Raw genomic sequence first — 144,179 nt, 5'->3', positions numbered from 1 at the left:
GGTAGTTTGGGCCTCCTGAGTGTCGCAGAGGTCTAAGACACTGCAGTGTTTGAGGTGTCACTACAGATCCGGGTTTGATCCCGGGCTGTGTCACAGCCGGCTGCGACTGGGAGACTCATGAGGCGACGCACAATTGGCCCAGCGTCGTCCGGGTTAGGGGAGGGTTTGGCCGGCCAAGATGTCCTTATCCCATCGTGCTCTAGCGACTCCTGTGGCGGGCCGGGTGCATGCACGCTGACATGGTCGCCAGTTGTACAGTGTTTCCTCCGACACATGGCTTCCTGGTGTGTGTCAAGAAGCAGTGCGGCTTGGCAGGATCTTGTTTCGGAGGACGCATGGCTCTCGACCTTCGCCTCTCCTGAGTCCGTACGGGAGTTGCAGCGATGGGACAAGACTATAACTACCAATTGGATATCATGAAATTGTGGAGAGAAAATAAATATGACCGGTAGTTAATGACAGGGGGTGCCTTGTTACAATTGTTGTTACCAGGTCCTAGCCTATTTAACAACCCTGGTGTTACATGTGGATTTGATGGTAGATGCACCTTGTACTTTACATGCAACAAGGTCAGATTTTGGTTTGAGTTCTTAACATGGTAATTCACAGGTGACTTTCAAACGTGTAATTACAAAACATTAGATACATAGTGGAACAAGAAAGTGTAATAACATAGTAATTACGCGTAGAATAACCTTCATCAAGTGGATGTCTAATTACACATTCCTTGTTCTAATTGTGTAATATCTTATAGTGCTGCAAATGTATTACTAAGTAGTTACATAATAACTACTATGTTGTTACTACAGTTATTACTTTATAGTTAAATAGTAATAGGGGGAACTTAATGTAAAGTGTTACCCTTTGAGGGATTTGGCATTATGACCATAAAGGGTAGTATATCTCAACATACACCAGGAGGGTTTTAATGTTCAAAATCTGAAAACAAACCTGGATCATGAGTATGAAGCATGTTTTCAATTCCTGCTCTTCATATAGAAAATGGGATGTCTGTAATTGGGACCAGATTGCACCCATCTGTTGTGTGTGGGTGTGTGGGTGCGTACATGCATACAAGCTTGTACATGTGTGAATTTATCAAAACACATTGTGATCCCCTTTGCTGGGATGATTAAGCGGTGTAACTTTCAACAAAAAACACATGATGATGCTTCAGGTTCATATGGCCACTAGTGACGTAACAGTAACACTGTTTGAGTTGGCTCTCGGCAACTAAGTGTCACGACTTCCGCCAAAGTCGGTCCCTCTCCTTGTTCGGGCGGTGTTCGGCGGTCAACGTCACCGATCTTCTAGCCATCACTGATCCATTTTTCATTGGTTTTGTCTTGTCTTCCTTCACACCTGGTTCCAATCCCATCAATTACATGTTGTGTATTTACCCTCTGTTTCCCATCATGTCCTTGTCGGAGATTGTTTGTATGTTTGTGTATTATGTATTGGTGCGCGGCGGGTTCTTGTACCCACTTTATTTATGTTGTATTTTGGTTTTGGAGTTTTGTTAAGTTTATTAAACGACTCCATTTATACCAAGTTGGATTCTCCTGCGCCTGACTTCCCTGCCACCTACACACACGTTGTTACACTAAGACTAAAGAGAGGGTTTATTTTAGAAAAAGGCCTTTGATGTAAGGTGAGGGCTGGATCTGGATTATTTTGTCTGCCACTATTGATCCCGACTTGTACTGTTTAACCATCACAACAAAACTGAAAGGTCCATTTTGAACGGATGCCAACTGCCGGCTGGATACAAGGCATCACTATGAACATCTATTATCAGTGGACCATTAGATACAGACCAGGGGTGAAAGTAAAGCAATAGTGGGGTTACGCCGGTAAAACATGAACCTATCACAACAATCGAAACAAACTGTAGGCTATTACATTATTATTTAGCATTACCGAATGTCAGAGGAACATTGAGCGAATGGACTTGAAAATGGGTGGTATAGCCTACGCTCCAAAATACGCTGTGGTTCGACGAGAACACTGACATTTTGCCAAGGAAGAGATGAGTGGCCGACACCAAGACCCGCTTGGGCAATAGTGAACACATACATTCTGGCCCATTAACAACCGCCCAATGTTATTACGCGTACCGGGAAGGAATTAAATCTACTTTCACCCCTAATACAGAATGTAACCTAGCAGTTGGTGGAAGATATTCTTTGGACTTCTGTAGCTAAATTGCTCATGCAAACACTTGAAATATACAGCAAAACACTTGAAACAATACAGGTGGTACTGACAGTCGTCCAGAACCAAGAATTAGTGACATTAGTAGGGAAAAAGATTGAGCCACAGTGACACAGTGAAATACAGTACATTCCCGTTGAGATCAACAGGTTTCACTCTTCTTTCTATTAACCCCCATAAAATGGTGATTTTCACTTGGTACTCCAGTATTGGAGAGTGTCCTGGATTCAGTTAAATAAACAGCTACAGATGTGTTTATTTATTTATTAGGATCTCTGTTGTTGTCATCTATGCATAGTCACTTCAATAACTCTACCTACATGTACATACTACCTCAACTAACCGGTGCCCCCGCACATTGGGTACCGGTACCCTCCTGTATATAGTCTGTTGTGGAAAATTGCAAGATTATGTTATAATGCTTGTAAGATTATATTATAATGCTTGTATTGCATTACAATTACAATTACAATGATTTGACAGAATAGAGTATGAGTGTGTTCCACTGAGGATGGGCCTCTATAAGATAGCACTGACAGAGGAGATTTACGATGTCTTTGGGTGATAAAGCCTAAAGAGCATTCCAGATAACATGAGCTAATGGTTCTGTTCTATGCCGTACCAGGGAGAGATGGTTCCCTTTTGGAGTAAGGGGGCCAGACACTGGTCTTTACAATGAAATCTGGTGACACAGCAGTAACTGTCTGCTATGTTTTATAGATATCTTTCATACAAATCTTAACCTTTGAACTGTTCCTAAGATTTGTGATTCGTCAGTGTAAGTTGAGAGGGGTGTATCGTGGCTATAAAAGATCTTTGTACATTTCTGTTGGTACTTTTCAATGGTTCATTAGAGATAGCGCATCATTGAAAGTCAAAAAGGCTATTGCAAAGCTTATTATTATTAAATATGTAGTTTAAGTATGTGGCGAAGTCCTGCACGGAGCCTTCACCGTGCGCTGCCACTTTAAGAGCGCATCAGCAGTAAGGAAGGAGGAATTTTATTTTAAGAATGTGAAATGTCAGAATAGTAGTAGAGAGAATGATTTATTTCAGCTTTTATTTCTTTCATCACATTCCCAGTGGGTCAGAAGTTTACATACACTCAATTAGTATTTGGTATCATTGCCTTGAACATGTTTAACTTGGGTCAAACGTTTCGGGTAGCCTTCCACAAGCTTCTACAATAAGTTGGGTGAATTTTGGCCCATTCCTCCTGACAGAACTGGTGTAACTGAGTCACGTTTGTAGGCCTCCTTGCTCGCACACACATTTTCAGTTCTGCCCACAAATTTTGTATAGGATTGAGGTCAGGGCTTTGTGATGGCCAATCAATACCTTGACATTGTTGTCCTTAAGCCATTTTGCCACAACTTTGGAAGTATGCTTGGGGTCATTGTCCATTTGGAAGACCCATTTGTGACCAAGCTTTAACTTCCTGATTGATGTCTTGAGATGTTGCTTCAATGTATCCACATACTTTTCCTACCTCATGATGCCATCTATTTTGTGAAGTGGACCAGTCCTTCCTGCAGCAAAGCACCCCCACAACATGATGCTGCCACCCCGTGCTTCACGGTTGGGATGGTGTTCTTCAGCAAGCGTCACCCTTTTTCCTCCAAACATATCAATGATCATTATGGCCAAACAGTTCTATTTTTGTTTCATCAGACCAGAGGACATTTCTCTAAAAGGTACGATATTTGTCCCCATGTGCAGTTGCAAACCGTAGACTGGCTTTTTTAATGGCGGTTTTGGAGCAGTTGCTTCTTCCTTCCTGAGCGGCCTTTCAGGTTATGTCGATATAGGACTCGTTTTACTGTGGATATTGATACTTTTGTACCTGTTTCCTCCAGGATCTTCACAGGGTCCTTTGCTGTTGTTCTGGGACTGATTTGCACTTTTCGCACCAAAGTACGTTCATCTCTAGGAGACAGAATGCGTCTCCTTCCTGAGCGGTATGACGGCTGTGTAGTCCCATGGTGTTAATACCTGCATACTAATGTTTGTATAGATGAACGTGGTACCTTCAGGCCTTTGGAAATTGCTCCCAAGGATGAACCAGATTTGTGGAGGTCCACCATTTTTTCGGAGGTCTTGGCTGATTTCTTTTGATTTTCCCATGATGTCAAGCAGAGGCACTGAGTTTGAAGGTAGGCCTTGAAATACATCCACTGGTACACCTCTAAATGACTCAAATGATGTCAATTAACCTATCAGAAGCTTATAAAGCCATGACATAATTTTCTGGAATTTTCCAAGCTGTTTAAAGGCACAGTCAACTTAGTGTATGTTAACTTCTGACCCATTGGAATTGTGATACAATTAATTAAGTTAAATAATCTGTCTGTAAACAATTGTTGGAAAAATGACTTGTGTCATGCACAAAGTAGATGTCCTAACCGACTTGCCAAAACTATAGTTTGTTAACAAGAAATTCGTGGTGTGGTTGAAAAACGAGTATTAATGACTCCAACCTAAGTGTATGTAAACTTCCGACTTGTTCAACAGCCACACCATTCATTACCAGATTCAGCTGAGATCTAGAATTTAGGGAATAATTTTTTCCAAATACAATGCTCTTAGTTTTAGAGATGTTCAGGACCAGTTTATTACTAGCCACCCATTCCAAAACAGACTGCAACTCTTTGTTAAGGGTTTCAGTGACTTCAATAGCTGTGGTCAGATGATGCATATATGGGTGAATCATCAGCATACATACTTTGTTTAATGACAGTGGCAGGTCAATTTCATAAAATTGTCCCCCAAAAATGTTTGTTTGTCATTACAGGGTATTGTGTGTAGATTGATGAGGAATTAAAACATTTAATCCATTTTAAGGCTCTAATGTAACAACATTTGGAAAAAGGGAAGGCATCAGGTGTCACGACTTCCACCGAAGGTGGTTCCTCTCCCTGTTCGGGCGCCGCTCGGCGGTCGTCGTCGCCGGTCTACTAGCTGCCACCGATCCCTTTTCTTTTTCGTTTGGTTTTGTCTGTCTTGTTGTTCACCTGGTTCTAGTTTAGGTTAATTAGGTGGTTATTTATCTCGCCCTACCCTCTAGGTTTTGTGCGGGATTGTTTGTGTAGCTGTCATGTTTGGGTTGGGTTGCGTTTGGTTTGTTGAACAGGTGTTTTTTCTGGACTGCGTTCCTGTTGTTTAGTGGCTGCTGTTGTGGTCTGTGCATGTTCTTGATGGACTAGTAAATAAACGCCCTTCTTGCAATTCACTCTCTCCTGCGCCTGACTCCACACCCACCTCTCCTAGGGAGAATTTGACATCAGGATACTTTCAATGCACTGTATGGTTGAACAATCAGTATACATGGACAAACATGTTTTGTTAAAAGCCAGTGGCAAGTCATTGGTAATTTTTTTTAAGAAGTCCTAGAAAGCTGCCCTGCAGAATACCACACGATTGACATTAGAGAAGCTTCCATTTAATAAAACCCTCAGTTCTATTAGATATATAGCTCTGAATCCACAATATGACAGGATAAAAAGCCAGAACACATATGTTCTCAACAACAGGTTATGGTCAATAATATCAAAGGCTGCACTGAAATCTAACAGTACAGCTCCCACAATCGTCTTATTAATTTAGGCCTTTTTAGGCCTCATCAATAATGAATTTCATATTGCTTATTGACAATGTTTGGCTTGTCCATGCTCAGCTATAATGCAATTTACAGTAGGTCTAGCCTCTATATCAGTGTGAATGCTATTTTGTTTCTGTAAGCCATTTACCAAACTATAACGGACTAACATTGGAATTGGAGCAATGCATATAAAAAGTAAATGACCAACTTGAAGCAACCACATAGTTCGCCATGGAACACATTCTGATTGGCCAGTGAGGGGCCAAGCCTCGACACACCCACAACTTGTTTATCCATCAAAACCCAGCCCTTTCTTGCCAACGCCAGCAAGTGCGCCTATAACTGAAATAGTGAAAATAGCTAAAATATTTCAGACACACCCCTGAACCTATAACGCTGCCTCCTGAACTTAGATTTACTGTTGCTTTAGGTTTATTCAAAATAGAGCCCATAGTGTAATTAGAAGTTGCCCTCATAACGCATGGCATTTACCATAAGTGCTCTTGTGTTGGGTCTGGGTGTGAGGTCCATTGGCCACGTCACTCGTCTGGCCAATGACACGGATCATCTGGAGGGCCTGGCGTCTTTCCAGAATGTCAATATTTAATCCATTTAAGAATGAGGGGAATCAAAGGAAATGGGTTCACTAAGAGATGGATTGCAGCTGTGCCTGTGCTCACCATGTGCACAGCACATTTCAAGCTTATTCGTTCTCTTGGGCCCGAGCAGCATTTCTTCCCAGCCTTCTATTTTTTTCACTTGGACGGCTGTCGGGGATGTCTGCTTCCCATTTAACCATTGTCTTTTAACACATTCCTTTATTTTTTGGAGGACCATAGATGAGAGGATGCCATCAAAAAGAGCAAACCAGTCAGTTTCACCTACACTAAGCTCTGTAGCATTTACTCCCCCAATCTAATAGACATTGGAGATTAAGAGCCGTTACTGACATCATTTATATTTGCTTAGAGACGTCTCACGCATATGATGGACTAGCTTTGTTTTTTTCTTCTGTCAAATTTACAACGTTGGATATCTGAAGGGCTTTGAACTAAATATAGTCAGTTAATCATTAACAGTACTGGATAATGGTACATTTAAATGTCTTGTTTGTTCCTTAACCCATCTTTCATTTTAGGGGGTTCAAGGGCAATCTGAATACATGAAAGCCCCACGTCTTACTCATTATGGCTGACTTTCTTAATTCACAAACAAAAAATATTTTGAAGAGGACAAAATAGATAGATTAAACTCTGGAACTGTTTTGAAGTCACCAACTGAGTTAGTTAGGACACCTGTAAATTTGTACTGACTGGGTGTATTGATACACCATCCAACGTTTAATTACCTCACAATGCCAAAAGGGATATTCAATGTCTGCTTTTTTCACCCATCTATCAATAAGTGCCCTTCTTTGCGAGGCATTGGAAAACCTCCCTGCTCTTTGTGATTGAAACTGTGTTAAATTCACTGCTCGACTGAGGGATCTTACAGATAATTGTATGTGTGGGGTACATCGATGAGGTAGTCTTTCAAAAATCATGTTAAATACTATTATTACACAGAGAGTGAGTCAATGCAACTTATTATGTGTTAAGCACATTTTTACTCCTGAACTTATTTAGGGTTATTATAAAAAGGGGTTGAATACTTATTGACTCTAGAGTTCAGTTTTTTAGTTTTCATTAATTTGTAAAAACAATTCAAACATAATTCCACTTTGATATTATGGGGTACGCCAGTGACAAACAAATCTACATTTAATCAATTTTAAATTCAGACTGTAACACAACAAAAGGCAGGAAAGGTCAAGGGGTGTGAATACTTTCTTATTTCCCAACTAGGACTAAATTAAGCTTTTTTTAATTATTTTTTATTTAATAAACACGTTTTTAAAATTGTATTTAAAAAAATATATATACAGTGGGGCAAAAAAAGTATTTAGTCAGCCACCAATTGTGCAAGTTCTCCCACTTAAAAAGATGAGAGAGGCCTGTAATTTTCATCATAGGTACACTTCAACTATGACAGACAAAATAATGAGGGAAAAAAATACAGAAAATCACATTGTAGGATTTTTAATGAATTTATTTGCAAATTATGGTGGAAAATAAGTATTTGGTCAATAACAAAAGTTTATCTCAATACTTTGTTATATACCCTTTGTTGGCAATGACAGAGTTCAAACGTTTTCTGTAAGTCTTCACAAGGTTTTCACACACTGTTGCTGGTATTTTGGCCCATTCCTCCATGCAGATCTCCTCTAGAGCAGTGATGTTTTGGGGCTGTTGCTGGGCAACACGGACTTTCAACTCCCTCCAAAGATTTTCTATGGGGTTGAGATCTGGAGACTGGCTAGGCCACTCCAGGACCTTGAATGCTTCTTACGAAGCCACTCCTTCGTTGCCCGGGCGGTGTGTTTGGGATCATTGTCATACTGAAAGACCCAGCCACGTTTCATCTTCAATGCCCTTGCTGATGGAAGGAGGTTTTCACTCAAAATCTCACGATACATGGCCCCATTCATTCTGTCCTTTACACAGATCAGTCGTCCTGGTCCCTTTGCAGAAAAACAGCCCCAAAGCATGATGTTTCCACCCCCATGCTTCACAGTAGGTATGGTGTTCTTTGGATGCAACTCAGCATTCTTTGTCCTACAAACACGACGAGTTGAGTTTTTACCAAAAAGTTCTATTTTGGTTTCATCTGACCATATGACATTCTCCCAATCTTCTTCTGGATCATCCAAATGCTCTCTAGCAAACTTCAGACGGGCCTGGACATGTACTGGCTTAAGCAGGGGGACACGTCTGGCACTGCAGGATTTGAGTCCCTGGCGGCGTAGTGTGTTACTGATGGTAGGCTTTGTTACTTTGGTCCCAGCTCTCTGCAGGTCATTCACTAGGTCCCCCATGTGTGGTTCTGGGATTTTTGCTCACCATTCTTGTGATCATTTTGACCCCACGGGGTGAGATCTTGCGTGGAGCCCCAGATCGAGGGAGTTTATCAGTGGTCTTGTATGTCTTCCATTTCCTAATAATTGCTCCCACAGTTGATTTCTTCAAACCAAGCTGCTTACCTATTGCAGATTCAGTCTTCCCAGCCTGGTGCAGGTCTACAATTTTGTTTCTGGTGTCCTTTGACAGCTCTTTGGTCTTGGCCATAGTGGAGTTTGGAGTGTGACTGTTTGAGGTTGTGGACAGGTGTCTTTTATACTGATAACACGTTCAAACAGGTGCCATTAATACAGGTAACGAGTGGAGGACAGAGGAGCCTCTTAAAGAAGATGTTTACAAAATGACTAAAGTAACAATAATGAGGCTATATACAGGGGGTACCCGTACTGAGTCAATGTGCGGTGGTACAGGTTAGTTGAAGTAATTTGAACATGTAGGTAGGGGTAAAGTGACTACGCATAGTTCATTCGTATTCCTACAACCTAAGATATAAACTACTGCAATATAAGATAATTCATTGGACATTCCTGCCATGTAATGCACCCAGAAATGTCACAACCTTGTGGGAGATGCAACAAGCAGAAAGGAAGCCTTTAATATATCCTGTGGTTCTGTGATGAACTGAAATGATTTTAGGATAATGTGCAGTATTGTTATGCTCGTCGAAATGATCGGACCAAGGTGCAGCGTGGCAGGCGCACATTTTATCTTTATTAAAAATGAACACCCAAAAAACAACAAAAGGAAAACGAACGTAACGTTCGGTAGGATACACAGAGCTGTACAAAAACAACATCCCACAAACTAAGGTGGCAAAACAGGCTACCTAAGTATGATTCCCAATCAGACAACGATAGACAGCTGCCTCTGATTGGGAACCACACTCAATGTGCCAAAAACAAAGAAATATAGAACATAGAATGCCCACCCAAATCACACCCTGACCTAACCAAATAGAGACATAAAAAGGCTCTCTAAAGGTCAGGGCGTGACAAGTATGTGCTATCATGTCATTGTGTCTAGGAATTTATGGTCATCCATCTCCACGATGATGTTTGTTAGGAAATTGAAAAATTGGTAATCAATATCAAAGAAAGTTTTGTAATCTAGGTGTAATTGCTGCTGCAAAAAAAGTATAGCCATCAAATGGAAAGCCTCATATTCACCCTTGATAACAAACTGGAGGACTGAACTAGAGTGCACACACCAATTTTTCAATTTTACGTATTCGGGCCCCTTGACTTTTTCCACATTGACACATTACAGCCTTATTCTAAAATGGATAAAATAAAATGTCCTTATCAATCTACACACAATACCCCATAATGACAAAACGAAAACAGGTTTTTAGTAATTTTTGCACATTTATTAAAAATAAAAACATTTATATCGTATTTACATAATTCTTCAGACCCTTTAAATGAGACTCAAAATGGAGCTCAAGTGCATCCTCTTTCCATTTATTATCCTTGAGATGTTTCTATAACTTGACTGGAGTCCACCGGTGGTAAATTCAATAGATTGTACATGATTTCGAAAGGCACACACCTGTCTAACCAAGCCCTGAGGTTGAAGGAATTGTCCGGAGACAGGATCTGGGGAAAGGTACCAAAACATTTCTGCAGCATTCAAGGTCCCCAAGAACAATGTGGCCCCTATCATTCTTAAAAGGAAAAAGTTTGGAACCACCAAGACTCTTCCTAGAGCTGGCCGCCTGGCCAAACTTTACAATCGGAGGAGAAGGGTTTTGGTCAGGGTGGTGACCAAGAACCCAATGGTCACTCTGACAGAGATACAGAGTTCCTCTGTGGAGATTGGAGAACTTTCCAGAAGGACAACCATCTCTGCAGAACTCCACCAATCAGGTCTTTATGGTAGAGTGGCCAGACGGAAACCACTCTTCAGAAAAAGGCACATGACAGCCCGCTTGGAGTTGCCAAAAGGCACCTAAAGGACTCTCAGACAATGAGAAACAAGATTCTTTGGCCTGAATGCCAAGTGTCACGTCTGGAGGAAACCTGCCACCATCCCTTCGCTGAAGCATGGTGGTGGCAGCATCATGCTGTGGGGATGTTTTTCAGCGGCAGGGATGGGAGTCTAGTCAGGATCGAGGGAAAGATAAACGGAGCAAAGTACATAGAGATCCTTGATGAGAAACTGCTCCAGCGGGCTTAGGACCTCAGACTGGGGTGAAGGTTCACCTTCCAACAGGACAACGACCCTAAGCACACAGCCAAGACAACGCATGAGTGGCTTTGGGATAAGTCTCTGAATGTCCTTAAGCGGTCCCAACCAGAGTCCGAACTTGAACCTGATCGAACATCTCTGCCGAGTTAAATAAAAAATAAAAATCTGGAGAGACCTGAAAATAGCTGGGCATCGATACTCCCCATCCAACCTGAAAGAGCTTGAGGATCTTCCGAGAAGAATGGGAGAAACTCCCCAAATAGAGGTGTGCCAAGCTTGTGGCGTAATACCAAAGAAGACTCGAGGCTGTAATCGCTGCCAAAGGTGCTTCAACAAAGTATTGTGTTGTTGTGTTGTTTGTGTGGTGCTGTGGAACAACAATAAAAAATAAAAAAAACATTGTCAAAAACGAAAGAAATCCTAATGTGACATGGATTTAAAGGATAAGACCCTAGACGAATGCTAGAAATATGGTGGAAGGAAACTCTTGCTCATATTTTACGCCAATTCAATAAAAAATAAAAACTTTAGTAGTGGATATAAGAAGAACCAAGTACCTTTACCTTTCTCTGACAGGAAGATAGTGGAAAAAAACAACACATTAAGTCATGGTCCATTTGACATCTTATGTTTATGTAATATTTGTCACGCCCTGGCCTTAGTATTCTTTGTTTTCTTTATTATTTTAGTTAGGTCAGGGTGTGACATGGGAAGTTTGTGTGTTTTGTCTAGTTTAGGGTGTGTGTATTGTTTAGGGGGTGTTGTATAGTGTATGGGGTTGTGTTCAGGAGAGAGTTCTAGGAAAGTCTATGGTTGCCTGGTTTGGTTCTCAATCAGAGACAGATGTCATTAATTGTCTCTGATTGGGAGCCATATTTAAGGCAGCCATAGGCTTTAGGTGATTGTGGGAGATTGTCTATGTTGAACGTAAGTAGCTTGTGTGTGTGCACTTTCGTTTGTAGCGTCACGGTTGTTTGTTGTTTTGTATAGTTTGTATAAGTGTTTCGTTTCGTGTTCATCTTCGTCGTAAAATAAAAGAAGATGTATTCATACCACGCTGCACCTTGGTCCATTCATTAACCTCAAGACGACCGTGACAGAATCTCCCACCACACATGGATCAAGCAGCGTGAGCGGAACCAACAACAGCGGCAAAGTAACCAGGACTCGTGGACATGGGAGGATGTATTGGACGGCAAGGGTTGCTACACATGGGAGGAGATCCGAGCTGGAAGAGATCGCCTTCCATGGGAACAGCTGGAGGCGATTAGGAGAGCAGAGGCAACCGGAGAGAGGAACCGAAGTTATGAGGGTACGCGACTAGCAAGGAAGCCTGTGAGTAAACCCCAAAAATTTCTTGGGGGGGGGCTTAGAGGTAGTGGGCCGAGGGCAGGTAGGAGACCTGCGCCCACTTCCCAGGCTAACCGTGGAGAGCGGGAGTACGGGCAGACACCGTGTTACGCAGTAGAGCGCACGGTGTCTCCTGTACGTGTGCATAGCCCGGTGCGGGTTATTCCACCTCCCCGCACTGGCAGGGCTAGATTGAGTATTGAGCCGGATGTCATGAAGCCGGCCCTACATATCTGGCCACCAGTGCGTCTCCTCGGGGCGGTTTACATGGCACCAGCCTTACGCATGGTGTCCCCGGTTCGCCTACATAGCCCGGTGCGGGTTATTCCACCTCCCCGCACTGGTCGGGCGACGGGGAGCATTCAACCAGGTAAGGTTGTGCAGGCTCAATGCTCAAGGGAGCCAGTACGCCTGCACGGTCCGGTATTTCCGGCGCCACCTCCCCGCTCCAGGCCAGTACCACCAGTGCCTACACCACGCACCAGGCTTCCAGTGCGTCTCCAGAGCCCTGTTCCTCCTCCACGCACTCTCCCTATGGTGCGTGTCTCCAGTCCAGTACCACCAGTTCCGGCACCACGCACTAAGCCTCCTGTGCGTCTCCAGAGCCCTGTACGCACTGTTCCTTCTCCCCGTACTCGCCCTGATGTGCGTGCCCTCAGCCCGGTACCACCAGTGCCGGTACCACGCACCAGGCCTATAGTACGCTTTGAGAGTCCAGTGTGTCCTGTTGTTGTTCCCCGCACTAGCCTGAAGGTGCATGTCCTTAGCCCGGTACCTCCAGTTCCGGCACCACGCACCAGGCCTACAGTGCGTCTCAGCCGGCCTGAACTGCCCGTCTGCCCTACGCCGTCTGAACTGTCCGTCTGCCAAGTGCCGCATGAGCTGCCCGTCTGTATTGAGCCTTCAAAGCCGCCCGTCTGCCATGAGCCTGCAAAGCCGCCCGTCTGCCATGAGCCTACAGAGCCGTCCGCCAGACAGGAGCCGCTAGAGCCGTCCGCCAGACAGGAGCTGCTAGAGCCTTCCGCCAGACAGGATCAGCCAGAGCATTCTGCCAGACAGGATCAGCCAGAGCCTTCCGCCAGACCGGATCAGCCAGAGCCTTCCGCCAGACCGGATCAGCCAGAGCCTTCCGCCAGACCGGATCAGCCAGAGCCTTCCGCCAGACCGGATCAGCCAGAGCCTTCCGCCAGACCGGATCAGCCAGAGCCGTCAGCGAGCCATGACCAGCCAGAGCCGTCAGCGAGCCATGACCAGCCAGAGCCGTCAGCGAGCCATGACCAGCCAGAGCCGTCATCCAGCCATGACCAGCCAGAGCCGTCAGCGAGCCATGACCAGCCAGAGCCGTCAGCGAGCCATGACCAGCCAGAGCCGTCAGCGAGCCATGACCAGCCAGAGCCGTCAGCGAGCCATGACCAGCCAGAGCCGTCAGCGAGCCATGACCAGCCAGAGCCGTCATCCAGCCAGGATCCGCCAGAGCCGTCATCCAGCCAGGATCCGCCAGAGCCAGCCAGCCAGGATCCGCCAGCCAGGATCCGCCAGAGCCAGCCAGCCAGGATCCGCCAGAGCCAGCCAGCCAGGATCCGCCAGAGCCAGCCAGCCAGGATCCGCCAGAGCCAGCCAGCCAGGATCCGCCAGAGCCAGCCAGCCAGGATCCGCCAGCCAGCCAGGGTCAGCCAGCCAGTCCGGTGTTGTCCCTCAGTCCGGAGCTGCCGTCCCTCAGTCCGGAGCTGCCCCTTATCCTGGTGCTGCCCCTTATCCTGGTGCTGCCCCTTATCCTGGTGCTGCCCCTTATCCTGGTGCTGCCCCTTATCCCGGTGCTGCCCCTTAGTCCGGTGCTGCCCCTTAGTCCGGTGCTGCCCCTTAATCCAGTGGGGTTAATTTGGAGGGTGGCCATTTGGAGGAGGATACGAAAGCGGGTAGTGACTATGGTGGGGTGGGGACCACGACCAGCGCCAGAGCCGCCACCGTGGACAGACGCCCACCCAGACCCTCCCCTAGACTTTATGCTGGTGCGTCCGGAGTTCGCACCTTGAGGGGGGGGTTATGTCACGCCCTGGCCTTAGTATTCTTTGTTTTCTTTATTATTTTAGTTAGGTCAGGGTGTGACATGGGAAGTTTGTGTGTTTTGTCTAGTTTAGGGTGTGTGTATTGTTTAGGGGGTGTTGTATAGTGTATGGGGTTGTGTTCAGGAGAGAGTTCTAGGAAAGTCTATGGTTGCCTGGTTTGGTTCTCAATCAGAGACAGATGTCATTAATTGTCTCTGATTGGGAGCCATATTTAAGGCAGCCATAGGCTTTAGGTGATTGTGGGAGATTGTCTATGTTGAACGTAAGTAGCTTGTGTGTGTGCACTTTCGTTTGTAGCGTCACGGTTGTTTGTTGTTTTGTATAGTTTGTATAAGTGTTTCGTTTCGTGTTCATCTTCGTCGTAAAATAAAAGAAGATGTATTCATACCACGCTGCACCTTGGTCCATTCATTCACCTCAAGACGACCGTGACAATATTAAACATTTATGACTAACCCCTTCAAATAAATACAGCTGCAACAACAGCCAAAACATAAGCAATACAACACTTCTTCACAAATCTATCGGTTCACAGCCAGCCAGCCAGCTTGTGTGTTTATTGCTATGTGTGTGTTTCTGTTCAACCAAACAAGATTTTTGGGTTCATCTTCAAAAAGACTCTGCGTTCCAGAGAGGTGGTCTTTCGGTTTCTCAAGCCTGATGACAGTTATCCACAGACAGAGAATATTCTCTCCGTGAACGCTTGGGATGCAGGTATGCAGCTATATTTCTGAACCACTGTGGTCCAAATCTTGCCGGATACATTGTGCTGGCATCTTCCTGGGGTCCTACTGCTCCATGGCTATACTCTCTGATTTGCTGAAGTACAAAAGACTCTGCTTCCCTCATCAGTGGCCCCATCTCTGCTGAGCGAAGTGCTAGAGGCACACTTCGGTCCATCAGGCCAGCTGCTGCAGGGGTTGGATCAAAGTTGGCTGCCAGAGGATTCAATATGCATGTGAAGCATGTATTTTTATTTCATTTGAATAAATTGTTTTTTAAATTGTATTTTTGTTTCAGTTTTTGTTTACTGTAATAACCTTGTTCCCAGGAAAAAGTTCCCCATAGTGAGGGAGGTGATTCTTGTGTGTTTCTAGCCGAGACCTTTTGGGCAGAGATATATGATGTAGTGTGCCCTCCGCATGTTGAGGATGAAGTTGATTCAGGTGTCAATTTAGGGGAGACATTCTTTGTTGGGTAAAGTGACATCTGTGTTAAAACGGCGCACAGTAAGTGTATCTTCTGTATTTGTCCATTTTATTTTGGGGAGATATACAAGTTTCTGAGGTTTCCAAAACTGTATTGCACGCAATGATTATTAACGGTTGGACAAAGTGTCGGGACCGTTGCACACATTGACCGCGCTGTGGTCAATGGTTCGAATGAGAACCCAATGGCTGAATAGCCCCTTCGATTCTCTAGAACAATTCCCATCCCAGCTCACACCACCCTCATCCAGCCATCAATATGAGAAGTGAGCTTCTTAAGCACTTTTTGGCACACTCCAATTCCCAATAAATGAAACTCCTAATCTACTGGTTTATAGAGGCAAAGGTACAAATGGAACTGAATCCTACCGCAGTGAACAATATTCATGCTGAAGCGCAGCTGTCGGGATATCACAAGCCTGTCCAGATGCATTTTCGCCATTTGGTTATGAGATTTGGTGGACGTCAGGAAATGAACAGTAGCAAGGGAGGGTTTGTGATATTCCCAGCTGGGCTTCAAAATAGTGTCCAAAGAATTGGGTGACATTACGTGCTGCCCCTCCTTATGTTACACATTAGAGCTGTCTATCATGTTATACTCTTTTATATGATGCAAACATATTAGTGGGATTTTCCAGCTCAATGCCGTCTTCGGTCAGTTGACTAGTGGGTTTTATGTGGACTAATATGTTTGTCTTTGGCTATACAATTACAGTATACATATTGGAGTGGCATATTTTCCAGGCTGTATCACAACGTACTCCTATTGGGAGTCCCATAGGGCGGCGCACAATTGGCCCAGCGTCATCCGGGTTTGGCCAGGGTACCCCGTAATTGTAAATATGAATTTGTTCTTAACTGACTTGCCTAGTTTATAATTTTAAATAATAAATTTTATTAAACTTGGGTTGGTCCCCCCAAGGCTTCTCTGACTCATGGGCATTTCATCTGGAAACGACGAGACATGTCTTTCTAAAGTATAGAAACCGACATGGAACAAACCACAATCCACAGAAATGAATTGATGATCATTTTACTGCTGTGCATGGGAGCGATTCACATTCACATTGGTGGTCTCTCCACAGCAAGGAAAACTGTGCTAATTAACCCATTTGAGTTTTACCACCATAAACAACTCATCATATGACCGGAGCTAGTCTATCACTTTATCTTACAAAATGCTCTCTCTCTATTTGTTTCTCTCACAATCCATGTCTCTGCATTTCTCTCTATCTCACTCCATGAATCCAAAACAAAATGTCTTTCTGCGTATCTTTCTTTCTCCTGAGAGCTTATCCTTCTCTCCTCAGAACTGCTCCGGAGAGGTTGAGGGAGGCAGATATCAAATTATTTCATCTGTTTTTGTTTTTAAGAGGGAGATGAGGGAAGCCAGGTTTTCAGAATGTGGCATTGAACTTGGTTTTTGAGCAGAGTGTTGAGAGCTGGTTATGTATCCCGGGAGAATCCATCCATCCATACAGAGCCTCGTTACTCTGCTCCAGTTGGGGCCTCAAGGCTCAGAAGAGCCCTAAAGGCAGGATGTGAATTATGGAGGAGCCAAGGGGCTCAGCTCCCCTCAATGAGACATTAGCTCGCCTACATGCAACAAAAGTCCAACTTTGGGTGGGTCTCTAAATAATACTAATTTAACCAATCTCCTATTTGTTTAAAATGCAGTGGTAAATGGTTTACAGGGGTAAATATGAAAATAAAAGCTTCCAAATGAAACAAACACCCTCACCTCTGTCATTGTTTAAACCATTTATTTCTATGTGGCTGCACAAACTGTCTCCCTGTTCACTCAGTAGTGCTTAATTTTGGCCTCAGCTGAGCTCCTTTTAAATGCATAGATTTTCCTTTATACTTCCATTTTTCTTTTTGCCATGAATTCTTGATAAAAATAGCCTTTATTCCAATGCATTATAGATTTATCATTTTTTGGTTTTGTCAGTCAGCTGTTTAGAGCGCTCATTGTTTTGTTTTTCAGGTGCGTGCGGGTCTTGGTGTTCTCCGTGCCGTCCGTGGCCAGAAGAAGTGGACCATTATTGACCATGTGTGTTAGGGTGACCATCCCATTTTTCCAGGAACATGTTCAGCCCCATTTCAGGTGTCTTGACTTTTCAGGCTACAAAAAAATGTTTGTCAGCAAGGCGCATTGATTAATGCAGGCCTAATCAATGGCAATCGCAAAATGTCATAAAGTACAGTTTTTGGTGTTTTGTAAACAGAACAGTCTATTTTCATTCATCAAATGGTCCGAGTGTATATGTACATCCAAGTATTTGGGAGTGGACGAACATACACAGGTAGCCTATTTTTTGAAGTGATTTGTTTGACAAATGTGTTCATGCCACATTAAAATGTTGTAAAGGGTCTATGTCTTTGAACCACAGCGCAGGCTAAAATGTAATGTGACATCTGACCTTCTCTACCTGTATTTATATGTCCCTGCTGGAGTTGGCCTATAGAGATGGCCCCTACTTTAATTAAAGCACACTGACTTTTGTCCTCGGCGGCTTGATGAAATGGCCACCGGTGAGGCCAAAGCTACAGAAGACCATGGAAAGGTCGTACATGTGTCCTAAGAAGAGGTCAGATTAGTTCAAACTAATTAAGGGTCAATTTTGTTGATTCGTGAGACGCTCAACAGCGAGATACAGTACTTGCAGAATGGGCCCTTTAACACATGCTGACTTAGCCCTAGACAGCACAAACACAAGGTCTCAGGTAAGGCCAAACTTGAGGAAGATCATGGGACAGTTGTACATTTCCCCCTGAGATCCACAGCAGAGTTAAAAAACAGTCTAAGCTATTTAAGGGTCATTTTTGTTGATTCACGAGAGGCTGCAGCTTGGCTCAGCAGACTGTGAAAAAACAGCAATGTCTCAATTCGACACAGCATGAAGGCAAAAAGTCAACACACATCAATCAATTAAAAGGCCATAATTACCCTTAATGTTGACATTGCATACATTGTTTTGATGTGGTGCCAGAACGACCCATAATGTACTAGCCCAGTCATATTTTGAAGGCCTTTTCTGAGTATGGCAATGTTGCTTGTTGTGGAGGAACTGTGGTTTTAGAGGGACCACAATGCGAGAGGATGCATGTTTATTAACTAGAACTATTAAATCTGAAGTGAAAAGCTTGCACAACTAATGAGTGAAAACGTAGTTAGCCTACAGCTGTTTGAAATGTAGGGCCACTGTATCTACACAGATCAAAAACATATACCCAACATGTAAAGTGTTTGTCCCATGTTTCATGAGCTGTATACACGGACACAGTGACTGAGTTCATCAGGAAGTGTATAGGGATGTTGTTCCCACTATTAAAACCTACGCAAACCAGAAACCGTGGATAGATGGCAGCATTTGCGCTAAACTGAAAGCGCGAACCACCGCATTTAACCCATGGTCTGAACCCCGCCCTGTGCAACTGGGTCCTGGACTTCCTGAAGGGCCGCCCCCAGGTGGTGAAGGTAGGAAACAACACCTCCACTTCACTGATCCTCAACACAGGGGCCCCACAAGGGTGCGTGCTCAGTCCCCTCCTGTACTCCATGTTCACCCATGACTGCGTGGCCACACATGCCAACTCAATCATCAAGTTTGCAGACGACACAACCATAGTAGGCCTGATAACCAATAATGACGAGACAGCCTACAGTGAGGAGGAAAGGACCTGGCAGAGTGGTGCCAGGAAAATAAACTCTCCCACAATGTCAACAAAACAAAGGAGCTGACTGTGGACTTCAAGAAAAAGCAGAGGGAGCACGCCCCTATCCACTTTGACTGGACTGCAGTGGAGAAGGTGGAAAGCTTCAAGTTCCTCGGCGTACACATCACTGAAGATCTTAAATGGTCCACCCACACAGACAGTGTGGTGTAGAAGGCACAACAGGCTTGGCCCCTAAGACACCCACAAACTTTTACAGATGCACAATTGACAGCATTCTGTCGGGCCGTATCACCACCTGGTACGGCAACTGCACCGCCCGCAACTGCAGGGCATCAACCACACGAGCCACGGCCTGTTCACCCAGCTATCAATCCAGAAGGTGAGGTCTGAACAGGAGCATCGAATCTGGGACAGAGAGACTGAAAAACAGCTTCTATCTCAAGACTGTTAAATAGCCATAACTTGCCGGTTACCACCCGGTTACTCAACCCTGCACCCTTAGAGGCTGCTGCCCTAAATACATAGACATGGAATCACTGGTCACTTTAATAATGGAACACTAGTCACTTTAATAACATTTACATACTGCTGTACTCATTTCCTATGTATATACTTTATTCTATTCTACTGTATGTTTGTCAATGCCACTCCGACATTGCTCATCCTAATTAGAGGTCGACCGATTAATCGGAATGGCCGATAAATTAGGGCCGATTTCAAGTTTTCATAACAATCGGTAATCGGCATTTTTGGACACCGATTTTGGCCGATTACATTGTACTCCACGAGGAGACTGCGTGGCAGGCTGACTACCTGTTATGCGAGTGCAGCAAGGAGCCAAGGTAAGGTGCTAGCTAGCATTAAACTTATCTTATAAAAAACAAATCAACCTTAACATAATCACTAGTTAACTACACATGGTTGATGATATTACTAGTTTATCTAGCTTGTCCTGCGTTGCATATAATCGATGCGGTGCCTGTTAATTTATCATTGTATCACAGCCTACTTCGCCAAATGGGTGATTTAACAAGCGCATTCGTGAAATAAGCACTGTCGTTGCACCAATGCCTAACCATAAACATCAATGCCTTTCTTAAAATCAATACACAAGTATAGATTTTTAAACTTGCATATTTAGTTAATATTGACTGCTAACATGAATTTCTTTTATCTAGGGAAATTGTGTCACTTCTCTTGCATTCTATGCAAGCAGAGTCAGGGTATATGCAGCAGTTTGGGCCGCCTGGCTCCTTCCGAAAAGACCGTAATTAATTTGCCAGAATTGTACATAGTGACATAACATTGATGGTTGTGCAATGTAACAGGAATATTTAGACTTAGGGATGCCTCCTGAAAGAATAAATGTTTTGTTTTCAAAATGATAGTTTCCAGATTTTACCATATTAATGACCCAAGGCTCGTATTTCTGTGTGTCATTATATTATAATTAAGTCTATGATTTGATAGAGCAGTCTGACTGAGCGGTGGTAGAAAGCAGCAGGCTCGTAAGCGTTCATTCAAACAGCACTTTCCTGCATTTGCCAGCAGCTCTTCGCTGTGCTTCAAGCATTGCGCTGCTTATGACTTCAAGCCTATCAACTCCAGAGATTAGGCTGGCAATACTAAAGTGCCTATTAGAACATCCAATAGTCAAAGGTATATGAAATACAAATGGTATAGCGAGAAATAGAAATTATATTAAGTTAAAATAAGTGTTCATAGAGTATTGTTGTAATTGTCATTATTACAAATATATATATATATATATATATATATATATATAAAAATTGGCCGATTAATCTGTATCGGCTTTTTTGGTCCTCCAATAATCGGTATTGGCGTTGAAAAATCATAATCTGTCACGCCCTGACCTTAGAGATCCTTTTTATGTCTCTATTTTGGTTTGGTCAGGGCGTGAGTTGGGGTGGGCATTCTATGTTTTGTTCTATGTTGTCCTTTTCTATGTTTTTGGCCTGGTATGGTTCCCAATCAGAGGCAGCTGTCAATCGTTGTCTCTGATTGAGAACCATACTTAGGTACCCTGTTCCCACCTGTGTTTGTGGGTAGTTGTTTCCTGTTTTGTGTCGTTCACTCTCTTTGTTGTTTTTTGTCATTCAGTGTTCAGTTTATTTGATTAAATTTACTATGAACACTTACCACGCTGCGTGTTGGTCCGATGATTCCTATTCCTCATCATCAGACGAAGACGAGGAGCGTTACATAATCGGTCGACCTCTAATCCTAATATTTATATATTTCTTAGTTCCATTATTTTACTTTTAGATTTGTGTACATTGTTGTGAATTGTTAGATATTACTGCAATGTTGGAGCTAGAAACACAAGCATTTCGCTACACCCGCAACACCATCTGCTAAATATGTGTATGTGACCAATAACATTTGATTTGATTTCAATAAAAGATCCCAGATATTGTCCATATGCACAAAATGCTTATTTCTCTAAAATGTTATGCAAAATGTTGTTAAACTCAAAGGAGATGTGTCCCGCTGCATGAGGTAAATGGTGGTAATACCAGATATTGACTGGTTTTTGAATCCACGTCCCTACCTTTTATTGTTAAGATATATGGGACCAACAGATGCAAACAGTGCATTCGGAAAGTTTTCAGACCCCCTTTTCCACATTCCTCATCAATCTACACACAATACCCCCTAATGACAAAGGCAAAACAAGTTTTTAGAAAATGTTGCACATTTGTAATTTCTTTTAAAAATAACTGAAATATCACATTTAACATAATTATTCAGACCGCTTACTCAGTTTCTCCCATTCTTCTCTACAGATCCTCTCAAGCTCTGTCAGGTTGGATGGGGAGTGACGCTGCACAGATATATTCAGGTCTCTCCAGAGATATTAAAATCTGTTTCAAGTCTGAGCCCTGGCTGGGCCACTCAAGGACATTCAGAGACTTGCCCTGAAGCAACTCCTACGTTTTCTTGGCTGTGTGCTTAGGGTCGCTGTCCTGTTGGGAGGTGAACCTTTACCCCAGCCTGAGGTTCTGAGTGCTCTGGAGCAGGTTTTCATCAAGGATCTCAATGTACTTTGCTACGTTCATCTTTCCCACAATCCTGACTAGTCTCCCAGTCCCTGCCACTGAAAAACATACCCACAGCATGATGCTGCCACCACCTTGCTTCACCGTAGGGATGGTGGCAGGTTTCCTCTGGACGTGACGCTTTGCATTCAGGCCAAAGAGTTCAATATTGGTTTCATCAGACCAGAGAATCTTGTTTCTCATTGTCTGAAAGTCCTTTAGGTGACTTTTGGCAACTCCAAGCGGGCTGTCATGTCCCTTTTGCTGAGGTGTGGCTTCCGTCTGGTCACTCTACCATGGAGGCCTGATTGGTGGAGTGCTGCAGAGATGGTTGTCCTTCTGGAAGGTTTTCCTATCTCCACAGAGGAACTCTGTCAGAGTGACCATCGAGTTCTTGGTCACCTCCCAGACCAAGGCCCTTCTCCCATGATTGCTCAATTTGCCTGGGCAGCTGGCTCTAGAAAGAGTCTTGGTGGTTCCAAACTTCTTCCATTTAAGAATGTTAAGAATGATGGAGGCCACTGTGTTCTTGGGGACCTTCAATGCTGCAGACATTTTTTGGTACACTTTCCCAGATCTGTGCCTCAACACAATCCTGTCTTGGAGATCTACGGACAATTCCTTCGACTTTACTCTGACATGCACTGTCAACTGTGGGAACTTATGTAGATAGGTGTGTGCCTTTCCAAATCATGTCCAATCAATTTAATTTATCACAGGTGGACTCCAATTAAGTTGGAGAAACATCTCAAGGATGAACAATGGAAACAGGATGCACCTGAGCTCAATTTCGAGTCTCATAGGAAAGGGTCTGAATACTTATGTAAATGAGATATTTCTGTTTTCTATTTTTAATGAACTTGCTAAAATTTCTAAAAACCTGTTTTTCGCTTTGTCTTTATGGGGTATTGTGTGTAGATTGCTGAGGGAAATGTTTTATTTAATCTATTTTAGAATAAAGCCGTAATGTAATAACATTTGGAAAAGGTCAAGGGGTCTGAATACTTTCCGTATGCACTGTATCTGTATTCGCAGTCATGTGAAAGCCAGAGTAGGGCCTAACGACTTTATTTCAATTGACTGATTCCCTTATATGAACTGTAAAATCTTGTATTGTTGCATTTTGCGCTCATATTTTTGTTCAGTGTAAATAGCTGAGTGTTGTATTGGATGGTCTAATACAGTGTAGGAGAGAGAGTACATTCACTTTTTCTTCTGGCTTATAGCGATCACAAGTTGTAACACATTATGATAAGCACAGCATCATAACCTCTCTGCGAGTAAGGCTAGTTTCCTGAATTTCCGCCTGTCTGACGTGCCCAATGTAAACTGCCTGTTACTCAGGCCCAGAAGCTAGGATACGCATATAATAGAATTGGATAGAAAACACTCTGACGTTTCTAAAACTGTTAAAATAATGTCTGTGAGTGTAACAGAACTGATATAGCAGGTGAAAACCAGAGGAAAATCGATCCGGAAAAAATAAAATTTGTTGCTCAGAATGACTTCCAATGCAATGCTATTAAAAAGATCTAATTTCCGCCTCCCAGATTGCAGTTCCTATGGCTTCCAGTAGATGTCAACAGTCTTTATACAAGGGTTTAGGCTTGTTTTTTTGAAAAATTAAGAAGTATTTGTAGTCGTTCCAAGTTGAGTGCCAGGGCAAAAGTAGTATTTTTGCGCGTGTGAACGTGGGCGCGCTCTTCGTTCTTTTCCTTTGCTATTGAACATAGTAATCTCAGTCTGAAATATTATTGTTTATTTAGATATTAGACACCTGAGGATTAATAAAAAACAATGTTTGAAGTACTGGATTATTAAATTCAATGGCGCCAACTAAATGGCGTTTTTGGGATATAAAGAAGGACTTTATCGAACAAAACGACCATTAATTGTGTAGCTGGGACCCTTGGGATTGCAAACAGAGGAATATCTTCAAAATTAAGTGATTTATTTTATCGCTATTTGTTATTTCGTGATGCCTGTGCCGGTTTAGAAAATATGCTAATGTAAGGCACTGTCCTCAGACAATCGAATGCTATGCTTTCGCCGTAAAGCCTTTTTGAAAAATGACAACGCAGTTCGATTAAAAAGATTCTAAGCTAAAGAATCATGTATGACACTTGTATTTTCATGAATGTTTAATATTACGATTTTGTATTTTGAATTTGGAGCGCTCCGTTTTCACCGGATGTTGTCGAATTTGATCCCTCTAGCGGGATTTCCGCTCTAGGAGGATAAGACAGGACAGAACAACACCTCTGGTAAGATGAGGGGTGGTGGTCTGTGTCTATTTGTCAATAACAGCTGGTGCGCAAAATCTAAAATTAAAGAAGTACTGAAAATCTAAATCTAGTACCTAAAGTAGTACCGCATATCATGAGTACCTCATGATAAGTTGTAGACCACAATATTTACAAAGAGAGTTTTCATCTATATTTTTTGTAGCTGTCTATTTACCACCACAAACTGATGCTGGCACTAAGACCGCACCTAACGAGTTGTATAAGGCCATAAGCAAACAATAAAATTCTCATCCAGAGGTGGCACTCCTAGTGGCCGGGGACTTTAATGCAGGGGAAACTTAAATCCATTTTACTTCATTTATACCAGCATGTAACATGTGCAACTAGAGGAAAAAAAAACTTTAGACCACCTTTACTGCACTAACAGAGATGTGTACAAAGCTCTCCCTCACCCTCCTTTTGGCCTATCTGACCATAATTCTATCCTCCTGATTCCTGCTTACAAGTGACTCGCTCAATACGGAAGTGGTCAGATGACGCAGATACTAACATAAAGGACTGCTTTACTAGCAGACTGGAATAGGTTCCGGGATTCATCCAATGGCATTGAGGAGTATACCACATCAGTCACCGGCTTCATCAATAAGTGTATCAATGACCTCATCCCTACAGTGGCCGTGCATACATACCCTAACCAGAAGCCATGGATTACACGAAACATCCACACTGAGCTAAAGGGTAGAGCTGCCGCTTTCAAGGAGCAGGACTCTAACCCTGTTGAACACTTCCTGTTAAATGTGGAATGAGGGAGAGCTCGGTTTCTTGTTTTGAAAGGATTGTGGCAGATGACAGAGAGAGGTGAGGTGAGTGGTGATTGAAGGGAGATATCTTGCAGCCTGCTGGCTCCACTCCCGAGCCTTATATGGACTTCCTGCCCCAACGAGGCAAGCCTGTGGATCATTAAGCCATGGAGTGCTTGGGGATAAGAGGAAGCAGGCTGTACAAAAAGAGAGAGGACTGAGAGGGTAACATATGTTATGGAGAGTGTGAGAAGAGAGAGAATTAGCTGTGTGATTACCCCCACTGTGTACCGACCCGGTTTTGGCTGAGGACCTGAGTTTTAGGATTACCCCTGGAGAACGGAACAGACAATGTGAACGGATTGTGGACTGTGAATTGGTTGCTGAATTCCTCCCTTACCCACAGTGTGTAAATCTCCCTAATAAATTCCCCATTTGTATTGTAGTTGTGCTTCGAATGAGTGTTTGGTTATTGAACATGGTGATGTGGAAACCCCACCCCCTTGAGCCTGCTACAGTATATTGGAACGTTTCTTAGTCGCTAGCAAACTTTTTAGTTTGGATCCCACAATGCATTTTGCATCAGTTGCTGTGACTGCTACTCTCTGTCAAATGATCCTGCCAACCGAGGCCAGGTATGAGGAGCTATTTAGCGTAGCAGCTAGCCTATCTGCTAGCTAGCTGCCTATCAAACTAGCGGGATGCTTTGAAAGGCTGGTCATGGCTCACATCAACAAAAGAAACACCTACATATTAATGCTGTTCATTGACTACAGCTCAGCGTTCAACACCATAGTGCCCCCAAAGCTCATCACTAAGCTAAGGACCGTGGCACTAAACCCCTCCCTCTGCAACTGGATCCTGGACTTCCTGACTGGCCGCCCCGTCGTGGTAAGGGTAGGCAAAAACACATCTGCCACGCTGATCCTCAACACAGGGGCCCCTCAGGGTTGCATGCTTAGTTCACTTCTGTACTCCCTGTTCACCCACGACTGCGTGGCCAAGCCCGACTCCAACACCATCTTTAAGTTTGTCAATGACAAATGGTGGTAGGCCTGATCACCGACAATGATGAGACAGCCTATAAGGAGGAGGTCAGAGACCTGGCAGTGTGGTGCCAGGACAACAACGTCTCCCTCAATGTGAGCAAGACAAAGGAGATGATCGTGGACTACAGCAAAAGGAGGGCAGAGCATGCCCCTATTCACATCGACGGGCTGTATTGGAGCATGTCGAGAGATTCATGTTTCTTGGTGTCCACATCACCAGCAAACTATCATGGTCCAGACAGTCGTGAAGATGGCAAGACACCGCCCATTCCCCCTCGGGAGACTGAAAAGATTTTGCATGGATCCTCAGATCCTCCAAAAGGTCTACAGCTGCACCAGCGAGATAATCCTGACTGGTTGCATCAGCATCTGGTAGGGTAACTGCTCTAAAAAGGGTAATGCGTATGGCCTAGTATATCACTGGGGCCACGCTTCCTGCCATCAAGGACCTCTATACCAGCCAGTGTCATAGGAAGGCCCTAAAAATTGTCAAAGACTCCAGCCACTCTAATCAAAGACTGTTCTCTCTGCTACAACACGGCAAGCGGTACCGGAGAGCCAAGTAGAGCTTCAATGCCATACAACTCTCCTTCCGTGGCCTCCAACTGCTCTTAAACGCAAGTTAAACGAAATGCATGCTATTCAATCGATCACTGCCCGCACCTGCTCGTCCGTCCAGCATCACTACTCTGGACGGCTCTGACTTAGAATATGTGGACAACTACAAATACCTAGGTGTCTGGTTAGACTGTAAACTCTCCTTCCAGACTCACATCAAACATCTCCAATTCAAAATGAAATCTAGAATCGGCTTCCTATATCGCAACAAAGCATCCTTCACTCATGCTGCCAAACATACCCTCGTAAAACTGACCATCCTACCGATCCTCGACTTCGGTGATGTCATCTATAAAATAGCCTCCAACACCCTACTCAACTAACTGGATGCAGTCTATCACAGTGCCATCCGTTTTGTCACCAAAGCCCTATACACTACCCACCATTGCGACCTGTACGCTCTCGTTGGTTGGCCCTCACTTCATACTCGTCGCCAAACCCACTGGCTACAGGTTATCTACAAGTCTCTGCTAGGTAACGCCCTGCCTTATCTCAGCTCACTAGCCTACCTGGTTAAATAAAGGTGAAATAAAATAAATACTCCCAAGCCATAAGACTGCTGAACAGTTATTCAAAAGACTACCCAAACTATTTGCATTGACTCCCCCCTCCCTATTTTTATGCTGCTGCTACTAGGTGTTTATTATCTATGCATAGTCATTTTTACCCCTACCTACAGCACATGCACATATACTCAAATACACTGCTCAAAAAAATAAAGGGAACACTTAAACAACACAATGTAACTTCAAGTCAATCACACTTCTGTGAAATCAAACTGTCCACTTAGGAAGCAACACTGATTGACAATACATTTCACATGCTGTTGTGCAAATGGAATAGACAAAAGGTGGAAATTATAGGCAATTAGCAAGACACCCCCAATAAAGGAGTGATTCTGCAGGTGGTGACCACAGACCACTTCTCAGTTCCTATGCTTCCTGGCTGATGTTTTGGTCACTTTTGAATGCTGGCGGTGCTTTCACTCTAGTGGTAGCATGAGACGGAGTCTACAACCCACACAAGTGGCTCAGATAGTGCAGCTCATCCAGGATGGCACATCAATGCGAGCTGTGGCAAGAAGGTTTGCTGTGTCTGTCAGCATAGTGTCCAGAGCATGGAGGCGCTACCAGGAGACAGGCCAGTACATCAGGAGACGTGGAGGAGGCCGTAGGAGGGCAACAACCCAGCAGCAGGACCGCTACCTCCTCCTTTGTGCAAGGAGGAGCACTGCCAGAGCCCTGCAAAAAACAAAGTTACCAGCCCAAATAAATGCTTCACAGAGTTCAAGTAACAGATACATCTCAACATCAAATGTTCAGAGGAGACTGTGTGAATCAGGCCTTTATGGTCAAATTGCTACAAAGAAACCACTATTAAAGGACAGCAATAAGAAGAAGAGACTTGCTTGGGCCAAGAAACATAAGCAATGGACATTAGATCTGTCCTTTGGTCTGTAACCAGCCCTTCTGTAGGGAAAAACGAATACTGATTGGCTGGGTCTGGTTCCCCAGCAGGTCGGCCTGACTCAAAAGTGGGTGGGCCTATGCCCTCCGAGGCCCACCCATGGCTGCGCCCCTGCCAAGTGATGTTAAATCCATAGATTAGGGCCTAATGAATTTATTTCGATTGACTGATTTCCTTATATGAACTTTATCTCAGCAAAATCTTGGAAATTGTTGCATGTTGAGTTTATATTTTTGTTCAATATAGTTAAATCATGTGTTCTAGTCTATTGCATAGTTACAATGTGTAACCATTGATGTCCCAGGACCAGGATTGGTAAACACTATTGAAGTGTATAATTGTAATACATACAGTTGAAGTCGGAAGTTTACATACACTTAGGTTGGAGTCATTAAAACTAGTTTTTCAACCACTCCACAAATGTCTTGTTAACAAACTATAGTTTTGGCAAGTCGGTTAGGACATCTACTTTGTGCACGACACAAGTCATTTTTCCTACAATTGTTCACTCTATCACAAATCTAGTGGGTCAGAAGTTTACATGTACTAAGTTGACTGTGCCTTTAAACAGCTTGGAAAATTCCAGAAAATAATGTAATGGCTTTAGAACCTTCTGATGGGCTAATTGACATCATTTGAGTCAATTGGAGGTGTACCTGTGGATGTATTTCAAGGCCTACCTTCAAACTCAGTGCCTCTGCTTGACAACATTGGAAAATCAAAAGAAATCAGCCAAGACCTCAGAAAAAAAATGCAGACCTCCACAAGTCTGGTTCATCCTTCGGAGCAATTTCCAAATGCCTAAAGGTACCACGTTCATCTGTATAAACAATAGTATGCAAATATAAACACCATGGGACCAAGCAGCTGTCATACCGCTCAGGAAGGAGACGCATTCTGTCTCCTAGAGGTGAACGTACTTTGGTGCGAAAAGTGCAACTCAATCCCAGAACAACAGGAAAGGACCTTGTGAAGATGCTGGAGGAAACAGGTACAAAAATATCTATAGCCACAGTAAAACGATTCCTGTATCGACATAACCTGAAAGGCCGCTCAGCAAGGAAGAAGCCACTGCTCCAAAACCGCCATAAAAAAGCCAGACTATGGTTTGAAACTGCACATGAGGACAAAGATCGTACTTTTTGGAGAAATGTCCTCTGGTCTGATGAAACAAAAATAGAACTGTTTGGCCATAATGACCATCGTTATGTTTGGAGGATAAAGGGGGAGGCTTGCAAGCAGAAGAACACCATCCCAACCATGAAGCACGGGGGTGGCAGCATCATGTTGTGGGGGTGCTTTGCTGCAGGAGGGACTGGTGCACTTCACAAAATAGATAGCATCATGAGGCGGGAAAATATGTGGAGATATTGGAGCAACATCTCAAGACATCAGTCAGGAAGTTAAAGCTTGGTCTCAAATGGGTCTTCCAAATGAACAATGACCCAAGCATACTTCCAAAGTTGTGGCAAAATGGCTAAAGGACAACAAAGTCAAGTGGCCATCACAAAGCCCTGACCTCAATCCTATAGAAAATGTGTGGGCAGAACTGAATGGGCCAAAATTCACCCAACTTATTGTGGGAAGCTTGTGGAAGGCTACCCAAAACGTTTGACCCAAGTTAAACAATTTAAAGGCAATGCTACCAAATAATAATTGAGTGTATGTAAACTTCTGACCCACTGGGAATGTGATGGAAGAAATAAAAGCTGAAATAATTCCTTCTCTCTACTATTATTCTGACATTTCATTCTTAAAATAAAGTGGTGATCCTAACTGACAAAAGACTGGGAATTTTTTACAAGGATTAAATGTCAGGAATTTTGAAAAACTGAGTTTAAATGTATTTGGCTAAGGTGTATGTAAACTTCCGACTTCAACTGTACATGCAAACACAGCATCATGCAAAGACTGGAGTTTGATACTCCTGGTATTGGTTATGACTGAAAAGAATGTCTCTCAACCATTCATACCTGAACCGTAGTCGATACAACTGGCTATGATAGCTGAGGTTCATAGCTAGCTAGCTAATATTGACATGTAACAGTCATGTGTACCCGTAATTTTCTGCAATTTCTTGGGGGTTAATGATTAACTGGTGGAAGAAATTAAAACCAATGTTCTGAATGAATATTTATACCAAAAGATTTAGGGACCATACACAGATCGGCTACATAGCTAGCTACACATCCATTGGCAGACAGGTATTTTTATCCTCCACTACACAATAAGCAAGAAAATAGTTAGCTAGCTACATTACTCGAGCTGCATTGCATGGCAAATATCAGCAAGGCAAGTTTACAAAATTGTACATTAAATTTGCAATAAATGCCTTACCTAAGAAAGCTAGATTCTTTACATCCACTGTTTCACAAGACGACAGCCTGGTTTGCTGGTTCTCTCAGGATTCCCTAAAACATTAGAATTTGTCACAACTTCCATAAAGCTAGCTATCTAGCTGGCTAATGTCTCTACATTAACTAATATATTGCTCTCAAATACAACTTTGCATGATTCGTTATGACGTTATAATTACTTATTGGTTTAAATGCAAATTAATTACTTAAAAATCATACAATGTGATTTTCTGGATTTTTGTTTTAGATTCCGTCTCTCACAGTTGAAGTGTACATATGATAAAAATTACAGACCTCTACATGCTTTGTAAGTAGGAAAACCTGCAAAATCGGCAGTGTATCAAATACTTGTTCTCCCCACTGTATACTGAATACATTTATGAAGTGATGGGTTTATTGGTGTTAAAATATACCAGTAATACTAGTTTGGACTACCAGGCTGCTGATGTCATGCAGCCTGTTGTTTTTGTAGTTATACTTATAAAACGGCAAGTTTTATTTTGGACGACAATAGAATGTTCATGATGTCACAACTGTATACAGACATGTCGGTAGACGTAGTATAAACTAGCCTTTAGTCTTAATCTTTGGTTGTATACTGCTGTACCCACTGTTTAGCACATGGCCTCACATGTGAATGCTTAAAGAGATGGGTGGGGCTAAAGATTCAGAGGGTGTGAATGATGCTGAATGGGTGTAGACAAAGAAGAGCTCTCCAGGAGGTGTACCAAAATATTCAAGGGCCCTTTTCTCAAAAGTGGGGTTACAAGTTTATTAACCTTCAGTGATAATTACTTTCCCATTGTTCCTCAACTGTAGTGTATGGTATACCATTTTCTATCTCTGGGTCTCTACTTTTATGCATTGTAAAAAAACACAATTTCTAATTTTACTACGAGACCGAATCAAGCCGGTCGACCACATTTTTGAAAACTTTTACTTCACTACATTCCTAAAGAAAATAACGTACTTTTTACTCCATACATTTTCCCTGACAAGCAAAAGTAATCGTTACATTTTGAATGCTTAACAGGACAGGAAATTGGTCCAATTCACGCACTTATCAAGAGAACATCCCTGGTCATCCCTACTGCCTCTGATCTGATCTGGCAGACTCACTAAACAATAAATGCTTTGTTTGCAAATAATGTCTGAGTGTTGGAGTGTACCCCTGGCTATCATAAACAAATAAAAACCTAGAAAATTGTTCCGTCTTGTTTGCTTAATATAAGGAAGTTTAAATGATTTATACTTTTTTCTACCACTGACCACCACATGCCAGTTACTTATCTGAAACTGCTTGCAGACTTTACTCAACTGTGACATCGTGAACAAAAACAGAGTAAAGAGTGACAACTCTCACGCTGTTTGTGTTGTTTTTACCTTTTGAAACAAATATCCAGATCTCTGAATAGCCAGATTATCCAAAAAGGGTCCTTTAGAGACGGAGGAAGAAACGGAAGGAGGGAGGTGAGAAGAGAATCTCACTCCAGGTTTGTGACATCATATTCCCCACTGCTTCCATCCAGACCAAACAGGGCTGTGCGTCTGGTTTTCATTTAAGACCACCCCCCAATCTTTCCCTTTTTTCCCTCTCTTTGGAGAACGTGGGAGGAGGAAAAGAGGAGTGGCAGTGCTCCAGAAGCTTGGGAGTTTGTCCCGTCTCAGCCTTAGTCAGAGCCACAGATCCTCTGCAGAGCGATCGAGAGGGTGTCAGTCTGTCTCTGAGTGCTTCGTTTCATTGTGTGCCATTGTTCCCAATAACGATCCTCTGCAATCATCCCCATCTCCACCTCGCTCATCTGCCTTCCTTCGGGAGGAGCTGGACAAGCCAGCTGCACAGAGGGGAAATACCTGGAGGACAATGACCTAAAGGCCTTTGTCATTTTGCAGAATTTGTTTTACCAAAGACTGTGGAATAAAGATAGTTCTGCTCAGGGTAAGTGTTAAATTCTCTCGGACTGTTTTAAAAGGTACTTTTCGAAAGTAGTGAAAGTTGAGAGTTGTTGTTTACTTTTGCACAATGGATCAAGAACACTTGATAGGTTATTTTTGTTTTAATTTCTTTGCATATTTTCAAGCATTAAATTGGACTTGTCTGTGTCTGAAACTGGCCATGGTATGGCATCTCATAAATGTGAGCATGCAAGCCCATAATCATAGTTTTCTTCTGACATGTTATCTTTAAGCTCATAAATATCAGACACCAAGTGTTTGAAGGCAGAGTGATACCTATACTTAGAGGGCGAGAGGAGTGGAAGAGTTAGAGGTGAGACATAGTTACAGTAGGGGGGAAGTAGGCGTGCGTTAGCGATGCAATGCCACAGGACATGCGGAGAGCAGTTCAAAGAGATGACAAGGCGTGTGTCTGCTCTCTATCTTTACTGGATCTGAAAAAGCTGCACTTCTGCATCTAAAATACATGATCTCTGCAACTCTGCATTGAGTGCTTGTTTTAAATTAGTTAGGTTTTGTGGGGGTAGTTTGCTCACTGTGGAAACTCCCTTAAATGCCAGCATCAAAGTGAGATCCAAGTGGAGATCATTTATCTGACCAGAGTTGTGAACATATAAGGTACTGCATTCCACAAAGTGGTGCAGTCGCGCTCTCCTCCACAGACGTGTGGGGCACAGGTTTTTGTATTAATTCCGATGTAGCGTTCATTTAAGGCAGGGGAGTCAAACTCATTCTATGGAGGCCCTAGTGTCTGCAGGTTTTTCTTTTCAATTGATCCCTAGGCAAACAGGTATGGGGAGTTCCTTACTAATTAGTGACCTTGAGTAATAAATCAAGTTCAAGGGAGAAGCAAAAACCTGCAGCCACTCGGCCGGCTGTGGAATGCGTTTGACACCTGGGATTTAAGGCTTAACCTTTTCTACAGGCACATGAAAACAGCAGCACTGACTGAAATGTGTGTTCTTCAAGAAGCTCATGTCAAAGTGTCCCAGAGTCACTTGTTCCTTAATTGTTGATGTTGATGCGCATATTGTCTTTTTAGCATTTGGGCATTTAGCATAGCATAAGTGGCCCCCAATCGCTGTTTGTTGAAATAAATATGTTCCTGAGTGATAGAAATGGCTCAACATAGACTCATGATTCCAGCGTGCCAAGTGTGTCCCCGCATTGGCGTTTGAGCACCACCAATCGGTGGTGGTTGAGTGTAGAGATGTTTTCAGCTCGGTCCCAGCTGTAAACCACACCCTCTGGAGCGAATGGGAGAGTGGAAAGTGTGACGAGAGAGCGTTTTCCACACCCCCAGCCAGATGGACTGTGGGAGTTTGGTCCTTCCATATGAAATCCAGAGTCAGGGAATACCAGGTGTGCATCATTAGCCTATACCCTCACCCTCAAGAGTGAAATTATACATGAGTATTTTTGTAAGTGCTCAATCTTTCCCGTTTCACTCCCAAAAATGTACTCCCATCACAGTTGTACTCCCACAGCCAGGCGTTTTGGGGAAGCTCTTATTATAAGACACTAGCAGAGCAGCATTGGGAAAATTCTTAGTGAAGGAGTTGTTTTGTGAATCAGCCTAGCTAAGCATTATTGCTTCTCTATGCTCTCCAGCAAAGTCTCTGTTTTTTACACACTGCGACATTTAAACATTTGATGGGTTTTGTAGTCATTTTATGAGGCACACCTGAAAGAGTTGTCCCCAGGGTAATTTATTTCAGAATGAACATTTTCGCCAAGTTTTGCGACTTCCTGATTCACTTCAACTGATTGCCATTACTCTTTTGAATGATGAACGTCCAGATGAATGTCTAGTTGAACTATAGATTGTTGTTCCAGGCTACGTGTGCCATTTTAAAATTGATGCAGCTGTAACGGATGTGAAATGGCTAGCTAGTTAGCGGGTACGCGCTACTAGCGTTTCAATCAGTTACGTCACTTGCTCTGAAACCTAGAAGTAGTGTTGCCCCTTGCTCTGCAAGGGCCGTGGCCTTTGTGGAGCGATGGGTAACGATGCTTCGTGGGCGACCGTTGTTGATGTGTGCAGAAGGTCCCTGGTTCGAGCCCGGGTATGGGCGAGGGGACGGACTAAAGTTATACTGTTACATTGATGCTGTTGACCCGGATCACTGGTTGCTGCGGAAAAGGAGGAGGTTGAAAGGGGGGTGAGTGTAACGGATGTGAAATGGCTAGCTAGTTAGCGGGTACGCGCTACTAGCGTTTCAATCAGTTACGTCACTTGCTCTGAAACCTAGAAGTAGTGTTGCCCCTTGCTCTGCAAGGGCTGCGGCTTTTGTGGAGCGATGGGTAACGACGCTTCGTGGGTGACTGTTGTTGATGTGTGCAGAGGGTCCCTGGTTCGCGCCCGTGTCGGGGCGAGGGGACGGTTTAAAGTTATACTGTTACACAGCTCTGTACTTGAGTTGTTCTAATTCATTTTAAATGTAACCTTTATTTATCTAGGCAAGTCAGTTAATAACAAATTCTTATTTACAATGAAGGCCTACACCAGCCAAACCCGGACGACGCTGGGCCAATTGTGCGCCGCCCTATGGGACTCCCAATCACGTCCGGTTGTGATACAGCCTAGAATCGCACCAGGGTGTCTGTAGCGGCGCCTCAAGCGCTGAGATGCAGTGCCTTAGACCGCTGCGCCACTCGGGAGTCAAATAATGTCTAATTATGTTCTGTAATATGTCATGTTTTGTGTAGACCCCAGGAAGAGTAGTTGCTGCTTTTGCAACAGCTAATGGGGATCCTAATAAAATACCAATTAGATGATAAAAATGTATTCCAATGAAAAAATAGGTAATGTGCTGTAGAAAGGAGTTACATTGTAACATTTAATTCATAAAGCCTTGCAGTCATCACAAAATCTTGAGAGGCCATATGACAGGCCTCGTATTCACAAAAAAACTCAGAGTTAAAGTGTTGATCTAGGATGCTCGCTAAAAGGCATGACTGGTTCTAGATCAGTTCTCCTACTCTGAGACGTTTTGTGAGTAAGGGCCCAGATTTTGACAATGTGCGAAGAACATCACCCTTTTTGGTGATGATCACCTACTTACAATGCAGCCAGCCTGACGCATTAGGACTGTTGCTGTCAGACAGGCTAATAGGGACGAGCTCTGTGAAATTCGCTTGTCTGCCTGTCCTCTTTTACCTTTATCATTGATCCCATCATATTCTTCCAGGCGGTGGAAGGGGCGTTTTGGCCAGTGTGGCCAAATATGGCCCTAGGATTGGTTAATTCAGAGGACAGACATCAGGGCTGCGTTCAGTATGTTTTTATGTTCTGGAACGTTCAATTGAACGGTAACGGTGTTGTACTGAACGACCAGTTGAAAGAAAACAGGGAGGGGATGAGTTATGGGTTGGGGAATGCTGTCAGGAAGGCCACTGTCCTTTAAATATGTCACTCATTGCAACAAGCTACACCTTGCCACACGCACCAAACAGGTGCAAACACACCTCAGACTGTTTAAGAACATACAAGAACGTATTGGGGAAACGTGTCGTTCAGCATAAACCGTTCTGCAATGTATAAAATGTTCAAGCCAAACTGAGCGCACCTCAAGTGTTCTTAGTTGGCACAGTTGAGGGTAACATTGAGAAATGGAATACACAAGAAGACATTTCATAGGGGAAATAGCAATATCAATTCTTGACCTTCAATTTCTGTCTGAAACGATTCATCTCGTTAGTTTTCTGTTGTGCAAGCGGAGTACACCTCATGACTCATTGTTGCAGAGAGGCCTGATGAAAGACAGGGCTCCCTCTTAGAGTTGTAGGTTCTATACAGTAAGATAATGTTTGGGGAGCTGTTGGTGTAGTGCTTATGTGTGAAACCTACGTTACATTGACCTTGCAGCATAATTTGTGGGTGTGCTATGCACACAGATGTTTGCACACTGGAAGAGAGATGTGTTCCATCTCTTTGTCTATTGGATCTGTTTAGTGTCGGCCAACATGGTATCATTGAAACGCGTCAATCTCGTATGTTTGCAAAAACCCATTATTCAAGAAACATGAAGTTCATGTGAATACATTGCATTTAATGGGGAAGATCTGGAAAGGCACACACCAGGATTTGGAAAGGCACACACCTTTCTACATAAGGTCCCATAGTTGACAGTGCATGTCAGAGCAAAAACTAAGCCTTGAGGTTGAAGGAATTGTCTGTAGAGCTCCGAGTTAGGATTGTGTCGAGGCACAGATCTGGGGAAGGGTACCAAACATTTATGCAGCATTGAAGGTCCCCAAGAACACAGTGGCCTCCATCATTCTTAAATGGAAGAAGTTTGGAACCACAAAGACTCTTCCTAAAGCTGGCCGCATGGCCAAACTGAGCAATCGGGGGAGAAAGGCCTTGGTCAGGGAGGTGACCAACAACCCGATGGTCACTCTGACAGAGCTCCAGAGTTCCTCTGTGTCGATGGGAGAACCTTCCAGAAGGACAACCATCTCTGCAGCACTCCACTAATCAGGCCTTATGATAAAGTCGTCAGACGGAAGCCACTCCTCAGTAAAAGGCACATGACAGCCCGCTTGGAGTTTGCCAAAAGGAACCTGAAGTACTCTCAGACCATGCGAAACAATATTCTCTGGTCTGATGAAACCAAGATTGAACTCTTTGGCCTGAATGCCAAGCACCACATCTGGAGAAAACCTGGCACCTTCCCTATGGTGAAGCATGGTGGTGGCTGCATCATGCTGTGGGGACTGGGAGACTAGTCAGGATCGAGGAAAGATGAACGTAGCAAAGTACAGGAAGATCCTTGATGAAAACCTGCTCCAGGGAACTCAGGACCTCAGACTGGGGTGAAGATTCACCTTCCAATAGGACAGCGACCCTAAGCATACATTGAAGACCATGCAGAAGTGGCTTCGGGACAAGTCTCTGAATGTCCTTGAGTGGCCCAGCCAGAGCCAGGACTTGAACCCAATCGAACATCTATGGAGAGACCTGAAAATAGCTGTGCAGTGACGCTTCCTATCCAACCTGACAGAGCTTGAGAGAATCTGCAGAGAAGAATGGGAGTAACTCCCCAAATACAGGTGTGCCAAGACTCAAGGCTAATATCTCTGCCAAAGGTGCTTCAACAAAGTACTGAATAAAGGGTGTGAATACTTATGTAAATGTGATATTTCAGTTTTTAAAAAATATCTACATTTGCAAAAAAATCTAAAATCCTGTTTTTGCTTTGTCATTATGGGGTATTGTGTGTAGATTGATGAGATAAAAAAAAGTATGTTTTAGAATAAGGCTGTAACGTAACAAAATGTGGAAAAAGTCAAGGGGTCTGAATACTTTACGAATGCACTGTAAATCACCAATACATTTCTTTGTAGTCCAACAAATATTGCTATCGGGTTGTAACTCACAGCTGGCCTGGTACATTGTTTGCTTCTTACAGCCATTTGGGATGCAGTGTTTCAGTTTCAATTACGCAATATTTTGGACAAAACTGGACGAATGTAACCAAGGCTGGGAATGTCAAAACAATCAAACTAGCAATGGCAATTATCACAAGTCAGTCATAACGTCGCTAAGTAATAGGCTAGCTTATCTATAGACGTGTAGCTATTTATTTAGCAAGCTAAAAACACAGAGCCTAATGTTAGCTTGCTAGCTAGCTAGCTTATGGGAGAATTTTGTCATTGGATAAGGGGCTGACTTTTCCCCCCCATATCGTTTTTCTGTGGGTACAGCTAGAGATGCAGGTGTCATTTGGTTAGCTAGCAAGAAACGTGAATCACTTCGCTTACTAGTTTTGCTGGACTTGAATGACTGTTACAGTTAGCACATCTCTTAGTTGTACAGTAAATCAAATGTACTTGGCATCGATCAAATGGGCGTGCAGGCAGGCAAGTTCCCATTCAGTTGTCAAAACTTACAAGCTGCATACTGATGCTCGCCTTTTAAAAAGTCAGATAAATCTATTTAATATACAGTTGAATTCGGAAGTTTACATACACTTAGGTTGGAGTCATTAAATCTCGTTTTTTTCAACCACTCCACATATTTCTTGTTAACAAACTATAGTTTTGGCGGTTAGGACATCTACTTTGTGCATGACACAAGTCATTTTTCCAACAATTGCTTATTAATAACCTTCTCTCTTATGTAACCATACAAAACGTAACATATCATTACTAATTTGAGTATCCCAGATTTACATTGCCGAGTTAAATAAAGGTAAAAAAAAAAAATAATAATAAAAAACATTTACTATATTACGTATATTCTATAAGACCAGGCTGTTGCAACGAACTGGCAAAATAAAGACCAGAATTGACGTGTTTCACTATAACTAAGCCTAAAAAATTAAAGTTACTCTTTAAATTACTTATCTATACGAATAGATCCGAGGGTGAGGAAAACATGTCACATTTGATCCCATGATACTGTACGCATTTTCATTTTCACCAGAATCTTACCCATTAGCGTGTAACTTCCCTATTTTCCCTTCTTCTCCATTAACTTTCAATTGTTCTTTATATCATCACACACACTTTCCTCACCATAATCTGTACGTCATTGAGCTGGCTTCAGCTGTGAGTTGGCTGGAGTAGCTGCCAGAGCACTGTGTGAGGGCACTTAGACCGTAAAATGAACTAGCCTGGGGCTCAACTATGGGCATATGGCTACGCTCACCTTCATCATGATGTTAATAGTGGATACCTTCCCAGTCATGGGCCATGTATGCCAGCCAAAGATATTATTATTTTTTGTCCCCTTTCCCTTGGTGACAGCGTTTATTTGTCTGTGCAAGAAAATTCCTCATTGCCGAACAGCTCAGTTGCCAGTTGGAATTGTAAATATGGGTTTATGGTGGGATTTTAAAGTGAAAGAGAGCTGAGGTTGGGCATTGTACCACGCAGAAAACAGCGTAGTCAGCACATGGTGCTGTATTTAGCTCTTTCTGCACGGAAATGTCCGCAGCATGACATTATCGACAGAAGTTCCATAGTGTGCTAAGGTTTCCACCATACAGTATCTATGCAGGCTTACTATTACATTTGAACTCTGTGTACATTAATGGGTCTACAACAGCAGCTCTGTGTGAATGGTGCTAAAATGGGACCATGACGGGGAAGTGCTCCGGCAAGTTACCCACTGCTTTATGGGGATCTAGTGATGCTGCACTGGTGTGTGTGTGTGTGTGTGTGTGTGTGTGTGTGTGTGTGTGTGTGTGTGTGTGTGTGTGTGTGTGTGTGTGTGTGTGTGTGTGTGTGTGTGTGTGTGTGTGTGTGTGTGTGTGTGTGTGTGTGCGACTTGTTTGAGACTGTGAATCTCAGCTTGGTCAGCAGCGTACAAGGCATTTGATGACTGTTTTTGTAAACATTTTCAGAGATCCAATAAATACCTGAGCTCAGCCAATTTGGCGTATGCCCTTCAGTCATGGCATTTCCATGAAGGTCTACAAGAATGCAGACCTGGGTTTAAATTCTATTTGAAATCATTTCAGATACTATATCTGTTTTCGGGGCTCTAAATGAACAATTTTAATTGGTAGCACTGGTGCGCCTAACTTAGAAAAGTTAGGAGCACACATAATATGTGTATATATATTTTTTTATGTATAGCCTACATTTTGGCCTATATGAATCATACTTATTCTCCAGAAGAAGATACCACTTTTCCTTTATTTATGTGCCACCAAACGTTTGCATATACTGGTAAAGTTATTAGGTTGTTAGTCGGGCTGCATGATATGGACAACAAATCTTATTGTGATTTGATTTGCGATATAGGAATCATAGTATAGAATGATTATTCAAACTCTATGGTTGGCGTTGTTTGGCATGACAACAGATGAAAAAGCCAGGTAGGAGTTATGACAGGGTAGGAACCAATGTTCATGTTTTGAATTGTGGCTTGGAATATCCGATTCCGTGTGCTTTTTTGGCTGTTCATGCTGCAGGAAAAATAAGAAATTCTATTTCGAGTTTGCAAAAAAATGGGATGAGTCACTTCAAACTGCCAATGTGAACAAGGCTTTATTGTGTAGTCTATCTGAAACTCTTTCTGGGTTTGGCCTTCATCTTACTTTGGCAAAAAATCCACAACAGTTGCACACACTCTTTCCTATGAACATTTGATTGGAACAACGTTGGTCTGTTCGATCTTTCTCGGGACTTTTTAATTTCCCTCGACGATACTTAACATCACAATAAGGGGAAGCTGGACTAAATATAGAACAAAAAAAAAACACAGTGAAACTGGACTTTCCAGTCCAACAACCTTCCTAAGAACACAACTTTTATAAGATGGAAAATATGCTCCTCGCCAACAGTAGATAATTAGCAATGGCTGTTTGAACAGGTGGTTTTGATCATGCCATTAGGCTCTTCAAGTCCAAGTTCTAGCTCCAGTTCGAGCTCAATATCACCTATGCTGCTACTTATTTGGACAGACAGAAATGAGCCACCAATAATAGCACTCTAAGAGAGACATAAACTACCCGGAGTGTGGCTGTTGTTTTGAACCCTTAACTGGAGGCATTTGCTGGCAAGTGCCTGTTGTTGATGTGGATAAGGGAGAAACACATTGAAAACCCCTTTGTTAGACAGCTTTGCAGGCTTGGCTAGTCCTAGCTGACGTCGTGGTAGCAGTGGATCCCATATTTCTACACATAGTTCCATGTGATGGTTGTATGAGGTATTTTTTTCTCCAATGGTGTGTTGAAGAGTAAAACATAACTGTAAATATGTTGTTGACATTAGGAATTTGCTTTCACCGTGTGATGACCGTGGAACAGGGAGGCAACCAAAAGCAACAACTTAATTTAGGCTTCCGCTAGGTGTTCACAGAGCTTCATAATGTCCCTGTCAGAATGACAAAAACTCAGTCTTGGAAGTTTTTCTATTTTGAAAAATATGCTCATTTGACGATGTTGATGGATTATTATGTTGTATTGTATGTAAATAATTAATACTCAGATTATAAAGCATTGATGATGGCAATGTTAAAGGGAAACAGACACATTTAAGCCTACTTCACAAAAATGCAACATTACTTTACCTACTATGATGTCATTTTTTTCTTCAATTATACCTGCCATAGAGACTGTTACCTGCTGTGATGCTGAAAAGAACACCAACCTTCCATGACATTTCCTGTTCTATTTCATTTGCAGGTGTTCTTTTTGGTGCTGGGTAGAAGATGAAACACCGGATGTTACCGCTGTGCGCTCTTCTGGGCGTACTGTTTGCAGGACTGCTGCCCAAACTTGACGCTCAAGAGGAAGGTAAGCTTGGCTAGGTTTCTATTCTCAGTTCAACTTGTGTTGCCCTGTCTTAGGCCCCTATCACTTCACACACCCATTGATCTTAGTAGCACCTGGAAGCCTCGTTTGTAACTGTGACTATTCGTGTTAGGGATAAATCGGTGGATCTGTGCAAGTGCTGTTGAGGATGGTCCTTGTTATTTTCAGCACAAATGAGTCAATTGGCCAAAATGTTAGGCATTTGAGAAAAAATGTGGAATAACAATGATGATATTTCTGAGCTGTTAAACTGGAGTTGGATTGATATGTATGGGTTGAGGTTCCCCCTTTCTTGAAACAAGAAACGTTTGGGTACACAGTCAAAGCTGTCTAGTTCCCTGCAGGAAGTCAAAGCTATTTTCATGGTGTGAATGAGAAAAGCTCAACATGAGGTCTACTCAGGAATCACTGTAGCCTTCGAGTCCTGTGTCATGTTTTGGATCCCTGGCCTCGCAGTTCCGCCTCATTTATGATAGCCTTCTGGCGGGTGAGGTGAGCTAAGGTGTACTGCCTTCATATTTTAGCGCCAGTTTATAGCCTATTTTACATGGTACATTAACAGGGTCGTGATTGCAGTCATGCTACTGGACTTGGCCTCTTTCACAGCTCGGTGAGAGTCCTCAAATCCGGGTTTCTTCTTTTGAAGATTGCGCACAAGGGCTGGCCGCCGATATATACTTTCTAGTGGATTCGTCCTGGATCATGGGACAAGAGAACTTTCAGCACGTCCGACAGTGTCTGTAAAGGTTAAAGGTCTGCATGAGGGTGGCGCTTTGCCCTCGTCCAGTACAGTGGTTCGCCCCAAAACCGAGTTTCAGCTGATCATGTACCCATCTCCGCTGGGGGCCCTGGCCAACATCCGGGCCATAGCCTACTGGGGAGGCGGCACCCGCACGGGCCTGGACATCCTCACCCAGGCCCGCGGGCAGTCGTGCAGGCGAGGGCGTGACCCAGGTGGTGGTGGTCTTGACAGACGGTCGCTCCCAAGATGCAGGTACTGTGGCTGGCCGGTGTGAAGGTGTTTGCGGTGGGGGTGCAGGACACGGTGGACTGGGAACTCAGGGAGATGGCTAGTGCGCTGCAGGACACACACGTGTTCAGCGTAGACTCTTTCCTGGCCCTGCGGGGGTTAATCCAGGACTTAGTGGTGGTGGGCTTGTGCGGCGTAGTGACCCAGGCCGGGGATGCCCCTGTGGTTGTCGAAGCCAAAGGAGTGCCTCGAGATGTGACGGGCACCAACAGGTGGCTTGTGTCACTACCATACTAATGCCTACATTATCATTAGAAAAGAAAGCAGCTGCGAATGTGTGGCCATATCTGGATGGAGTGCTGTATTAACACGATTAAGGGGTATTTAACACGATAACCCTCATTCCACCGTCCGGCACCCATTAACATCACTGTTTCTCATCACATTTAATTTGCCTGTAATACTTTAAGACCACCACACAGGTTTGCATGTGATTGACACTGCTAATACTTTTCAGAAGAGGGCTTTTGATGGCACTGGCGGCTGCTATACCTCTTACAAGCCAGATCAACCAATTTATAAAGCTTGTGCATGAACTGAGAACAAGCCATCTCAGTCATTTGGAATACCCAGTGCCTTTTTGATATGGTAAAGACAAATCACCGTTAGTTTGACATTTGAGTTTGCTACGACAACATTGACTATGTAAAAGTTACAAGTAGGATCTTCAAACAATTCATCATTCATGGCAGACTGTTACAGGCGGATAATAATCTATTCACATTATACGGTAACAGGGTATTAACTTCAATCATCTCTTTCTTTGTCGCTCTCTCTTTGTCGCTCTCTCTTTTTCTCTCTATCATCTAATACACATAGATATTTAGAACACCTTCAGTCCATGATCTTTGCTCTACAAATATCATGTAGCTGCTTTTGTCTCATTGAGAGCAAATCTCCATATATTAGGCCCTTATGGCTCAGATCTTTGAAAAAGTGAATGAACAGCAGTGACAAATGGTCTCTAACAATACCGCCTCGCAAATCACGGAGAGCAGCTTTTAACGATGGCTGACCATCCACCCACTGCTTGTGTGTCTTGTTTTTTTCTTTTTGTGTTTAGGCTATGTTTTATCAGTTACTGTCTTCATAACTGTGTAAAATATGTGCATAATATTCTACACTTGAAACAGTAATGAACCTGCCTGGACTCATCCTTGACTTGCAGCAGAGCCTAGTTTTATCCAGTATAATATTGACAGGGCAAATGTAGTGTAATATCAACAGAGCAAGTAAAATATAACAGCTTGGCACAATGCACAATCAAATGTTACAGAATAGTTATTTATTCTCTTGATTAACAGTAGAGGCTCTTAAGCATCAAGGATGGGCCACAGGGTCATGACTGGTACCCAATATATCTGAGGTCTGTAACATGAGTCTGCATGGGGTAGCTGAACTCAATGGAGTTGAAGGAGGTTATTTTTGGTGCATTAAATCAAGCTGATATAAGACAGATAAAAAGGAGAAACTGACCCTTTTGACAGTATTACGAAATTCTGAGTATATAATGAGTACAGTGCTTCAGAGCTATTTTGTAATGTTCTGTGGATGCCGCACTGCCCTAGACATTTTGGGAAATGATCATAAACAACATATTTTGCAAAGAAATACATTAATGGAGTATCATATAGCAAGCTACAGGGTCATCCTCAGACTAATTTGCAACCATTATCACTTAAGGTTAACATGTATTCACTCCTTGGTTCAGCCTACATGCAGTATAATGTGCTTTTGTGATGTGTTTTAATGATTGATTGTGTTCACCATGAATGTTACATTCAATGATGTACCAGCACATTATCTTTCTCCCTCTTTGTCTGTTTTAATGCTTTCACGTTGCATTTTTTCCTGTTTTATCTCTCTCTCCCTTTTAAGCACAAGAGTCAGCTGACCTTGTACTCTTAATTGACGGATCTGAGAATGTTGGAGCGGCCAACTTCCCCCGCGTGCGCGATTTGGCTATGAAAGTCATTGAGGGCCTTGATGTGGGCAGGGACACAGTTCGGGTGGCCGTGGCTCTGTACAGCACGGACCCCGAGGTTCAGTTCTTTCTAAATACCTATGAGAACAAAGCCGCTGTCCTGGATGCAGTGAAGGCCATTCAGTTCACAGGCAGCAATGAGGCTAACCTTGGAGCCGCCTTGGAGAAAGTCGCTGAGAGCCTGTTGAGTCCGGCATCAGGGGGCAGGGCAGAAGAGGGGGTGCCCCAAGCTCTGGTGGTTATCAGTGCTGGACCGTCCAATGACGATTTCAGTGCGGGTGACAGGGCCCTTAAGGCAGCAAGAGTTATCACGTTTGGCGTAGTGGTCGGCGGCACGGCCACCTCCGAGCTGGAGACTATCGCCACAGACAAGAGCTTTGTTCTGTCGGCCCCCGATTTCAGGGCAGTGGCAAGCATGGGTGACCAGCTGCTACCATACGTTAACGGGGTGGCCCAGCGTACCATTGTCGTTCAGAATGAATTCACAGAAGGTAGGTAACCTCCATACAAGGTGGGAGTGGGTTGAGGGTTCATGGAACATTTTTATTTTGTGTGTCTTGTAGCTGACTGCATACTTTAGGTACTTTAAGAATAATACATTTCTAACACTTTACATGAAATCAAATCAAAGTGTGTTGGTTGCATACTCGGTTTTGCAGATGTCATCGCAGGTGCAGCAAAATGCTTATGTTTCTAGCTCCAACAGTGCGGCAATATCTAGCAACACAATAACAATACACACATAATCCAAAAGTAAAACAAATTACAACAAATTAACATATCAGAACGAGCGATGTCAGAGTCCGGAATATAAATATGTACAGTATATGAATAGCCATGACTAGAATAAAAGATATACCATATAAAGTGGGTAAAACAGTATTTAAACATTATTAAAGTGACCAGTGTTCAATGCCCATGTACATAGGGCAGCAGTCTCCAAGGTGCAGGGTATAGTACCAGGTGGTATCCGGCTAGTGACAGTTTCTAAGGTTCAGGGCAGGGTACTGGGTGGAGGCCAGCTAGTGATGACTGTTTATCAGTCTCTCGGGCCCAGCTTTGATGCATATGTACAATCTCCGTCTTCTAGATGGTAGCAGGGTGGCTGAGGTCTTGATGATTTTCTTGGCCTTGATCTTCTTGAAGGGGGTATACGTAATGCTGTCATGACACCTTACCTGTATGAGTGTTGCAATAACACTTTATTCAACATTATTCAAGAAAAATTTAAGTCCCTTAGAATAGCTTTTAAGTTTGTTCATTCGTAAAATGGAAACGTGTATACGCAGTACCTAACCCCCTGACACACCAAAGGGGCAGCCTCAAAGCGTTAGCTACCCGTTGCTTATGCTTTGCTCAAGGCCACAAATGGCAACACAACAAATAGTAATTTAAAGACCCAATATGTAGACATAGCTCCGCCATTTCCTGGTTACTAAAATTATAAAATGTTCGCCTGATTTCAGTTTCTGACCAAACAATTAATATACAGTGTAGGGAATCATTGTAACATCTAAAAATATCACATTTACAGCTGTTTATAGCTGGTTTATAAAACCAAAAGTAAAAAGACGCAAAAAATGAAATTTAAGGATAAGCATTGGAATAACATAGAAATACAGGACAGAGCGGATCTATTGTTTTTCAGACTACTGCTTTTAGTCCTTAATCAAAATAGTCCAGAACATATGAAATGGTAACAGGATAAACACACAACACAGGATGTTAAAGGAAATATATTAAACATTATATTCACAAAACCTGTTAAAATATAATATCAAATGATACAAACCCCCCAAAAATCAATTTTAATTCCAGGTTGTAATACAACAAAATAGGAAAAATACCAAGGGTGCTGAATACTTTTGCAAGCCACTGTACAAGGCATTATTCCAAGCATTATCACAGAAAGAGAGAGACAGAGACAAAGAAACCATGGCTTGTGCCATGGCCAATAGTTCATTGGAGGAAAGAAAGAAAAACAAAAAGAATCTCACCACAGCAGGTCAGGAACATAAGCGAAATAACAATTACTTTAAGAGCCTTTTATAATCATCTGAGTTGTTTGGATTCAAAATCTGAGTTATTGACCAATAGCATTACTATAAAGTTCATCTCCAATCAGATATCAGACCTACAGAATGTAACTGCTTCTCAGAGGTGAGAAAAGGGGGTTGGTAAGATCAACACAGAGAAGACTGAATTCCTGAGAAGACAATCAAACTTTTTGCATAGACTGTTGATAAGAAGAGTAATTTAGGGGGCTGCCGTATATATGTAATTGTGAGACAGCAGGTGCTTGACATCCGGGGTTTGAGGGTACACTCCTTATTTATCTCAATTGAATATATTGATCTAATTTTATATTGAAATAGTGGTAGATAACATTTCACAAATAGGACAATGCATTGTAATGAAAGTTATGACAAAAGACAGATAGGTTAGCATCTTGACTTGATTTCTAACTTAAGCCAGATTGACAATAAAAAACAAACCTAACAAGTGCACAAGCATTACAAAACTTAGTTTTAACTGAATACTGAAATACCGCAGTTTAGCCAATTTGGCTATTTAGATCATGTGTAATCAAACTAGCTGACCTACAAAAAAGCAACATGAGGTTTGGTATAGTTTAGTTACTGTAGCTGGTTAGATAAGCTTGCTGTCCCACTTGGATATACAGTAGATGTCCGCGTATTCGGTTAACTAGATCTTTACTTTACTGACTTTATTGTCCCCATGGGGAAATGTTGTTGCAGTATCATGTACATGTTAAACGTGGTGTTAATATACTGTAGAGAACAAATTGACAATACAAAATTCATAACAGTTACATACAGTATATTGTATACCAATGAAAGAGACTTCCCTGATGGCCTTACTGGGTGGATAGGAACATTAGCCCGAGCTCTTTAGGAGAGATATGACACCTGACAAAAATTATTGTCTAATTCTGTTTTTCCTGCTGGGGGGGTGCCCTATACCTAAACCCAGAGTGGAGTATTTCAGTCCAGGTACAGGGGGTGAGTTGGGTCTAAAATTATTTTGTGAGCCTTGATGGGGAGCCTGACCTTAAAGATCTCATCCAAGCCTGTCTGTTTGAATCTCAGCATATTTTTCTGTCTGACGGTGGCATTGCCAAACCAACAAACATTACACAAAAATGGTAAATGCTCTCAATGAAAGATTTGTAAAACAGAGTCAGTATAGTACAGTCAACATTAAAAAACCTTTGCGAAAGTACAGATCTACTGCAAATTTTATTAGTATTACACAATTACACTCTTCCCCTAAACTAGTTTCATACACTGGTGGAAAAAGTACCCAATTGTCATACTTTAGTAAAAGTTAAGATACCTTAATAGAAAATGACTCAAGTAAAAGTGAAAGTCACCCAGTAAAATACTACTTGACTAAAAGTAAAAAAATATTTGGTTTTAAATATACTTAAGTTTTAAAAGTAAATGTAATTGCTAAAATATATACTTTCAAAAGTAAAAGTATAAATCATTTGTAATTACTTGTAGTAAGCAAGCCAGAAGGCCCAATTTTCTCCTGGATAGCCAGGAGCAAGCTCCAACACTCTTACAAACGAGCATTTGTGTTTAGTGAGTCCACCAGATCAGAGGCAGTAGGGATGACCAGGGATTTTATTTTGGTAAGTGAGTGAATTGGACAATTTTCCTGTCATACTAACCATTTAAAATTTAACGAGTACTTTTGGGTGTCAAGAAAAATGTTATTGCATAAAAAGTACATTATTTTCTTTAGGACTGTACTGAAGTAAATTTGTAAAAAATATGAACAGTAAAGTACAGATATCCCAAAAAACGACTTCAAATAGGTTTTACTTAAGTACTTTACACCACTGGTAGCACAACATAAAATGAATCTAGAACACCTCCAAAATGGTACCATTCTGTAATTCCCAGAATGCTGTTCAGCTATGTTTGCACAATTTGCAGCAATTCATACTTCTCCAGATGTTACACCTTTACTAACATGAATTCTAACAAACCATTTTTTTGTGCCTTTCTTAAACATGGCATGCTTTGTGAATGCATTCATTCATGTTAACTATGGCCTTAATTAATTAATTGCATCTGTACTTAGGCTACCATTAAGGGAGTATCACAGCTGTATTAGCTTTATTTAGCTAATAATAGTTAGCTTTTATCAAAGCTTTCTCTAACATGTGTAATTGTATTTTCTCTTTCAGCCTTGGAAGTGGGAAAAAGGGACATCATTTTTCTCATTGACAGCACTATGGGTGCCACAACGATCAACTCTCTTCGTGAGTTTATCAAAAGGTTTGTTGACACCATGCCAATCGGACCGGACCAAGTGCAAGTAGGTGTGGCCCAGTTCAGCAATGCTGCCAGGCTTGAGATAGACCTGAACACATATGGATCCAAGGAGGACCTGAATGCGGCTCTGGGAAGACTCAAGCCAAGACCGGGACAAGTGGTGAACATTGGGGTGGCCCTGGACTTTGTGAGGACCAACATGCTGAGGGCTGACAAAGGGAGTCGTATTCAGCAGGGTGTGCCCCAGCTGGTGCTGTTGATGACCAGTAAAAAGTCCAGTGACAGTGTGGGGCAGGCTGCTAAGGCACTGCAGCGCATGGGGGTTCTGACCCTGGCTGCCGGCTCCAAGACTGCCGATGAGCAGGAGCTGAAGCAGATTGCCTTTGATGAGAGTTTGGTGTTCATGCTGCAGGACTTCCCCATATTGCTTCGCAACCCAGGGATGATTGTCTCTCTCCTCTCCACTCTATCTGGGGTTGTGGTGACTGAAGGACCCACAGAGCCAGGTAATGCTCCTCTCCTATTGTTATTATGATTCATACTAGCTATTAACATAAAATGTATACCTCACATGTAAGGTGGCATTTTCTTACCCCAAGACTCCAAAAGGCACAGGTGTTAAACTCATTCCATGGAGGGCCGAGATTCTGCAGTTTTTCACTCCTCCATTGTATTTGATTGATCAATTAAGGTCACTGATTAGTTAGGAACTCCCCTCACATAGGGCTTTATTCAAAATCATTGACATCTAATATTTGTACTTGAATATTAGAATAGATGTAATGATAGTTTTTTTCTCCCCTGTTTTTTTCCCCAGTGGTTGAAATTACAACAGTGCAGACCCAGAGAGTAGTCAGAGACATCGTCTTTATGGTGGATGGCTCTAGCTACATTGGGGGCGCCAATCTTCCATATGTGCGGGATTTCATTGTCGGCGTGGTAAACCTGCTGGACGTGCGGCCCGACAGGGTGCGCATTGGCCTTATGCAGTTTGCAGAGAACCCAAAGATCGAATTCTACCTGAACACGCACAACACAAAGCAAGATGTGCTGGCTAAAGTTGGTCAGCTCAGGCTAATGGGAGGGTCTGCTTTGAACACTGGAGCGGCTATGGATTATGCCCTTACCAACATGTTCCAGGCCTCGACTGGGTCACGTAAGAGGCAGGGTGTCCAACAGGTGCTTCTCCTGATCACTGGAGGCCCATCCCAGGATGAGGTGAAAAAGATTGCAGACAAAGTGGCCGTGGCAGGTGTACTGACCTTCACAGTCAGTGCCGGCCAGGCAGATGAGGCCTACTTGAAGACGGTCGCTTTCGTCCCAAACTTGGCTTACCATGAAAGCAGATTTTCTGGCCTACCAAGTGTTGTTGAACAGATCATGACTCCTTTGATTACTGTGGTCGGCGACACAGACATCTCAGTAACAGACATCCAAATAACCACGGAACCTGGTGAGCTTTATGTTGTATTTTAGCTTTTATCAGTACATTTTGGATTTAACAGTGGATATTAAATATGTAAACATTTAAAATGTTATGAAAGATATAGAACAAACTGCAGAATAATGCCATTGACTGACAAACCTGAAGGTCTTGTTCCCTTTCCTCTTTTCTTACAGCAGTTGTTGGAGGCGAGAGGGATGTTGCATTCCTGATTGACGGCTCAGATAATGTCCGAGCAGATTTCCCCTACATCCGGGACTTTATCATCAAAGTCATTGAGCCTCTTGATATTGGACAAGATAGAGTACGGATTTCAGTTGTCCAACATAGTGAGAGGCCAGCTCCCAACTTCTACCTGAATACATATAAGGATAGGGATGAAGTGTTAAGGGCCGTTAATGATCTAAGACTGGCCGGTGGAAGGAGTCTAAACACCGGAATGGCCTTGAAATTCATGAAGGACACTATCCTGTCCCCGGTTCATGGTAGCCGTGCGGCCCAAAATGTCCCCCAGTTTTTGATAGTTTTGACCGGAGGCAAGTCAAAGGATAGCGTGAAGGAATCTGCTAGCGCTTTAAAGACCGATGGAGTGGTACCGTTTGGCGTTGGTGTCAAGGATGCAGACCCTAAGCAAATCGAGGCCATTTCTCACAACCCATCCTTTGCTTTTAATGTGAAGGAATTCAGCCAGCTCAATATGGTACAACAAAGGCTCAATAGCTATGTGAGCCTTCCCAAGGAAGAGCTGAAGGTCATTCTGGACCAAGGTAAGCAAAAGTTTTTGTCATGTTCTGTATTGATGATGCTCTTTGTGCTGTGATGTGTTTTTCTTCTAAACGTGCCTTGTTTGTTGTGTCTTAGCCTTGGTTCATTCTCATGCTATCTCAGTTCATACTGATGCTGTGAAAAGAGATATTGTATTCCTGCTGGATGGTTCTGATGGCACAAGGAGTGGATTCCCAGCAGTGCGAGATTTTATTCAAAGTATAGTGGGTAAACTATCTGTGGAGGAGAACAGAGACAGAGTTTCTGTGGTTCAGTACGCTGACAAACCAGAGGCCAATTTCTATCTGAACTCTCACAAAACAAAGGATGCCATTATTAATGCCGTAAGTAAAATGAGGCACAAGGGTGGAAGGAGCCTAAACACTGGGGCAGCTCTCCAGTTTGTAAGACACCGTGTCTTTACTGCCTCCTCTGGCAGTAGACGACTGGAAGGTGTGCCCCAGATCCTGATCCTTTTGACTAGCAAGAAATCCAGAGATGATGTTAAGGGCCCTGCTGTAGCTCTTAAAGATCTGGAAATTGTGTCATTGGGGGTCGGAGTTGGGGACGCCAATGTCCGTGAATTGGAAATTATTTCCTTCCAACCTGGTTTCATATACCAGGTCACCGAGTTCTCTGAGCTGCCCACAATCCAGCCACAGCTTGTTGCTACGCTTAAAAGCCTGTCGAAAGACACCGAAGAATCAGTAGCTCCTGTGACACCTGGGATTCCTGATTTAGTAGGTAAGAACTTCAGCTTGGATCTGAGTATGCTAAATACAAGATATATACCATATTCTTTATCTTTGGAACAATGCTGAAGTTGAAGCATTGTAAATACATAGATACCTAAGCCTTTGGTAAACATAGTCTCAGTAGAGTATTTCCTGCTATGTCGATACATGTTATGCATTTTGGTGAAAGATGCTAGTATTTCGTTGCATGATTGAAAAAATTGTATTTTAAAATCCCTTTATTCAGAGTATTTATTGGCTTTTTATTCTCTTAAACCAAAACAATTTCCCCCCATTTCACTCTGTTCTCACTCTTTATTTACATTTACGTCATTTAGCATACGCTCTTATCCAGAGCGACTTACAGTAGAGTGCATACATTTTATTACATTTTTACATACTGAGACAAGGATATCCCTACCGGCCAAACCCTCCCTAACCCGGACGACGCTATGCCAATTGTGCGTCACCCCACGGACCTCCCGGTTGCGGCCGGCTGCGACAGAGCCTGGGCGCGAACCCAGCCCAGCCTGGGCGCGAACCCAGAGACTCTGGTGGCGCAGCTAGCACTGCGATGCAGTGCCCTAGACCACTGCGCCACCCGGGAGGCTTTATCTCTTACCTCAACCATGTCTGGAGAAACTATGCCAACTTCTTTTGAAAAGATTGTTCCTTGTTGTTCTGCTTGTGATGATACCTTTCAGAACAGTAGTTTAGTGCTCCCAAAACCTGCATACACTATTCCAGATTCTCATACAACCTTGCAGATATGCATGTGAATGTGTATTGAGACAGACAACTAACCACAACTGTAATTTTGCAGTCATTTCTTCTGTCAGTGATATTTTTCCACTGATATGTCTGGTGTTCCGATTCAGCTTCAAACATTCCTAACAATGTTTCATTTTTTTTTTACATTTACATGCCTTTTTAATTTTTTTGAAACTTTATTTAACTAGGCAAGTCAGTTAAGAACAAATTCTTACTCACAATGACGGCCTACATGCCTTTTCTATATTATATTTGTTAGTCAATGTATTCCATTTTTATCTATCTTCACTACTAAGTTGATACAGAGAGCAGCAAAAGGGATATAGTGTTCTCGTTGACTCCAGAAATGGATTGCCTGCCATTAGAGAGTTTATACGAAGAATGGCCAATGAACTTGACATTGACGGGGACAATGTTCGAGTTGCTGTTGTGCAATGCAGAGACGAGGCTCTGCAATACTTCCACCTTAAAGCTCACAAAACCAAAAGGACTGTCATCTACGCTGTTAGAAGCCAAAGGCATAAAGGAGGATGACCCCGCAACACTGGAGCAGCTCTTCAGTTTGTTAGGGACAGTGTTTTCACTGCCTCGTCCGGGAGTCGGCATCTGGAAGAGGTTCCCCAGATTTAGTTTTTGTTAACTGCTGGAGAGTCTAATGATGACGTCACAGCTGCTGCATCTGATCTGAAACATCTTGGGGATCTTTCTTTTTCCATTGGGATGAAAAATGTAAGGCAAGAGGAGCTTCGAAGCATTGCCTACTCTTCCAGATTTATTTTCAACCTACCCGTCTTTGGGGAACTTTTGTCCATACAGCCGGAGATCCTTGCCTTTGTCCATTTTGTCCAATATACACCTACTCATAATTATACAAACACAACATCAGAGATGGTGCTGGGAGGGTTACTGTTTTGCAAAGACATTTCTATTGGCATACAAATTCCAAATCCCCGCTTTCTTGTTCCACATTCCAGAAACGTCATGCTTTTCTTGATGGTTTAAAATCAGGAAACTGTGCTTTTCTGGTCCTTTCAGTTTAAGCTCTTTCTTTTTTCTTTTTTTCCCCCTTTTTCTCCCCAATTTCGTGGTATCCAATTGTTAGTAGTTACTGTCTTGTCTCATCGCTACAACTCCCATACGGGCTCGGGAGAGACGAAGGTCGAGAGCCTCCGAAACACAACCCAATCAAGCCACACTGCTTCTTAACACAGCGCGCATCCAACCCGGAAGCCAGCCGCACCAATGTGTCAGAGGGAAATTATTATTAAAAAAACAATTATACAGTATATCATTGTCTAGTTGATTTACACTAGTTTAGATTCTCCGCTGTCTTAAGCATACAATCTTCGTCTTCCTTCATGGAAGGAGAGTTTGATTTCACATCTTGACATATTTTTCCTAAAACTGAAAAATCTCGCTCTACAAACTTTCTTAAATATTTTGTCATTTGAGACCTATTTAAATCCCTTTAATTTCACATCCTATTTCTTTGTATTCTTGCATTGATGAACATGGTTACAAGGCTTGGCTATATTTATAGAGCTATGTAATGACCTGAAAGTCATCATAGTTAAAATATATACAGTATAATGGATAATATTTCTGACCATGTGTTTACTACATTCTATTGATATGCCGTCCTTGTGCATGTATTAATGCATATCTGCCTGACCTGGTATCTGTCATGGTTTTACTATTAAATAGGTCATTTAATGTTTTCTTTTGTTGAATTAGATGCTGCACAGAGAGACATAGTGTTCCTTTTGGATGGGTCTGATGATACTAGGAGTGGATTTCCAGCAATGCTTGGCTTTGTTCAAAGAGTAGTGGAAAACCTCAATGTTGGAGAGAACAAAGATCGAGTTTCTGTGATACAGTACAGCAGAAATCCAGAGGCCCATTTCTTACTGAACACATATCCAGAAAAACAAAGTGTTCTAAGTTCTATCCGAAGCCTAAAGCACAAAGGGGGTAGACCACTCAACACTGGTGCAGCCCTGCAGTACGTAAAGGACAACGTCTTTACTTCCTCCTCTGGAAGCAGAGGCCAAGAAGGCGTCCCTCAGATACTGATACTGCTGAGTGGTGGCAGATCTCAAGATGATGTCGGAGGTGCTGCTGTTGCTTTGAAACAGGACAGAATTGTACCATTCTGTATTGGTACAAGGAATGCAGACATATTAGAGCTCCAAATAATAGCTCGTTTCCCCTCCTATGCTCTTTCTGTCCCTTGGTTCGATGACCTTGAAAGCATTGAACAGCAGCTTTTGTCACTTGTAAAAAGGGTCCCTCGTCAGCCAAGAGTTTATCAACGAACTGTAGTAGGTAAGGAGTTATTTCTCTACCTCTCTCCATTAGCCATTTAATCTGTCACATTTCAGGTTGCTACCTTATTGCTGAAAATAGCTGGATGTCTTACTCAGTACATTCATGATACTATTTTAAGCATGCCTGGTGAAAAATGTAGCTATCACTTTCTAGTCACAAATATACATGTACATGATCTTTCTTTATCATTTTACCTGCAAATTACATTTTATTCATATGAATCTCTAGATAAAACTGAATCCAAACAACGGGATGTTGTTTTTTTACTGGATGGCTCTGATGAAACTCTAAATGGATTTGAGGCTATGCGTGACTTTGTGCAAAGAGTAGTGGAGAAACTCACTGTGGAGGAGAACAAAGATCGAGTCTCTGTGGTCCAGTATAGCAGAGAACCAGAGGCCCAATTCTATCTGAACACTTACACAACAAAGGAAGATGTTGTTGACGCTGTAAGAGGCCTGAGGCACAAAGGAGGGAGACCCCTCAACACTGGGGCAGCTCTCCAGTATGTCACGGACAATGTCTTTATTGCCTCCTCCGGAAGCAGACGCCAAGAGGGCATCCCTCAAATTCTGGTTCTATTGAGTGGGGGAAGGTCCAATGATGATGTTAGAAATGCTGTTACAAACTTGAAAGAAATTGGTGTCATGGCAATAGTGGTTGGAGTGAGGAATGCCGATATACTTGAGCTTCAAACGATTTCATATGAACCTAGCTATGCTTTCTCTGCTACACATTACAACGATCTCCCAAACATTCAACAGCAAGTAATATCTGCTGTTGAGAGAGTTGAAATGACCGCTACTAACTTGCCGACAACATTAATAGGTAAGACTGCAATCATCAGTTATGCTGTAGTTGGTCAATTCAGTTAGTATAATATTGATGTATTTCATTTCACAGTTTATTGAATTCCCTTAATGTATATGCAAAATGTTATTAACCCATTTTATAAATGCTTATAGATGCATCAAATGATACCAGGAGGGACATTGTATTTTTACTTGATGGTTCTGATGATTCCCGAAGAAGATTTCCAGATATTCAAGACTTTATTCAGAGAGTTGTGGAAAAACTCAATGTAGATGGGAACAAAGATCATGTGTCTGTGGTTCAATACAGTGACACAGCAGAGGTCAATTTCAAGTTGGGTATGCATTCAAAAAAAGATTTAGTTCTTGATGCCGTAAGAGGTCTGAGGCACAAAGGAGGAAGTCCTCTAAATACTGGAGCAGCTCTCCAGTACGTGAGCGGCAATGTGTTTACTGCCTCCAATGGAAGTAGAAGCCTGCAAGGTGTTCCACAGATACTGATACTGCTGAGTGGTGGAAGATCCAGAGATGATATCAGAACCCCTGTCACAAAGCTCAAAGAAATGGGAGTCATTTCAATTGGTATTGGCACAGGAGATGCCGACACACTTGAACTACAAACGATATCTCATGAACCTAGTTACGCCCTTTCTATTACTGATTTCGAAGACCTTCCCACAATTCAGGGAGAATTGTTGTCATTGTTAACAGCAGTATCCCATCAACCAGTGCCAACTGCCCCTACCATGCATTTTGGTAAGCTGTAGCCATTTCTATTTTTCTGTAGTGGGATGTGTTCTCTGTGTTCTGGTAAAGGATCTTATCTATGTTATTACATGTCCTTTGAGGAAAATATAGATGTGTGTCTAAGGTGTTTCTCCTTAAAAGAATAAGGTTATGCTAGCAATGACCTTGCTTCTGTGCCCTCTCAGAAAAGTGTCTTTCCTTTCTCTCTGCAACCATTCTTTACCTTCATTTCAGAATCTGACAAAAAGGATGTTGTATTTCTCATTGACGGATCTGACGACTCTAGTACTGGCTTTGCTGGGATTCGCCGCTTTGCAGAGAAAGTAGTGGAGAGTCTTAATGTGGAGGAAAATGGCGACCGGGTGGCCCTTGTTCAGTACAGCCGGGATGCCACACCCAATTTCTATCTGAATTCATACTCTTCGAAAAATGATGTGCTTAATTCAATAAGATCCATGAGGCACAAAGTTGGAAGACTCCTCAACACTGGCACAGCCCTGCAGTTTGTGAGAGACACTGTCTTTACTGCTTCAGCTGGAGGCAGACGTGCAGAGGGTGTGCCTCAATATCTATTTGTTTTCAGTGGTGGGAGATCTAGTAATGACTTAAGGGGACCTGCGCAGTCATTGAGAGGGGATGGAGTAAGAACATTTAGCTTTGGAACAAGGAATGCTGATACATTGGAGTTACAAAGCATATCTTTTACACCAGCACACTCTTTTTCTGTTGCCAATTTTAACGAGCTTGACGGGATACACTCTTCCGTGGCTGCTGTAATGAGTGGTGTTAAGGAAACACCTGATATTTCAACTGTCCTTGGTAAGATTATTAAGATACTCTACCGTTCAAGTTTGGGATCAGTTAGAAATGTCCTTGTTTTTGAAAGAAAAGCACAATTTTTGTCCATTAAAATAACATATAATTGATCAGAAATACAGTGTAGACATTGTAAATGTTGTAAATCTACATAGGTGTACAGCAGCCCGTTATCAGCAACCATCACTCCTGCACATTGTGTTAGCTAATTCAAGTGCAAACTGGCTCTAACCAGTAGAGAAAGAGGAGTGGGAGGCCCCGGGGCACAACTGAGCAAGAGGACAAGTACATTAGAGTGTCTATTTTGAGAAACAGATGCTTCACAAGTCCTCAACTAGCAGCTTCATTTAATAGTACCCGCAAAACACCAGTCTCAATGTCAACAGTGACGAGGCGACTCCAGGATGCTGGCCTTCTAGACACTCTAATGTACTTGTCCTCTTGCTCAGTTGTGCCCCAGGGCCTCCCATTCCTCTTTCTATTCTGGTTATAGCCAGTTTGCGCTGTTCTGTGAAGGGAGTAGTACACAGCATTGTACCAGATCTTACATTTCTTGGCAATTTCTCGCATGGAGTAGCCTTCATTTCTCAGAACAAGAATAGACTGATGAGTTTCAGAAGAAAGTTATTTGTTTCTAGCCATTTTGAGCCTGTACTCAAACCCACAAATGCTGATGCTCCAGATACTCAACTAGTCTAAAGAAGGCCAGTTGTATTGCTTCTTCAATCAGCAGAACAGTCTTCAGCTGTGCTAACATAATTGCAAAAGGGTTTTCTAATGATCAATTAACCTTTTAATATGATCAACTTGGATTAGCTATCACAACGTGCCATTGGAACACAGGAGTGATGGTTGCTGATAATGGGCCGCTGTACGCCTATGTAGATATTCCATAAAAAATCTGCCATTTCCAGCTACAATTGTCATTTACAACATTAACAAAGTCTACACTGTATTTCAGATCAATTTGATGTTATTTTCATGGACAAAAAAATGTGCTTTTCTTTCAAAAACAAGGATATTTATAATTGACCCCAAACTTTTGAACGGTAGTGTATATTTCACTGTCACTTAAGGATTTTTTAATCAAAGATTGTAATACATTTACAGTAGTTTACTGAGAATGTATTACAAATCACAGTATTAGAGAGCAGCATTGACATACTGTTGAATACAAAACCATTTGATTTCAGAACAGATGTGCAGTATATATGGACCTAATTATTATTTTTGCTCATTTCAGACAATTCCACTTTGTTGACATCAGATATCCAAATGGTGGATGGGGTCGATGTTGTATTTCTACTTGATGGATCTGATAAGATGCGAGAAAGTGTCCAATCAATACGTGATTTTCTTGGCCAATTTGTTGAACATCTAGAAATTGGGCCTGACAAAACACATGTTGCTGTGATCCAGTACAGTGACAAACCCACCACTAATTTCCTATTGAACACATACTCATCGAAGAGTGATATCCTGGCACAAGTACGCAATATCAATATTGAAGGAGGAAGGTCCCTCAACACTGGGGAAGCTCTTGATTTTGTTAAAAACAATATATTTACTGCCTCCTCTGGAAGCAGACTCCAAGAGGGCATTCCTCAGATCCTGATACTGCTAAGTGGGGAGAAATCCCAGGATGATGTTCTGGTTCCATCTGAGAGTCTGAAGGCAGCTGGAATTGTGCTTTTGACTGTTGGGGTCAAAGACGCAGATGGAGCGGAGATGCAGAATATTGCGTACAGTCCTAATCAGGCATATATTCTCAGAGAGTTTTCTGACCTCTCTCTTGTTAGACAGCAGTTACTCTCAGCAATTGTCTCTCACAAAGATGCAGCAAGACCAGGCTTAGGTGAGTGAAACAGAGTACAACATCAAGCGATTTCTTGGAAAATATTTATAAAATAAGTTGTTTTTCAATCATTAAAAAAAATAAATATAGTATGTAGCTTATACTGTAGCATGAAATGTATATTATGTACCGTGCACAATTTGCTGATTTTAGTTGAATTTTTCATTCTAGTTCAAGGCCCCAGTGTGAAAAGAGACATTGTTTTCCTCCTTGATGGATCTGATGATGTTAGGAGTAGATTCACAGAAATACGAGAGTTTGTTGCGAAAGTGGTGGAAAAGTTTGATGTGGACCAGGGAAAAGATCAAGTTGCTGTTGTGCAGTACAGCAACAGTGCAGCAGTGAACTTTGACCTGAATGCGTACAAGACTAGAGATGATGTGCTTAAAGCAGTCAGAAATCTAAGACCAAAAGGCGGGAGGCCTCAATATACTGGCACAGCCCTCCAGTTTGTGAAGGACAATGTCTTTACTAATAATGCTGGAAGTCGACGTCATGAGGGTGCTCAACAGATCCTAGTGCTGCTGACTGGTGGCAGATCTAGAGATTCTCCTCGAGGTCCTTCCAGGGCACTCAAGACTTTGGGGGTTGTAACGTTTGCAATTGGATCAAGGATGACTGATTTGGTTGAAATGCAATCGATATCATCTCTTCCAAATTATTCTTATTCAGTCCCGGATTTTGCAAACCTTCAAAACATCCAGAAAAATTTGGAGACACATCTTGCTCAAGTGAGACCACAAGAGGAAACTAGAGTTGGTAAGAAATATTAAACTGTACTGGCGACTTACTGTAAACGTTGATTCTCTTTATTTGATTTTTGAAAAGAACAACATCAATTATTTAAGTTTTAAACAGGTCATATGTTTTTTATTGAATTGTTTCATGTATTGCATTAATTTATGGTTTATTGGACAGTGGAAACAGTGGAAACAGTGGGAAATGACGGAAATAGGAGAGATATTGTGTTTCTTCTGGATGGATCAGATAACACCAGAAAAGAATTCCCAGCAATTCGTGATTTCCTCCACAAAATCATTGAAAATCTCAAAGTGGAAGAAAACAATGACAGAGTGGCAGTGGTACAATTTAGTAACTTGGCAGTGGCACATTTTTATTTGAATTCATTTCTGAGAAAGGAAGACATGTTGAACTCTGTGAGGGGACTCTCACATAAAGGAGGAAGACCCCTTAATACTGGAGCAGCTCTGAAGTTTGTGAAAGAAAATGTCTTAACAAGCTCCTCTGGGAGTAGACACTTGGAGGGGGTGAAACAAATACTAATTCTGATTAGTAGTGGACGGTCAAGAGACAATGTGGATGCACCAGCATCTGCTCTCAAGGAGCTTGGTGTCTTGGTGATTGGAATTGGAACAAGGAGCTCTGATAGCAGAGAATTACAAAAAATATCCTATGACCCCAGTTATGCTCTTTCCGTGTCTGAATTTGCTGACCTCCCCAACGTCCAACAGCAGCTTCTTTCTGCTATGAGCACTGTCATTGTACAGGTCACAACCATGACACCAACAATTCTAGGTAAGAAAAATATGGTCTTGATCAGATCCATTTGCACTCTTACATCAGGATTTGAGTATTTGATAGCTTTGACATTTTAGGTAGATGCCTCCCGAGGCCTTTCATGTTGGATTTATTTCGTACCTCTCTAGGAATGTTCTCTATGATAGCACTCAGTCCAATGCACACATTGCCACTTTCTTTGAATGGTTGTTTGAGATTAGGGAAAGGGATGACTGTCATGTGAAGGAAGCAGCTTTGTCCTGTGTTTCCCTTACCTATGCATCATTTAATAAAACTCTTTTTCTGAACATTCACATTCTCTAGTTGAGAGTCAGGCTCCCAGGAGGGATGTCGTGTTCTTGCTGGATGGATCTGATGGCACTAGGAGTGGATTCCCAGCAATGCGGGACTTTGTTCAAAGAGTAGTGGAGACACTCGGTGTGGATGAGAACAAAGATCGCGTGGCTGTGGTCCAGTACAGTAGAGATCCAGCCGCCCAATTCTATCTGAACACATACACAACAAAAGGAGAGATTCTGGACACTGTAAGAGGTCTGAGACACAAAGGTGGGAGACCTCTCAACACTGGAGCAGCTCTCCAGTACGTGAGAGACAATGTCTTTACTGCCTCCTCCGGAAGTCGACGCACTGAAGGTGTTCCACAGTTACTGATTCTGCTGAGTGGTGGAAGGTCCTCTGACAATGTTGACACTCCAGCTTCTGCTCTGAAGGAGCTTGGGGTCTTGATCTTTGGAATTGGAACAAGGAGCTCTGATAGCAGAGAATTGCAGAGGATATCACATGATCCCAGTTACGCTCTGTCTGTCTCTGACTTCACTGACCTTCCAAACATCCAGCAGCAACTTCTGTCCTCGGTGGAGGCAGTTGTTATTGACGTTACGCCAGAATCGACAACAGATTTAGGTATGTGTCATCACTGTTAATTGAGAGTCAGGAAGTGTTAGTAAAATGTCAGCTGAGTCTTAGAAACGACGGTGTAATTTGACCACAAGCCCCACATTTCAACAGTCTGATTAACATAATCTATTTATTTTCTCAGTTGATCATGACACCTCCAGAAAGGATGTGGTATTCCTTGTGGATGGTTCTGATGGCACAAGGAATGGATTCCCAGCAATGCGTGATTTTGTTCAGAGAGTAGTGGGGAAACTCAATGTGGGAGGAGACAAAGACCGCGTTTCTGTTGTCCAGTACGGTAGAGATCAAGAAGTTAATTTCTATCTGAACACATACACCACAAAGGAGGACATTCTTAACACTGTGAGAAGTCTGAGGCACAGAGGAGGTAGACCCCTTAACACTGGGGCAGCCCTCCAATACGTAAGGGACAACGTCCTTACTGCCTCCTCTGGAAGCAGAAGCCAAGAGGGCGTCCCTCAGATGCTGATACTGCTGAGTGGGGGAAGGTCCAGTGATAATGTTGACATACCAGCTTCTGCCCTGAAAGAGAGTGGGGTCTTGATCTTTGGCATTGGAACCAGAAATTCCAGCAGAGAGGTTCAAAGGATTGCCACTGATCCTAGTTTTTCCCAGTCTGTTTCTGAATTCACTGACCTCCCCAGCGTCCAGGAGCAGTTTTTCTCCTCACTCATAACTGTACAAGTTGAGGCCATACCCATAACCCCGACAGTCATAGGTAAGAACGGATGCGTTATCTAGGACAACTAAAGCAACACACATATTTCAGTCTCAGGTTCATTGAAGCAATGTTAACATATTTTCTGTTTTGTTTCTGAAACTCTTAGTGGACCAAAGCATTGCCAGAAAGGATGTAGTATTCCTGCTGGATGGTTCTGATGGCACTAGGAATGGCTTTCCAGCAATGCGTGACTTTGTTCAAAGAGTGGTAGAGAAACTCACTGTGGAGGAGAACAGAGATCGAGTCTCTGTGGTCCAGTATAGCAGAGAATCAGAGGCCCACTTCTATCTGAACACTTACACAACAAAGGAAGACGTTGTGGACACCGTAAAAGGCCTGAGGCACAAAGGAGGGAGACCCCTCAACACTGGGGCAGCTCTCCAGTATGTCAGGGACAATGTCTTTATTGCCTCCTCCGGAAGTAGGCGCCTTGAAGGTGTTCCACAGATTCTGATACTGCTGAATGGTGGAAGGTCCTTTGACAATGTAGATACACCAGCGTCTGCTCTCAAGGAGCTTGGTGTCTTGGTGTTTGGAATTGGAACAAGGAGCTCTGATAGCAGAGAATTACAAAAAATATCCTATGACCCCAGTTATGCTCTTTCCGTGTCTGAATTTGCTGACCTCCCCAACGTCCAACAGCAGCTTCTTTCTGCTATGAGCACTGTCATTGTACAGGTCACAACCATGACAACAACAGTAATACCAACAATTCTAGGTAAGAAAAATATGGTTTTGATCAGTTCCATTTGCACTCTTACATCAGGATTTGAGTATTTGATAGCTTTGACATTTTAGGTAGATGCCTCCCGAGGCCTTTCATGTTGGATTTATTTCGTACCTCTCTAGGAATGTTCTCTATGATAGCACTCAGTCCAATGCACACATTGCCACTTTCTTTGAATGGTTGTTTGAGATTAGGGAAAGGGATGACTGTCATGTGAAGGAAGCAGCTTTGTCCTGTGTTTCCCTTACCTATGCATCATTTAATAAAACTCTTTTTCTGAACATTCACATTCTCTAGTTGAGAGTCAGGCTCCCAGGAGGGATGTCGTGTTCTTGCTGGATGGATCTGATGGCACTAGGAGTGGATTCCCAGCAATGCGGGACTTTGTTCAAAGAGTAGTGGAGACACTCGGTGTGGATGAGAACAAAGATCGCGTGGCTGTGGTCCAGTACAGTAGAGATCCAGCCGCCCAATTCTATCTGAACACATACACAACAAAAGGAGAGATTCTCGACACTGTAAGAGGTCTGAGACACAAAGGTGGGAGACCTCTCAACACTGGAGCAGCTCTCCAGTACGTGAGAGACAATGTCTTTACTGCCTCCTCCGGAAGTCGACGCACTGAAGGTGTTCCACAGTTACTGATTCTGCTGAGTGGTGGAAGGTCCTCTGACAATGTTGACACTCCAGCTTCTGCTCTGAAGGAGCTTGGGGTCTTGATCTTTGGAATTGGAACAAGGAGCTCTGATAGCAGAGAATTGCAGAGGATATCACATGATCCCAGTTACGCTCTGTCTGTCTCTGACTTCACTGACCTTCCAAACATCCAGCAGCAACTTCTGTCCTCGGTGGAGGCAGTTGTTATTGACGTTACGCCAGAATCGACAACAGATTTAGGTATGTGTCATCACTGTTAATTGAGAGTCAGGAAGTGTTAGTAAAATGTCAGCTGAGTCTTAGAAACGACGGTGTAATTTGACCACAAGCCCCACATTTCAACAGTCTGATTAACATAATCTATTTATTTTCTCAGTTGATCATGACACCTCCAGAAAGGATGTGGTATTCCTTGTGGATGGTTCTGATGGCACAAGGAATGGATTCCCAGCAATGCGTGATTTTGTTCAGAGAGTAGTGGGGAAACTCAATGTGGGAGGAGACAAAGACCGCGTTTCTGTTGTCCAGTACGGTAGAGATCAAGAAGTTAATTTCTATCTGAACACATACACCACAAAGGAGGACATTCTTAACACTGTGAGAAGTCTGAGGCACAGAGGAGGTAGACCCCTTAACACTGGGGCAGCCCTCCAATACGTAAGGGACAACGTCCTTACTGCCTCCTCTGGAAGCAGAAGCCAAGAGGGCGTCCCTCAGATGCTGATACTGCTGAGTGGGGGAAGGTCCAGTGATAATGTTGACATACCAGCTTCTGCCCTGAAAGAGAGTGGGGTCTTGATCTTTGGCATTGGAACCAGAAATTCCAGCAGAGAGGTTCAAAGGATTGCCACTGATCCTAGTTTTTCCCAGTCTGTTTCTGAATTCACTGACCTCCCCAGCGTCCAGGAGCAGTTTTTCTCCTCACTCATAACTGTACAAGTTGAGGCCATACCCATAACCCCGACAGTCATAGGTAAGAACGGATGCGTTATCTAGGACAACTAAAGCAACACACATATTTCAGTCTCAGGTTCATTGAAGCAATGTTAACATATTTTCTGTTTTGTTTCTGAAACTCTTAGTGGACCAAAGCATTGCCAGAAAGGATGTAGTATTCCTTCTGGATGGTTCTGATGGCACTAGGAATGGCTTTCCAGCAATGCGTGACTTTGTTCAAAGAGTGGTAGAGAAACTCACTGTGGAGGAGAACAGAGATCGAGTCTCTGTGGTCCAGTATAGCAGAGAATCAGAGGCCCACTTCTATCTGAACACTTACACAACAAAGGAAGACGTTGTGGACACCGTAAAAGGCCTGAGGCACAAAGGAGGGAGACCCCTCAACACTGGGGCAGCTCTCCAGTATGTCAAGGACAATGTCTTTATTGCCTCCTCCGGAAGTAGGCGCCTTGAAGGTGTTCCACAGATTCTGATACTGCTGAATGGTGGAAGGTCCTTTGACAATGTAGATACACCAGCGTCCTCTCTCAAGGAGCTTGGTGTCTTGGTGTTTGGAATTGGAACAAGGAGCTCTGATAGCAGAGAATTACAAAAAATATCCTATGACCCCAGTTATGCTCTTTCCGTGTCTGAATTTACTGACCTCCCCAACGTCCAACAGCAGCTTCTTTCTGCTATGAGCACTGTCATTGTACAGGTCACAACCATGACAACAACAGTAATACCAACAATTCTAGGTAAGAAAAATATGGTTTTGATCAGTTCCATTTGCACTCTTACATCAGGATTTGAGTATTTGATAGCTTTGACATTTTAGGTAGATGCCTCCCGAGGCCTTTCATGTTGGATTTATTTCGTACCTCTCTAGGAATGTTCTCTATGATAGCACTCAGTCCAATGCACACATTGCCACTTTCTTTGAATGGTTGTTTGAGATTAGGGAAAGGGATGACTGTCATGTGAAGGAAGCAGCTTTGTCCTGTGTTTCCCTTACCTATGCATCATTTAATAAAACTCTTTTTCTGAACATTCACATTCTCTAGTTGAGAGTCAGGCTCCCAGGAGGGATGTCGTGTTCTTGCTGGATGGATCTGATGGCACTAGGAGTGGATTCCCAGCAATGCGGGACTTTGTTCAAAGAGTAGTGGAGACACTCGGTGTGGATGAGAACAAAGATCGCGTGGCTGTGGTCCAGTACAGTAGAGATCCAGCCGCCCAATTCTATCTGAACACATACACAACAAAAGGAGAGATTCTCGACACTGTAAGAGGTCTGAGACACAAAGGTGGGAGACCTCTCAACACTGGAGCAGCTCTCCAGTACGTGAGAGACAATGTCTTTACTGCCTCCTCCGGAAGTCGACGCACTGAAGGTGTTCCACAGTTACTGATTCTGCTGAGTGGTGGAAGGTCCTCTGACAATGTTGACACTCCAGCTTCTGCTCTGAAGGAGCTTGGGGTCTTGATCTTTGGAATTGGAACAAGGAGCTCTGATAGCAGAGAATTGCAGAGGATATCACATGATCCCAGTTACGCTCTGTCTGTCTCTGACTTCACTGACCTTCCAAACATCCAGCAGCAACTTCTGTCCTCGGTGGAGGCAGTTGTTATTGACGTTACGCCAGAATCGACAACAGATTTAGGTATGTGTCATCACTGTTAATTGAGAGTCAGGAAGTGTTAGTAAAATGTCAGCTGAGTCTTAGAAACGACGGTGTAATTTGACCACAAGCCCCACATTTCAACAGTCTGATTAACATAATCTATTTATTTTCTCAGTTGATCATGACACCTCCAGAAAGGATGTGGTATTCCTTGTGGATGGTTCTGATGGCACAAGGAATGGATTCCCAGCAATGCGTGATTTTGTTCAGAGAGTAGTGGGGAAACTCAATGTGGGAGGAGACAAAGACCGCGTTTCTGTTGTCCAGTACGGTAGAGATCAAGAAGTTCATTTCTATCTGAACACATACACCACAAAGGAGGACATTCTTAACACTGTGAGAAGTCTGAGGCACAGAGGAGGTAGACCCCTTAACACTGGGGCAGCCCTCCAATACGTAAGGGACAACGTCCTTACTGCCTCCTCTGGAAGCAGAAGCCAAGAGGGCGTCCCTCAGATGCTGATACTGCTGAGTGGGGGAAGGTCCAGTGATAATGTTGACATACCAGCTTCTGCCCTGAAAGAGAGTGGGGTCTTGATCTTTGGCATTGGAACCAGAAATTCCAGCAGAGAGGTTCAAAGGATTGCCACTGATCCTAGTTTTTCCCAGTCTGTTTCTGAATTCACTGACCTCCCCAGCGTCCAGGAGCAGTTTTTCTCCTCACTCATAACTGTACAAGTTGAGGCCACACCCATAACCCCGACAGTCGTAGGTAAGAACGGATGCGTTATCTAGGACAACTAAAGCAACACACATATTTCAGTCTCAGGTTCATTGAAGCAATGTTAACATATTTTCTGTTTTGTTTCTGAAACTCTTAGTGGACCAAAGCATTGCCAGAAAGGATGTAGTATTCCTGCTGGATGGTTCTGATGGCACTAGGAATGGCTTTCCAGCAATGCGTGACTTTGTTCAAAGAGTGGTAGAGAAACTCACTGTGGAGGAGAACAGAGATCGAGTCTCTGTGGTCCAGTATAGCAGAGAATCAGAGGCCCACTTCTATCTGAACACTTACACAACCAAGGAAGACGTTGTGGACACCGTAAAAGGCCTGAGGCACAAAGGAGGGAGACCCCTCAACACTGGGGCAGCTCTCCAGTATGTCAGGGACAATGTCTTTACTGCCTCCTCCGGAAGTAGGCGCCTTGAAGGTGTTCCACAGATTCTGATACTGCTGAATGGTGGAAGGTCCTTTGACAATGTAGATACACCAGCGTCTGCTCTCAAGGAGCTTGGTGTCTTGGTGTTTGGAATTGGAACAAGGAGCTCTGATAGCAGAGAATTACAAAAAATATCCTATGACCCCAGTTATGCTCTTTCCGTGTCTGAATTTACTGACCTCCCCAACGTCCAACAGCAGCTTCTTTCTGCTATGAGCACTGTCATTGTACAGGTCACAACCATGACACCAACAATTCTAGGTAAGAAAAATATGGTTTTGATCAGTTCCATTTGCACTCTTACATCAGGATTTGAGTATTTGATAGCTTTGACATTTTAGGTAGATGCCTCCCGAGGCCTTTCATGTTGGATTTATTTCGTACCTCTCTAGGAATGTTCTCTATGATAGCACTCAGTCCAATGCACACATTGCCACTTTCTTTGAATGGTTGTTTGAGATTAGGGAAAGGGATGACTGTCATGTGAAGGAAGCAGCTTTGTCCTGTGTTTCCCTTACCTATGCATCATTTAATAAAACTCTTTTTCTGAACATTCACATTCTCTAGTTGAGAGTCAGGCTCCCAGGAGGGATGTCGTGTTCTTGCTGGATGGATCTGATGGCACTAGGAGTGGATTCCCAGCAATGCGGGACTTTGTTCAAAGAGTAGTGGAGACACTCGGTGTGGATGAGAACAAAGATCGCGTGGCTGTGGTCCAGTACAGTAGAGATCCAGCCGCCCAATTCTATCTGAACACATACACAACAAAAGGAGAGATTCTCGACACTGTAAGAGGTCTGAGACACAAAGGTGGGAGACCTCTCAACACTGGAGCAGCTCTCCAGTACGTGAGAGACAATGTCTTTACTGCCTCCTCCGGAAGTCGACGCACTGAAGGTGTTCCACAGTTACTGATTCTGCTGAGTGGTGGAAGGTCCTCTGACAATGTTGACACTCCAGCTTCTGCTCTGAAGGAGCTTGGGGTCTTGATCTTTGGAATTGGAACAAGGAGCTCTGATAGCAGAGAATTGCAGAGGATATCACATGATCCCAGTTACGCTCTGTCTGTCTCTGACTTCACTGACCTTCCAAACATCCAGCAGCAACTTCTGTCCTCGGTGGAGGCAGTTGTTATTGACGTTACGCCAGAATCGACAACAGATTTAGGTATGTGTCATCACTGTTAATTGAGAGTCAGGAAGTGTTAGTAAAATGTCAGCTGAGTCTTAGAAACGACGATGTAATTTGACCACAAGCCCCACATTTCAACAGTCTGATTAACATAATCTATTTATTTTCTCAGTTGATCATGACACCTCCAGAAAGGATGTGGTATTCCTTGTGGATGGTTCTGATGGCACAAGGAATGGATTCCCAGCAATGCGTGATTTTGTTCAGAGAGTAGTGGGGAAACTCAATGTGGGAGGAGACAAAGACCGCGTTTCTGTTGTCCAGTACGGTAGAGATCAAGAAGTTAATTTCTATCTGAACACATACACCACAAAGGAGGACATTCTTAACACTGTGAGAAGTCTGAGGCACAGAGGAGGTAGACCCCTTAACACTGGGGCAGCCCTCCAATACGTAAGGGACAACGTCCTTACTGCCTCCTCTGGAAGCAGAAGCCAAGAGGGCGTCCCTCAGATGCTGATACTGCTGAGTGGGGGAAGGTCCAGTGATAATGTTGACATACCAGCTTCTGCCCTGAAAGAGAGTGGGGTCTTGATCTTTGGCATTGGAACCAGAAATTCCAGCAGAGAGGTTCAAAGGATTGCCACTGATCCTAGTTTTTCCCAGTCTGTTTCTGAATTCACTGACCTCCCCAGCGTCCAGGAGCAGTTTTTCTCCTCACTCATAACTGTACAAGTTGAGGCCACACCCATAACCCCGACAGTCGTAGGTAAGAACGGATGCGTTATCTAGGACAACTAAAGCAACACACATATTTCAGTCTCAGGTTCATTGAAGCAATGTTAACATATTTTCTGTTTTGTTTCTGAAACTCTTAGTGGACCAAAGCATTGCCAGAAAGGATGTAGTATTCCTGCTGGATGGTTCTGATGGCACTAGGAATGGCTTTCCAGCAATGCGTGACTTTGTTCAAAGAGTGGTAGAGAAACTCACTGTGGAGGAGAACAGAGATCGAGTCTCTGTGGTCCAGTATAGCAGAGATTCAGAGGCCCACTTCTATCTGAACACTTACACAACCAAGGAAGATGTTGTGGACACCGTAAAAGGCCTGAGGCACAAAGGAGGGAGACCCCTCAACACTGGGGCAGCTCTCCAGTATGTCAGGGACAATGTCTTTACTGCCTCCTCCGGAAGTAGGCGCCTTGAAGGTGTTCCACAGATTCTGATACTGCTGAATGGTGGAAGGTCCTTTGACAATGTAGATACACCAGCGTCTGCTCTCAAGGAGCTTGGTGTCTTGGTGTTTGGAATTGGAACAAGGAGCTCTGATAGCAGAGAATTACAAAAAATATCCTATGACCCCAGTTATGCTCTTTCCGTGTCTGAATTTACTGACCTCCCCAACGTCCAACAGCAGCTTCTTTCTGCTATGAGCACTGTCATTGTACAGGTCACAACCATGACACCAACAATTCTAGGTAAGAAAAATATGGTTTTGATCAGTTCCATTTGCACTCTTACATCAGGATTTGAGTATTTGATAGCTTTGACATTTTAGGTAGATGCCTCCCGAGGCCTTTCATGTTGGATTTATTTCGTACCTCTCTAGGAATGTTCTCTATGATAGCACTCAGTCCAATGCACACATTGCCACTTTCTTTGAATGGTTGTTTGAGATTAGGGAAAGGGATGACTGTCATGTGAAGGAAGCAGCTTTGTCCTGTGTTTCCCTTACCTATGCATCATTTAATAAAACTCTTTTTCTGAACATTCACATTCTCTAGTTGAGAGTCAGGCTCCCAGGAGGGATGTCGTGTTCTTGCTGGATGGATCTGATGGCACTAGGAGTGGATTCCCAGCAATGCGGGACTTTGTTCAAAGAGTAGTGGAGACACTCGGTGTGGATGAGAACAAAGATCGCGTGGCTGTGGTCCAGTACAGTAGAGATCCAGCCGCCCAATTCTATCTGAACACATACACAACAAAAGGAGAGATTCTCGACACTGTAAGAGGTCTGAGACACAAAGGTGGGAGACCTCTCAACACTGGAGCAGCTCTCCAGTACGTGAGAGACAATGTCTTTACTGCCTCCTCCGGAAGTCGACGCACTGAAGGTGTTCCACAGTTACTGATTCTGCTGAGTGGTGGAAGGTCCTCTGACAATGTTGACACTCCAGCTTCTGCTCTGAAGGAGCTTGGGGTCTTGATCTTTGGAATTGGAACAAGGAGCTCTGATAGCAGAGAATTGCAGAGGATATCACATGATCCCAGTTACGCTCTGTCTGTCTCTGACTTCACTGACCTTCCAAACATCCAGCAGCAACTTCTGTCCTCGGTGGAGACAGTTGTTATTGACGTTACGCCAGAATCGACAACAGATTTAGGTATGTGTCATCACTGTTAATTATCTTCTTATGGGCAGGTGAGACGGTAGCGTCCCACCTGGCCAACATCCGGTGAAATTTTTTGAGCTTGAAATTCGAACTACAGAATTATAAATATTTAACTTTCATAAAATCACAAGTGTGATACATCAAAATAAAGCTTAACTTCTTTTCAATCCAGCTGCTGTGTCAGATTTCAAATAGGCTTTACGGCGATAGCACACCATGTGATTATCCGAGGACAGCTCCCCGCATACAAAAGCATGAAAAACATATTTCAAGCAGGCAGGTGCGCCACATATTTCAGAAAATGCGATATAATTAATGCCTTACCTTTGATGATCTTCTTCTGTTGGCACTCCAAAAGGTCCCAGATACATCACAAATGGTCCTTTTGTTTGATAATGTCCTTCTTTATATCCATAAAAACTCAGTTTAGCTGGCGCTCTTCAGTCAATAATCCAACCAGTTTCCCTCCATCAAAATGCATACAAAATGAATCCCAAACGTTACTAATAAACTTTTCCAAACAAGTTAAACAATGTTTATAATCAAACCTTAGGTACCCTAATACGTAAATAAATGATCAAATTTAAGACAGAGAATCGTTATTGTCTTTACCGGGGATAAATACAAAAGAACGTGCTCTCTTCCACTCGCTTGGAAACACTACATCCAAAATTGGAGCCACCTAGAAAAACTACATTTTCTGGCTCATTTTTCCAAAAACCATTATGAAACTCTTTCGAAAGACTGTTGACATCTAGTGGAAGCCCTGGGAACTGCTATCTGGGAGGATTTCACCTTATAATAAAAATGACAGCCATTGAAAACAGTGGTAGGCTGAAATTTCTTTTTTTTTGGGATGGTTTGTCCTCTGGGTTTCACCTGCCATATCAGTTCTGTTATACTCACAAACATCATTTTAACAGTTTCAGAAACTTTTGAGTGTTTCTATCCAAATCTACCAATGATATACATATCCTAGCTTCTGGGCCTGAGTAACAGGCAGTTTACTTTGGGCTCGCTTTTCATCCGGACGTGAAAATACTGCCCCCTACCCGAGAGAGGTTAAGAGTCAGGAAGTGTTAGTAAAATGTCAGCTGAGTCTTAGAAACGATGGTATAATTTGACCACAAGCCCCACATTTCAACAGTCTGATTAACATAATCTATTTATTTTCTCAGTTGATCATCACACCTCCAGAAAGGATGTGGTATTCCTTGTGGATGGTTCTGATGGCACAAGGAATGGATTCCCAGCAATGCGTGATTTTGTTCAGAGAGTAGTGGGGAAACTCAATGTGGGAGGAGACAAAGATCGCGTTTCTGTTGTCCAGTACGGTAGAGATCAAGAAGTTAATTTCTATCTGAACACATACACCACAAAGGAGGACATTCTTGACAGTATCAGACTTCTGAGGCACAAAGGTGGTAGACCCCTTAATTAACATAGGGGCAGCCCTCCAATTCGTAAGAGACAAAATCCTCTGGAAGCAGACGTGATGAAGGTGTCCCTCAGATATTGATTTTGCTGAGTGGTGGACGGTCAAATGACACTGTTAGGCAAGCTGCCTTGGATATGAAAGGTCAAGGAATACAGAGTATTGGCATTGCCATCAGACAGGCCGACACTAGAGAAATGCAGTCAATTACATCTGATTCACAGCTCATCCTTATGGCACAAGACTTTTCATACCTGCCAGGCCTGCAGCTGGAGCTTTTATTATCAATTGCTCAAGTTTCCAGTCCTGGTTTGATAGGTAAACATTTTCTTTGTTTTCCTCTGTCTATTTAACCAGTTAATTGCTTTGTGATGTTAAAATCTTTTAGATCTACTCAGCTACTCTTTCCTAGTAAGATATTTGCTTTTATCTACATTCTCCAAAATAATGCGTAGAAGTATTTAGAGTATTAGAAGAATTAATGCCGCTCATTATTTTAAGTCATCAACGACAATGGGTGACCACTGTGAAGATGGATTGTTTAGTGGCGTCCCCACCTCATAGGCAAATCCTCCAACATCTTGCTTAAGCCTTCTTTCATATTGCTCTTACGAATTTTTGCTTCTTACATCTTACTTTCAAAGATTGTTCTTGAATATTGAGAGTGAATACTTCCACTTTACATCCATGCTTATGCTTGGTATTATTACCACCCAATTTCAAGAAAACTTTTCCATTCTTTATTTCATTGATCTCTACTCTTCTTTAATCACAGTCTTGTTAGTTGCCTATTAGAATAGGCAATTGCCTCTTTTTTGCAGGGGCAGCATTTTCACGTTTGGATGAAAAGCGTGCCCAGAGTAAACTGCTTCCTACTCAGTCCCAGAAGCTAATATATGCATATTATTATTAGTATTGGATAGAAAACACTCTGAAGTATCTAAAACTGTTTGAATCCTGTCTGTGACTATAACAGAACTTATTTGGCAGGCAAAACCCCGAGGACAAACCATTCAGATTTTGTTTTTTTTGAGGTCACTCTCTTTTCAATGGGATTTCATTGGGAATCCAGATTTCGAAGGGACCTTCCTGCAGTTCCTAACGCTTCCACTGGATGTCAACAGTCTTTAGAAATTGGTTGAGGTTTATCCTTTGAGAAATGAAGAAGTAGCCATGTTCAGAATGAGGCTCCAGTGAAGTGTACTGTTTGTTAGAGGCGCGTGACCAGAAAGCATGCTACACATTGTTTTCCTCCGTTATTGAACACAGATCATACCGTCTTCAATTTTATCGATTATTTACGTAAAAAAATACCTAAAGTTGTATTAGAAAAGTAGTTTGAAATGTTTGGACAAAGCTTACAGGTAACTTTTGAGATATTTTGTAGTCATGTTGTGCAAGTTGGAACCGGTGTTTTTCTGGATCAAACGCGCCAAATAAATGGACATTTTGGATATATATCGACTGAATTAATCGAACAAAAGGACCATTTGTGATGTTTATGGATCATATTGGAGTGCCAACAGAAGAAGCTCGTCAAATGTAAGGCATGAATTATATAATTATTTCTGCATTTTGTGTCGCGCCGGGAGGGTTGAAATATGATGGTCTGTGATTGTTTGCTGGGGTGCTATCCTCAGATAATAGTATTGTTTGCTTTCGCCATAAAGCAGTTTTGAAATCTGATACGTTGGCTGGATTCACAACAAGTGTAGCTTTAATTTGGTATATTGAATGTGTGATTTCATGAAAGTTAAATTTTTATAGTAATTTATTTGAATTTGGCGCTCTGCATCCTCACTGGATGTTGGCCATATCCCAGAGAGGTTTTTAAGCCTTCTTTCATATTGCTCTCACTCATTTTTGCTTCTTACATCTTACTTTCAAAGATTGTTCTTGAGTATTGAGAGTGAATACTTCCACTTTACATCCATGCTTTTGCTTGGTATTATTACCACCCAATGTCAAAAAAACGTTTCCATTCTTTATTTCATTGATCTCTACTCTTCTTTAATCACAGTCTTGTTAGTTGCCTATTAGAATAGGCAATTGCCTCAAATTTTGCAGCATTGGCATTTACTTCAACTTTCTGGAATGCATTCATTTAAATCAGTTGCAGTTGTTTTCAGCGATATTAATATGTAATATGCGTCATTTTGTTGAAAAAGTAGCTGACAAACTCAACTTCACTCCACTTCTATCTGAATACTTATGCTACAACTAAGGACATTCTAGACACTGTTAGAGGTCTGAGGGACACTTCTCAACACCGGGGCCGCCCTCCTGTACATCAAGGACAATGTGTTCACTACTTCATCTGGAAGTAGACACTGGCTCGATGTTACACAGGTTTAAGTCATTTTGAGTGGAGGAAGATCCAGAGATAAAATGAAAAATGTTGCTCATGTGCTGAAACAACAGGGTATCATGGTCTTTGCCATCGGGTCAAAAGCTACAGACATTGAAGAGCTGCCAAATATTTCTTTCAAACCTTCTTTGGCACTTACATTTTCCGAATTCTTTGATCTTTATAGATTGGAGAATTAACTTTTATCTTCAATGAGAATTACTACCGGGAGAAATTCTGGCATTTTAGGTAAGGGATGTCAGTAACACTTTCCCATAATTGCTTATTGATACTACATGTGAATCATGTGGTTGTCCCGCCACTCTTTTGATTGGCATTGTTCTCCAACATAAGAACAATAAGTCATTTTTCAAAGCTCCCCCCAGGTTTTAAATGGCTGAAATGTCAAACTAGTACTGTACTTGAATTATATATTTTCCTTTGATGTTGCTTTTCCAAGACAAAAGATTGTAGAATCTTGGTGATGTATTTTGAGGCTTAATTTGTCATTGTCTTCAACACAGAGGACAATGAGCTCTGTTTCCCAGCAATATATGGCACGTGATGTGCTCCTTTCTTATTTGCTTTAATTTTTGCTGAAATTTGAAATGAAGTGCTGAGTACTTTAAGATACGTTCCTCACATCTTTCAAAGTGTCAACCCTTGCTTGACTCTCACCACCGTGCTGGAATTGTGTTTTCATAATTTGTTTCACTTGCTGTCTGGATTTTCTTTTGCTATGCCAAATGGTTATAGCATGTAAACCCCCTGTTTCCCTTAAATACTGATATGACAAGAGTTGCATCTTGTTAAGTCCACATGTACTATTCTCCCTAGTGGAATCGCAAATTGGACGAAGTGATGTGTTCCTCATTGACAGCTCAGACAACAGTCGCAGAGGGTTTCCTGCCATGCAAGACTTTGTACTAAGAGTTGTGTAAAACCTTAATGTGGCCAGAGACAGGGTTGCAGTGATCCAGTTTAGCAGTGACTCTGTAGTGTTCTTCTACTTGAGTTCCTTTTCAACCAAAGACACTGTCATCAGCAAGATACGAACGTTAATGCATAAGGGAGGAAGATCGCGCAACACTGCCACAGCTCTACAGTATGTTAGAGACAATGTCTTCACCACCATCTCTGGAAGTCGACCTCTTGAAGGTGTTCCACAAGTACTGATACTGCTCACAGGAGGACCCTCCAGCGATAGTGCTAGGCAACCGGCTTCAACACTCGAAGATCTTGGCATTTTGAGCTTCAGCATTGTCACAGACTCAATTGGTCTTCCCACCACTGCTCACAAAAGTCGTTTTGTCTTTCTGATCACTGACCTTGTGTCACGCCTGCTCCCGCACTTCCCCCCTAGCGCTTGAGGGTGCCAGTCTCCCCAGCATTGCGTACTTCTGCCACCATCATTACGGACACCTGCCTTACCCCGTCACATGCATCAGCAATTATTGGACTCACCTGCACTCAATCACCTCTGTCATTACCTTCCCTATTGTAACAGGGTGAGTGACTGGTTGCCGTGAAGTCAGGCACAGGAGAGTAGATAACAGGAGAACTTTAATATACACCCTGGTCCAAAGGCACAGGCGAGGCAGCACAAAGCACAACCACGGTAACATGAACCAGATTAAACAAAACAAACAAACCTAGGTTATAAACAAACCTAGCGCAATGACCGATGACGTCGACTGCCGAACGCCGCCCGAACAAGGAGAGGGACCGAGTTCAGCGGAAGTCGTGACACCTATATATGTCTGGTTCCCCGCTCTGTTCCCTGCTTCAGCATTGATTGTAGTTTGTCTTTGTTTACCCGTGTGCTGACTCTGTTCCTGTTCTGTTACCTGTCTGTTCCTGATTAAATGTTGACTCCCCGTGCCTGCTTCTCATCTCCGGCATCGGTCCTTACAGAATGCTGAAGCCATCATACGGAGCATTGGGGATAGCTGACGTTCCGGTTGGTGGTGACGTTGGGGCCCGACACCGATGGAACCGGGGGTGCCTAAGCCAGCTCGTCGGGCTGTCACACCCTAGCTGACTCGAGAGGTTTCTTGCTCCGGTTGGCTCGGAAGGCACCCATCCCACGTCAGGCCTCAGCCAGATCGTCAGGTTTTTACACCCAGTCGGCTCGTCAGGCTGCCATGCCTCCTCTGGATCATCGGGCTCCCACGCCTCAATGGGATCAATATGCCTTCATGCCTCAGCCGGATCGTCAGGCTCCTATGCCTCAGCCTGTTCGCCAGGTTCTCACGCCTCTGCCAGTTCGTCAGGGTTTCATTCCCAGCCGGCTTGTCCAGCGCCCGTGTCTTGGCCGGCCCGTCAGGCTCGCCCAGGTGGGAAGCAGGGTGGCGCCCCTGGGGGGGTACTGTCACACCTGCTCCCGTTCTTCCCCCCTGGTGCTCGAGGGTGCCAGGCTCCCCAGCATTGCGCACTTCTTCCACCATCATTACACACACCTGCTTTCCCCCCGTCATGCGCATCAGCAATTATTGGACTCACCTGGACTCAATCACCTCTAGAATTACCTTCCCTATATATGTCTGGTTCCCCTCTCTGCTCCCTGCTTCAGCATTAATTGCCGTTTGTCTTTGTTTACCCGTGTGCTGACGCCGTTCCTGTTCTGTTACCTGTCTGTTCCTATCTCCGACGTTGGTTCTTACACTTTGGAGAGCTTCCAGACATCTTATTAGATGTACTGTTCACTTTAAACCGTACCACTCTTATTGGTAAGTGACGTATATTTTCTGAGTGTCACTTGTCCTTTTTTTATACTGGGAAGACAATTTGGAAAGAACTGCAAAGGACAGTAGTCCATTTGTTCATCTGAATATAAAACATCACTAAATGTCTAAATGCTTTCATGAGACATTATACACAACACAGCCTACATTTATTGTAATTTCTCAACTTGAAGAAATCAAGGATAAAAAAAGAAGGAAGGGAAGCGCTGCTAAGGTACATAAAAGTAGGTTTTGGTAGACAGAATGTGCTCTTTGGTAAAAGGGGTAAATTGTCCCTCAAAAAGAAAGCAGGACCAAGGCACTCTTCACAATTAATTAAAATGGCTATATTTGTATAATGTTCAATTTTTTTTTTTAAATTTTTTTTTTTTTAAACTCTGACGCATTTCAGCTGCTTGTCTTCGTCAGGGAGTACAAAGATATGACAATACAATGTCCTCTTGACCAGCTTGTTCCAATCAACTCTGATTTGAAGAGGGAGTGGTTACATAATTAATTGGACAACATCTAGTAAGCAATACTAAACGTATCTACAGTATTTCACTTTTTAATGTGTAATCAGAAATGCATCTCAAGGCTCGAAGCATCAGAACCCCTAGAAAGGTAGTTCTAACCTGGAATATGACAGGGCAAGTTGTAAGAATAGGAGAGTCATCGATTTTATAGTACACTAGATGACAGTAGTCTAAACATAGCTGAGGGCAATAGAGGAAAATATCCACTACATGACAGCAAAGGGACCTCTCATGACCCTACAGGAAAGGTGAGAAATCCATATCTTCATTTAAACCAGGGTGCTTAGTGGCCTGTAGTTTGTAAATCCATATCTTCATTTAAACCAGGGTATTTAGTGGCCTGTAGTTTGTAAATCCAAAAACTTTCTATTTGGTTTAGCTGTTTAAGATGGTCCCATTTTCTAATTGAGGCCGGAACATGATCAATACCCATAGCTTGTGGGGAGGCAGGGTCGCCATGGTGTGAGGACTTGTAGTGCCTTGCCATGGAGTAGTCTTCATTGCCTACCCGTATGGCGTACTTGTGTTCCGCTAAGCGGTCTTGAAGGCGTCACTTTGTCAGTCCGATGTAGAACACCTTGCACTGTGGACATTCCAATCTGTAGATGCCATGAGTGGTTTTGCAGTTAATGAAATGCTTGACTTGATACTCCATTTTAGACGCTGTGTCAACAAAATACTTTTTCGGTGCAATATTTCTGCAATGGTTGCACTGGTAGCATTTTGAAAGAGCCCCTGGGTTTGTGGTCTAGCCAAGTATTTTAAGAGTCACCCGGAAGATAACTGTGGACTAATTTGTCATTTAGGGTAGGACATCTCTTAAAGCTTATGACTGGTGGCTCTGGGAAGACTTTGTGTAGTAGGGTATCACTTTGGATGATTCCCCAATTATTTTTAATGACAATTTAAATGTTCTCTGCTTCAGTGCTGTATTTTGTAACAAAGTACACTCTCTCTGGTCCATCATAAGTCGCTCCCCTTTGCAACACGTTCTCTGTCAAGTCGTCCGGCCCTTATAACTGCATCTTTCAGGACCTGAGAGCTGTAAACCAGATTCAAGAAGTGATTCTCCAATTCAGCAGATATTACACTGTAGTCTGTTTTCTAATTGCAAATTCTGCAGACTCTTTGGAATTGGCCATATGGAATGTTATCTTTAGCCTTTTGGGGTAGAAGCTGTCTGCCCTCAGAATGGGATTCTCATTTGTAGGTTTCCTAAAGATTGATGTGCGCAAACAACCTTGCTATTTTTACTGATGTCAAGGTCCAAAAAATGCATGTTATCCTTGCTGTACTCCACACAGTAGTTTGTTTGATGTTAGGGTTAATGCTGATAAGGTATTGGTGGAAGGAAATAAATTAATCTTCTGAGCCAGACCAGAACAGGCAAACATCCTCAATATAGCGTCCCCACCATATAATCCAGTCAAAGAACTGGTTTTTAGAAGGATCCAAAATGAAGTAATTTTCCAATCTACGTAAGTACAAACCAGCGTAGGACTGTAGCAAGCTCCGATGGCACATCATTTGACTTGGTTAAGAATACGGTCCTGAAAGACAAAGATGTTATTATTACGAGTCCATTCAGTCAGTGAGACAATGAATTCTGTGGGAGGCATCTCAGTCTCAGGCCGGGTACTCATGATATGGTGCATAGCTGCCCATCCTTATTCATGTTCAATGGTGGTGTATAGAGACTCCACGTCCATGGTGACTAAAAAGGAAGCTGTACCTATATTGTTTAATTTTGTTCAACACATCTGTGGTGTCTTGAAAATAGGTTGGGAGTAATGGCTGAAAAGTCTTAATAAAGTAATCAATTTACTTGGAGATGGGTTCTGTCAGACCTTCGTTACCACTAATGACTTGTCTACCTGGGTGGTTTTCAAGATTCTTGTGGACTTTTGGAAGGAGATAATAAGAAGCAATGCACAGACCGCCATTGAAAAGAAAATTGAACTCATTGTCTGAAATGTAACCATTCTCCTTAGCTTCTGTGAGGATCCCTTTTGTGTTTGCTGTGATCAAGTGTACTATAAAATAGATTGTCTCTCCTATTCCTACCACTTTGCTCAGTCATATTCAAGTTTATAACCACCTTTCTAAGGGTTCTGATGCTTCTAGCCTTGGTATGCATGTTTGATAACATATCTACAGTATTTCACTTTTTAATGTATATAGTATTGCTTGCTAGGTGTTGTCCAGTGAATTCTGTAACCAATCCCTCTTCAAATCAGGGTTGATTGGAAAAAGCTGTTCAAAAGAAAACATTGTATTATCATGTCTTTGTACTCCCTGACGATGGCGTCCATTTTTAAACTTTGTTTCCATTCAACATGCCATACAAATAAAGGCATTTGAATTCAGTATATGAAGAGTGCCTTGGTCCTCCTTTTCTTTTGGTAAACCAAGAAGGATGTTGTCTTCTTGGTCGATGGATCTGATGACGTTAGAAACGAGTTCCTAGTGATACAAGACTTTAAGAAGCTCAAAGTGAACGAGAACAAATACCGAATTTCTGTGATACAGTACAGCAGGGATGTCATGGTCAATTTCTATTTAAACACTTATGCATCCAAATATAAGGTTATAAATGCAATCAGAGTCATCAAACTTGAAGGAGGGAGACCCCTCATCACTTAAGCAGCTCTTGTGTATGTCAGGGACAATGTCTTTATTGCTTCCTCTGGCCCAGGTGCCTGGAAGGTGTTCCACAAAAACAAATTCTGCTTAGTGGTGGGAGGTCTAGTGATAGTGTTGAACCCTTAGCTATGGCGCTGAAGCATGTTGGTGTGGTCCCTGTCAGTATTGGCCTTAGAAATGCTGAATACAGGGTCATGCAGTCAATCTCGAATTCCCCCAACAAAACATTTTCTGTCTGCGGAACCTCCAAAACCTCCAGACAGGGCTCTTCTTTGCTATGTCAAGACTTGCCAAAGCCGGGTATCCTGACCCTGCCACATTCATTGATCCGGGAGGTAAGACACTAGGAAGGAAAGTCCTTCAGCTGAAGTGTTCAATCATCGTTTGCAAAATGATATTGAATATCTTTGTGAGAACATGTTTTGAAATGTATTAACCCATTTACTATATAAGGAGCAGTGGTGGATAAACATTTTCTTCTCCCTTTCCTTTCAGCTCAGTCCCAGGGTCCCAAGAAGGATATCGTCTTCCTTGTCGATGGCTCAGATGGCGTTGGACGGGAGTTCCCCATCATCCAGGAGTTCATCCGCAGGATTGTGGAGAAACTCAACGTGGGCAAAAACAAGATCAGGATTAGTGTGGTGCAGTATGGTGACTCCCCCAATGCAGATATCAATCTGAACTCCCACACAACCAAGGAGGGGGTTATGAACGCTGTCAAGGGACTGCGTCAGCGAGGCGGCCGGGACCGTAACCTGGGTCAGGCATTGGAGTTTGTCAGTAACGAAGTGCTGAATGCTCAAAATGGCGGCAGGAAGGAAGAGGGCGTACCACAGTTCCTGATTGTCGTCTCCGGCGGGAAGTCCACAGATGAAATCAGTCGACCTGCGACATCACTGAAGCAGTCCGGCATTTTTCCCTTCAGCATCGGGACCAGAGATGTTAACCCTCAGGAGCTTCAGGTTGTCTCCTATGTTCCCAACTTTGCCTACACTGTAGACGACTTCCCTGGCCTGTACACAGTGCAGGACACACTGATCACCACGCTCACAGAGTTGTCAGATGAGGACATCGCCAGGCTGCGCCCTGTAATCCCAAATGTGGATGGTAAATGCACTCTCTTGCTGTCATCGATGTATGTTTTATAGGATGAATGTCTGTTTGAATTTCATAATAGTTGATCAAATGTTGTGGTATATTTGGACAACATTGCACTGAGAAATACTAAAGGCTGATCCGGGAGTACCATGTAGAAGGGGCACTAGTAGACAGCTAAAGGTGCCAGTGTCTGGCAAGAATGTCTTCAGATCAGGTTTATTGTAGATAATGATTCACCACACCACACCCCTCTGTATTGACAGTGCTCACAGTGGAAGTAAGCATGTAAAACAAAAGTGGTTCCACAAGGCATTTCTGGAATTGCAGTGAAGAGGCTAGATAGAATGTACATACACATACTGCACACTGACGTATGAATGCTAGGGATAGAGTATACCGGGTAGGATACAGTAATAACATAATATCTATGCATTGCTATAAACACTATAATGACCAGACAGTAATAACACAGTTATATGACTAAACACAACAATGTAGTATACGGGTAAATAATGCACACAACAGAGAATGACCGATGATAAGCATAGGCCAGATCTACACCAATCTAATGACATAGAAAGTAGCTGGACTAGCAACTGAAATTTGATTGCAATGTCAAACATGGGATAGTAACTGCACCACGAGGAAGGCACAGGCTAAATAAGGCTACATGCTACATAAGGCTAAATACAGTGCACATAGCACAAACAGAGGCTACACAAACATTGTAGATGTCCATAAACATAACGATATGCATACACAGAAAATAAGAACAGAAGAATTCATATCCGAGGTATGTGGCACAGCATAAAGGAGCTAGCATGACCGGCTAGCACCTAGGCTAGCTTGCTAGAAGTAGCATGATGAAAATGGTAAAGGAATAACTCTATGAGCCTTATAAACATGGTAAATGACTCAACTACCTTAGCAACAGCCAACGAAGCAATGACCTAAAGAAGCAATGACATGTACAGAACTTACACTTAGATGCACGCACTAAACACAGGTCAAATACAATACAGATGACTAGTCGAGCGAGTCCATTCACTTCTGACCATGATCTCACTCTGACGGCAGGAGCAGAGTTCATTGAGGTGTATGGAGAATGCTGTTCCACAGGGATGCCCATGTTGACTCCAATGCTTCCCACAGTTGTGTCATGTTGGCTGGATGTCCTTTGGGTGGTGGACCATTCTTGATACACACAGGAAACTGTTGAGTGTAACCGCGTTGCAGTTCTTTACACAAACCGGTGCACCTGGCACCTACAACCATACCTTGTTCAAAGGCACTTAAATATTTTGTATTGCCCATTCACCCTCTGGGTCCTGTGCTTTGAATGAGTGCAACTTTTCTCCAGTGATTAGTAGCGGTACTACAACCCAAAATGACGTCACCGTCTATGTTATATTTTCATTGGCTCATGAGATTTAAACGGTCCGACACGGACTTCCACATTACTTACCCCAGTATATTTGGCACCAATGTTTTCGTCTTAAGCAGCAGATAACATGTGATTGTCTGGTTTGGACACAGTATATACCAAACGAACGGGCTACTCACTACGTGTCGTTTGGTGTGGTGTAGTTCGTCCGTGTTTGACAGAGGGGGCCAACTCCACAGTGAAATTCATGTATGGAGTTGTTTAAAAATTGTGCAATTTGGTGATTTTCCTCCTGTTACTTATAACTTCATAATACAGTTGAACAGTATAAGACAAGCAATCCTTCAGAAACTGTCATGCCCCCTCAATTTGAAACAATATTTGAAACTGATTCAAAAGGTGAAAAGGTCAGTTCATTCACATTCAAAATATCAATACATTTTTTATTTGATACTCGTTCTTTGATGCCTTTGAGCATGTGCTCTGCTAATTGACTACGTCTCACACAAATACTTTATATACCGGTCCAATATATTCCACAGTGTTGCAGTTGTCTGTGGAATAAGTGTTTACTACTCTATCCTTCATGGCCCTCTCTATATTGACTTTTACACGGGCATAGCAAATATAGCCGAATAATCGCTCCAAGGTGGTCAGCTGAAGAGGTTTTACATTTTTGCATGGGAAAAGATGAAATCACCAATTACGTAGTGCCACGTTGTTTTGAACAGGATATAAGCATCCGTTGAGAAAGGCCACCCGGCTCATGGGTGCACCTTTGAGGTATTAGCAGGGCCACAAAAAAAGAATGCTTTAATAGCTAACACACAAGCTCAACCAAACTAAGTGCTGGTACAATACCATTTCTATTTCTTCAAATCCAGTGACACAAGAGACTAAAAACAAAAGATGATGCGTGTTTACAGCTTTGATTGATTGATGTTTGCTAGCAGTGGGTTAAGGAGGAAAACTACAAGTTCTCTTACGTGGGAGTTTGTCAAAGCAGCACCACAGACAGAGCACAATCACTACCACCATGCTCAATTGTTGTATCGCTCGTTGAGATGAACACCCCAACAACGTCTATCAGATACAGTCTTTTGCACTTTCGAGAGTGACCGCTGGGGTGTTTTTCATACGGTTGAACTTTTAACTGGGTTTCAGTAGTTTGCATCACCACCTGTGATTGTGCAATGCTGTAGTCTAGTTGAATATCGATTTAAAAAAATATTCTGCTTCTCAAATGTTCATTACAAAAATGTATTATCAATAATAATGAAATATTACATTTAGTGTCCTCTATTTCCCTAATGGGCGGGCCACCATTGACATTGCAGCTCAACTTGTGTTGTTAACAAACACATTTGATGTGCCTGTCTTCTCTCACAGTCACCACAACCATAGTATCCACTGGCGGAGAAAAGAGGGATGTGGTTTTCCTCATTGACGGCACAACAGCTGTGCGCAGCGAGTTCCCCGCCATCCGTGACATGATTGGGAGGGTCGTGGAAAAGCTAGACGTGGGTCTGGATCGGGTGAGGGTGTCAGTGGTGCAGTACAGCGACGGTGCCAAGGTGGAGTTCCACCTGAACAAGCACTCCACCAAAGACGAGGTCCGCCAGGCCACGAGGAAGCTTCAGAGCAGCGGTGGGAACCGTCGGAACACTGGCCGTGCCCTTGAATGGATCTCCAAGAACATCTACCAGAGATCAGCAGGTAGCCGCATTGAGGAGGGAGTTCCTCAGTTCCTCATTCTAGTCACAGGGGGAAAGTCCAACGATGACGTCTCTGGACCGGTTAATCAGCTGAAGACCAACCTGGTTGCCCCTTTAGCCATCGGCACAAAGAATGCCGACCCCAATGAACTGAGGCAGATCGCCCTAAAGCCAGAACTTGCCTACTCCATTAACAACTTTGGGCAGCTTCCAACAGTGGAGCAGCAGCTTATTGCTTCAGTCAACACCATGACCACCACTGACATCTCCGGCAGTTTTGTTCCCCCAGTTTTGGATATTGGTAAGACATACTAGATTATTAAACCCAATGTAATTCTAAATAGTGCTTACCAATCTAAAATATTTTTGAATATGACGGCAATTTATGTTATGTTTTGTATGATATTGGCTCAACTGTTTTAATCCCCTTGTTGACTTTTTAAAGATATTTTGCCAACAAGAAAAGTGAAACACCACCTGCTTTACTTTTTCTTGTGTCTTTACTTCTCAGCTAACCTCAACATGGGGAGGAAAGATATCATCTTTCTCATCGATGGCTCGGACACCACAGGCTCCAATGGCATCGCCCACATCCGTGACTTCATCCTCAACATCGTTCAGCAACTAGATGTGCAACTTGACCAGGTCCGGATCGCTGTCGTCCAATATTCCGACAAGGTCAAGACCGAGTTCTCTCTCAACTCCCACAACAAAAAACCAGCTGTGCTCTCAGCCATTAAAAGACTACGCCAGCAGGGTGGAAGATCATCCGATCTGGCCAACGCCATCGAGTATGTGATCAGGAATGAGCTGAAAGCCTCGGCGGGTGTCCGGCTTGCGGAGGCCTCCCAGCATCTAGTGGTCCTTACTGGCGGAAGGTCCCCCACTGACGTGTCCGTGTACGGCCCTCTGCTTAAAGGCTCCCGAGTTAACTGCATCGGCATCGGGGCTGGTGGAGCAGACTCAAGGCAGCTCAACCAGATTGCCACCAGCTCTGCCGATGTTCTCCAGGTACCCGCTTTCTCCGGCTTGCCAGTCATTAAGGAGAGGTTTATTACCAGGCTGAACGGAACAATCCCTGAAGAGGCACCTACAGATTTTGTCGACCCAAGTAAGTGAAACCACACAGCAATGCATTCTCACCTTATTCTTTATAAGAAATGTATTGATAAATACCAAATACAATCTAAATAAATACTGTAGATATGATTCAACATGGCACCTCTCTCTTTCCCTCGATCCCTCTCTCTCGCTCTCTCACTCACTCTCTCTGTTCTCTCTCTCTGCATCAGGCCTCCCTAAAGCCAAGGTTGCTGATATTGTATTCTTGGTGGACGGCTCCATCAACCTGGGCAAGGACAACTTCAAGGAGGTGATGGGGTTCATCCAGAACCTCATCGACCTCTTCTTCACTGAGCGTGACAACCTGCAGATTGGCCTGGCGAGCTACACCACCGACGTCACCGACGTGTTCTACCTCAATACCTACAAGAACAAGGACGACATAATCGACGCCATCAGCCGCACCGAGTACAAGGGCGGCCGCAGGATCAACACGGGCACCGCCATCCACCACGTGCAGGAGAACCACTTCATCAAAGGTAAAGGCAGCAGGAAGGATGAGGGCATCCCCCAGATCCTGATGATCATCACCGGCGGAAGGTCGGCCGACGACAGCAAGACCGCAGCTCTGGCGTTGAAGGCCACCGGCGTGCGCATCTACGCTGTCGGCGTGGGTGACATTGAGGACGAGTTGAACAACCTGGCGAGTGAGGCCTCCACAGTGGCCAGGGCAAGCACGTTTGTGGAGCTCTCTGAGCTCAACGAGCAAATCCTTGAGACATTGGACGACGAGTTGAAGGGGGTCAAGCTATGCACTGGCGTGAGCCAGGAGCCCTCAAAGAGTGAGGACCATTTTACTTTTTCTTCCTTAGTGTTGGTATCAGGGGGACATAACATGGCATGTCTACTTCACTTCCTGATGCTTGTTTTACTTACATTCCTTTCATATAGAACATTGATAAAAGAAATTACAAGAAAACATCTATATTAAAAGTTGTGGTACAGAGAAGCTCCAAACCAACCTCAACAAACCAACCTCAACAAACCAACCTCAACCTCCTCTCTCTCTCGCTCTCTTTCAGCCTGCAGTCTGGAGGTGTTGGTAGGCTTTGATGTGTCCTCACCAAACATCTTCCAAGCCCAGAGAATCCTGGAGTCCAAGATGGGTGCCATCCTCCAAAGGATCACCAAGATGACGGGCATCAGTTGCTCGTCGGGCCAGATCCCATCGATCCAGGTGGGCATCCTGGCCATGGATGCCGCCTCAGAACCCGTCCACCTGGAGTTCACGAACAACGCCGACATGCTGTTCGAGGCCTTCCGAGCACTGCGCGCCCGCGGACCCTACTTCCTCAACGCCAAGACCATTGCCGCATATGGTTCCAGGTTCAAAAGCCGAGCAGCAGATGCGGTCAAGGTGTGTCTGTTTGTCTAACTTAATGTAATTATCTTCATAAACATGGAACTGTGTGAGAGCAGATTTGAAGTCTCTCATTTTAAGTTTGACTTGAGAGGAAAGCAAACAAATTTAAACAAATGCCATTCATGATTAATGAAATTAAATGATTGTCCACCCCACGCACAGGTTGTGATCCATCTGACTGATGGTCTGGATGGCCAGTATAATGAAATGAAGAGACAGGTTGAAGAACTTAAGATTTCAGGTGAGGAGAATTATTATGTCTGGATAATAAGCGGTTGAAACTGCATTAACTGAGAAACATCCTGGACAAAGGGAATAGAATCTGAGTCTTATGTGTGTTGTGCCATGCTAGGTGTGAACAGCTTTATCCTGGTGGGTCTGGAGCGGGTACCCAGGTTTGAGGAGGCCGTGCTCCTGGAGTTTGGCCGTGGCTTCAGGTACACCAGACCCCTCAGAGTTAATGTCATGGACTTGGACTACGAGCTTCTGGAGGAACTGGTGAGTGGTGTCTAGGGTTGCAAAGCTACATGGAATTTACCAAAGTTACCAGAATCTTCTGTAATTAACAGGTCATCTATGGCAATCTATGATACATTTTGTAATTTATACTTGAATAACTTTTAAAAATGTATTCATATATAATATTCACTGTTTTATATCTGTGTCCAAATAATAAATTAGTTTCTGGTGGATAGACCACATGGTTCATGAGAAAATAGCCTTATTAATGAAAAAAGCATCTAATCAAAAATCTAATCAAAAACTCTTCCAACTATTGTCTTTTTCACAACTGCCATCAGTTTTTCCCCAACAAAGACCTATTGACATGGTATTATAAATTAAAGTGATTAAAGAAAAATATAAAGGATATTTCATGCCGATTCCCTCATATTAAACACCATTGGTATTCATTAAGTTGATGGTTTATATTTAGGATAATGTTTTACAGCGTTGTCATTCTCTTCTTTTTTTAAAATCATTTTAATCATTTTTTAGTTGATTTTTAAAATATATTTTACATGTGATAAGGCCACACAGAGGGCCAGAGATAATGACAGACACTTGTGATAAAATTAAGTAACCAAAAATGCCACTAGATGTAATTTGATAAAATTCTATATGCTTGAAAGTGACCAAAATTCTGGTAGTTTACTGGTCAAATTTCAACCCTAGTGATTGCAACCCTAGTGGTGTTACAGTCACTCACTACTGAAATGTTACCAGTTCTTGTACTTGTACCTATACTGTACCATACAGCCCAACTGCCATGAAACCCAACATTGCCACACAAACGCTTTGAGGAAAGAACCTGGAGAAAGACTAAGGACTAAGCTATAGTATGACCACATTGAACATCTAAAGGAAGATCATTTAAGTCCCAGTCAAGTCACAGAGATGCACATTTTGATTGAGTGGATCATCAATCAATTATCTTGGCTGTACACAATTGCTTTTGTTCCGTCTTCAATTCCAACTTTGTAAACTTTCCAATTTACAGGACAACATTGCTGAGAGGGAGTGTTGCGCGGTGCCATGCAAATGCACCGGCACAAGGGGAGACAGAGGAGCAGTCGGACTTGGAGGACTGAAGGTTACTAATGTTCTTTATTATTACTTGAACTTAAGTATGCTAATGTACATGTAAGTGTGAAAAAATGGCTAGGAAAATGTTTCTGTAGACGATGAAAGGCCTTGTGCTTTACTATTGTGATGAGTTAGTTATACAGTGTAGATTTACGCATAATATGCTTCTTATCTTGCAGGGTGGTCCAGGCGGAGCAGGTGGAGCAGGACATCCCGGAGATGAGGGTGGATCCGTAAGTCAGATTTATGTTCATACTGTATATGAAACCTTACTAACCCCACAAATACATGTCCAGCTTTCTTTCTGTCTTCTTTAGTAAGACTGTGCCCTCAGTCCGCACTATACACCTGCTTTGAAGTTATATAAATAAATAGAAAATAGTAATAATTCCAGATGCTCAAAGTGCATTCAAATCCAATTTTATTTGTTGCGTGCACAGGATACAGCAGGCGTAAAAGAGTACAGTGAAATTCTTCCGCAACGATGCAGAGAATACTAGGTCACAAATGTGTAGGACCCTAGGGTGATATACGGCAACCATCGTCAATCTCAATGTTATTCGATACAGTGTACGTACGCTATGTTTTGTTACATGAAATCTCTTACTTCTCGTCCTGTGACAGGGAGACAGAGGTCCTCTTGGTGTCAATGGAACTCAAGGTTTCCAGGGATGTCCTGGACAGAGGGGCATCAAGGTAAGTACCCACTTAGCACCACCGTATCGATCAACAGGTTTAATTGATGTGAAATCATAATGGAATGTAGTACTTTTTTTGCATAAAACATTTAACAATGGATATCTCTTCTGCTCTCTCTTGATCAGGGTGGTCGTGGGTACTCTGGAGAAAAGGTGAGTTTTTGAAATTGAGAAATCATTACTTAGAGTGCCTTCAGAAAGTATTCACAACCCTTGACTTAAAAATAAATGTAACAAATAAAACACAAATACATCTTGATTAGATAAGTATTCAATTACATGTTAGAATCATTTTTGGCAGTGATTACAGTTGTGAGTCTTTCTGGGTAAGTCTCTAAGAGTTTTGCCACCTGGATTGTACAATATTTGCACATTATTCTTTTTTTGTATTCTTCAAGCTCTGTCACGTTGGTTGTTGATCATTGCTGTACAGACATTTTCATGTCTTGCCATAGATTTGCAAGTCGATTTAAGTCAAAATTGTAACTAGGCCACTCAGGAACATTCAATGTCATATTGGTAAGCACCTCCAGTGTATATTTGGCCTTGTGTGTTTGGTCATTGTCCTGCTGAAAGGTGAATTTGTCTCCCAGTGTCTGTTGGAAAGCAGACTGAACCAGGTTTTCCTCTACTGAGGGACCTTGCAGATAATTGTATATGTTGGGTAAAGAGATGAGGTCGTCAGTTATTGCACACAGAGTTAGTACATATTATGTGACCTGTTAAGCACATTTTTACTCCTGAACGTATTTAGGCTTGCCATAACACATGGGTTGAATACTTATTGACTCAAGACATTTCAACTTTTCATTTTTTATATATGTTTCAACATGTCTAAGAACATAATTCCACTTTGACATCATGGGGTATTGTGTGTAGGCCAGTGACACAAAATGTTAATGTAATCTATTTTAAATTCAGACTGTAAAACAACAAAATGTGGAAAAAGTCAAAGGGGTGTGAATACTTTCTGAAGGCACTGTATGTTCAAATGAGAATAGATACAGTATATTGATCACATAATACTGATGATTTGTTTGAATGTTAATGATGAGTGTCAACCCCCAACAACCCTTGTCTTCTATCAGGGTGAATTTGGAGAGATTGGCCTGGATGGCATCAATGGAGAAGAGGTAAGAAAAACATGACTTTAAGATATTTTAAACTATGGCATGGACTGTCATACCAAACTTCAAGGGAACAGTTACAGCTTTTAAAATCTTGGTCTCATGCCAGAAGGGCTTTTGAAATCCACTCTGTAATCCACCATCTTACATAGCAAAATGTACCGTAAATCCAACTTTGAGTGCTTTTGCTTGAAGTTGTTCCCACAAAACAGATCCACAGTAGTAGAGACTAATATGATGACTTATGATGAACTTTTAGACCACACTGTAATGTGTGGCTGACTGATTTATTGCCTTCCACTAGGGCAAGAGTGGAGTCGCTGGACCCCCAGGAGACAGAGGAAACCCTGGGAGAAGGGTGAGTCCTCGTATGGTCATTGCAACCTCACAAATATAATGTTTTGATACTTTCCCATGCATTCATTAATTTTCATGATTCTGATATGGTTATCACTCACAGATACTTCTGTGTTTTTTGTGTTCAGGGAACCAAAGGAACTAAAGGACATGCAGGAGACATCGGGGATACCGGAATCCGAGGAGATCCTGTGAGTATCCTCTGACCGCTTTATTCCAGATCAGAGCTTGTTTTCTTTACATAATGATTTTTTTCAGGACCAGGGATGGGTAAATTGATCCTGGTTCGATCATCATTTGGTATTACCTTATAATGATATCAGGACAAGTAATGATTGGGATTCTTATGGTAAATATAACAGAGAAACAAACCAAACTAGTCAACCAAGTATTTCTACCTCATCATTAAGAGCCAAACTGATTCTGAATCTGATTCCATTTGCTTTGTGTTTCCTAGGGAACCACAGGGCAAGATAACAACGTGGCTGGACCTAAAGGAGACCCAGGCGACGTCGGCCCAGTGGTAATTACTTCCTGACTCTCTTCCTCTCGCCAAGCTATAATGTGATCTGCTTTGGAGATTACAATGTTTTGTAAAGGAAATTAACTATCCAGTATCCAGGTATTCTTGATATTTTGAGTGCTTTTTTGCCATTGCACAGTGAGTATGTTCATCACTCATTTCCTGTTTAAATAGTCACTTAAATAGTTTCTCTCACTGATGTACTTTGTCTTGAATCCTAGGGAGAGCCAGGGGAAGATGGTAAGATGGGAGGCCCCGGTGAACCAGGCAGGACGGTAGGACCACTCTCTCTCTTCTTCTCTATTACTAAAAACTATTGTCTGATATTTGACTTAATGTTTCGTTAAACACAATAGTTGGGTCGTTCCACCAATTTGGTGCCTTTTGAGTGTAACTTGGTAAAAAAACAAACATTTGATTTCAAGTTTTCCCATCTCAAGAGGTAAAATAAATAAATGACTATAGTAAGTGCCTGTTAAGTGACAAATAAAGTATCAGGGTTGACTGTAACAGGGTTAACCGTAACAGGGCTGACAATTTTAACATTTTAACATTTTGTCATAAAGAACACATTTGAATAAAATTGAAGTTTTCCCATCTCAAGAGGTAAAATAAATAAATGGCTATAGTAAGTGCCTATTAAGTGACAAATAAAGTAACAGGGTTGACTGTAACAGGGTTGACTGTAACAGGGTTGACTGTAACAGGGTTGACTGTAACAGGGTTGACTGTAACAGGGTTGACCGTAACAGGGTTGACAATTTATTCTTAAATCAGCCATGAATCCCCTTGTGACATTTGGGAATGGATGCTTGTTGTGTGCAACAGGGAGTGGCAATCGCAAGCTTCACAAAATAATAACATTATTCAAACATGTCTAGCCTGTCAATATATGTGACCGACCGGCTCGATTCGGTCTTCTGTAGCAAAATTTGAAATTGTGTTTTTTACGATGGATAAAAGTAGAGGCTCAGAGCCCTTGAATATTTTGGTATACCTACTGGAGAGCTTTTCTTTGTCTACACCCATTCAGCATCATTCAGACCCTTTTAAGCCTTAGCCCCACCCATCTCTTTAAGGATTCCCATGTGAGGCCATGTGCTAAACAGAGTGAGTAAAGTAGTGTACTAAACAACCTACAGATTTTAAGACTAAAGGCTGGTTTATGCTACGTCTATTAACATGTTTGTTGACATTTGTCACAGTGACATCCAACATCAAACTTGTCATTGTCGTTATGAAAAAGTATAAACACAAAAACTGCAGGCTGCATGACATCAGCAACCTGGTGGTCCAAAATGACATAACTTGTGTACTTTAAAACCAATAAATCCATTTGTTGAAAAATGTATTTAGTATAGGTCAATCTAGCAAACCAGGCAACTAAAAGCAACTTTCTGAACAATATTTTGGTTCATTTCTAGCTTGTTAGCTAGCTAACTAATGTGAAGTTAGCTGGCTAGCCAGTTCAAGTAATGACCATATCATATATCTGACAAAGTCTTAACTTCAGCTAATTTGTATTAATTATTACAGGAAAATAAACTCACAACAAGATCATTGTTTACAAGTTAATGGCGAGCTAATTACAGAAAATAGCTTACAGTTGTGAGTGTGATGAAATAAAAGCTGGGCATTCTACCGGATAATTTTTTAACTTGGACACTGTCTCGTTGGCCTAACGTTATATCTTAATTTGACTTTGGAGCAGGTCACATTGTTCTTCACATTACCGTGTCTGGTAAACACACACTATACAAAATAAAACCAAAGTGTATTTGTCACATGCGCAGGATACAGAATGTGTAAATGGTATAGTGAAATGGTTATAGTGGAGTCATTTGTTTAGACATGTAGCTAACATGTAGCTAGCTAAACAATGAACCATAATCCCAACTCCTACCATTACTACACTGCAAGAATCTGCAGGTAGCAAACTAGGTTCAATGTTAGCTAGCTAACTAACATTAAGCTATAACTAGCAATGCAAATGGCTCTGCGATACGAATAATATTACTACACAGATCATACACGTAACGTTAGCTAGCAAGCCAGTCAGATAACATTAGCTAACAGTACGCTTTAACTTGCAATAAAAATGACTTTCTGACAAAATTAGAAACTTATCATATCTGAAAATGTAGCTAGCTAGACTCTGTTACCTGTATACATGGATGAACGCTTCTCCCTCTCTGTCATGGATGCCATGGTTGCCCTTACTTTAAAGCTGTAATCCGGAGACATGTGTTTTATACAACAGCCTTCTATGTGTTCTGTTTTTGACTCCCTCGGCATATTTTCAATCAAACGCTCAAATTTTCTCCATCTCCTTAGCTATCATATTCTGCTTCCACCTGACATTCCACTGATTTCAAAACTCGGTTATCCAGAAAGTGGAGAGCCTTAGCAAAATTTGTGCAGTTCTTTGTGATATCTTTCAATAAAGCTGCTTTAAAAAGGATTACCTACACACACTAAGCAGCTCATATTACAGACAAAAGCGTGCTACATTGCAGACCAATCCGAACTCATCTCTTGGCATAGCCAGCCCAGCCATAGCCAAAAATAGTAAAACCGGCTCACTTCACCTGCCGTTCTGTATGATTTGATGTTCGGTGTTTCTTTCAAATAATAATAAAAAAGAAACAGTTTCACCATATTAAAACTAGAGTTCAGTTCACATAACAGGGTTGGCCTTAATACGAGTTACAGACGTAAATCTAATCACATTAAATAAATAATAATCTCCGGAAATGACTTTGTCAAAGCAATAAAATAACTAGGGCTTTACAATGATGGTGAAACTTGGAGAGATTTTGTGATTAAGTGGGTTAAAATCTTCCTAGAAGTGACACAGGGTTGACGGAGGGAAATGTCAAAATGCTGAATTAGGCACTTTAGCAAGCCTTTATCAATATAATAAATTGGATATATTGAATAATCCATGTGATCTAAATGAAAGGGCACTTCATTTAATATAACAGGCTTTTAAAATTAAAATGTTCTACTTAAAATGTCAAAATGCACTCATTTTGTGGAACTACCCAGTTTACTTACCTATGCACCACCACATTAAGGTAACTCAGTATTAACAGTGGCTCTTTAATTTGTTTCTTTCCTGTTTGGATTATATTAGGGTTCTGATGGTAGAAGAGGCCCAGCCGGACAAGCTGTAAGTGAACCCTGAACCTGACCACTTGATGCGTTGCTTAAGAAAGCCTAATGTTTCATAACCAAGCTACATTACTGTATCTGCCATCAGGGAAACCAGCACTTTCACACCCCATCACCCATTGCTATCTGCATATCTACGGCACTTCACATGCACTCGTCAAACTTATGGCCACATTACATACACCCACACTGCATGCGTACTGTACATACTAGCATCTGTGTGTAGCATCTGCAGTAGCATATATGTAGCATATAGCATAATAACATTACCCACACTTAGCAAACTTAACATCAACAAACATCCATTTCTTTCGATGATCAAACTTAGCGTATCTAGCTAGCAGCTGTCCTTACTTACATTGGGCTGACTTTCCTTAGTGTTAGCTACTCAATTATCTACAGTAAACCCACTTCATCTAATGTCAACAAACTGATCATGTTTACTGAGGTCTACTCTCCGTGGGGTCATAAGAAAGCGGATGGTTCTGGTTTACAGGGATTCAGTATTTTCAACGGAATTTCAGTTTCCCCTGAAAAACGGAAGTGAGGACTCCGCTTAGGCGGCTTTTTATGCCTGCTAAAAAGATGGTTACCTGAGGTCTAATCATACACTGAACTTAATCGAGATGAGACATGGGTTTCTCTTATGTTATAGGGAAACCCTGGCAGTTCCGGAGGTAACGGTGTGCAGGGAGAGCCTGGTATCGGAGGATCCAGGGTAAGTGCATCCATCCACTCTGTGTGTTTCTAGACTTGTTGACAGAACATTGTGTAGCTTGAGCTGTGCGTGTATATCCTCCCATGCTAGATTTGTTCAAATACTTTCATCACACTTTTATTGGTATCAGTCATTATGTGGGCTTTCATAGTAGCCATGTCTATACTGGAGCTAGGTGGCTGAACTAAGTCCAACAGGCAATTGTACTTCAGATTCAAATCACACTCACATTGTAACTAAACACCATTTTTTTTTAACCACCAAATCCATTCATCACTTTGATTCAACAGGAGACGAGTTTCTGATTTAGATGCGTGTTTATGATGCTTTGTCCTATTTAGGGCCAAGCTGGACCAATTGGTGCACCTGGAACCAGAGGTGAGGACGGGAACCCTGGACCAAGGGTAAGGGAACTACCAGAGCCATTTTAAATGTGACACACCTCTGATATTGGCATAATGGCAGGTTCTGCAGTATGTTAAGACCTTAGTCTCTACTGTGTATCAAGACATAACGCTTCTAAAAGGATTGGTGCCGAAAACGTTGGTTCTCGTTAATGTAGATTGTATATCTATCTACCCATTCATCTTTGACCTAATTGTTTCAAAGTGGCCTCCCAAGTGGAGCAGCGGTCTAAGGCACTGCATCGCAGTGCTTGAGGCGTCACTACAGACCCAGGTTTGATCCCGGGCTGTGTCGCAGCCGGCCGCGACCGGGAGACCCATGAGGTGGCACACAATTGGACCTGCGGCGTCCGGGTTAGGGGAGGGTTTAGCCGGCTGGGATGTCCTTGTCCCATCGTGCTCGAGCGATTCATGTGGGTATGACACATTGGTGCGGGTTAAGCGAGCAGTGTGTCAAGAAGCAGTGCGGCTTGGCAAGGTCATGTTTTGGAGGACACATGGCTCTAGACCTTCGCCTCTCCCGAGTCCCTACGGGAGTTGCAGCGATGGAACAAGACTGAAACTACCAATTGGAAACAACGAAAATGGGGAGAAAAAAGGAGTCAAAAAATATATGTTTCATTGTGCCACAGAGTGATGAATTACCATAGGGTTTTAGTCCTCTTTGATATAAGAAGTTTGTATGTTGACACATTTTAAGTTCGGACTTTGAGCTGTACTGCACATCACCATATGACTTGATGAAAAGGCATCTAATTGTGAATAATAGTAAACACAAACAACTTGCGGTCGGAAAGAAGCAACACATGTTCTCTAGGAAACACAGACAAAATGAATACCTCCCAGCTGGCACTCATTTCACATGTGGGGTGCATTTGGAAAGTATGCAGACCCCTTGATTTTTTTCACATTTTGTTACGTTATGGCCTTGTTCTAAAAATGATTCAAACATTATTTCCCTCATAAATCTACACACAATGCCCCATATGACAACGCAAAAACAGGCTGTTATGAATTTTTGCGCATGTATAAAAAAAAAAAAAAAATCTGATCCTTTACTCAGTACTTTGTTGAAGCACCTTTGGCAGCGATTACAGCCTCAAGTCTTCTTGGGTATGACGCTACAAGCTTGGCACACCTGTCTTTGGGGAGTTTCTCTCATTCTTCTCTGCAGATCCTCTCAAGCTCTGTCAGGTTGGATGGGGAGCGTTACAGCACAGCTATTTTCAGGTCTCTCCAGAGATGTTAGATCAGGTTCAAATCCAGGCTTTGGCTGGGCCACTAAAGGACATTGAGAATTTTCCCGAAGCCGCTCCTGCATTGTCTTGGCTGTGTGCTTAGGGTCAAGGTCCTGTTGACAACCTTCGTCCAAGTCTGAGCAGGTTTTCATCAAGGATCTTTCTATACTTTGCTCCGTTCATCTTTGCCTCAATCCTAACTAGTCTCCCAGTTCATGCCACTAAAAATCCTCCCCACAGCAGGATGCTGCCACCACCATGATTCACTGTAGGGATGGTGCCAGATTTCCTCCAGACGTGACGCTAGGCATTCAGGCCAAAGAGTTCAATCTTGGTTTCATCAGACCAGAGAATCTTGTTCCTCATGGTCTGAGAGTCTTTAGATGCATTTTGGCAAACTCCAAGCGGTCTGTCATGTGCCTTTTACTGAGGAGTGGCTTACGTCTGGCCACTCTACCAAGAAGGCCTGATTGGTGGAGTGCTGCAGAGATGGTTGTCCTTCTGGAAGTTTCTCCCATCTCCACAAATTAACGCTAGAGCTCTGTCAGTGACAATCGGCTTCTTGGTCTTGGTGGTTTCAAACTTCTTCCATTTAAGAATGATGGAAGGCCACTGTGTTCTTGGAGACCTTCAATGCTGCATACATTTTTTGGTTCCCTTCCCCAGATATGTGCCTCGACACAATCTTGTCTCTGAGCTATATGGACAATTCCTTCAACCTCATAGCTTGGTTTTTGCTCTGGCATGCACTGTCAACTGTGAGACCTTATATAGACAGGTGTGTGCCTTCACCTGAGCTCAATTTCGAGTCTCATAGCGAAGGGTCTGAATACTTATATAAATGTGATATTTCAGTTTTTTTTATATTTAATACATTTGCTAAAATGTCTAAAAACCTCTTTTCACTTTGTCATTATGGGGTTTTGTGTGTAGATTGATGAGAAGTTTTTTCCAATCAACTTTAGAATAACGCTGTAACATAACAAATTGTGGAAAAAGTCAAAGGGTCTGAATACTTTTCGAAGGCACTGTACGACAACAGGCATTGCTTCAGCATCGATGTAACTTCTTAGATGACAGTGTCATGGGGTCAATGGTGATAAGATTTCTCTGATTTTTAAATGTTTTATTCCAGGGCCCAGGAGGAGCCCAGGGACCCCCCGGAAACAATGGCAGGAGAGGACCTCTCGGTCGCAAGGTACTGAACTTTTAACTGATCATCATTGGCATCGCTCTAGTCTAGCTAATGCTTCAGTCATCCCGGGCCTTGTTTAGTTTACATTATAATCACATTGGCCTAAGCCTCCCACTCTCCTGTTACTGGACACACGTACACAGCCTATTAGAGTCAACATAGAATGCTCCCTAACAAAACATCCAGGACCGTGTGTAAATCTAGATGAAATCTCTGCACAACTCAGAAGGAATGTGCTCTCTCTCTCTTTCTCTCTCTTGCTCTGCCTCTCTCTTCCATCTCTCGTCGCTCTTTCTTTTTATATCTCTCCCTGTGTACTATCTCTACTATCTCTCTCTCTCTGGCTGTATCTCTGTATCTTTCTTTATAGGGTGAGCCAGGAGAGCCCGGACCCAATGGCATCGTGGGACCTCTGGGACCTCGTGGTGAGCCTGTAAGTCATTACATCACATCCTGTCAGCTCAACACAACTGGAACCTAGGAAAGGTTAACCAACTGACTATTAATCAGATTGTAGATTACATGAGATCAACATACATTGAGATGAATACAATAAAAATACACAAGTGTAATAAATCATATTGATGTTATTGCAGTTGGAATTATCTTCTTACCCTTCTTATCCTATGAAATTGATACATTTATGAGATGTATTGTTTCATTTGTAGCCCTGTGGAATGGTGTTCATATGAATTTAGGCTTAGAGCAGTGTGACACTTTGATTTCCTCCAAATTATCTACCTTTCTCCTGAAGTGTGCACTTGCACACTCCCAACCATAGATTTAAGCATTGGATTGGTGTAAGCAATGCGCATTGGCAGGAGGGAGTTTCCACCAATGTTAAAGGGATAGTTCACCCAAATTCCAAATGTACAGTACTTTCGGAAAGTATTCAGACCCTTTGATTTTTTCCAAATTTTGTTACATCACAGCCTTATTCTGAAATGGTTTAAATACAAATATTTCCTCATCAATCTACACACAATACCCCATAATGACAAAGCAAAAACAGGTCTTTAGACATTTTTGCAAATGTATTAAAAATAAAAACTGAAATATCACATTTACATAAGTATTCAGACACTTTACTCAGTACCCTGTTGAAGCACCTTTGGCAGCGATTACAGCGTCGAGTCTTGGGTATGATGCTACAAGGTTGGCACACCTGTATTTGGCGACTTTCATTCTTCTCTGCAGATCAGCTCAAGCTCTGTCAGGTTGGTGTATTGTGTGTAGATTGATGAGGAAATATTTGTATTTAAACCATTTTAGAATAAGGCTGTGATGTAACAAAATGTAGAAAAAGTCAAGGGGTCTGAATGCTTTCTGAATGCACTGTATATAATGGGGTTCTTACCCTATAAGCAGGTAAGACAGCAATCCATACTTTGGTTTCTTTTACCGGACCAGATCAATGTTAAATCCATGTGAGGAAGTGTGTAAGTACACACTTCAGGAGACGGGTAGAGAATCTGGACTCAACCTTAGACGAGCTCCAGGTTCCTAGGCCTTCTGATGGTAATCTGGATTTCACAGTCACGGCCAGTTCAAGGAGCAGCAGGATTTATGTCTCTGAGCTCCTCTCACTCCTCAGAATCTGGAGTGTGTGTCTTTAATCTCTCAACTGAAGGTCTCCCTAATACCAAACATTCTATCTCGTTTCATTGGCTTCTTACGTGATCTGTCCCCATTCCGTGAGTTCTGTCCCCATTCTTTTCTTGTGCATGCCTGGAGTGCCATATGGGCAGGGTAGGCACTTTTGGGACCATTTCATTACTTATGTTGCCCCAGGCAGGCTCAATCAAGCACAGTGAAAGTATTTGATGATTTTGAATACTATTTGAACCCAGGTAGGGCTGTACTTACAGTGACATTGTTCAGTGTTAGTTCAACGCACATGGTACGTTTAACTATAAGATTGGGTCAGTAGACAATACTGTGCCATCTTTCAAATTGCAGTAAGCACAGTATCCTCTTCTTACAGGGCGAAGATGGTCGAGATGGATTTGGAATCGCAGGGCCCAAAGGAAGAAAGGTAAATAATCCTACATTTGACAAAATCCAATTTGCAACTGTCTGTCCCTCATATCCATCTGTTCAGTCCAAGCTGTCCAATCTGCACCTAAAGAATTAATGTAATCGTGTTGTATGTAATGTTGTCTGGAGCAGCCTACTACTTTTAAATATCCAACAAAATCAATCAATCAATCACTGTTCTATGTTATAATAAGCTTGCATGATATCTTTAATGGCCATATATGCTCAAATTAACAGACAAGGGTCTTCCTTACAGGGTGATGAGGGCTTCCCAGGATTCCCAGGACCAAAGGTAATGTCAAGAACATAATCACTGTCACATTTTATTCAGTTCAACTCAAGAATTGTTCAAATTAAGAATAGAGCTCCTTTTCAATCAAACAATCTCAGGTTGTAATATGACCTGTAATATGGGCTCTCTTGAATTAGTCACTTTTGACACAAGGGTTGTGTTGACTAGGGCACACCGTAGCAAACTGTTTTGCACTGGAAAATGACAACGATCATTTCTTATTAGACAAGTTCACATGGTACCTTCCCGTTTAGAGCCATTTTCTTCAGTTTCTTGCCAAATTAACATGACCAAGGTGTCTGTCTTATTGTTCCCTGTGACGGTTCCCACACTGATGTTTCTGTCACCATATAGGGAGCGGCAGGTGATGGTGGAACCAATGGCGGACCAGGACCCATAGGAAACCGTGGCCAGAGGGTGAGTGTTTTAGCTGCGGTGGGAGACTGGGATGAGGAGTGCTGTGTGCTCTGGGCGTTTCTTAAAACTGCTATTATAACTAAAACAACCACTGATATGTGTTTGTTTGACCTACTTTAGTTGACTGCACAGACTGTAAGTTACTCTGGATGAGAACGTTTGTTAAATGACCAAGATGTGAATGTAAAAATATCCGGGGAGAGTGTACCATATGTGTACGGTGTGGGTAAATTATGTGTATGTTTGGAATGTAATCGTACACAATGATGTTGTAAATCTAACTTTTTATGCTGTTGTATTGCTCTTATAGGGTGTTTCAGGAGAAATTGGTACTCCAGGTCAGAAGGGAGAGGTTGGATACACCGGGCCTTATGTAAGCACTGACTTAACTGTACATCATGGATCCCTTTCCCGTACCCAGATTAATCCTGGTCCTGGACTGAAAAGCACGTTCAATCGACATTCTCCATTTAGAATGCCTTTTAGTCCAATACTAGGCTTAATCTGGGTCCAGGAAACTAGCACCATGTGTTCACAACCCAGAGAGACCTATAAACTTATTCTCTCCTTTGCTCTGTACAATAGTCCATAACTGCATAAAGATGAATTCATCGTCATGACTAATAGTCTAAGACTAGTTAGTAGTCTAATAAAATAATTGTAAAAATAATTTTGAAAAATAATATATATTTTTTTAAATTACATAAGTATTACGACCCTTTACTCAGTGCTTTGTTGAATCCCCTTTGGCAGTGATTACAGCCTTGAGTCTTCTTTGGGTATGATGCTACAAGCTTGGCAAACCTGTGTTTGGGGAGTTTCTCCCCTTCTTCTCTGCAGATCCTTTCAAGCTCTGTCAGGTTGGATGGGGAGCGTCGCTGCGCAGCTATTTTCAGGTCTCTCCAGAGATGTTCGATTGGGTTCAAGTCTGGGCTCTGGCGTGGCCTCTCAAGGACATTCAGAGACTTGTCAAAATCGAATCAAATCAAATTGTATTTGTCACATGCGCAGAATACAACAGATGTAGACCTTAAAGTGATATGCTTACTTACAAGCCCTTAACCAACAATGCAGTTTTAAGATAAGTGTTAAGAAAGTATTTACTAAATAAACTGAAGTAATGTGCGATGACACAGGTCAGTCGAGGTAATTGAGGTAATATGTACATGTAGGTAGAGGTAAAGTGACTATGCATATATAATAAACAGAGAGTAGCAACAGCATAAAAATGGGTTGGGGGGTCATTGCAAATAGTCTGGGTAGCCATTTGGTTAGCTGTTCAGGAGTCTTATGGCTTGGGGGTAGAAGCTGTTAAGAAGCCTCTTGGACCTAGACTTGGCGCTCCGGTAACGCTTGCCGTGCGGTAGCATAGAGAACAGTCTATGACTAGGGTGGCTGGAGTATTTGGCATTTTTATGGCCTTCCTCTGACACCGTCTGGTATAGAGTTCCTGGATGGCAGGAAGCTTTGCCTCAGTTGCCATACCAGACGGGGATGCAACCATTCAGGATGCTCTTGATGGTGCAGCTGTAGAACTTTTTGAGGATATAGGGACCCATTCCAAATCTTTTCAGTCTCCTGAGGGGAAATAGGCATTGTCGTGCCCTCTTCATGACTGTCTTGGTGTGTTTGAACCATGACAGTTTGTTGGTGATGTGGACACCAAGGAACTTGAAGCTCTCAACCTGCTCCACTACAGCCCTGTCAATGAGAATGGGGGGAGTGCTCGGCCCACCTTTTCTTGTAGTCCACGATCATCTCCTTTGTCTTGATCATGTTGAGGGAGAGGTTGTCCCTATAGCCTGTCTTATCGTTGTCGGTGATCAAGCCTACCACTGTTGTGTCGTCGGCAAACTTGATGATGGCGTTGGAGGTCGTGCTTGGCCATGCAGTCATGGGTGAACAGGAAGTACAGGAGGGGACTGAGCACGCACCCCTGGGGGGCCCCCGTGTTGAGGATCAGCGTGAGATGTGTTGTTATCTACCCTTAGCACCTGGGGGCGGCCCGTCAGGATTCATTTGCAGAGGGAGGTCTTTAGTCCCAGGGTCCTTAGTTTAGTAATGAGCTTTGAGGGCACTATGGTGTTGAACGCTGAGCTGTAGTCAATGAATAGCATTCTCACGTAGGTGTTCCTTTTGTCCAGGAGAGAAAGGGCAGTGTTGAGTGCAATAGAGAATGCGTCATCTATGGATCTGTTGGGTCGTTATGCAAATTGGAGTGGGTCTATGGTTTCAGGGATAATGGTGTTGATGTGAGCCATGACCAGCCTTTCAAAGCACTTCATGACTACAGACGTGAGTGATACGGGTCGATCGAATCAATTGAATTTACCACAGGTGGACTCCAAAAAAGTTGTAGAAACATCTCAAGGATGATCAATGGAAACAGGATGCACTGAGCTCAATTTGAATTCTCATAGCATAGGGTCTGAATACTTATGTAAATAAAGTATTTCTGTTTTTAATACATTTGCAAGAATTCTGAAAACCTGTTTTTGCTTTGTCATTATAGGTTATTGTGTGTAGATTGATGAGGATTTCTTTTCATTTAATCCATTTTAGAATAAGGCTGTAATGTAACAAATGTGGAAAAGGGGATGCTGTCTGAATACTTTCTGAATGCACTGTACAGCATGTCACATTATAAATAACCATAAGTATACTTCTGTAACATTTACAGTCTTTGGAGGTTTTCCAAGTAGAATATGTATTGTTTATAACGTCAATACAATCCGTTCATTATTTATGTAATTGACACAAATAATGGTGTTGTTATCTAGAGCGGTGCCAGGCCTGAGAGTGTAGCCTATTGCTTTGTCTCCTTCCAGCTGTGTCCGTCTGTTGTTCAACTCTGATGTTTGTCTTCCCACAGGGCCAGAAAGGACCAAGAGGACCTGGCGTTGTGGTGGGAGTCCATTTATCAGACAGAAAACAATTTGTATAGGAAATTTGACCAAAGTTTACATGTGTGGAATATGTATAATGTCTTAACATCAGTTTTAAATTGTTCCTTTTCTCCTCAGCAATGTGACTTGGTAAAGAAAATCAGAGACAACTGTCGTAAGTATAAAATGCTTACACTGATTAGCATGTAATACACCTTATTTAACTGATTCATTGGTGCCTAAAAGGGCGGCCAGGACCCCCCACTTTAATGTCACCCTCCAATTGTATGTCGTGTAAAACCACCTTAGATGCACACTGCATAACCCACCTCCCTCTCCTGCTCCGGCACTCATACACTTGACATAGGAGTATTAATGCTCCAAAAACTGTTTTCTTTTTCATTTTATTCTTAGCTTGCTGCTATGGTCAGCAGGAGTGCCCACTCTACCCTACCGAGCTGGCCTTCGCCCTGGACACCTCCGATAGCGTGGGTAGGCCTGCCTTCAACAACATGCGTGACGCCGTGCTCCGCCTGGTTAGCAACATCACCATCTCCGAGAGCAACTGCCCGCGCGGTGCCCGAGTGGCCCTCACCCTCTACAACAATGAAGTGACCACCGAAATCCGCTTTGCAGACGGGCTGAAGCGGCGCGCACTGGTGCAGCGTGTGGAGGGCCTCCAGGCATTACAGACGCGCAAACAGCGTAGCCTGGAGACAGCCATGAACTTCTTGGCGCAGAACACCTTCAAAAGGGTGCGCAGCGGCTTCCTCATGAGGAAGGTGGCCATCTTCTTTGTTAATGGGCCAGTGAAGGATCAGCGGGCGGTAAGCGCAGCCGCCCTACGCCTCTATGACTCCGGCATTGCCTCAGTGTTCCTGACCAACAAAGAGGATGGCCAGCTCACCAGAGCTCTGAAGGTAATGTAAAGCAGATTAAAGAGCAGACAAGAGGCAGAAAAATAGGCTCTGTCACCATAACACAAAGCAAGTTTATAATTTTGGCTCTGCTCTAATGTCTGCACCAGCATACTGTAGAATGAGGTTATGTATTCTGCATGCAATGTGGTAGTATAGATATTGAAATGTAGTTATTGCTATGGTACCTGAAAGTAGTATACAACACTTAAAAATGAATTTACAGAGATGTCTTGTCAGCTGACCTGAACATGTTTTTGACATGTTACCTCCTCTCTTTGTGTCAGATGAACAGCACTGGGTCCGCACTGGGTCAGGTGATTGTGCTGCCCAATCCCGGAAGTGCACAGTACAACTCAGCTATCCAAAAGGTCATGAACTGCCACATCTGCCTGGGTAAGAGCTTTTCTCATATCCTTAGAGGCTAACTTCACACACATTCTGCAATGAACTGTTATTTGAATTTCTATGCAACAACCAAGACATTGTGCATTCTTGTGTTCTACATTTGTTATGGAACACTATTTATTTTTAATGGTGTTACTGATTTTCCCACACTTTCCTTCTGATCATAGTAATTCTATTGTAAGCTAATTGGATGCACATTGCCTACCATTGGCAGTTGCAGAGAAATTGCTTTCTAAACAAATCCAGTGGGACAAAATGAAAACCATAACAAGCCAAAATGCCTGAGCCCATTTATGTGTTCCTTTGTTCTCCAGACTCCTGCGCCCCGGACCAAATGTGTGACTATGCCCCCCCTCAGCAGTCACGAGACAGGAGGGCCTCCACCACCGATGTGGACATTGACATGGCCTTTGTCATGGACAGCTCCGAGACCACCGACCCCACCGTCTTCACTGAGATGAAACGCTACGTTGCACACATCGTAGAGCAGCTAGAAGTCTCGTCGGACCCCGTGGCATCCATCCACCACGCCCGCGTGGCCGTAATCCAGCATGCGCCCTACGAGTTCATGCGCAACAGCAGCGGCTCACCCATCTTTGTGGATGTGGGCCTGACTGACCACCGCTCAGCCCAGGACATCCGCAACTTCCTGCTTGAGAAGACGCCCCAACTGGAGGGTGGGCGGGCGCTGGCAGTGGCCATCGAGCACACGGTGGAGCAGGTGTTTGAGAAAGCACCCCACCAGCGAGACCTCAAGGTTCTGATGTTGTTTGTGACAGGCCCCGTGGAGCAGGATGAGGAGCGGCTGGTTGCTGTGGCCACCGAGGCCAAGTGTAAGGGCTATTTCTTGGTCATCCTGGGTGTGGGCGAGAAGCTGGGTGCTGGGGACACCCGCGTGCTGACGCGCATGGCCAGCGAGCCGTCCGACGTCTTCTTCAAGAGGCTGACCAGCACCACGCACTTCTTCGACAAGCACATTCAGAACTTTGGCCAACTGCTGCCCAAGTATCTCAGCAGTGAGTGCATTATTTTACAACGTTGCTGTCTAATGAGTATCTGTTTTGATTTATGTTCATCTTGTATTCACTGAAAACAGGTTTTTCATAGACAAAGCAAATTCAATAATTAGATTGAATGCACATACTTGTGGACACATTGATTGTCGTTCTGGTTTTAATTGTGGAAACCCCTTACAAAAACCTTTAATGGCCTTTTTGTCAGGTTGATACTGTATGTGAACATTGTCCTTTTCCTCTCGTGTCTGCAGTTGAGAACGCTTTCTACATGTCCCCTGAAGTCTCCAAAAACTGTCACTGGTACCAGAGTGACCAGCCATTCCCCAAGTTCCCCTTCCCCAAGTCACACCACAGCCAAGAGTGAGTATTCAGATCATGTTTATCATGTGTATAGTTACTAAATTGTTTATCATGTTTGTCATGTAAATCGCTATATAGATAACTTTATGTGTTGGTAGAATCCTATATAACATGTGTCAATAATTTCCACTCTGCATAGGAAACATCAAAAACACGAAAACCACCAGGCAGTCCATCCAAGAAAGCACAACGGTACATTAAATAAAAATGATAGCAGGGTTTAAATAGCAGGGTTTACCACAAGTTCAATAAATCAATACCAGTCATGTTTTGTCTCCCGTGGTGGTTCAAAGACTAATCATTTGTGAATGTGTATGTTTTTATCTGTGTGTTTTTTTAATGCCTGTATGTGTGTTTGTTATATATGTGTGTGTGTTTTATGTCTGCGTGTGTGTCAATATGTTTTACCCCTAGACCAAGACTCAGACGAGTTGCACGTAGCCAACGTCACTTCCAGCAGCCTGACCCTGCGCTGGGCCAGCCCGGACCCCAAGCACATGGCCTACTTTAAGGTGGTGGTGACGCGCCTGCGTGACAACACACTGGTGTTGAGGAGAAATGTGACGGGCACGGAGCTCACTGTTGGCGGCCTGGAGAGCGCCCAGACCTACCACGCCGTGGTGACCACACACACCGCCCAGGGCCACGTTGCGGCCACCTACAAAGGCATTATGACCACCAGTAAGTCCAGAATACACACCACAGCGATTGTCTGGTCTGCTTAGGTTTTACCCGTTTTTCCCCTGCAATGGTAATGTCAACCTGAAAATCATTGTTAATGACAGTTTTGCCTGAGCAATTGATAGAAATGTGTATACTGTACAGTAAGTAGGCCTATATCGGCATGATAAAATATCTAAATTATTGTTATTGTGATAATTAAATTAGTATTGTGTTTCATGTTGTGGAACATCCAAGCAATGATAAAGGTGGTTTTCCTGTTTCGGAAAACCATCTTTCTTTCATATATTTTATTGGAATGCTTTTTTTGTGCAAGGCAAAACAATACATGCCACCTGGTGGCAGACTAGTCACACAACATCCATACATATCTGTATAACTGAATCCACTGACCATTATTATGTAATATCTGATTGGACAGAAGCAGCAGCAGAGCATAAGGTCACTGCCCCCATGGAGGTGACAGGTATCATGGCCACTACACCACTGGACAGACCAGAGATTGGTGAGTGACACCTGTCTATGTGTGTGTGTTTGTGTGTGCTTTTGGTTTTACTATCCTTGTATGGACCAAAGTCCTCAGGAACAACAAGGACAATTCGGACAAGTGGGGACATTTCGCTGGTCCCCACAAGGACAAAAGGCTATTTTAGGCTTAAGTGTTAGGTTTAGGGTTAGAATTAGGGTTAGGGTTTAGGGATTAGGTTTAGGATTAGGGGTTTGGGGCTAGGGTTTAGGGAAAATCAATTGTTTGGTCACCACAAGGACAGTAGAACAAACATGTGTATATGTGCGTGCATGTCCGTGGGCGAGGGTTGGCATGATTCAAACCATGTTTTCTTCAAACAATTAGCAGATTTATTAGGCATTGAGGCTAATTTGAATTGGCCCATTGGAACTTTCCACTTGAACTCAAAAAGAGCCAGCTTCTACTTATGAGAAGCCGCCCCTTGGTTTGCCTGGTTCAGAGATTGCCTTTGATTCTAGCTAATGGTCTCTCATGGGATTCGTTGTGTTTTCATTTGCATTGGCAGCATTGTTGAACTCCAACAAATCCAACAATCACTCTTCAACACACAAAAAGCTTTTCACACGTAATGCACAATGATTTTCAAGTTAAAAGCCCACTCTTATATAATTTATTCAAATAAAAAAAAACATGGGTGTAAATATCACAGTGGGCCTTTAAAAAATGTGCCTTTTTAATCTATATTCAGAAGGAGCCAACTGGCCATCATGCTAAATAGGCTGGTCAGTTTTTAGCCAAGTTGGCCCATCTAACTTTTTAGCACAAAATGCTCCTTATGTGGTTAATAATGGGGGCCTCAAGGAAAAATAAATCTGGTCACAGTCCGCCCTTGCTAGAAGAAACCAACCCTACCATTACACTTGTTTACACTGAGTTGCACTGGGATCGGAACGCCATCATGGTTACATTAGACACTGTGGAGTCATGATCGCTAGCAGTAGCCACAGCAGACATTTTGGAATGGCACGTTGCGTTGAACAAGAAAGGAGCTGATTGGCTGACACTGCCATTCCCAAATGGCTGCCGTGGCTACTGCTAGCTAGCATGAGGACGAAAAGGGCAGTTTTCTGTAAAAAAAAAAAAGAGCAGTATTTCTGCCCCAGATAGTAAGTGATGCTGCCAAAAATATTGGGCATGGAGGAAATTATTACTTAATAAACAACTGAACTGTCCACTGAAATACAATCTCCTAACTATGATTATAGCTCCTGTAGCTTTTACAGTGAGAAACAGAAAAAGTATTTGTGGAAAATAACTCCATTGATGAAGATTTATTGCTCACATGTTGAGCCTTGGAGTGAGGCCACTGCACGCTCTCCCTTATGGTAGAGAGCATACTGTGGGAATAGCTAAGAGATTAGTTAATCTCCTGAACCAGTGAATCAGGGAGTTTTCGAAGGGGGCTGCCTCTGAGATTCGGGTAACTCTGAGAACTCACAAATATAACTATTATAGTTGTCATAGTGACTGCTCATTTAAAAAAAAATCATATACAGTTGAAGTCAGAAGTTTACATACACCTTAGCCAAATACATTTAAACTCAGTTTTTCACAATTCCTGCATTTAATCCGAGTAAAAAATCCCTGTTTTAGGTCAGTTAGGATCACCACTGTATTTTTAGAATGTGAAATGTCAGAATAATCGTAGAAAGAATGATTTATTTCAGCTTTTATTTATTTCATCACATTCCCAGTGGGTCAGAAGTTTACATACACTCAATTAGTATTTGGTAGCATTGCCTTTAAATTGTTTAACTTGGTCAAACGTTTCGGGTAAACTTCCACAAGCTTCCCACAAAAAGTTGGGTGAATTTTTCCTGACAGAGCTGGTGTAACTGAGTCAGGTTTTGTTGGCCTACTTGCTCGCACACACTTTTTCAGTTCTGCTCACACATTTTCTATAGGATTGAGGTCAGGACTTTGTGATGGCCACTCCAATACCTTGACTTTGTTGTCCTTAAGCCATTTTGCTACAACTTTGGAAGACTGCTTGGGGTCATTGTCCATTTGGAAGACCCACTTGCGACCAGCTTCAACGTCCTGACTGATGTCTTGAGATGTTGCTTCAATATATCGACATAATTTTCCTACCTCATGATGCCATCTATTTTGTGAAGTGCACCAGTCCCTCCTGCAGCAAAGCACCCCCACAACATGATGCTGCCACCCCCATGCTTCACGGTTGGGATGGTGTTCTTTGACTTGCAAGATTCCCCGTTTTTCCTCCAAACATATCGACGGTCATTATGGCCAAACAGTTCTATTTTTGTTTCATCAAACCAGAGGACATTTCTCCAAAAAGTATGATCTTTGTCCCCATGTGCAGTTGCAGACCGTAGTCTGGCTTTTTTATGGCGGTTTTGGAGCAGTGGCTTCTTCCTTGCTGAGTGGCATTTCAGGTTATGTTGATATAGGACTCGTTTTACTGTTGATATAGGTACTTTTTTACCTGTTTCCTCCAGGTCTTTTGCTGTTGTTCTGGGATTGATTTGCACTTTTCGCACCAAAGTACGTTCATCTCTAGGAGACAGAACGCGTCTCCTTCCTGAGCGGTCTGACGTCTGCGTGGTCCCATGGTGTTTATACTTGCATACTATTGTTTGTACAGATGAACGTGGTACCTTCAGGTGTTTGGAAATTGCTCCCAAGGATGAACCAGACTTGTGGAGGTCTACAATGTTTTCTGAGGTCTTGGCTGATTTCTTTTGATTTTCCCATGATGTCAAGCAAAGAGGCACTGAGTTTGAAGTTAGGCCTTGAAATACATCCACAGGTACACCTCCAATTGACTCAAATGATGTCTATAAGCCTATCAGAAGCTTCTAAAGCCATGACATAATTTTCTGGAATTTTCCAAGCTGTTTAAAGGCACAGTCAACTTAGTGTATGTAAACTTCTGAACCACTGGAATTGTGATACAATTAATTAAGTTAAATAATCTGTCTGTAAACAATTGTTGGAAAAATTACTTGTGTAATGCACAAAGTAGATGTCCCAACCGACCAGCCAAAACTATAGTTTGTTAACAAGAAATTTGTGGATTGGTTGAAAACGAGTTTCAATGACTCCAACCTAAGTGTATGTAATCTTCCGACTTCAACTGTATATTTTCCTGATGTACTTACAGTATATGTACATATTATATATACAGTATATATGATATACATACAGGTAACTGCCAAAATAAAGGAAACACTTGAGTAAATGAGGGTTCTGGTGGCTCTGTTATGGTGTCAGGGGCATATTCCTGGCATAGTTTAGATCCACTCAACCCCTTAGAGTGCAAGGTAAATGCCAATAAACACACAGCCATTCTGAGTAATCACCTTCAACCTATGGTGAATCATTTCTATTCTGATGGGAGTGGTCTCTTCCAGGATGACAATGCCCCATTCACAGGGCACGAGTGGTCACTAAATGGTTTGATGAGCATGAAAATGATGTAAACCATATGCCATGGCTGTCTCAGTCACCAGATCAACCCAATTGAACACTTAGGCCTATGGGAGATTCTGGAGCGGCGCCTAAAACAGCGTTTTCCACCACCATCAACAAAACACCAAATTATTGCATTTGTTGTTGAAGAATGGTGTCGCATCCATCCAATAGAGTACCAGAATCTATGCCAAGGCGCATTGAAGCTGTTTTGGTAGCTCGTGGTGGCCCAATGCCTATTAAGACAATTTATGTTGGTGTTTCCTTTATTTTGGCAGTTACCTGTATCTACATAATTGGTCTTGATTGAAGCCAGTCATATTATTGCAATACCATGCAATGATAATGCTATGTTAATAAGATATACTATCACTGTGTAATGTGCAAAGCAGGAAGGACTTTGCAGTAGGGTGGCTTTGACGGGTGCTCTTGCGTCCAAAGACTGTGGTTGAATTCATGTACTTTCTCAGCATTACCGAGAGGTACTTGTGGAGTGTGCCCACCGGGATTAGGTACAGATGGGGGTTTCGCTGCAGAACATGGGGACCACACATCCACAGACCAACTCAATTACTAAAATGTACTAACATTAACATGTATTAACTCTGATAGCAACATGGTTTAGGGAGAAGCAGCTGATTTCATATCGACAATTCACCAATACAAACCTATGCTACTTTACAATCTATGCCTGTTCTACACTCCTTGTTCAAAACGGCTGACATTGATAGATGTAGAGCTGCCGTGATATGCAATAGTCCTACTAATATATTTTTGCTCTGAGTTTTCATGAGTTTAATTTATCCAGCAATGAGATACATTTGATTACCGTATCAAATGTTCTGTTTTCACATTTCACTTCCAAGCCAGTAACAATACCATTACATATTCATGACTTACTGTTTAGTCATGGCAGACAACAAGCTGACAGTAACTCAAATATGCTTTTAGGTGAGTGATGTTCATCTTAACCACACTTATACATCTCTCCTCTCGCTCAACCCTCTCGTGACTGGTCTTGCTAACGAGCTCGCACACCCATGCTCTCTTAACTATAACTTTGGAATGGCGTGCAAAGACTCTCAGGCTAAGTGGTTCTTTGACAGAAAGAACGGCATCTGTACCCAGTTCTGGTATGGTGGTTGTGACGGCAATGTCAATAGGTTCGAGACTGAGGCCCAGTGCTTAAAACACTGCGTGAGGTCAGGTGAGTGGTCCTTGTTGCCAGGTTTTCCGAAAGCTTGCCGAGGCTGTTTGCACCTGTCTGGTCTAATTTGACTAACTAACTAAGTAGCCAATCATAGACCGTCATTCGCTTGATAACAGTTGTCGTAAGCAGCCCTGTAAGCTAATGTCATGATACAGGATGCAATTTAGCTAGCTGATAAGCTAACCATGTTAAGTGTATATATTGTTACCTATTACATCTATTACATCACAGTATAAAAAGAGTTCTATGACGGAGCTTACAATTAAAGTGTTCCGGATGTCGTAGATCAGTTTGTAAAAGGTCGTTGCTTGAGTTTAGAAACTCTTGTTTTTTTCCCTGTTTGACAGCAGAGCCTCAGCAACAAGTGGAGCAGCAGCCCAAGACTGAGATCCTTCCAGCTATTGGTAAATTACCCTATTGGTAACACTTTCTATGAAGTCCCTATGCATAATGCATTATACAGCATCATACAGGGCAGTGCACAGACCTTTTGGGGGGCATGTGCTCAAACTAAAAAAAAGGACACCCCCCAAAAAAGATTCTCAACTGCGGTCACAGACTCATCATTGAGCAATTATTACAAGAAGAGGGGAAAGCAGCGGAATCTGATGAGTAAAGTATTTTGCTAAACTATTCTGAACTGGAATAAATGATGCACTTATTTACAGCAGCACAATTCTAGTCAAAATAGAAGATTGTAAGAAATAATGTAGCCCACCATTACTATATCAATTTGTTGCCACTATCGTGTTTTTTCCTAGTGTTTTGCAAACTTTTTGACCCTCAACCCCCAAAAAGGAGTGGTACAAAACTTGTGACATGCGCGCACAATCGCAGCGCAAATGTAACCTGCCATTACAGACATAAATGGTGATGCGTTTTACACCTGCATTTGGAGATGAAAATCATTCATGTTAGCGGACAACATCAACTAGGGATATATCATGTCACTTCTCTGGAGTCTAGAGCAAGCAAAATCATACCCGCTACTTGTAGCGGAGGTTGCAGGATCGGAGGGAAAGCTTGTTCTGCCTGCAGAGTGCTCGTTGCAGGCCGGGTAGCTCTGTTCTTCCTCACAAATATCATAATGAATTTGCCAGAATATGTTACATCTTCATCTTATAATACTAAAGGCAGTGTGATGTTACAGCTGCTTATCATTAGACACATAGCCAGTAGCCACCCAAATTAGGCCTATCCGAAATATGAAAATGAGGTAACACTCGACACGCTGCATCATAACATGTTATGACACAGTCATAACCATGTCTTAATGTCATAACAGCTGACATAACGTGTCATAATATGGTCATAACACTGTCATGACACATATATTTAGACCTGCCGTCATGGCCGGTATGTACTTCCAAAAAAGGTCTAAATAAAAGTTGACAAGCAACAGGTCGTAAGTCTACAACAGCTCAATACATTGGATACACTAAAGAGGAATTTTTCAATTGCATGTAACTTCTTATTTCGACCTTTTTTGGAAGTACGTACCAGCTGTGTCGGCAGTAAATGACTATAGTTACTAATCGACACATCATGTTTGTTGAGTTACGAACATATTTTGACATTATTAAGCTTGAAAAGCTGGCGAATGGCGAGGCTCTGCTTATAAGCCACTATAAAAGCACCTTTGATTGCTTTAGGTTAAGTGATGAAATGTCTAAGGTAGACAGATATAATGCACCATAAACTGTTACTATACAATTATAAAGTGTTTGTCTGCTTTCAGTAATGCTTTCATGATGTCACAACACAAAGCGCTTCGTTATTTCCCACTCTTCTTGATTCAAAAAGTCGCCTCTTCCTATACGCAGACTACGGGGTCTCAACTTACTGTTGAGAGTTAGAAAAGTAGAATACACAAGGTGCAATTTAGACATTTGGTGGACCATCAGCAGTTTTCCACTTATGTCAGTCACTCAATTAGCCCATGTCAGCTTTTTAGATGCTGGGTAAGGTATTTTAGCCAGGTAATCATCATCAAATTATAGAACGGGCACGTAGGGCATGTGCTCAGGGGCCCTGACCTGCAGGGGGCCCCCATTTGATTTTGTGTCACTCATATAGAGATATCATATGAACATGGCATAAGTCATGGCAAAAAGTGAAGAATTGCAAAAAACGTGCTTTTAAACGCAAAAGTTACTCACTTCCCCATGGCAAAATTTGTATGAGACCAAATCTCGCTTAAATCCTACAGTATATATTTTAAAAAATTATGGAATTTAGTTGATGCGTTTATAATGCATAAATATTGATGTGCTGCTCATTTACAAAAAAGTTAGAAATGCATCACACTGTCATTATAATTATAATGCTGTATGATCCTGGAGGGAAAAGTGCGTTACAATTATGAAGCACTATGTTGCTGTACATTATGAGTGATTATGGTTATACTCATAATATATTAGGAGTACTGAAATACATTATTATCAGTCGTCGTGTGTCTATAACTGTGATTATAATGCATTATTACTCTATCTTAGTGCATTATGAGTACATGTATAATGCATTTTGCATATGAGCTTCATAGAAAGCGTTGCCTATTCTCAGACTACGGTGGAAAAAAACCTGCCTCACATATAATGCTGTTCAATACGTCATCCAAATGCTTTGCGTGTCAGCTGACATTGAAGTCACTTCCTCCTCAAGCAACATGTTTAGGTTTCAGGCAGGAAACCCTCTCAACTCAAGCATGATTTCAATTCAGTCCTCTTGCCCAGTGCTGCGGAAAACTCTGATACAAAATCTACACTGTAGCAGGTTATATGCATTGCGTAACACAATTTCCTCTGTGTTCACTCTACAAACAATGAGCCCCTTTGTGTCTGGCAAAGAGTTCATATTATGATCTATAGTATTGTAAACTATATCCAAGATCTTGAGTTTGAAGGAGGAATGGCTCGTGGTAGGGAGTGCCTTCTCTCAAGTTGTCGATCATATTCCCCATATTCACCTCCATTATGTTGCAATTCATTTCCTATTGGATCAACTGATGCAGTTGATTCCCGTATGTCACACATTCATTGGCCTGCCTATGCTCTCCTCCCTCACAGCGGCCTTGACAGGAGTGGAAGTTTGTCAGCTCCCCAAAGAGGAAGGCACCTGCACAAAGTTTGTTCTCAAGTGGCACTACGACCCCCTTAGCAAGAACTGCACACGCTTCTGGTACGGAGGCTGTGGCGGCAACCAGAATCGCTTCGAAACTCACGAGGAGTGTGAGAAGGCCTGTGGAAAAGCAGGTGGGTCTCACTAGTCATCATATCTGTCTCTGTGTGTGTGTGTTTGTGTCTGTATGTCTGTCTGTCGTGCCAGTGCCTGACCATCTATCTGTCCATTCATCCATCTAGTCTGTCTATTTGTACAAGCATTATATCTAGTCACCGGTGTCTGCCTGCTTGCCAGTCCGTCTATTTGTCGATATGTCCATCTATTTAATCATTGGTGTGTGTATATTTATATAGCAATCTAGCTGTTCCGTTGTTACCCATCTGCTTTTAGTCAGATACGTTTATTGGGACTTAACTAAGCATGACAGGTTGCCAACAGTGGAACATAAATGGTTTTGCTTCCATATGGGTGGGTAAACAGAGGATACTGTACAGTAGTATACACCTTATCAGAGGTGGATGTTCCATCTGTCAATCCATCGTCTAAAATGTATTACTCAGGGACAGACATGTTATTGCAAATATTCTGTATGTGTAAATAAATGCTCAGTGGAGTTTTCCTTCAATCTTGTCCTGAGGGTAGCTCTGCCTCGAGGGCAGAAGGCATGGGATTGGTTGGATGAAAGCCGTGCAAACAGCGGACGGCGTTCACAGCGACGAGTGAGAATAAAAGGAAAGAGAAGAAAAGGCTCCCTAGGTGGTAGGTTGGTGGTAGAACGGGGGCGTAACAAAGTTACTTAGTATATGATTTGCCATATACAAAGTTGCTCTTTGGAATCTTACCACAATCCCTAACCTTCACCAATAACATTTATTTTCAAAACTTAACCCAAACCCTAACCTTAGCCAATTGGGATTACTTGTCACATTTCATGCCTAACCCTAAACCAAACACATGTGTTTCTGCCGTTGAGGCATGCCTGCCCTCAGAACAAGATAAATGAAATGCAGGGAGAATTGTTTTTGTTTAAAAATCATGTCTGTCTTCTTTCCTGCTTTTCACTGACAGCACCTGTCAACCAAGGAGTCATTGCCGCAATAAAAACGTAGGAGGACATTGATTCACTGTCAACATATACGTCTACTGAGGAGATTCTGAGGAAAATCAACAAAAATGGCCAAAGAGAAGCTGAACCAAAGGAGAGGTGGCTGCACTGGATTCCACAGACAGGATTTGATCAAAATAAGTATTGAAGTAGTCTATATCACAAAAAGAAAGAAAGCAAATCAATGTGCTGCATGATATTTCCTACTGGTGCTACATAGTGTTTTTTTTGTGTTTTTTTTCTCTGGTTGAGTTGCGGACTACATCCAGTGTTTGTAATGTAACATTTCTGGAACAGTTACAAAATATGTTTTTCATTGAAAAAGTTAAACTCATCATTTTATTAAGTAAATGTGTATGAATATCTTGGGACATAGATTATCAATAAATCAAGTCAGGTCCACAATGACTTTTGAAAGAGTCACCATATGTTTATATTACTTCACTATATCCCCCAATACAGACATTCACTCACCATGCTGATGTTTACACAAGTCCAAGCTGGCAGTGTGTATATAATGACAGTTAAAACCAATTCCTCAGCAAGGAAAGGAATTCATCATGCAATGTAAATTCACTTCTGGAACCACTGCCTCAAACACACATGTTCCAGTTTTTGAATATGGAATCTACTTATCAAGCTGTTAGTGTTTTTTTTGTTTTGTTTTACTTAACTTTGTGTTTCATCTGGGAACGGGGGAAATAAACATTTTATTAGACTTTCTAATAAACTTGAGCATTGGATTTCTTCTTTTTGGTACATGACTCAGTTTGAGAGCAAAGCTCTTCAACGGTACTGACTGGTCCCTGGAGACTGTGAAATGTTCGACTGACCAAAAAAGAGAGATGCCAAAAAGACAAAAAAACGAAGACCTAACAGAGTGAGAGATCCTGTGTGTGTGTGAGTGTGTGTGCGTGCGTGCGTGCGTGTGAGTGCGTGCGTGCGTGCGATACTGACGCAACATAGGATCGTTTTTAGAGAACTCATGAGAGGAGTGGGAAAAGGCCAAACAAAGCACTTACTGTCAAACAGAAGTCATTTGAGGCAAGGGATTGATCACCTAACCACTATAGAAATCTAGATGATATACTCTAGGTGAAATAGACCTACGAGGCACCATTTAAGTATTATGTTCCACTGTTGAAGATATAATTGCCATGGTATGATTGGCTTAATACTGTGCTCATTGAGTTGCTGCACTCATCTAAGTGATCAAATTCATGTTCATTGTGACAAGTGAAAGTATTTCTCTGTGGTCTATTATACATTTTTATCACAACATCAACCTGTCTTGACCGGCCTCGCTAAGTAAGACTGGTACAGTGGACCATACTTTGTACTTCTGAGGCTAAATGGATGAGAGACACTGAACCTTGCCTGTCACCGGCAGAGATAACGCTGGCCAAATAGTTTACAGAGACCCTCTGTAAATGAGAATGTGTTCTCAGTCAACTTACCTGGTATAATAAGGGTTAAATAAAAATAAATACAAATCTTTGTAACACTAAGACTGCACTTTCATGCTGGCTGCAATGAAATGCCGGCCTGTGTAGAAACGGGTCAAGTCCAAGGAGCTCAAACTGTTCAGGGGCCTGTGAAGGAGGAAAGGTGATTTATGAGTTTGGGCTTAGTAGTGTTAGAGAAGGGGTCCAGTGACCCCCTAACTCAGCACAGTAACTCCAGATGCTCTACCTCTGCAGTTGTTTTGATGGCCAAGATAGGACTGTTCCCTTCACAAAAAATGTCCTTAAAAACGCAAAAAAATTAAGCCCTGTCGCAAATGAGACATTTGGATCAGAAAATGAGGGTAAAGGCATCCAACTCCCTAACCTCTTTCTAATGTTGATCACTATGGTAACTCAACAAGCAACAGTGTCACAACATTTTGACTAAACTTTCCGTGAATCTCTTTGGAAGTATTTATCAAAAGATTACTGGAAGGGGAAGTCATTTTTTTGATTGGACCTTTCAAGACTGCCCATGTTTTATATTAAAAAATAATGTGTCTTTAGACTAAGTACGTTATCAAATAGTAGAATTATAGTACTGTAATTGTTATACTTATACATGTAATCTGGATAAGCTTATAAATATGTAATAGTGTACACTTTCTGAGTAAGCCCTGTTGGCCGTGTGGGACTATTGTACAGTACTTCAAGGAAAATGACCTCATGGCTGGGATCTATTTGCTGATGAGGGAGTGTTGAGATATCCCATGCTAAGTGTTCAGAGGCTTACTTGTCACAAAGCACTTAATAAAATATGTGCTTGTTGACTTTATGTAACCATTCGCTTAGCATGCATTCACTAGTGAACGGTCTCCACTCAAATTAGCTGCTGGCAATTAGAAGTGAGACATGGGTTGTACTCACTAGGGACCAAAAGGAATCAAACGGGCTGAAACCGGGAGAGACTAATGTGAATTGGTCTGTTTGCAAAACATTTTGCAACAGTGTGCACTAATGAATACACCCATGGCATTCCCACCAAGTCTCTCAGATTGCACTGCTGGAGCTGTTTCTATGAGGAGTGTGGTGTACCGTTATTTTATTCTTCAGAATGTTCATGTTAGTTTTGTAAAACAAAACAAAAAACTGTTAAACTGTTCTCAACAGCTGTGTGTTTCATGCGTAAGTCTAATGGCATGGAATCAAACACACACACACACAAACCATTATGCACTCTGGCACATACATACATACTGGATGCAAGCCTCATTCTGTTTTCCAGTTGGGTTTGCTCACGCAAGCTTTTCGTGCTTGCTCTGCATTCTCATTGTTTTTAAAAGCCTCCCCATCATGAATAACCCATTTACTGTCCACTGTTTGCATTGATCAATAGTTTAAGCTGTGATAAATAACCAGCATGTGTTCCAAGTGTCGCCTCTTATCGCTCATCCAAGAGAGGCTCACACAGCTTGACAAACACATGCACAGACTCCCAGTGCAGTTATGTGAACTTGATAAGCAGCGTGTGGATTTCACAGTGACAGATGCATTGTTTTGTGTTGAGCGAAACACACAGCTGAGCCCAAGCTAGCTAGCTTCTCCATGGTTCTCCAAGAGGTGTGGTTTGTCCTGAGAGAGGAGAACTCTGGCAGTGCAAACTGCTAAGTTGTCAGCCGTCCATGTAGACCAGAAACGAGGGCCACGCCAGACGGGCACCAACCGTGTCAGAGTTTCCGTCGGGCATGAGGAGTGACGAAGCGTTGCACTGCTGTGCACTCAGCGTGGGCCAAAGAAAACGTCCCTCTCCTTGTCACTATGCCACCACTGTCTACCGAATGAACTCCCGTCACTAAAAACATCCACCCTCAGCGCTATTAACCTCACTTTACCATGGTCTTGGTTTCCAGTTGACAATGTAAGTGATAGGGGTCTCCAGAGAACTGTGTTCAAAACCATAGAATTAGTCCTTTTTTCTGTCTACAACCTTGGTCGCCTACTAGTTCTCCTAATTCCGAAAGGCAGGTGTGTGACGAACCTCAGTGTGGGGAGTTTGCATCATCATCCTATCACAGAGTTCCGACAATTGGTCATTTCATTGCAATTCCAGGCATTATCAGTCACGGTAAATGCTGTGATGAGTGTTCGTAGGGGACTAAGGACACCAAGTAGGGTAACACTTTATCTGGATAGTCCATCTGTAGATGCTCTACAGCAGGGATGTCAAACTCATTTCATGGAGGGCATGGTGTCTGCTGGTTTTTGTTTTTTTCCTTTCAATTTAGACCTAGGCAACCAGGTGAGGGGAGTTCTCTACTGATCCGTGACCTTAATTCATCAGTCAAGTACAAGGGAGGAGCGAAAACCCGCAGACACTCGGCCCTCCGTGGAAAGAGTTTGACACATGCTCTACAGACAATCAGTAATAACATGTCAACAGCATGTCTTTAGCCTTTCAGTAATATGTTAACAGTATATCCCATCACTTGGACAAATGACATTTATAGATGATCAAAAAACAATCAGGAGACTTTCAGCAGCATCTCAACTGAATATCAATTACAATTGAACAGCATATGTGTTGTCATTCTAGTAACTATCTGTATACAGTACATGCTTTGGGACTATCCAAATGAAGTGAAAAACACGTTTTCAGCTTAGTTGACAGTCTACATACTATCTAGTTCACATTGAAATATGTCTCAACTGAAGAGCATGTCCAGTGCATTCACTAACACCCCAGTAACCCTCGATAGATATGCATTGGGACTATCTAAATAAAGTGAAAGTCTCTTTAATTAAGGTAATATGCTCAACACATGCAAACGTGCAACTGTTGTTGGGATGAATGAAATGACATTTTGACACTGGAGCACCTGGGGAAATAAATAAAGAGGGAAACCAACTATTACTATGCTTAAACTTGTCTTTCCTGTTGTTGATGAAGAAATGCATCAGAGGCATGAAGTTCAAATCGATCTTTTAATTAACAGAAATCAAAAGATTATCTATCCACATTTTTGGCCTAATGGCTACTGGCTGCCAGTGCAAGTCGGGCAGTTGCCCAGGGAGAGAGTGAGTGAGAGAGCAGCACCAAGGTAGTTCATTTCAACCAACACAAAGTTTTAGTATACTGTAAATGTTATTTTCTTCCGCCTCCCAAGTCTAGTTTCTCCCAGCGGTCTAAAGTTTGATCCCAGGCTGTGTCACAACAGGCTGTGATTGGGAGTCCCATAGAGCGGCGCACAATTGGCTCAGAGTCATCCGGGTTAGGGGAGGGTTTGGCCAGGGGGGCTTTACTTGGCTCATCGCACTCTAGCGACTCCTTGTGGCGGGCCGGGCGCCTGCATGTTGACCTCAGTCGTCAGTTGAACGGTGTTGCCTCCGACACATTTGTGCTGCTGGCTTCCGAGTTAAGCGGGTGGGTGTTGAGAAGCGTGGTTTGGCGGGTCATGTTTCGAAGGATGCATGACTTGACCTTCACCTCCTGAACCCGTTGGGGAGTTGCAGCGATGAGACAAGATTGAAATTGGGGAGAAAAAAATTGTCAAAAAAATATGTTATTTTCTTCCTATGAATTTGGCTCTAGCGTTTAAACTGTTTTGACTATAAGCCATTATGAGCCCAAATCCTGAAAGATAAGACTCTCTGTGTCACGCCCTGACCTTAGAGAGCCTTTCTATTTCTCTATGTGGTTAGGTCAGGGTGTGATTTGGGTGGGCAATCTAGTTTTCCTATTTCTTTGTTTGGCCTGGTATGGTTCCCAATCAGAGGTAGCTGTCTATCGTTGTCTCTGATTGGGTATCATACTTAGGCAGCCTTTTTCCCTCCTTAGTTTGTGGGATCTTGTTTTTGCATAGTTACTGTGTAGCCTGCAGAACGTTACGTTCATTTATATTTTGTTGTTTTCTGGTGTTCATCAAAGAAAGAAAGGTGTACGCTTACCACGCTGCACCTTGGTCTCCTCATTCTAACGACGGACGTAACCCAAAGAACCCACCACCAAAGAACCAAGCAGCGTGGCCAAGAGGAGCAGGGATCCTGCGCCCGGGAGAAAAGGGAGTGGAGGACATCATGGACATGGGAGGAGGTTATGGCAGGGGACAAGACCCTGCCATGGAAGCAGGCGGAGGCAGCGAAGGAGGAACGACGGCGACTCCGAAGTTTACGACCATGACGGAAGCCCGAGAGGCAGCCCCCCAAAAGATTTGGTGGGGGCACACGGGTTGGTCGGCGAAGCCGAGGGGCGAGTTTGAGAGCAAAGAGGAGTATTGGGATAGACTGAGCGAGGAGTATTGTGAGATAGTTGAGGGGAGTGATGAGGTAGAGTGGATGGTTTGGTGTCTGGAGCAAGACAGTCGCCGTGAGGAGCGTGGGACCAGTCAGGGACTATGTTTTGCGGAGATAGGCAATGTGTCTCCAGTGCGCATCCACAGCCCGGTACGTTCTGTGCCAGCTCCTCGCACTTGCCGTGCGAAAGTGAGCACCCAGCCAGGACGGGTTGTGCCGGCTCAGCGCTCCTGGTCTCCAGTACGCCTCCTCGGTCCAGGATATCCTGCGCCGGCTCTACGCACTGTGTCACCAGTGTGCCTTCACAGCCCAGTGCGCCCTGTGTCAGCGCCCCGCACTTGCCGGGCTAAAGTGAGCATCCAGCCAGGACGCGTTGTGCCAGCTCTACGCTCCAGACCTCCAGTGCGTCTCCACGGCCCAGTATATCCTGCGCCGGCCATACTTACTGTGTCTCCAGTGCGCCTCCACAGTCCAGTATGTCCTGTGTCTCCTCCCCGCACTCGCCCTGAGGTGCGTGTCATCAGCCCGGTGCCACCTGTACCGGTCCCACGCATCAGGCCTCCAGTGCGCCTCCACAGTCCAGAGATTCCGGCGACAGTTCCCAGTCCAGAGCTTCCGGCGACAGTTCCCAGTCCAGAGCTTCCGGCGACGGTCCCCAGTCCAGAGCTTCCGGCGACAGTTCCCAGTCCAGAGCTTCTGGCGACAGTTCCCAGTCCAGAGCTTCCGGCGACAGTTTCCAGTCCAGAGCTTCCGGCGACAGTTTCCAGACCAGAGCTTCCACCGATGTTTCACAGTCCGGAACCTCCTGAGACGGTCCACAGTCCGGAACCTCCTGAGACGGTCCACGGTCCGGAACCTCCTGAGACGGTCCACGGTCTGGAACCTCCTGAGACGGTCCACGGTCCGGAACCTCCTGAGACAGTCCGCAGTCCGGAACCTCCTGAGACGGTCCGGAGCCGCCACCGAGGCTAGATGCCCACCTGGACCCTCCCTCAAAGAGTCAGGTTTTGCGGCCGGGGTCCGTACCTTTGGGGGGGGGGGGGTACTGTCACGCCCTGACCTTAGAGAGCCTTTCTATTTCTCTATGTGGTTAGGTCAGGGTGAGATTTGGGTGGGCAATCTAGTTTTCCTATTTCTTTGTTTGGCCTGGCAGGGTTCCCAATCAGAGGTAGCTGTCTATCATTGTCTCTGTTTAGGGATCATACTTAGGCAGCCTTTTTCCCTCCTTAGTTTGTGGGATCTTGTTTTTGCATAGTTACTGTGTAACCTGCAGAACGTTACATTCATTTATATTTTGTTGTTTTCTGGTGTTCATCAAAGAAAGAAAGATGTACGCTTACCACGCTGCACCTTGGTCTCCTCATTCTAACGATGGACGTAACACTCTGGAACATGCATGTGCCTTCTGTGCCCCCCTAGTTAGTGTAAACATTTTTGGGCTCCCATCAGAATATAGCACTGTCATACCCCTTCTAAGGATAGCCTTTCCACTTCTTATTTAATCTTGCTCTAATGACTGACTGTCTTCGAAACCAGGTCTTCTGCATGTCACAAGACTGGATTACCCCACATAGCTAAAGCCTATAGGGATAAGTTCAGGAAGCTGACATTTCTCATGACACACAGCTTAAAGCTGCAATTTTTAACTTTTTGGGTGACACAACCAAATAGAGATCTGTCATTCTCATTGAAAGCAAGTCTAAGACGTGTTAGATCTGCTATTTCTGCTACTTAAGTTTTGTTTTTGCGTCTTTTACGTTTGGTTTTGCACACCAGCTTCAAACAGCTTAAAATACAATCTTTTTGGTTATGGAATTATATTTATCAGCGGTTTAAATGGTAAATCATTCTCTACACTATACTTGCTTGCTTTCTGCATAGTGCATCTTTAATGAGTACCACTTCCCCCTAATTAAGCTCATACCGAGACTGGAGCTCAGGACCTCGACCTCGCAAACACACGTGACCTACTTCCGGAAGCTTTCCAAACCACCTCACTTTGAAAAAGGCCTTCTTCAATAATTATTGTGCAACGGGCGACACTTCAGGCTGAGGAGTGAGTTTCACAGGTCCCCATCTAATACAAGTCTTCAAGATCAGTGGCATGTGTTCGTGGATGCAAAGGGAAGCCAGGCTTCCCAAAAAAATCTATGTATGTGTAGCCCATCTTTCTGTTGCTGTCTGGTAAAAAATAATATGATTGTTGCCGCCCGTAACATTGGATGCAAGGGAAGCCAGCAAGCATTTGGCCTCCCTTGATTAAAAAAATGCAACAATAGACAATCAGCGTTGAACTAACTTGAGTAAGCTCAACTGTGAATGGTCCTGGCGCACCAAAAGAAAGTGTCAAGGGAAGCCGGTTTGGATTTGGCTTCAGACCAATTTACATCAAGCCAAACGTCATTTGACAGAAAAAAACTTGTTGTTGCATCTCGTTGTGTTGTTGTACTCCAGTGGCTCGCTAGCTAGCAAAAATGTTCCCTTTCCTAAATTAGCCATGGACGGAGATAAGGATTTGGACTTCTGGTTTTACTTAATTCTCCGTAATGGCCAATGACTATAATGGCGATTCTGATCCAACCATAAAATCATCCATTTGGCCTGAGAGGATGGAAGTTTAATATGTAGCTAGATGTAGTAGGCTAATGTTAACTTCTTATGGCTGCAAGCCCGAAGCCGGGCACAATATGACAACAGCCACTTCAAGTGCAGGGCGCGAAATTCAAAATATATTTTTTAGAAATATTTAACTTTCACACATTAACAAGTCCAATACAGCATTTGAAAGATAAACACCTTGTGAATCCAGCCAACATGTCCGATTTTTCAAATGTTTTACAGCGAAAACACCACGTATATTTATGTTAGCTCACCACCAAATACAAATAAGGACAGACATTTTTCACAGCACAGGTAGCATGCACAAAGCCAACCTAACTAACCAAGAACCAACCAAACTAACCAAGAAACAACTTCATCAGATGACAGTCTTATAACATGTTATTCAATAAATCTATGTTTTGTTCGAAAAATGTGCATATTTGAGCTATAAATCAGTTTTACATTGCAGCTACCATCACAGCTACCGTCAGAAATGGCACCGAAGCAGCCAGAGTAATTACAGACACCAACGTCAAATACCTAAATACTCATCATAAAACATTTCTGAAAAATACATGGTGTACAGCAAATGAAAGACAGGCATCTTGTGATTCCAGCCAATATTTCCGATTTCTTAAGTGTTTTACAGCGAAAACACAATATAGCATTATATTAGCTTACCACAATAGCCAGAAACACAAGCCATTCCCCAGCAGCAAAAGTTAGCGATCGTAACAAACCAGCAAAAGATATATAATTTTTGACTAACCTTGATAAGCTTCATCAGATGACAGTCCTATAACATCAGGTTATACATACACTTATGTTTTGTTCGAAAATGTGCATATTTAGAGCTGAAATCAGTGGTTATACATTGTGCTAACGTAGCATCTTTTTCCCACAACGTCCGGATATTTTTCTGGCACTCACATATTCTGACCAAATAACTATTCATAAACATAACTAAAAAATACATGTTGTATAGGAAATAATAGATACACTAGTTCTTAATGCAATTGCCGTGTTAGAATTCTAAAAATAACTTCATTACGATATGCAGTTTACGTTATGGCGAGAGCGTGCCAAAAACCTGGCCGCAACCTACTAGTACAACATGTTCGACAGATATATGAAATAACATCATAAAATGGGTCCTACTTTTGATGATCTTTCATCAGAATGTTGTACAAGGGGTCCTTTGTCGGGAACAATCGTTGTTTGGATTTAGAATGTCCTCTTCTCCAGTCAATTAGCACGGAAAGCTAGCAAAGTGGCGCTAAGCTCTCCTTCGTGAACAAACGCAGACAACGCAACACGCCTAACGTCCCGAAAAAAATTCAATAATCTAATAAAACTATATTGAAAAAATATACTTTACGATGATATTGTCACATGTATCAAATAAAATCAAAGCCGGAGATATTAGTCGTCTATAACGACAGCTGTACAGAAGGCAAAACCAGGTCCCTTCGCGCGCTCTCCAGAAAACAGGAAACTGGTGACACGTCATACAAAGAGCATTTATTCGAGCCCAGATCAAGTTATACACTCAATTTCTTCTCTCACTGCCTGTCGACATCTAGTGGAAGACGTATGAAGTGCATGTATTCTAATAAATATCAAGGACCTTTATAGGCAGCCCCTAGAAGAGAGCATCGATTTCAGATTTTCCACTTCCTGTCAGGAAGTTTGCTGCAAAATGAGTTCTGTTTTACTCACAGATATAATTCAAACGGTTTTAGAAACTAGAGAGTGTTTTCTATCCAATAGTAATAATAATATGCATATTGTACGAGCAAGAATTGAGTACGAGGCCGTTTGAAATGGGCACCTTTTATCCGGCTACTCAATACTGCCCCTGCAGCCCAAACAGGTTTTTAACTAACTGGCTAATAGTTGCCCATGAAAGGAAGTTAGGCTAGCGAGCAAGCATTTTAGCCAGATAACCTAGGATTGTATGACAGTGTCATAGATTGTTCGGCAACATGAAAGTGAGGAGGATGGCATTGGCGTTTCTTTACAAGTAGGGTGAGTCAACATTTGTTCTACTTATGCAAACACACACACACACACACACACACACACACACACACACACACACACACACACACACACACACACACACACACACACACACACACACACACACACACACACACACACACACAGATCAGTAGCATGGACAGCCACATGATATATAGTTTACCTCATTTGGACAATTGTTTTTGGAGTCTTTTAGTTGTCACTATACTAGATTAAGCATAGGTGATTTAATGATGTTGAAATGTTGAAGTTGAAATTATGCTGGAATAGTAGAGGCTATGCTATAGTTCATGTAACATGATACACCCCCCCCCCCCCCCCCACACACACACACTTTCTGAAATTGCATTTTTATCACTGCACTGTGATACAAAAAGTGGCATAGGTGTGCTTTGGGACCATGTGGACGCCTCAGAGTGGTCAGGTAGGCTGTTTGGTGGTTTCAGTCGGCTGGATTTAGGACTGTGCGGACACACAGTGCGCGTGAACAGAGCCAGCTGTTGTCTGTGTGTGTTTTTTTTCTTCAAGTTGTAAAATCAAGCAGAGCAGAAACTGGCTACTCTTTATTTGACTGATGCAAGGCAACTGCTGTTTGATTTAAGAGAAAAATAAATATTTATTCCCATTGCTGAGCTAGTAGTGTAACTGACATGTAACGTTAGCAAATGTTTCATCCCCTCTCAACGGAAGTTCTGTCTGAAGTGAATTAACTAGTAGCTACCACAGCCAGTTCAGCTCTAGCCATATGTCAGGTAGCAGTATCTAACAACTGTTGTGTGTATGAGAATGTTTTGTAGACTTCGTTTTGTTCCGTTTCAAGAGAGGTAAATGAACTTGATGAACTTGATGAGCTAGCCAAAAGTTTGCTAACATTAGATATTATTTCTGCCTCAATCACAGTCAGTATAGAAATGTTGAATACAACAAAGCTTACTTACAAGCCCTTAAAAATGCTTACTTACAAGCCCTTAAATCCTCTTAGCGCTAGGGGTCAGAATTTTTTTGTTGTTGAAAATAACGTGCCCAACAAAAACGGACATTTTCTTTGGCCCAGATCGTAGAATATGCATATAATTTACAGATTAGGATAGAAAACACTCCAAAGTTTCCAAAACTGTCAAAATATTGTCTGTGAGTATAATAATACTTATTCTGCATTCGAAAACCTGAGAAAATGAAACCCGGAAGTGATATATATTTTTTTTAATCTGTGTTTCCTGGCCCGCCTATCCTCCATTTAAAGGGGTATCAACCAGATTCCTTTTCCAATGGCTTCCTCAGGCTGTGACCAGGCTTTAGACATAGTTTCAGGCTTTTATTTTGAAAACTGAACGAGTTTTTTCAAAACTAGTCAAGTGTCCTCCGAATAGTTCCTGCGCGAGAGGAGCTCCCCATTTTCCTTTTGTCTCTTATTGAATAGGTTATGGTCCGGTTTAAATATTATCGATTATGTTTGTTAAAAACAACCTGAGGATTGATTATAAAAAACATTTGACATGTTTCTACGACCACTACGGATACTTTTTGGAATTTGTCGAACGGAACACGGCTTTGATTTTCTGAGCATAATGCGCAACCCAAATGGCGGTTTTTGGTGATAAAAGTAATATTTATCGAACAAAAATAACATTTGTTGTGTAACTGGGAGTCTCGTGAGTGGAAACATCCGAAGATTATCAAAGGTAAGCGATTAATTTCATTGCTTTTCTGACTTTCGTGACCAAGCTAACCAAGCTAATATAAGGCTAGCTTGTTGTAGCATTGAAAGCAACACTCACAAAAGCTTGGATTTCTTTCGCTGTAAAGTATATTTTCAAAATCTGACACGATAGGTGGATTAACAACAAGCTAAACTGTGTTTTGGTATATTTCACTTGTGATTGCATGATTATAAATATTTTTTGTAATATTTTTTAATCTGATACGTTTGGAAATTTCCATCTTCCTTTCAGGACTGGAACGAGGCTGTATTTTTCTCAGCATAACGCACAACCCAAATGGCGTTTTTTTGTGATAAAAGTAATATTTATCGAACAAAATTAACATTTGTTGTGTAACTGGGAGTCTCGTGAGTGGAAACATCCGAAGATTATCAAAGGTAAGCTATTAATTTCATTGCTTTTCTGACTTTCGTGACCAAGCTAACCAAGCTAATATAAGACTAGCTTGTTGTAGCATTGAAAGCTACACTCACAAAAGCTTGGATTTCTTTCGCTGTAAAGTATATTTTCAAAATCTGACACGATAGGTGGATTAACAACAAGCTAAACTGTGTTTTGGTATATTTCACTTGTGATTGCATGATTATAAATATTTTTTGTAATATTTTTGCATTTGGCGCCCTGCAATTCTAGAGGTTGTGTAGGAAAGTGATCCCGTAAAAGGGATCCGTAGCTGAGAGAAGTTAAGATTCTTCAAAGTAGCCACCCTTTACCTTGATGAGAGCTTTGCACATTCTTGTCATTCTCTCAACCAGCTTCACCTGGAATGCTTTCCCAACAGTCATGAAGGAGTTCCCACATATGCTGAGCACTTGTTGGCTGCTTTTCCTTCACTCTGCCGTCTGACTCATCCCAAAACATCTCAATTGAGTTGAGGTCAGGTGATTGTGGAGGCAAGGTCATCTGATGCAGCACTTCATCACTCTCCTTATTGGTCAAATAGCCCTTACACAGCCTGGATGTGTGTTGGGTCATTGTCCTGTTGAAAATTCTGCCCAGTCAACTTTTGGCGTGAGATTAATTCATCACTAGGTTTCTCATGAGTCTCAAGCTGCTGGAGACTTTGATGCTCAGTGATCAAGTTTCTTGTCTCCACATGTCGACCTCTCTTTTGTCTCCCATGACATATTCATTTGATCTTAATTGAAACCATTCAGACAGAGTATAGGGGAGATCTCATTCAATCTACTTTACCAAACTTGGCTCCGCAGTACGCTGGCTATGCCAAAGCAGTGGTCTGTTCCCCTCTGCTCAGCCTGATGAGTCATAGAGGGTCATGAGACTGCCAATGTAGACATGGTTAGAGGGAGAGTCAATTATATTTCAGTTACCAACCAAAAATGTACAGTACCAATGCAGATCTCAAAGGCTGCATGACTTCAAAAATCGTGGAAACCAAGTGAAATGTTCGATTAAACATTGGTGTCTCTCCTTAACTTTTTGTTTAATGCTGGAGCATCCACATAACACAGTCCTCTAGAGCACAGAAGTGGAATGAAGTAATGGCTTTGCTCTGAAGTAACTTGCTTCAAAGGCCATTAAGCAATGTTGTGCAGAATCAAGGTCAACGTTCTTGTGTACTTGTGGTTTGTGAGTGTCAGCCCATGCTCCAGTTTATGAATTGGTCAAGGTTAAACTGAGAGTGTGGGAAGGTATATTCTGCCCTTGGTAGTCCTGTCTGTGGTTGAGAGGGAGTGGGAAAGAGAGAAAGAAAGAAAAAACGAGAGGAGGAGCAAGCTCCCCGCCACTGTTCTCAGCAGCACTGCACATGCTGAAGCCACAACGTTCAGTGGTGACTCATTCCGCTGGCTCTCTGTCTTTTCACAGGAGCCATAAATCCCGGGACCCATAATTGGTTTCACATTGAGGAGCCTCACCGTAAATACCCTTAATCTATCTCAGTCACAGTGGAAAGAGTCTCCAGATTTCTCTGTTTTTCTCTCTCACCGATCCCATTGGGGACAGGCATTCTGTGGCACAACTGAACACTGTCAATCAGTCGCCGTTGTCCTCCTGGACCTCCCCAATGCTGAGCGTTCAAGTCGGCAAATCTCTCAGGATTGGTTTCTACCTAGTAAAATAGTAAGATTTGGGGAAGTATTTGAGATCTGAGGCAAAAGATGTGGGCCACTGTACTGTTAAATACATTCAGTGTGATTAGGGAATGAAAACCAGGTGTGTATGGAACAAGACAAAACAAATGGAATATGAAAAATGGAGCGGCGATGGTTAGAAAGCCGGTGACGCCGATCGCCGAACGCCGCCCGAACAAGGAGAGGTGCCGACTTCGGCGGAAGTCGTGACAGAGAGAGTGTGTGTGTGTTGTATCCACCATTGCAAGTATTATCCCTCAATAAACCCCGTCACTACAAAGATACAGGCGTCCTTCCTAACTAAGTTGCCGGAGAGGACGGAAACCGCTCAGGGATTTCACCATGAGGCCAATGGTGACTTCAAAACAGTTTAATGGCTGTGATAGGAGAAAACCGAGGATGGATCAACAACATTGTAGTTACTCCACATTACTAACCTAAATGACAGAGTGAAAAGAAGGAAGCCTGTACAGAATAAAAATATTCCAAAACATGCATCCTGTTTGCAATAAGAAACTAAAGTAAAACTGCAAGAACTGTGGCAAAGAAATTAACTTTATGTCCTGAATAAGCGTTACGTTTGGGGCAAATCCAACAGAACACATCACTGAGTACTACTCTTCATATTTTCAAGCTTGGTGGTGGCTGCATTATGTTACGGTATGCTTGTCATCGGCAAGGACTAGGCAGTTTTTTGGGATAAAAAAACTGAATAGAGCTAAGCACAGGCAAAATCCTAGAGGAAAACCTGGTTGTCTGCTTTCCAACAGACACTGGGAGACAAATTCACCTTTCAGCAGGATAATAACCTAAAATACCAAGGCCAAATATACACTGGAGTTGCTTGCCAAGACGACATTGAATGGTCCTGAGTAGGGCTGTGGCGGTCATAAAATTTTGTCAGCCGGTGATTGTCAAGCAAATAACTGCCGGTCTCACGGGAATTGACCGTAAATTAACAAACATGTTTATCATCTCCTGGCTTCCACACAGCCTATACGTCACTGACACAGACCGTTGGAACACCTACATTTTAAAAAGTCTAATAAATCTATTTAATATAGCCTACAGCATCACAATTAATCCATTATTTATTTTAGACAGGTCTAAAGAAACATGATTAAAATATAGTCTATTTCAGAACAACAGAATAGCATATTCTGAGTTGTCTTCATGTTATTCCTTATATGGCTGTGGGATACACTAGTTCATTTAGCAGACAAGATTTGCTTAGAATTAAGTGGCATTCTTTTTTATTATTTTATAGTATGAAGAATACAATTGAACATAGCTTAATAAAATGAAAAGGATATTTTCTCCAAATGATTTCAAAGAAAGTATGCACATGTGACTATTCTGTGTTGAAAAGTTAACAAAGAAACTGGTCCTCCTATACATTTAGAGTTATTTATGCAACTTTAGTTGTGAAGAAAACATTGGGCTATATGTTTTGAATTTCAAAACATTCTAAGGCTGCATGATGGGACTCTAATGTTGCATGAAAGTCATGAGCTCATATTTGTTCCTTGTTCAAGCTGTACACACTTCATCAGTCTCTCATTCACAATTTGACAAGCACTTGATAATATTCTCCCAGGCCTCAAATTTCTTGGCGGCATCCTCCTTGTGTGGCTGTAATGCCTCTAAAAAAATCCATGCCGTTAGCGGCCAAAGTGGCTGTTGTGCCCTTGGAATTAATACAATTACATTGCATTCGGATAGTATTCAGACCCCTTCCCTGTTTCCACATTTTGTTACATTCCAAAGTTACTCTAAAATGTATTAAATCTTTTTTTTGCCCTCATCAATCTACACACAATACCCCATAATGACAAAGCAAAAGCAGGTTTTTAGAAATGTTTTCAAATGTATAAAAAAACAAATAGAAACACCTTATTTACATAACTAGTCAGACTCTTTGCAATGAGACTCGAAATTGAGCTCAGGTGCATGCTGTTTCCATTGATCGTCCTCGAGATGTTTCTACAACTTGATTGAAGCCCACCTGTGGTAATTTCAATTGATTGCACATGATTTGGAAAAGCACACACCTGTCTATATAAGGTCCTAAAGTTGACAGTATGTCAGAGCAAAAACCAAGCCATGAGGTCGAAGGAATTGTCCGTAGTGCTCTGTGACAGAACTGTGTTGAGGTACAGAACTGGGGAAGGGTACCAAAACATTTCTTGGGGATTGAAGGTCCCCAAGAACACAGTAGGCGAGACCCAAATGCAGACACAGGAGGCAGATGGTAGAGCTCCAATATTTATTATAACAAAGGGAGTAGGCAAATGCAGGTCGGGGACAGGCAAGAGTTCATAAACCAGGTCAGAGTCCAAAACAGTACAAGGGGATAGGCAGGCTGGTAGTCAGGACAGGCAGAGAGGTCAGGCAGGCGGGTATGGAGTCAGGACAGGCAAGGGTCGAAACCAGGAGGACTAGAAACAGACACTGGGAAAAATAGGCACAAGGAAACAGGCTGATTGACTTGGCAAACAAGACGAACTGGCACAGATAGACAGGAAACACAGGGATATAAACACCGGGGATAATAAGCAACACCTGGAGGGGGTGGAGATAATCACAAGGACAGGTGAACCAGATCAGGGTATGACAGTACCCCCACGCCAAATGGCGTCCTACCTGGTGGCATACCTGGTAGACCGGGATATCGACAGTGGAAGTCGGCGATTAGGGCTGGATCCAGGATGTCTCGAGCGGGAACCCAGCACCTCTCCTCCGGGCCATAACCCTCCCAGTCAACCAGGTACTGGAAACCCCTGCCCTGTGGTCAAACACCCAGGAGGTGTTTTACAGTGTGTGCCGGATGGCCATCAATTACACGGGGAGGGGGCGTGGGCCTGGAGACAGATAACAAAGGACTGTGAGACACGGGCATGACCCTAGACACATGGAAAGTAGGGTGAATACAGAGGGTACGGGGTAACAAGAAACGGACAGCAGAGGAACTAAGGAATCTAGAGATGGGAAAAATGCCCAATGAAACAGGGGGACAGTTTGCGGGACTCTACCCGAAGGGGCAGGTCCCGTGTGGACAGCCATACCCTCTGCCCAATGCGGTAGTGGGGAGCTGGAGTCCGGCGGCGGTCTGCTTGTTGACAATACCTGGAGTTGGTCTTGAGAAGTGCTACCCGAGCTCTTCTCCAGTGGCGGATGAACATCTGGGCCGAGGCTACGTTGACTTCCGGTTCTTGTTCTGGGAAGAGTGGAGGCTGGTACCACATGGAGCACTCAGGGGAGAGGGGAGAGTCCCATGGCTAAACAGGGAAAGGTGTTCTGGGCATACTCCACCCAGACCAGCTGTTGGCTCCAGGTAGTGGGGTTGGTTGAGATCAGGCATCTCAGGGTGGTCTCCAGGTCCTGGTTAGCTCGCTCCGACTGGCCGTTAGATTGGAGATGGAATCCTGAGGATAGGCTGGCCGACGCCCCAATAAGGGTGCAGAACGCCTTCCAGAACTGAGACGAAAACCCCGGTCGGAAACCACATCCACCGGGAGTCCATGGATCCGGAAGACGTGCTGCATCATGAGCTGGGCCGTTTCCTTGGCAGAGGGAAGTTTGGGGAGAGGGATGAAATGAGCGGCCTTTGAGAACCGATCCACCACCGTCATAATGATGGTGTTGCCATCAGACAGGGGAAGCAAAGACGGGGGAAGCATATCTCTCTGGACAATTTATTTCAGGAAGTCTGGGTTTCTGCTCTTTAGCCCAAAAGCAGAAGACTTCAATCCTTGTAAATTCCAACGTGCAACGTAAAAAGATTATAACTTTTTTTTCTTTACCTTCAAAATGAGACAAACACTCACCATCCAACAAGAACTATTAAAATAGGATTTTTCAATTAAAGTAAACTCTTATTATGCAAATGTAATTTGTTTATCATTTAAGATAGAATTTGTGTCATGCCACTTGGGTGGATGTAGTGTGAGGATGGTGGAGTTCTTGTGCTCATCTTACCATGACCCTCGGCCTATCACATGTGAGCATAGTAGACTCAGCATTTGTTTAATGTCACTCATTTCGTTGGTGGGGGCTGGGCCAGTTGCTCCTCTCACAGCCTGTGCGTAGCTCTGCCTGCTGGGCTGTGGCTCCTCCAAGTGTGGGTCTGCGGTGGGGGGCAGGGGGGTTGGAGGCCTCGTCTGGGTGGCTCTGAAGCTGGGCTGGGGTGGTCTGTGCTGCGCTGGCTGTGGTGGGCATTGTGGTTGGTGGTGCTGTGGTCGTGGCTGGGGGTTCCAGGGTGCTGGTCCGGGGTGTTGTCTCGGTGATCTCTGCGGGGTGGAGATTGCTCCGCTGTTCCTGGGTGGAGAGGTCGGGCTGAGGTTTAAAGCGACGTCCTTGAGTCTTGGCAAGGATGGGGACTGTCTCCCTGTACAGGTGAACATGGTCATAGAGACAGTCCAGATCGAGGGTGGGATGGTGGGCCAGGTATACATTGGGTCGCAGGGCACAGTCCCGGGATAGGCTGGCGTTTATTCTTTGGATTGTGGCAGGGTGGAAGTCCTTCCTCTGTAGAAGGGTTGACACCACGATTCTTGAGTTGGGGAAGATTGGAGGCCTTCTCAATCACTCCCAGTAGTGAAGTCGCCACCCTCTCCTACTGAGCACGCAGGTCGTTGCTTCCGGTATGTATGATTATGTGGCTTGGCGACCCGAGATGGGCCTTATCAAGCAGCTCCATGGCACTCTGCGTTGTTGGGCACCACACCTTTCTCCTTTTGTTTTTAGGGAAAAAGTTTTTTCTCCTGAACAAACTTCCCATTTGAGTCCATCAACAGGACGATGTCAGTGTTTTTTCTGGACTGGAGTGGGCAGAGGGGGGGCTGGTGGGTGTTGGAGCTGGGGTGTGGCTGGTCTGTGCCGGTGTCAGTGGGAGGCTGTTCTGTGGGTTGGGGAGGAGGGGTGCAGCAGGCAGGGATGGGGATGCCTGTCCTCTGTTCTCCTTCTCTCCTGTAGCTCCTCTCTTAGTGTGGTCAGATCGTTATTACTGTTCTGCCTGTCTTTTTGGAGCTCTCTCACCTCCTTTGCTAGATCAGCCAGCCCTCTCTTGAGTCCATCGCTCTCTTGATGAACCTCTTTCAGCTGTGTTGCAAGGCTGCTGTCCTGCTCTATCCTCACCTTGGTTAGGAGCTCCTCTAAGGTGTGGTTGTCTGGTTGCTGTTTGCTCACGCTCTCCCCTCCAGTTTGGTGAACTCATCCCTCATGGCAGCCATGGTGGTGAGGAGGGCCTGAGCCTGCTCTGCACTGAGGGGGTTGCTCTCCTCCTGGGGCGTGTCCTCCACTATGGTGGGAAGAGAGGTGCTGGATGTGCCTTTTTGGGTGGGGAGAGTAGGGGTGAGCGTGGTGCTGGTGGAGTTTGTCTTGTGGGAGGCCATGTCACTGGTGGTGTCGTTCTCTCTCTCCGCTCTCTCCTTAAATGATCTGAAAGTCTGTTTCAAACAGCCTAATGTTACCTTGCACCATGACAGTCCCAGTCTTGTAGAGGTTGATTGTTCATGGTGCTGTCAGGGTCGTCTGTCTCTTTGATTTTCAGCTTCCACCCATTACAGATTCCCTCTTTCTTTATGGATGGGTAGTGAGAGCAGACTGCTGAGCGCCATGCATTTGGCTGGTCAGTGAGGAAGATGAGATTACTCACATCACCGTTTTTGTAGAGGTCTGCAAAAAGGGTTTCTGGCCTCCCCTTTAGTAGTTTCTGCTTAAAAGCTTTCCTCGTTGTGTCATTTTTGGCAGTGGGGACATGGTGCCTGTGGGCTCTGCTACTATTGCCGCGCTGTTCTGCTGCCCTGTTGCCATAGCAACCAATTCGTTTGTCTGCTGCTATTGATAGCTAGTGCTAATGTTACGGATACAAGTATTCTGTGTGTATCCTGTGTGTATTTCTTTTCTCTCCTTCTCCCCTACTCACAGGTGACAATCATCAGTCATCAATCAGTCGCTAATCAGAAGACACCTGCTCCTTTTCTCCTACCCAATCACAGTCCCTTTCCCTTGGTTTAAAAACCCTGTCAGTTGTTTTCCCTGGAGCCATCTCTCTGTAAATGCCATATGTTTGTAGATCTCTTGTGTGGTTTAGGATACATGTCACTTTGTCCCCACCTGTGAGTATTGTTTTTGGTTATGGTGTTTGAGTGTTTGTTTGATGGTGGGAAAAGGGGGTAACCAGACAGGTCGCCCATGGGCATACACTACCCGTAGGTAAACTTTGTTAAATACACTAGTTAGAACTGGGTGGACCACCCACTGTATTTTTGGTTAGTTAGTTAGCTGTTGTTGAAATAGGCTAGTCTAGCTTAGGGGTGTTTTTTGGAGGCTTATTCTTTCTTTCCTTGGGTCCAGCTCAGCCTCTTTTCCTGCCCCCCCCCCCCCCCCCCCCCCCATTACCATGTGTTTACTAATAAACCCTGAGTGTTTGACGGTAGAATTTAGTTGTCTGTGGTTATTTCGTCCTGAGTGTTTGACGGTAGAATTTAGTTGTCTGTGGTTATTTCGTTCTCACCGTTACTTTGTCACTATTACACTTTGCGTGAGTTATGTTACGGGTCCCATTACCATCCCCCCCCTAGACTGTCGGGCCAAAGGGGATTCGTAACAGCTAATTTAGTTCAAAAACCAGCAAAGAGTGACAAATCCTCACACAAAAAACAGAAGTTATGTTTAAAGTTAGTCCGTGCTTCTTTTTGGCTTACTCACTCAGTTTGATGTAGTTGTATTAACTCCCCTTGCTAGGTTTGTTCTAGCTCGTTTCTTCTGGCTAGCTTGTTAGTCTGCTGGCTAGGTCTTTGTTGTGTAGCTAACGTAAACTCACCCCATTCCGTATAAATGTGCGTAACCGCGACATTCAAATGAGGCTGCAAAGAAAACGAATGGGACTGTAGCGACTGTGTTGACTTCAAAATCGGGGGTGTGAACTAGGTTTCTATTCAAGCGTTGATCGACATGGTAATGGCTCTATAGTATTGAAGAAAAGTTGAGAACTGACCCTCCGTTACATCTTGATGTGTCATGTCGTAACGTACAGCACGCATAAAGCAACTATTTCTGTCTTACAACCTCTCTCCACCAGGTGTAGCACTCCTCTCCGTTTTAAAACAAGAAATGGACAGTGACGGATAAGGGGGGATACCTAGTCATTTCTTTTCGTCATCATTGCATGCGATCATCACTCAAAGCCGCTGTTTACTTACTTCTAAGGTCACTTTAGCTCCGCCCTAAAAACCCGATTCAAATTTGACACAAACCTTCAAATAGGTATGTAATGACACATTATATGAACTCTTTAGTGTTTTATTTACATTTTAGAGGCGATAAGGTGATAAGTTGGACAGATCGAGTGAAAAAAAGCAATTTTCCCACATGACATCTGTCCTTCTCACTATCACGCATTAGTTTCGCTCTTGTACTAGCTGGTGATCGATAAAAATGCCTGCTGCTCCCGAATCTATCAAGCCTTCTACGTACTTGGTAACCCTTCACGGTTATCAATATTGGGACGGAGAATTGCTTCTGGGAGATATTTCTAAATAAGGACACGGCCTACCTGCATGGCAGCGGGGGGACCCTTATCTCTCCGTGGAGGGCGAACAGGGCAATGGCTGAGTAGTTGATCTTTCCCTCCACAGTATAGGCAGAGCCCTTCTTGGATCCGCTTTTGACGTTCGATACACGGGAGAGGAGCATGGCCCAACTGCATGGGCTCTGGAAGACTCGGTTGGGATCACTGAAAGAGAAGGTTTCTGGTTCCTGGGTGGCAGAGTCCTTCGGCAGTCGGCGGTCGATGGAGATGGACATACGAATGTATTGATTTAAATCCTGAAAGTCACCTCTACAGGTCAGCGCCGCCTGAAGTTCCCGGTTGAGCCCTCTTCGGTAGATGGTAAGTAAAGCAGCCTCACTCCATCCACTCCCTGTAGCCATGGTGTGGAACGCGAGGGCATACTCGGCAGCTGAATTGCGTCCTTGTTGGAGTTCTATGAGGAGGTCTCCTATAGGATGTCCGGAGGGAGAGTGATCGAATACCTCTTTGAAGAGGGTGTGGAAATGGGTCTCGGATCCGATTTCTGTGCTGTTTGCAATCCATATGGCAGTGGCCCAATCCAGGGCTTTCCCTGTGAGTAGAGACAACAAAATCCGCCCTGCTCTTGTCGGTGGCGAAGTTTGTGGGGTTGTGCTCAATGTATTTGCTGCATTGCATCAGAAATCCCTGACATTTCCCAGGCGAACCGTCATATTTTCCCAGGCATGGGTATGAACGAAGGAGGGCTATGGGTTACGATACCTGGCATCGGAGTAGGGATAGGCTGGCGGAGAAGATGGCAAATTTCCTCCATAAAGCTCCTCTTGCTGGATTAGGTGCCGCTGTAGCTCCGCTGAATCCATTCTGTTTTTGGGTGAGGTATTCTGTAATGAATACTCGGGGAGAAAAAGGTGTAGATTAACGCGCAGAGCACGGCAGATGTTTATTAAGCCTTCGCAAAATTCAGGAATCGTGGTCGCAGGCAATGGTCAAACACAGGCAGGCAAAAACAAACAATACCTCACAACCATACAAACAGAAAGAACTGAACTAAATAGGGAGCTGATGAGACCAGGTGAGAAACGAACACATGTGAACTCAATGAACAAAAATGAAAGACAGGGCTACGTTCCAGAACACAAAGAAAAGGAACACAAGGTTGACAAAGAAAAGCAGAACCTTACAGCATTTATGTACAGTACCAGTCAAAAGTTTGGACACACCTACTCATTCAAGGGCTTTCCTTTATTTTTACTATTTTCCACATTGTAGAATAATAGTGAAGACATCAAAACTATGAAATAACACATATGGAATCATGTATTAACCATTTTATATTCTTCAAAGTAGCCATGATAACCAAGCTGCCTTGATGACAGCTTTGCATTCTCTCAAGAAGCTTCACGAGATAGTCACCTGGAATGCTTTTCCAACTGTCTTGAAGGAGTTGCCACATATGCTGAGGACTTGTTGGCTTCTTTTCCTTCACTCTGCGGTCCAACTCATCCCAAACCATCTCAATTGGGTTGATGTCGGATGATTGTGGAGGCCAGGTCATCTGATGCAGCACTCCATCACTCTCCTTCTTGGTCAAATAGCCCTTACACAACCTGGAGGTGTGTTGGGTTATTGTCCTGTTGAAAATTCTGCCCAGTCAACTGTTGGCATTAGATTAATTCATCACTAGGTTTCTCATGAGTCTCAAGCTGCTGGACACTTTGATGCTCAGTGATCAAGTTTCTTGTCTCCACATGTCGACCTCTCTTTTGTCTCCCATGACATTGTCCTGTTGAAAAACAAATGATAGTCCCACTAAGCGCAAACCAGATGGGATGGTGTTTTGCTGCAGAATGCTGTGGTAGCCATGCTGGTTAAGTGTGTCTTGAATTCTAAATAAATCACGAACAGTGTCAGCAGCAAAGCACCCCCACACCTCCTCCATGCTTCACGGTGGGAACCACACATGCAGAGATCATCCGTTCACCTACTCTGTGTCTCACAAAGACACGGCGGTTGGAACCAAAAATCTCAAATTTGGACTCCTCAGACCAAAGGACAGATTTCCACCAGTCTAATGTCCATTGCTCATGTTTCTTGGCCCAACCAAATCTCTTCTTCTTCTTGGTGTCCTTTAGTAGTGTTTTCTTTGCAGCAAATCGAACATGAAGGCCTGATACATGCAGTATACTCTGAACAGTTGATGTTGACATGTGTCTGTTACTGTTACTCTGTGAAGCATTTATCTGGGCTGCAATTTCTGAGGCTGGTAACTATAATGAACTTATCCTCTGCAGCATAGGAAACTCTGGGTCTTCCTCTTCTGTGGAGGTCCTCATGAGAGCCAGTTTCATCATAGCGCTTGATGGTTTTTGTGACTGCACTTGAAGAAACTTTCAAAGTTCTTGAAATGTTCTGGATTGACTGACCTTCATGTCTTAAAGTAACTATGGACTGTCCTTTCTCTTTGCTTATTTGAGCTGTTCTTTCCATAATATGGACTTGGTCTTTTACCAAATAGGGCTATCTTCTGTACACCACCCCTACCTTGTCACAACACAACTGATTGGCTCAAACGCATTAAGAAGGAAAGAAATTCCACAAATTAACATTTAACAAAGCACACCTGTTAATTGAAATGCATGAAGCTAGTTGAGAGAATGCCAAGAGTGTGCAAAGCTGACATCAAGCAAAGGATGCTACTTTGAAGAATCTCAAATATAAAATATATTTTGATTCGTTTAACACTATTGGTTACTACATGATTCCACATGTGTTATTTCATAGTTTTGATGTCTTCACTATTATTCTACAATGTAGAAAAAAAGTGAAAATAAAGAAAAACCTTGGAATGAGTATGTGTGTCCAAACTTTTGACTGGTACTGTATATACTTATGGCCCTGCCTACGTCAAACGATTTGTCTTTTAAATTATCTGAGCAACTTTATTTTGAACGGCAAGCGAGACAAAATTACACGTGCTTATTTATATGAGGAATATGAGTTCGGGGTTAAAATGATTACATTTTAAAGCATTAATCCTCTCACTAAAAGCATCAGTCATACAAAGTTAGACTTAAACCTCAACTGGTTCTCCAGTAGATTAGTAAGAATGGCTCACCCCTTGTTCAAAAATGTCATTTTTCCATATCCAGATTACAACCTCTCACTTCCAGTTAATTGAAAATGGAACCTTGTTCAAAATATTTCCCTTTCTAAAACAAGTCATACAAACCTGGTTGCAATTCCAGTTTCATCCTCCAGAAAAGAAAGACAAAGAATTACCTTTGTTAATGATATTATGAATAGGAAAGGTAGTTACTGTATCTAGATATGTAGTTATCTAGCCAGCTAGCTAATAATTATAGTTATGGGGATCATAGCAAGGGAGCTACAGTAACTAGCTAGTTACATTTGACTGGTGAAATAGCAATCCTGCAACAACCCTCTCTGGCTGGCTAGCTATAGATTGAATCACTATCCAGTTCGTTTTAGCTCTGAATAATGCCTAATGACAAATGCTCTTCAAATTGTCAATATGGGCATTTTATGTAGTATAGCTATCAAATAAAACATGAATATCAAAAAGACAAGATATTTTTATTTATTTAACTAGGCAAGCCAGTTGAGAACAAATTATTATTTACAATGACAGCCTAGGAACAGTGGCAGAATGACAGATCTTTACCCTGTCAGCTCAGATTTGTTTTTATTTTTACATGTTTTATTTAACCAGGTAGGCTAGTTAGGAACAAGTTCTCATTCACAACTGTGACCTGGCCAAGATAAAGCAAAGTAGTGCGACACAAACAACAACACAGAGTTACACATGGAATAACAAACATACAGTCAATAATACAATAGAAAATGTCTATATACAGTGTGTGCAAATGAGGTAGGATAAGGGAGGTAAGGCAAGAAATAGGCCATAGTGGCTAAATAATTACAATATAGCAATTAAACACTGGAGTGATACATGTGCAGAAGATGAGTGTGCAAAAGTAGAGATATTGGGGTGCAAAGGAGAAAAATAAATAACAGTATAGGGATGAAGTAGTTGGATGGATTTGATCTAGCAACCTTTCAGTTACAGGCCCAATGCTCTAACCACTAGGCTAACTGCCGCACCAAGAGCTAATTCAAGTAACGTAGTCTAGCTAGCTACCGTGCCTCGTTTTGACTGACTGTCTACTCAGCTTGTAATCAAATGTTCATTTCATAGTCTCACTTTATCAATCATAAAAAATTGTCTAAAATTGTAATATTATAATTAGCTACCATCATAAAAATACATTGTATCCCGTTTCTTACCTTAATTTTGTTGATCTGGTCTCAATGAAAGAGCAGTGTCAAAGTTGTGAGAAATCTTTCAGGTCCAGTGGAGGCGAAGTGCCTCCCGGTGGCAGCATTCACTTTCAGTCGCTGCGTGAAACAATTTGCTAAATCCTGCCAATGACGCATTGGCATCAGTTGTTACTATGGCAATTCAAGATGGTGCTACCCATACCTCTAATAAACGTTGTTCAAGATCAAAATCCTAAACATAGATGTTTCTGTGTTAAATACACATGTTTAGTATTAGTGGATTGACTATACCTCTTTCATTAGCTTCACTTCCTAAAGTGTTTCCGTTTTGTGAACCGTTTTGTGTTCTGTAATTGGCTTCAAATGGTTTCATCATGAAGGTAAATGTTGCTTCCCCAATGTGACTAAAGCCTCTCAGAAATGCATAATCATGATGTAGTTAATTGCAAAGTTGGCACCCTACAATCAATTCGAAATGCATTACACCGAGATGTTACCAAATCTGAAGATGTTTTCCCAATCCACCTACAGATATATAATCTTAATTTGATCAGCCTGTAGCAGGATAACTTTCATGCAATGCAGGACATTTAAAACTTGTAGTGTAGTTGATGTTTAGAAAGGATTCGGAAGTTTGTAATTTCCTCTTTGAAATTTCCGACTTGATTTTCTCTTATGAAAAAGGTATCAAACCATACAATGAATTATAATCCACATAATAATGCACATCTCCTATTGCTGCTGTATTTCATGCTGTAGCAAACTGGTACAAATTAAGAACCTACATCTGTATTAGTATAAGTCAATTTGAA

At 42.8% G+C, this 144,179-nt stretch overlaps 1 protein-coding gene across 1 annotated transcript; it reads left to right on the top strand.

Moving 5' to 3' along the window:
* Positions 1–45,076: 45,076 nt before the first annotated feature.
* LOC120057734 (collagen alpha-3(VI) chain-like) lies at positions 45,077–118,054 on the top strand. The gene is made up of 54 exons (XM_039006215.1): positions 45,077–45,587; positions 49,316–49,909; positions 50,221–50,856; positions 51,024–51,151; positions 51,527–51,614; positions 60,594–60,767; positions 61,518–61,760; positions 62,960–63,274; positions 63,878–64,477; positions 65,320–65,634; positions 66,238–66,837; positions 66,974–67,570; positions 67,680–67,994; positions 68,586–68,828; positions 70,028–70,342; positions 70,934–71,176; positions 81,722–82,333; positions 85,113–85,724; positions 85,935–86,534; positions 86,716–87,327; positions 87,568–87,902; positions 88,071–88,149; positions 88,261–88,406; positions 89,407–89,499; positions 89,672–89,725; positions 90,117–90,188; positions 90,317–90,343; positions 91,279–91,323; positions 91,622–91,675; positions 91,803–91,865; positions 92,132–92,197; positions 92,419–92,472; positions 95,334–95,369; positions 96,027–96,089; positions 96,431–96,493; positions 98,867–98,929; positions 99,297–99,359; positions 100,911–100,961; positions 101,220–101,255; positions 101,610–101,672; positions 101,983–102,045; positions 104,545–104,577; positions 104,696–104,732; positions 104,972–105,477; positions 105,762–105,870; positions 106,197–106,898; positions 107,150–107,258; positions 107,398–107,450; positions 107,673–107,939; positions 108,361–108,444; positions 113,461–113,517; positions 116,179–116,364; positions 116,876–116,992; positions 117,302–118,054. The coding sequence occupies exons 1-54, from the start codon at positions 45,077–45,079 to the stop codon at positions 117,340–117,342; spliced, it is 12,243 nt and encodes a 4,080-aa protein (XP_038862143.1). The 3' UTR covers positions 117,343–118,054.
* Positions 118,055–144,179: the final 26,125 nt, after the last annotated feature.

Source organism: Salvelinus namaycush, chromosome 13 (assembly GCF_016432855.1).
Source record: "Salvelinus namaycush isolate Seneca chromosome 13, SaNama_1.0, whole genome shotgun sequence".
In the NCBI taxonomy this organism is placed as follows: domain Eukaryota; kingdom Metazoa; phylum Chordata; class Actinopteri; order Salmoniformes; family Salmonidae; genus Salvelinus; species Salvelinus namaycush.
Note: the sequence above shows the minus strand (reverse complement) of the source record. Positions and strands in the feature narration are given on the sequence as shown.

Bases quoted from the DNA above. Each gene is read 5' to 3' on its own strand.
- LOC120057734 (XM_039006215.1), top strand. From the start codon at position 45,077: ATGAAAGTCATTGAGGGCCTTGATGTGGGCAGGGACACAGTTCGGGTG. The intron at 45,588-49,315 runs GTAGGTAACCTC...TTTCTCTTTCAG, and splicing joins TCAGAATGAATTCACAGAAG to CCTTGGAAGTGGGAAAAAGG. The intron at 100,962-101,219 runs GTAAATAATCCT...TCTTCCTTACAG, and splicing joins CAGGGCCCAAAGGAAGAAAG to GGTGATGAGGGCTTCCCAGG.